Raw genomic sequence first — 144,179 nt, 5'->3', positions numbered from 1 at the left:
CATCAGTGAGCAAATAAGGATTGTTTCATTATTAAAACATTTTATTTCCTAATCACTTTAGTGGATGCTAAGGGAACTCAGAAACATTAGGGTTCAGCAAAACAACACAATGAACAGATACAGGATGTGAATTTAGTTTTGGGAGTATTTCACCATCATCATTTAAAAATAAATACACAGCATGCAATTACTCTGTGGGTAAAGCAAGAGTTTCAATCTCAGTTACATAACTAATAGAGAATCATGACAATAGAGTCTAATGAGCTTGGGTTTAGAACTCGACAGTCTTTGGATCAGTTTCCCAGCTTGTGAAATTGGGACAATAATCCTGTTTCCTTAAACTATCTTCAGGAATCAAGGAAAAATCAAATAAGGTAAGACAAAATATTTTAGAGTGCACATTATGTTTTTTACCATCAATATTAAAAGGCTCCCTTAAATTAGTGCTAGATACATGAAGGATTCCATCAAGAAATAATACACTGAATATGGCTTATGTAAAGCACATTATAAAATGAATCTTCACAGATAAACAATTTTTGAGACAATATCATATTCATAACTCTCTCAAGGCTAACTTCAATATATCCAATTGAATCACTAGACTCTACTTCCTTCCCAGAGGAGACAACGTTTAGTAAACTTCAACAAAGCATACTTTTTACTTCTCTTTCTGAAAGATAATCAACTGCCAGAATAAAAAATATAAGGCATATCAAAGATACATATCAACATCCCAAAAGGAAAATAATCTTATCTCTCTTCTGCAATGCAGCTTTAATCAAATTTTATAATCAAGAGCAAAAGAAACTTTGCTAGTTTGCTGCCCATCAATTTTTTTAAAAATTTATTTTAGATTTTATACATATATATATATTTTTTTTTTTGCTTAAAGTTTAAGTATATACTTTGTTTCTCAAATTTAGCTTCAAATTTCTCATTTGAATTTCATAAAGAAAATAGGAGGATTTTCTCTTTTCTTATACAACTATTTGGCAGAAGAAACTCCTACAATATTATGAACAGAGTTCTTAAACTGCATGCTAAGTCAAAAAGGGTCTCTCTAGGGTATGTGATGTTCTAGGACCTAAGAAATTTACAGTTTTAAGAAGTTCCACCTTAGAGTATCCATTTTTCAGTCTATCTCTAATGCCAATGTACAAGACACAAGTAATTTATAATGCAGTAAACAGACACTCACATTGGCCTTTTTCTGCTGAGCAGTTTGAACAAGGCCACTAAAACAATGACATCCTGAAAATAACCTCTTTCATCTTGTGTATCAGCAATCAATATTAAAATACTAGAATGACTACAACACCAAGATAAATAGTTTAAAATACTTTGCTCTAGAAATAATAGCCTGAACAATAATCTAGAGTGTGGAAAATATATTCTAGAAATATAAAACATGAAATATGAAAATATTTCTATATGAGATAAGACACAAATTAATGCATGAAATGATTACAATTAGTCAGGTGACAAAAATCACTTTAATGAATAAATATTAATAATAACATAGGTCATCTAGTTGTTTTGTCTGGCCAAACACAATCTCTTTTTCTATTAATTTATAATTAAAAACAATTTTAAAATACACTTGTTGCTAACATTTGTGTGCATGATTTAGAAACCATAAATTTTTTAACAAAACTAATGTTTATTTTTCCTAATATAAATGAGACAGTTCACTGAAATCTGACATAATCTCACTTCAATTCAGATAAATGAAACATTCTGTTGACAAATCTTTAAATATCTTCTAAGAATAGCATGAGTTATATTTGGATCTGCAATACAACAAACTCAAGTAGCAAAGAAAGTCATAGTTTTAAGCATAACTATTTTAAAAACTACAATATTCAGGATTTCTCTGCAAATGAAGATAACAACAGTATTTATTATTATTTATGGATCCAATGTGAAAGAGCAGATAGTGATATGTAGTCATGTTCTCAAAGAGTACAAAGGAAAGCAATAATTTAAATTAGGAATTCATCTGGAATCTGTAGAGATGTGTACAATTTGAAAATATACTTCATTCTTAAAGAATGAAGAATCTGATGCTACTCAACATACTATGATAAATAAAAGAGGCTAACAGAATTACTGGCTAGTTCTTGTTTAAAAATACGTATTAGATCAGAATTTCTTTGATAACAGAATTACTAGCTTGGTCTTGTTTATTTTTCTAACTCAAGCTCCTATCTAGTCAGTGGCCTTAACTTTTCCCAAGATAAGTAAAGAAAAGCAAATTTAGAAAGAAAAAGTACAGTGGACATATTATTTTTCATATCCTTTATCTCTGTAGTTAAGAGTGAGAAAAGTTAGGCCGAGCATGAAGAAAGGAGAATGGAATAGCCAGTTTAATTTTCTTCAGTGGTTATTTCTTCAAACTCTGAATTAACCATTTTTTGTTTAATTTATTGTAAATTTACATAACAATGGAAGTTTTATATAGAATTTTATTTTTTCCCTCTTTTATTTCATTTTTTAATTAAAATTAAAATTTAATTATTTTTTAATTTAAATTTATTTATTTTAATTGGATGCTAATTACTTTACAATATTGTATTGGTTCTGCCACACATCAATGTGAATCCACCACAGGCATACACATGTTCCCCATCCTGAACCCTCCTCACACTTCCCTCCCCGTACCATCCCTCTGGGTCATCCCAGTGCACCAGCCCCAAGCATCCTGTATTGAACCTGGACTGGTGATTTGTTTCTAATATGATATTATACATGTTTCCATGCCATTCCCCCAAATCATCCCACCCTCGCCCTCTCCCACAGAGTCCAAAAGACTGTTCTATACATCTGTGTCTCTTTTGCTGTCTCACATACAGGGTCATCGTTACCACCTTTCTAAATTCCATATATATGCATTAGTATACTGTATTGGTGTTTTTCTTTCTGGCTTACTTCACTCTGTATAATAGGCTCCAGTTTCATCCACCTCATTAGAACTGATTCAAATGCATTCTTTTTAATGGCTGAGTAATACTCCATTGTGTATATGTACCACAGCTTTCTTATCCATTCATCTGCTAATGGGCATCTAGGTTGCTTCCATGTCCTGGCTATTATAAACAGTGCTGCGGTGAACATTGGGGTACACGTGTCTCTTTCGATTCTGGTTTCCTCGGTGTGTATGCCCAGCAGTGGGTTTGCTGGGTCATAAGGGAGTTCTATTTCCAGTTTTTTAAGGAATCTCCACACTATTCTCCATAGTGGCTGTGCTAGTTTGCATTATATAGCATTTTAGTATAAGAAATAGAAAATTCTCCTGCTGACAGATTCAAGAAATGAGACTTATCTATTACATTCTTGCTTCATAACAATTAGAAACTTGGGATGTACTAGGAATACTTGTAACTATCAAATTCTTATAAATGTTTTAATGTGCTTTCACAACCATTATTTATTTTGTAAAGTGCCTCTTGGAGGACATGAAAGCAGATAGAACTCCATTTTATAAAAGAAAGTTAATGATAAAGTTGTTATAAATAAATTCAAGAATGTAATGAAAATTCACATGCCTTGATTATGTTCTTTCTTTTTGCAATTACATGCATAATTCAAAGTTTTTCCTTGTCATTTAATTTGGTTTATCAAGTGTCAGTGAAAAAATACTCAAACATCACTGAATTTAAAATACCATAAAATTTGACAGTATATATACTTGGGTTGATTGATATATAGTCATACCTCATTTTATTGCACTTTGCTTTATTGCATTTTACCGATATTGCATTTTTCACAAACTGAAGCTTTGTGGCAACTGTGTACCAAGCAAGACTATCAGTGATACTTTTCCAATAGCATTTGCTCATCCCATGTCTCTGTATCACATTTTGGTCATTCTCCCAACATTTCAAACTTTTTCATTATTACTATACCTGTTATGGTGATCTGTGATCAGTGACTTTTGATGTTACTATTTTATTTGTTTGGAGGCACTATGAATTGTGCCCATATGATAAATAATGGCTAAATATTATGCGTATTGTGACTCGACCACCAATCATCCGTTCCTCTTTCTCTCTCCCTCTCCTCTGGTTCTTCTGTTCCCTGAGACACAACAGTATTGAAAATAGGCCAATTAATAAGCCTCAAAAGCCTCTGAGTGTTTCAGTGAAAAAAAAAGAGTCGCTTAAAATCAAAAGTTATAAATGACTAAACTTAGTGAGGAAGTCATGTCAAAAGCCGAGACAGATCAAAAGCTAAGCCTTGTGCCAAACGGTCAAGTTGTGAATGCAAAGGAAAAGGTCTTGAAGGAACTTAAAAGTACTACTCCAGTGAACACAAGAATAAGAAACAGCCTTACAGGTGAAATGGAGAAAGTTTTAGTGGTCTGGATGGAAGAACAAACCAGCCACAGCACTCCCTTATGTCAAAGCCTAACAGAGAAAGACCCTAGCCTAACTCTCTTCAATTCTACGAAGAATGAGAGAGGTGAGGAAGCTGAAGAAAAGTAGGAAGCTAGTAGAGATTGGTTCATGAGGTTTAAGGGAAGAAGCCCTCTCCATGACATAAAATCATAAATGCTGACATTGAAGCTGCAGCAAGTTACTCAGAAGATCTAGCTATTATTAATAAAGGCGGCAAAGGTCAGTTTTCATTCCAATCCCAAAGAAAGGAAATGCCAAAGAATGCTCAAACTACCACACAATTGCACTCATCTCACATGCTAGTAAAGTAATGCTCAAAATTCTCCAAGCCAGGCTTCAGCAATACGTGAACCGTGAACTTTCTGATGTTCAAGCTGGTTTTAGAAAAGACAGGGGAACCAGAGATCAAATTGCCAACATCTGCTGGATCATGGAAAAAGCAAGAGAGCTACAGAAAAACATCTAATTCTGCTTTATTGACTATGCCAAAGCCTTTGACTGTGTGGATCACAAGAAACTGTGGAAAATTCTGAAAGAGATGGGAATACCAGACCACCTGACCTGCCTCTTGAGAAATCTGTATGCAGGTCAGGAAGCAACAGTTAGCACTGGACATGGAACAAAAGACTGGTTCCAAATAGGAAAAGGAGTACATCAAGGCTGTATATTGTCACCCTGCTTATTTAACTTCTGTGCAAAGTACATCATGAGAAACACTGGGCTGGAAGAAACACAAGCTGGAATCAAGATTGCCGGGAGAAATATCAATAACCTCAAATATGCAGATGACACCACCCTTATGGCAGAAAGTGAAGAGGAACTCAAAAGCCTCTTGATGAAAATGAAAGAGGAAAGTGAAAAAGTTGGCCTAAAGCTCAACATTCAGAAAACGAGTATCATGGCATCCAGTCCCATCACTTCATGGGAAATAGATGGGGAAACAGTGGAAACAGTGGCTGACTTTATTCTTCTGGGCTCCAAAATCACTGCAGATGGTGACTGCAGCCATGAAATTAAAAGACGCTTACTCCTTGGAAGAAAAGTTATGACCAAACTAGATAGCATATTCAAAAGCAGACATTACTTTGCCAACTAAGGTCCGTCTAGTCAAGGCTATGGTTTTTCCTGAGAGTTGGACTGTGAAGAAGGCTGAGTGCTGGAGAATTGATGCTTTTGAACTGTGGTATTGGAGAAGACTGTTGAGAGTCCCTTGGACTGCAAGGAGATCCAACCAGTCCATTCTGAAGGAGATCAGCCCTGGGATTTCTTTGGAAGGAATGATTCTAAAGCTGAAACTCCAGTACTTTGGCCACCTCATGAGAAGAGTTGACTCATTGGAGAAGACTTTGATGCTGGGACGGATTGGGGGCAGGAGGAGAAGGGGACAACCGAGGATAAGATGACAGGATGGCATCACTGACTCGATGGACGTGAGTCTGAGTGGACTCCGGGAGATGGTGATGGACAGGGAGGCCTGGTGTGCTGCAATTCATGGGGTCGCAAAGAGTAGGACACGACTGAGTGACTGAACTGAACTGAACTCTGCCTATGCTCCGTAAATGGAATAATATAGCATAGACAATAGCACATCTACTTACAACATGGTTTATCTGCTATTTTAAGCCTACTGTTGACACCTACAGCTAAAAAAAAAAAAAAAAAAAAAAAATTCAAACTGGTACTGTTCAGTGCTAATGTACCTGGTCACCCTAGAACTCTGGTGGAGATGGTCAATGAGATTAATATTGTTTCCACGTCTGCTAACACAGCATGAATTCAGCAGCATGGAACAAGGAGTTATTTAGACTTTCGAGTCATATTGTTTAAGAATTACAGTTCATAACAATATAGCTGCCATAGAAACCAATTCTTTTGATGGATCTGGGCAAAGTAAATTGTAAACCTGGAAAGGATTTGTCATTCTAGATGCCATTGAGAAACTTTGTGACTCAGGGGAAGATGTCAAAATACCAACACTAACGGGAGTTTGGAAGGCAACGATTCCACTCCTTATGGATGACTGTGAGGAGTTCAAGACTTCAGAGGAGGAAGTCAATGCAGACGTGGTAGAAATAGGAAGAGAACTAGAAGAGGAGCCTGAACATGTGACCAAATTGCTATAATCTGATGATAAAAATTTAACAGATGAGGAGTTGCTTCTTATGGATCAGCAAAGAAAGTGGTTTCTTGAGATAGAATCTACTCCCAGTGAAGATGCTGTGAAAATTGTTGAACCAACAACAAAGGATTTGGAATAGCTATTAAAGCAGCAACAGTTTGAGAGGATTGACTTCAATTTTGAGAGTTCTCCTGTGGGTGAAATACCCAGACAACATTGGGTACTACAGAGAAATCATTTGTGAAACAAAGAATCAATCAATGCTGCAACCTTCATTGTTGTCTTAAGAAATTGCCATAGTCACCCCAACCTTCAGCAGCAACCACCCGGATCAGTCAATCAGCAGCCATCTACTTGGAGGCAAGAACTTCCACAAACAAAAAAAATTATGATTCACTGAAGGCTCAGATGAACTTTAGCACTTCTAGCAAAAAATTATTTTTAATCAAGGTTAAGTGCACTATTTTAGGCATCATGCTATTGGAGGCTTTATACTATACTCAACTGCAGTATAGTATAAACATAACTTTTATGTGCATTGCAAAATCAAAATATGTGTCACCCACTTTATTATAATATTTACCTTATCTCTGTGTCCTGGAAACAAAACTACAATATCTCCGAGATGTGTCTACAATTAATGATCTATTTTACTTAGTTTAAATATCTCCAAATAAACCATGTAATTACACGTCATCATGACCCCTCAACATATGACCATTCAACAACTAGTTCTAATTTTTTCAAGTTCTTAAGTAGCCTTCAAATCATTTGAACACATTTTACCACTGAAACTCATAATTTTTTGCATTCCATGATACTGTTTCTCCCCTCCCCTGTTGAACTGCATTTTCTGTCTCCATAGTCAGCTGCTCTTGTTTATTATGTTCCTGTATACAAATTCACAGGTTCATTCAGAGAATGTCTTCCTTTTCTTCACAGCTTCATAACTTCTCACAGATTGCCTGAGCACCTTAATGCACATGACTCAAAACTTTTCTTTAGCAATGGTGATATTTCCTTTGTTTTGTTTTATGCATATTTCATTGTTTTGTTACCCACTCCAGTGTTCTTGCCTGGAGAATCCCAGAGATGGGGGAGCCTCGTGGGCTGCCATCTATGGGGTTTCAGAGTCGGACATGACTGAAGCGACTTAGCAGCAGCAGCAGCAGCAGCGTTGTTTTGTTATCAGTTACATTCCTATATAGCTTCTCTGGCTTCCCTGGTGGCTCAGATCATAAAGAATCTGCCCGCATTGCAGGAGACCTGGGTTCAATCCTTGGGTTGGGAAGACCTTGGAGAAGGAAATGGCAACCCATGCCAGTATTCTTGTCTGGAGAATCCCATGGACACAGGAGCCTGGCAGGCTACAGTCCATGGTGTCGCAAACAGTCTGACATAACTATGTGACTACCACGTCACTTCACTCATAGTTTCTACCTTGAGTTTAGTACAAGAAAAAAGCATTTCAAATAGAATGTTTGAGAAATATTGGCATGTACATTTTCTACCAATTTTAATTTTTTCTTGTAACTCATGTTTAATCTGGGATATATTTTTATGACAGATGTTAGGTTAACATGCTTTGGTTAGTTCACACTATTAAGAAACTATGTATACTTCTAACCTATGATCTTCAGTTCAGTTCAGTTCAGTCGCTCTGTCGTGTCCGACTCTTTGTGACCCCATGAATCGCAGCACGCCAGGCCTCCCTGTCCATCACCAACTCCCGGAGTTCACTCAGACTCACCTCCATCGAGTCAGTGATGCCATCCAGCCATCTCATCCTGGGTTGTCCCCTTCTCCTCCTGCCCCCAATCCCTCCCAGCATCAGAGTCTTTTCCAATGAGTCAACTCTTCTCATGAGGTGGCCAAAGTACTGGAGTTTCAGCTTTAGCATCATTCCTTCCAAAGAAATCCCAGGGCTGATCTCCTTCACAATGGACTGGTTGGATCTCCTTGCAGTCCAAGGGACTCTCAAGAGTATTCTCCAACACCACAGTTCAAAAGCATCAATTCTTCAACGCTCAGCCTTCGTCACAGTCCAACTCTCAAATCCATACATGACCACTGGAAAAATCATAGCCTTGACTAGATGGACCTTTGTTGGAAAAGTAATGTCTCTGTTTTTGAATATGCTATCTAGGCTGGTCATAACTTTCCTTCCAAGGAGTAAGCGTCTTTTAATTTCATGGCTGCAGTCACCATCTGTAGTGATTTTGGAGCCCAGAAAAATAAAGTCTGACACTGTTTCCACTGTTTCCCCATCTATTTCCCATGAAGTGATGGGACCAGATGCCATGATCCTATGCCAGAACCTCTGATCTTACTGAACTTTAATTTGTGATAATAATGTTTCAGTTCATTTGTTGGATTTACCCAGAAGATATTCATATGATTATTAAAAAAACTGAGAATATCATTGTAACATTCAGATATAATTTTAATTTTTAAAATATTTCTATTTTTGCATTACATAGGTTACTATGAATAACAGTAAATAAAAGGGTGATATTAAAAACACTAGAATTATCCCAGAACAACTTCACTTCTGTCTACTCATTTTTGAGTAGACAAAATGAATGGTAGCACCTTCGCTACCATTCTCCACACTAGAAACAAAGATTATTTTGAAACCTAAATGTGATTTTTCTTAATGTTTTCTGATGGCATCTCACTATTCTTACTGACTAAATGACTTAACTTGGCTTATGAAACCCTGTCTGATCTAATTCATCATTCTGCTTCTTCAGGTCTATTTCTTGCCATACCATCTCTTCTGGTTCCAGTCACCCTGGCTGCCTTTTAATGCCTCTCATCCAGAAGACTTCTACCACTCACGATAAGGACTTTGAACTCCATCTAGTTAGCGCTCACTTTACTAGTTTGCATTCTTTATCCACAGGCATTTTCATGAAGAGTATGTTAATGGTAAAATTTCTTCTGTGTTGTATCTCATGCAAGATTCATATATTTTCTATGTACAAAACTCTGAGATTATAATTTACATAAAAATGTGAAAGAATAATCACAATAAATTTAGAAAAAAATTTCAAATTACAGGAAAAAAAAAACTTATCAATCTACTTCTTTTTAAAATATAAATTTTTGGCCTAGATGCTTAAAAAAGAGCTAGTCTCATAAACATACATAATTCATTATAGGGAGTATATGGTGAAATAAACTTCTTGTTTCAGCTCAGATTAATTTTCTATTTTCTTCTTTCTCAACTAATTTCCTTTATCTTGTCTGTTTTTCTCATTCCTTCACACTTCTTAAATCAGCAGTGATATTACTTAAAAATTATCTATAGATAGGTTTTTTAAAATATAGTGATTAAGAAGGTAGCTCTGCACTTGGAATAAATGTATCTGAAAACTATCCCCACTATTCTAGCTCTGAAGACTTTGGCCAGTAATTCAAGCTCCCTGTGTCTTAGTTTTCTCATTGGTTAAGTAATAAATGTTTAAAATAAAAAAAATAGCACTGGCTTTACACGGTTATAGCGAAGATTATAGTGCTTGGTAGATTAAAAAATGGGAAATACAGTATTCAAGGTTCAGAATAAATAAAAGATGCATTTGATGCAGAGATATCTCACAGAAAAAATTAATTTAAAATTAATTTTGGAAGATATTTGCTTTCAGTGCACTCTAATGAAAGTAATGGATGTTCATAGATCCAAGAACACGACATCTATGATAAAAAGGAAGAAACTACAATAAACTACTAGAATGCGTCAAAGTCCTATGAAATGTAATAATTTCCTACTGTCTGTGTGCACTCAATTTTTGAGCAGTCACAATAAGAAATGCAGGTCTCTAGACACACTGGCCCCTGCTACTGCTTCTTAATTTTTGGCTTGAGTCAGAGTTTGCCAGTATCTGGCCTAATTAAGCTTAACCCAGTGAATTATACAACAGAAAGAAATGGACCATCTGTTCAACCAAAAACAGAATGTTTTTCATTTCTTTCAATGTACCGTATTCTCTCCTCTTGTTGTTATTGTTTAGTCACTAAGTTGTATCTGACTCTTTTGTGACCCCATGGACTGCAGCCCACCAGGCTCCTCTGTCCACAGGATTTTCCAGGCAAGAATACTGGAGTGGGTTGCCATTCCTCCTCCAGTAAATCTTCCCAATGCAGGGATCAAACCCATGTCTTTGGCTTGGCAGGCAGATTCTTTACCACTGAGCCACCTGGGAAGCCCTGTTCTCTCTCTTTTGTGTATGAAAAGTGTGTGTTAGGCTCTCAGCTGTATCTGACTCTTTGAAACTCCATGAACTGTAGGCTGTCAGGCTCCTCTTGCCATGGAATTCTCTGGGTAAGAATGCTGGAATGGGTAACCATTCCCTTCTTCGGGGGGTCTTCCCAATCCAGGGATCGAACCCAGGTCTCCTACATTACAGGTGGATTGCTTACCATCTGAGCCACCACGGAAGCCTGTTCTCCCCTCTATATGGACCTAACGGAGCATTATACATGGTATTTTCTCTGAAATCCTACATATCATTTCTTTCTTTACCTGCTACCATATTTCAGATCTCATTTTAAATGTCATTTTCTCTAAGAAGACTCTGTGATCCTATTAAGAGTACTCTCATATAAACATTATTCACTCTCTTAGCAATCATGCTTTATCATAATTACACAATTTTCTGTTTTGTTTGCTTGACTTTAGCCTCTTCCCGAAAAAGGACAGTGCCTGCTATGCTAAGTGTTAGGTCCCAGACAATCAGGATAGTGCTTTATATAAAATTATAATAATCAACAAATATGTAAAAAGACTAATTAAATGAGACCACATTGGGCATCTGAGATCTATTCTGTGTTTTCTATGTTTTGCCTTTATGATTCATCAATTTCTTAACTTTATCCTCTGTTTCACAAAATGGGCTTTTCTATTACTCTATCTTATATTTACTCCCTCCAAGTGCACTTTTAAAGCAGAAATTGTCAATCACATTTTCCTCTACAATAACCTTTATTGTGCTTTTCACAACTATCCTTTAAAGCTATTTGATCTCATCAAATGTCCTTCTGAACTTTAATAAATAAATAAGTTTAAGATATTCAAACTTCTCTTATTGCTTATGGAAACACTTTTCAACGGTCTACGATTTTTGTCCCAATACAGAGATTGGTTTCTTGTCTGTACTTTATAATAAAGCTTTACATGTATGTGAATTCATTTCATATGATATTTGCAAGATGTCACCAGGCTTTTGACCAGGAAATCAACATTACCCTGGGTCCTGACTTGATCCTGGCTGTCTCAAGCAGAGGAATACATACCAAGAAGTGGAGGAACTGAAATAGTACGCTAATTGTAACTTGACCTTTGGTCCCACACCACTATGTACTGCACTGATAATGGGAATGAACTGACATGGAACACGTGGAACACTTTTAATTTTTTTTGGTTCATTTGCAATAGACTAATGCTCAGACCAAAGCAAATAAGATGACCTATCTCCCCTAAGCCACACAAATATAAAGATTTTCAATTCCATTGAGATGAGATGTGCCAGTACCTGATAAAACATATCTAGAGAGGAAGAAACAGAGTTCATCACTATTATAATATAAGCAGAGGTGTTTGTCATTCTTCACAGAAGAGAGACAAGGAAGATTCTTGAATAACTCCTAGAAACAAACACTAACTCAAGTAAGTTCTCCTACTCCTCTACCCCTAAAATGGGAGGTCTGTGTTTGCCATAATGGGAGATGATGCCAATTTAGGCTACCAGCCCAGTAACCCAGCCTCTTCAAAGAAGAGGAAGGTAGCTGAACCATTGACGATCCAGTACATTAAGGTTTTCTCTGTATAGACTCTCTTGTTTCTAGAGTCCTATGCATCAGCACCAGCTTCCCTGAAACAAATATGAGATCTTGTTCAACCTGTTTCTTGGAGTTGCTGTAATAGTTTTTATCCCTATTGTATCAAGAGTCATAATAGGGGGAGGTCACAGTTTTTATCTTTACTGTTACATGTCCACATACTCTAATTATATACTGTGATAAACTGTAGCTTCTCAGGTATGTGACTGCCCCACAAGTAAAGGGCAGTTCACTTTTGAAACCACTGATACAGTGGAATGCAAAAAGGCCAAAGCTAGAATTCTCAGTCTGTCTATAATATCACACTGTCTTGGTCTCTGTGGCCTCCAAAGATGCAAAAGGATCTTCATTTTCATAAATCACCTTCCTAAGAAATGTGAGTCAAAAGTTGATGTCACCCTTGAATGTCATGTCATATATATTAGTCTAGCAAAAGACCATTGATATTTATGGTCTATGGACAAGACCCAATTTTTTCCAGTTTTATATAAATTTCTATTTTTTTGTTTAGTTCAGTTCAGTCACTCAGTCGTGTCCAACTCATTGTGAACCCATGGACTGCAGCACACCAGGCCTCCCTGTCCATCACCAACTCCCAGAGTTTACTCAAACTCATGTCCATCGAGTCGGTGATGCCAACCAAACATCTCATCCTCTGTTGTCCCCTTCTCTTCCTGCCTTCAATATTTCCCAGCATCAGGGTCTTTTCAAAAAAGTCAGTTCTTCACATCAGGTGGCCAAAGTATTGGAACTTCAGCATCAGTCCTTCCAATGAGTATTCAGGACTGATTTCCTTTAGGATGGACAGGCTGGATCTTTTTGTAGTCCAAAGGACTCTCAAGAGCCTTCTCCAACACCACAGTTCAAAAGCATCAATTCTTTGGCCCTCAGCTTTCTTTATAGTCCAGCTCTCACATCCATCCATGACTAGTGGAAAAACCATAGCTTTGACTAGATGGACCTTTGTTGGCAAAGTAATATCTCTGCTTTAGAATATGCTGTCTAGGTTGGTCATAGCTTTTCTTCCAAGGAGCAAACATCTTTTAATTTCATGGCTGCAGTCACCATCTGCAGCGATGTTGGAGCCCCCAAAAATAAAGTCTGCCATTGTTTCCCCATATACTTGCCATGAAGTGATGGGACTGGATGTCATGATCTTAGTTTTCTGAATGCTGAGTTTTAAGCCAACTTTTTCATCTCCTCTTTCACTTTCATCAAGAGGCTCTTTAGTTCCTCTTCACTCTCTGCCATAAGGGTGGTATTATCTTCATATCTGAGGTTATTGATATTTCTCCGGGCAATCTTGATTCCAGCTTATGCTTCATCCAGCCCAGCATTTCTCATGATGTACTCTGCATATAAGTTAAATAAGAAGGGTGACAATAGACAGCTTTCATGTACTCCTTTTCCTATTTGGAACCAGTCTATTGTTCATGTCCAGTTCTAACTGTTGCTCCTGACCTGCATACAGGTTTCTCAGGAGGGCAGGTCAAATGATCTGGTATTCCCATCTCTTTCAGAATTTTCCAGTTTGTTGTGATCCACACAGTTAAAGGTTTTGGTATAGTCAACAAAGCAGAAGTAGATGTTTTTCTGGAACTCTCTTGCTTTTTTGATGATCCAATGGATGTTGGCAATTTGATCTCTGGTTTCTCTGCCTTTTCTAAATCCAGCTTGAACATCTGGAAATTCATGGTTCACATTACTGTTGAAGCCTGGTTTGAAGAATTTTGATGTTACTTCAGTTTATTAAAACAGTATTACATATAATCCTTTCAAGGATTACATTTTAAACCTACATTGAAACTCACCATGGTTGAATGATATGTTCCAAGTAGCAGAAGTTGTAGGAGAAAGCGAGCAGCCTAGCCAGTCTGGGCCTTCTTACACATTCTCAAGTCCTTTACTAAATACAACCTGTCATAATTACACTGACAAAAAATAAATGAGTGCTTCATAGAAAAGAGCTGCTGTTTTAGACAAAACTGACTTCAAATGTCTGCTAAATAACTCAAGATCATGTGACCGTAGCCTCTTTTAGACTAAATTTATCATCTATAATATAGGCAAATTATCATGATGAATACAAGGGCTCTCTAATAACATGCATGCATGTTTAGTTGCTCAGTTATGTCCAACTCTTTGTGACCCTATGGACTATAGCCTGCCAAACTCCTGTCCATGGGATTTTCCTGGCAAGAATACTTGAGTTGGGTTGCCATTACCTCCTTGAGGAGATCTTCCCAACCCAGGGGTCAAACCCATGTCTCCTGTATTACAGGTGGATTCTTTACCTGCTGAGTCATTGAGGAAGCCCCTCTAATAACATACCACCGCCTGAAAACCATGATATCCAAAACAAATAGTAGTTTATTCTTTAAAACCTTCTCTTTGTTTTTTCTCACATTTTATTAAAGCATAACAGACCCAAAGAATTGCCAACATCTGCTGGATCATGGAAAAAGCAAGAGAGCTCCAGAAAAACATCTAATTCTGCTTTATTGACTATGCCAAAGCCTTTGATTGTGTGGATCACAATAAACTGTGGAAAATTCTGAAAGAGATGGGAATGCCAGACCACCTGACCTGCCTCTTGAGAAATCTGTATGCAGATCAGGAAGCAACAGTTAGAACTGGACATGGAACAACAGACTGGTTCCAAATAGGAAAAGGAGTGCATCAAGGCTGTATATTGTCACCTTGCTTATTTAACTTCTATGCAGAGTACATCATGAGAAACGCTGGGCTGGAAGAAACACAAGCTGGAATCAAGACTGCCAGGAGAAATATCAATTACCTCAGATATGCAGATGACACCACCCTTATGGCAGAGAGTGAAGAGGAACTAAAAAGCCTCTTGATGAAAGTAAAACATGTGAAAAGTTGGCTTAAAGCTCAACATTCAGAAAACGAGTATCATGGCATCTGGTCCCATCACTTCATGGGAAATAGATGGGGAAAAACAGTGGAAACAGTGTCAGACTTAATTTTTGGGGGCTCCAAAATCACTGCAGATGGTGACTGCAGCCATGAAGTTAAAAGACACTCCTTGGAAGAAAAGTTATGACCAGCCTAGATAGCATATTCAAAAGCAGAGACATTACTTTGCTGACTAAGGTCCACCTAGTCAAGGCTATGGTTTTTCCTGTGGTCATGTATGGATGTGAGAGTCGGACTGTGAAGAAAGCTGAGCACCGAAGAATTGATGCTTTCGAAGTGTGGTGTTGGAGATGACTCTTGAGAGTCCCTTGGACTGCAAGGAGATCCAACCAGTCCATTCTGAAGGAGATCAGCCCTGGGATTTCTTTGGAAGGAATGATGCTAAAGCTGAAACTCTAGTACTTTGGCCACCTCATGCGAAGAGTTGACTCATTGGAAAAGACTTTGATGCTGGGACGGACTGGGCGCAGGAGGAGAAGGGGACGGCTGATGATGAGATGGCTGGATGGCATCATGGACTCGATGGATGTGAGTCTGAGTGAACTCTGGGAGATGGTGATGGACAAGGAGGCCTGGCGTGCTGCGACTCATGGGGTCACAAAGAATCGGACACGACTGAGCGACTGAACTGAACTGAACTACCAGTTATATTATTTCTATCCCTAAAACCTATCACAATCTTCTAGTTTTTTAATTTATATTTCCAAAAAGTATTTTCCTATTTCCTTGTAATTGGGAAATTACAATTGACATTTGTAATTGCCTCCTTATTGCCCCCAGACCAGAAATGTTTCCAAAATAATGTCTCTAAATGCCGAAGCCATGCCTTCAACAAACTGGCCTACCCAAGTATCAGTTCTAAATTCTAACAACCATGTATCTTCCACTGGCTGAAACAGAAGTATTTTCTCCTATAGAGAGTATTTTCCACATTCTAACACTATATGCTAATGTTCACACTGACCGCTCAACTTGGACTCTTTCCTTTACTCCTGCTGATGTGAAACTTTGAAGTCAGGGCTCAGCTGTCACTTCTTCATATAAACTATCAATGATAAGTTCAAATAGGGATAACTGCTACTGTGAATCTGTCTTATTTCATTATAAAATTTATTTTTACTCAATTTATTAAAGCATGACTTAACTCTGTCTTGAATTAAAATGATGTGCCCATAAGCCTTAACTGAGTATAGAACATAAATAACACTGCTTTACTATTTCCCAAAGTCCTTACCATCAAGTGAGTTTATATTTGTTGAAGATTATTTTCCTTCATAATATTTTTATCTTTGTCATATACTTTCATTTTAAACCCTTTAAAAAGTCCTCTCCAGTCTTCTTATTATAGAAAGATTCATTTTCAGGACTGCAAACATGAAGGTGAGGATGCATCAAACACTTTCCAATGAAGCCCAGAAAACAAATTAAGATGTGACTTTGAGAAATAGCACCAGTCAAACATAATTCTAGAACTGGGCAAACAAGATACTTCTTGTTTCTTTGGGGAGATGCTCATTGCCAAGGCTGAAAATGATGAAGTGTTGATTTCAGTGAAAAGAGGCTCATGCATCTTGAGTTTTTTAGGTGGAAACTGGCCATATGTATGCATTGACTTTGTCATAATATTCTAGTTTCTATAGCACATAAAACTTACTGTGCCTTTTCCCTTTGATATTTTTTTAATCGGAGAGAACAATATTTTCTTAACTATAACTACAATCTAAGTCATAAATCAAAGCACAGGTGCTATGCTATAAAAATTCAGTGGCATTACTAAAGCTGAGATAATATTTATAAGAAAATGTAAAATTTTTGTCAAAGTAATAAACAGCTAGTGATTTCACTTTGGGTTGGTTTAATGTTAATAATAATAATATTAGTAATTAGATTTCTGCTAGAATATTTTCTTAAGGTACTTGGATGCGATTTAACTTTATGAACAAATTAGCAATTTAGGCTGAAGAAACTTAGCCATTTGGTTCTGAATTGTACTAGAAACATGTCGGATATACAGTATAATACATTGTCAAAAGGAAATTGGTTTTTAAGTTAGGATGATTTTGAAAATATATTTGAATTACCGTATCTCTAAACTAAATTCATGAGAAAATGAAATTGAAATACAGACCAGTTAACATATAAGAACAGGAAAAATATCATCTGATAATGCAATTATTTCACATATTTTTTAGAGTATGTATATATGTGCATCAGATTATTTATAGTACCTGTATGGATAATCACTCAAATCATTAACATGTGTTAAAGTCTACTTGCTAAAATAAAAAATCAACATCATGGCATGCTGCTATAATTCTCTAGTGGTTTGTGACTGATTCTATTTTTGTCTCCTGTGTAACTTGTGAAAACTGTAGAATCAGCATCTCTAATTCACCCTAGTAGGTGTACAGTAGCAGAATGTACAAAATTTGCTGCAGATTCAGTGTCAAAATGATTTCTTTTCCCCTTTAACATGAAATTGTATTTTTAATGTAAATAAAACCTTTAAAATGTAAAGAAAAAACACTCTCTTTCCATTTCTGTCAGTGCTTAGAGTCTTAATGGGACATCAAGATGTTCTCTTCAAAGTTCCAGAGAAAGCAAACTTCCAACACCTCTGCTGCCTTAGACTCCTAGCATTTTAAACCAAATTTACTTAGCCCTTTTTTGGGAAAGGGATAACAACACTTTTGTAAAGTCATGGACAGAGAATTCCTCAAATATTTAATAAATCTCCATTCAAGTAAATAACAGTTAATTGTTACAGCACATTAAAAAGTGTTTCTTGCACTCCAACCAAGAATATTTTTCTATATATACCTATTATATTTGTGGAAGATTTTAAAATATTTAATAGAAATACCTGAACAATTCAGATGAATTTATATTTAAGATTTCATTCAAATGTTAACATAAGCATGTCTCAAAATATTTAATGCAAAAATTAGATTGCTACAGCATATGTGATAAGTGCTCAAATATTCTGAACTAAAAGCAGTTGAGATGGCAATGCTTAGTCATTTAAACTTACACAAAATCAATTTTCAAAAATTAGAAAAACAGGCATTTCTACTTTCAGTTTAAAAATATAAAAATTTTGGAAGCAGTCACTCTGATTCTTATAAGTAGAAAAAACCGGGACAATCCAAAAACTGGTGACACTTCTTGGATCCATTAGCAATCTGAGATCTCAGCGCAAACTGCCACTATTAAATCTAGAGAGAAAGGTGAAGCTAGAGGATCAGAGCCAACTCTGCTTAGTGGGAGAAGCTACTAGAGTCATAAAAGTTACAGTGTTAGTAGTTGAGTTGTGTCTGACTCTTTGCAACCCCATGGACTATAACCCACCAGGCTCCTCTGTCCATGGAATTCTCCAGGAATGAATACTGGAGTGAGTTGTCATTCCATTATCCAGGGGATCTCCCAAACCATGGATCAAAGCCAAGTCTCCTGCATTGCAGGCAGATTCTTAACTATCTGAGCCACCAGGGAGATCCAGAGCCATAAACTAGTTCAGTTCAGTCACTCAGTTGTGTCTGACTCTTTGTGACCCATGGACGGCAGTACACTAGGCTTCCCTGTCCATCACCAACTCCTGAAGCCTACTCAAACTCATCTCCATTGTGTCGGCGATGCCATCCAACCATCTCACCCTCTGTTGTCCCATTCTCCTGCCCTCAATCTTTCCCAGCATCAAGGTCTTTTCAGATGAGTCTGTTCTTCAGGTGGCCAAAGTATTGGAGTTTCAGCTTCAGCATCAGTCCTTCCAATGAATATTCACGACTGATCTCCTTTAGGATGGACTGGTTGGATCTCCTTGCAGTCCAAAGGACTGTCAAGAGTCTTCTTCAACATCACAGTTCAAAAGCATCAATTCTTCAGTGCTCAGCTTTCATTATGGTTCAATCCTCACATCCATACATGTCTACTGGAAAAACCATAGCTTTGACTAGATGGACCTTTGTCAGCAAAGTAATGTCTCTGCTTTTTAATATGCTGTCTAGGTTGGTCATAGCTTTTCTTCCAAGGAGAAAATGTCTGTTAATTTCATGGCTGCAGTCAAGTCATCTGTAGATGTAGAGTGTTCCCTCTCCCCCACATTTTAGCACCACAATCAGGCTGCTCCAGGAGATAATAGCTAAAAGAGCTAAAAGATGTTTACTCTTTCTGAGGAGCAGTACAGAGAAGCCCCCAAGTCAAGAGGAGAGATTAAAATAATGGATTAGAGGAATTTGAAGTGTCTTGCACCTACAGTTGAACAAACAGTGAATGTAGCTCCAAGCCAAATTAATACAAATTCTCACTAAAAGCCTATTTACTTGATTTCTTATTGTGTGTGCATTTGTGTGTATGTGTGCATGCATGCTAGTAACTGACCCTTGTACTATAGCCTGCCAGGCTCCTCTGTCCATGGGATTTTTCAGGAAAGAATACTGGAGTGGGTTGCCATTTCTTCCTCCATGGGATCGTCCCAACCCAGGTATCAAACCCATGTCTCTGATGCCTTATTACCCAGTATAATCTGTCTGCTTTATAATAAAAAAAATTAAAAGTTATGCCAAAAAGTAAGAAAAAATAAACACTGTTTAAAGAGACACAGCAGTATCAGAAACATGATCTGATAGGATATGGATGCTGGACCTAGTGGATTTAAAACATCAATCATTAATACGTTAAAGGCTCTATGGGAAAAAAAAAGGAGACAATATGCAATGACATGGGTAACATCAGCAAAGAGATAGAAACTACAAGAAGAGTCAAAAGCAAATACTCGAATTCAAAACAGAGTAACAGAAACAAAGAATGTCCCCCGTGGGCTCATCAGTAGACAACACAGCTTAGGAATCAGTGACGTTAAAGGAATATCAATAAAATTTGATAATGAACTATGTAACGAACCAGTAATGAACTAAGTGTAAACTGCAGACTTTGGGTGATGAAGTGACAGTGAAGTTGCACTGACTGTTGACATTTTTATATTATGGTATTGGATGTTGACTGCAGGAGAGGTTGCATGTTGATGGAGGTAGGGGGTGTGTGGGAACTCTATATTTTCTTCCAATTTTGCTGTGAACCTAAAACTCCTCTAAAAAGACAAAGTCTCTTTAAACAAACAAACAAAATTATTCCAAACTGAAGTATAAAGAGAAAATATAAAAACAATTATAGCATAACCTATAATTGGAGCAAGAGAAAAAGGAAAAAAACAATGGAGCAGAAAAAATTTTAATAATGGCTGATGACAAATTGAAATTGTAGGGGAGTATTTATAGTTCAGACACACAAAACTGGGGACAGGTAACCATTTAGGATCTGGTCCAAGATGTATTTCTAGACCACTGAGAACTTGAATTTTCTCCTAATTATATCAAATCAAATGATATCACCAGGTGTATTAGGAACAATGTCTACCAACTGCAACTTTAAGGTCTCAAGTCCCTCTCACTGATTGTAACTAGGCAACCATATCAGATCCCAACAAATCTTTGCTTAACAAGCACAGTTCTTGATAGATTCAATGACAATTCTTGACAAAAAACGTATGTGACTAACTGTGGCCTTACAGCTTTTGCCTTTATAAGCTTCCTCTGTTTTACAGGCTGCTGGTGCTGCTGTTGCTAAGTCGCTTCAGTTGTGTCCGACTCTGTGTGACCCCATAGACGGCAGCCCACTGGGCTCCCAGATCCCTGAGATTCTCTAGGCAAGAATACTGGAGTGGGTTGCCATTTCCTTCTCCAATGCATGACAGCGAAAAGTGAAAGTGAAGTTGTTCAGTAGTGTCCTACTCTTAGCGACCCCATGGACTGCAGCCTACCAGGCTCCTCTGTCCATGGGGTTTTCCAGGCAAGAATACTGGAGTGGGGTGCCATTGCCTTCTCCATTTTACAGGCTAGCAGAACACAGTTTAAGTGCTTGTTGAATCTGTGTCTCCCAGGCTACGGTACTAGCAAACTACAAATAAATATTCCTCTTTATTTCAATCAGTCTTTGTTTCAAACATTTTGGTTTATAGATATGGCTGATCATCTGTTAAAATTAATGGCAGTTACCAAAACACATTTTACAGAAGCTCAATGAATAAGCAGGATGAATATAAACAAACAGAAAACCACCCAAGCATATTATATTTAAACTGTAGAACACCAAACAAAAGAAAATTGTGAAAGAATAAACAAGGAAAATGGATTATAGTAAATTTCTCATTAGAAATTATATAAGAGAGTTAAGAAAAATAAAGAGGGGAAAGAAAAAAAAAATACCAAGCTGGAATTCTATATCCAGTAAATTACTCATCAGAAGTGAAGAAAAAATGAAGACTCTCAAACTAACAAGAAACAGGAAATTGCCAGCTGACTTGCCATTCATGACATGTTAAGATCACAAGGCAAAAGAAAAATGATATAGATCAGAACTTCAATCTGCATAAATAAGACTATCAGAGAAAGAATAAAGGTAAAATAATGTCCTATTCTTAATTGATCTAAAAGATACTCTTTGCTTAAAGTAAAACTAGTGAAAATACATTGGCTGATTACATCAGTAAGTGAAATGAATGATGTTAATTACCACAGACTGAACTGTGCCCCTAATACCTCTATGTTAAAGCCCTAACCCTAGCGTGACTGTATTTGGAGACAGAGCATATAAGAAGATAATTAAGACTGAGATCATAAGAGTGGGGCCCCAAACCAATAGGATTAGTATCCTTATAAGGAGAGACATCAAAGAGCTTGGACTCTCTTTTTGCCATGTGAAGATGTAACAAGAAGATAACCATATAAATACATGCCAGAAAGAGAGCTCCCATCAGCCACTGAGCTGGTTATCACCTTGTTCTTGGACATCCCAAACTTCAGACCTGATAAAAAATAAATTTCTGTTCTTTAAGGCACACAGCAGGAAGCAGTGAAGTCGCTCAGTCGTGTCTGACTCTTTGCAACCCCGTGGACTATAGCCTGCCAGGCTCCTCCATCCATGGGATGTTACAGGCAAAAATATTGGAATGGGTTGCCATTTCCTTTTCTGCAGATCTTCCCCACCCAGGGATCAAACCCGGGTCTCCTGCACTGCAAGCAGACTCTACCATCTGAGCCACCAGGTAAGCTGTTAGGCACATAGTCCTTGGTATTTTGTTATAGTAGCCCAAGCAGATTGATACAGTAATATAAGAAGCAACAAGAGAAACTGGGAATGTTCTGAGTACCTTCACGACATTTAAAGCAGTACAGTGGTTTTTGAAAGTGGATTTAGATTAGTTAAAATTATGTATCTTATAAAATCCAGGAATACCACTAAGTAATATTTTTAAAAATACAGTTGATATTCTAAGTGAAGAAATAAAATGAAATCACATAACAGCTCAATTAAAACACTAGATAATAATCCAACTATAATAATGATCACTTTTCAAGTGGTCTGAAAAACATTAACTGAAAAAACTGAAACTATCAGAGTGGTTTAAACAGAAAAAAGAAAATGAAACGCCGAAATATGTTGACTACAAGAAACACACTCTACATACAAAAACTACATCTAGGTATAAAGGAAAGGAGAAAGATATACTATCAAACATCCAAAGAAACCTGGAATAACTACATTAACTTCACATAAAGCTTATTCAGAAGAAGAAAGATTATCCAGGATAAAAGAAGGGCATTGTATAATGATAAAAAGAGTCAGTCTTCAAAATACATTGAACTCCTAAATGCTGATCTACCTAACAGAACATCAAAATACAGGTGGGGAAAAAAATGATAAAACTGAAAAAAGAAACAGAAATATTCACCATTACAGTCAGAGACATCAATATCCTCCGACAGTTGATGGATCAATTCAGCACAGCTTTGCATAACCTGTACTACAGTACACCTGATCTAACTGACATCTATGGAATATTCAACAGCAGCAGAATCCATATATTTCTCAAGCTAATGTTGATTTCACCAAGGTGGACCACGTTCTAGGCCATAAAACAGACCTTATTTTTAAAAGAACAGGAATTATACAAAGGATATTCTCAATCAGCAGTGGAATTAATTTAGAAAACAGTTATCAGAAAGACAGATGAAAATTCCTAATGATTTAGAAATCAAGCAGAGCCATTTCTAAATAAGGTATGGGTCAGTGCAAGATAGGCTGGGGCCTGAGACCTTCCCACCAGAGTGCTTGCACCGGAACAAATGAATCCTTGCCCATCAGACTACAAAGAAACTATTAGAGACTGAAACTAACTGCACACTTAGGCAGTTATTAATAAACTGACGCAAAAATGCCACAAAACAACTTTGCCTTTCTTAGATGCCACAAGAAAAAGTAGGCTACTGCTGGTAATGCCTGCACCCGGGACCACTAAGGCGGTGAACAGACCACTCAAACTATACCTCCTGCCCAAGCCAAAGACCCACCCCCACCTCGTTATCTCATTTAAGGAACCAGCTGGGCAAGGACACCTGTTTCTTGCTTTTGCTCCCTCCAGCTGCACCACAAAACCTATTATAGCTTTGTTGGAAATTTTCCTTGCACCTGCTAACCAATTTCTGTTGATTAAACAGTCCAAGGACCCAGGAGGGTATCAAAAGCGAAACCGAAAAATATTTTAACTGAATAAAACTTAAAATGCAACTTACTAGAATCTACAAAATGCAACTAATGTGTGGCTTAGAGGGAAAAGTTTAGGAATTTTGAAAATTCCTGGATCTTTCGAACTCTTGCCGGACCCCAGGAGTCTTTTAAAAACAAAGTAGCATCTCCGGCACGAGTCTCTGGCAGCCCCGAGCAAGCCGTCAAGGAAAATGTTAGTTCTCCCGTAGATAAGAACTCCCCGATCCTGGACGGCTTTCTGGGAATGTCTCCCCAAGACAGAAGAGAGGCCCACACAGCCCAGAAAACCGGAGTGGTGTCTGCACCTCCACCCCTTGGCCCCCAGAAGGAGCCCAGAGGGCTCGGGCCCCTGGATGCCGCAGCCACTGCAGAGTATACGCCTAGTCCGGAAAACACTGACCCGCCTGCCCTCTGAAGGCCGGAGGAGCCAAGTGCCCACGTCCTCAGGAGGAAGAGCCAATGCCCAACCAGACGGCTCTTCCAGGAGTGGGCTCCTGAAGCCAGAATTTGACGTCTCTGAGGATGCTGCCAACAAAGCCCCCCACCCAACCCCCTCACCAAGGAAGCTAGGAAAAGGGGCCCAGCCTCAAACCTCCCCTGGGAGACCAAGGCAGGTAAAGCCCCCGGAGCAGGTAGAGGAGGGCCCTATTCTGCCGCCTTTGCTTCCAGCGTGGACTAGGATGAGCTGGGTGACCCAAACTTTAACCTGTTCCAAGGATGCAGAGAGACCCGGCTCCCCACGAAGACCCTCAAACAGGCTGGCGGAGCCTGAGGCTGGACGGCTCAGAGCAGGCTTTGACGGCCAAACTCACCTTGGTGGAGCAAGGTGCTTTCCGCCTCCATTGGATGACACCTCTCCACTGTAGGCCAGGGCAGGGACCGCCAGGAGCAGCAGGCAAGCCGGGATTCTCTGGGTGTGCGGGCTTCTGCTAGCAGTGCGGTCCGGGGCTCATCCCTTCCTCCGTGTGGCCAGAGCTGCCTTGGATGTGAATGAGGAGCATTTCTGACCCAACTGAGCTTCTGGGTAACGGGCGGGGTGGATGGACTCTGGAGCAGTTTGGGGCGTCCCTGGTTAAGGAATCAGCCTGGAGGAAACAGTCCTTATACCTCAAGTTCCACCTTCTCCTTTAAGGAAGGTCCACTAAGACCCGGGCCCGTGAGACCAGCCTGCATGCGTGCCCGAGGCCAAGCTCGCAGAGCCTGGTTTTTGACGAGCTCCGGATGTTCTCCGACCTGGCTGGCTGCTCTGTGTCCTCCTTGGCGTGGGGATCCGCTGCTGCCTGTGGGGCGCATCATGGACATGCTGTCACCGCACAACAGAGATGCGTGTTGAGAACTGCAAAGTGAGAAAGGAAGCGAGACACCTTCCAAAGTGAGAGACACCTGCCACGGAAGACCATGCAGGAGAGAAACCAAAGCTGGTAAAAGAGGAGCTTTCCCAGGTCCCAGATCAGGCCCAAGCAGAGGGCCTTCAGATAAGTGTGAGGAATGAGTTAGTGCATCCACTCCCCTGAGAAGACCATGGCGGAAGACAGCAATGACCGGAATCTGTGATGACCTCATTCTCCAAGATGGAGATATGACATGGAAGTCCGGAAACTGGGAAAGCCGAACTGAAATCAATTCCATACTATTGTCTCTGCGTTTAGAAAGGTAAAATGTATGGCTGTGTTCATATTTGTTAGTTCTTGACAGTTTATGACCTATTTGGGATTACATTTAATATCAGATAAATGCTCTCAGATCTAGATCCCATAGGCTTTGTTTTAGATTATTATGAAAGCCTGTGAGGCAGAATTTTAGTAAGGATAAAAACATAAAATAATACACAAGCTTGCCCCTTAGAAGTGATAGACCAAAATCCTACTATTTTCACAGTTTTCCATGTACTGACTTTAAGATGGAAGAGTAACAAGCAGGATGATGCAAGCAAACAGATATAATTAAAAACTTAAATTTCTCTAATAAAAAGAATAAATTTGGAACTGAGAAAACAAAAGTTTGTTTTAGTATAGAATTTAAATTTGTTAAACGTGGAAATCTTTTGTTGATTTTATAGGTCTAGGGGAATACAGCCTATTTCTACTAATAAAAATTAACAATTCAAAATAATCCCAGGTGAGGGGCTTACTCATTTGTCCATAAACATTTAAAAGAGACCCCCTCCTTCTTTATAAAATGAACCTGGAGGAAGTCAAGCTATCTGCCAAGATCCAAGTGTAATTAAAAAGCTGATGGAGTAAATGTACCTTTAGGTCAGGAGCTGCACTTTGACCTTCATAGTCGGCCATTGAGTAAAAAGGTATACTTTATGGCAGCAAAATCTGTACTTAAAACTTTTAGTCAGGATAAATTTAGCATACTAAAATAGATGAGATCTCTCACCATGATGAGATCAACCCCCATGTACCCATCCTAATTTTAATAATTGTCAATTCATGAGACTCATGAATTCATCCATTTCCCAACTCCATATCATTATGAAGCAAATCTACCATCATGTCATGTCATCCATACATATTTCACTATCACTCAATGACAGTTTTAAAAGGCATAACCATACTATTATAATAAGTTGGTTATTATCTTTAAATAAGTGAGTAAAATTTCTAATTTTTTCATAAGTGTCATTTCTTCTTGACAGTTTATTTAATCAGAATCCAAATAAAGCCCACACTTTGTGGTTGGTTGACATGCCTCATATTTCTTTAATATATTTTTTCCTTGCCACTTTCTTTTGAGAAAAACCAACTACTATAGAATCATTCTCCATCTGAATTTTGCTGATTGAATCCTCAAAGTATAAACATCTATCTTCTAGATTTCCCATACAATGTACATTCCACTTAGATCAAACTCCAGTATGATTTGGAGAAATGGACTGCTTCCTACCTGTTAACTGATGATCAAGTACTTAGATTCAATAAACTGATTAGCCATTACAAAATGTTATTCTGGTCATTCTTATATTATTATCTGAAAACTTCCCATAAACTTAGTCTCCCTCTCTTCTATTTCACTTGCTTAATTCTTTCACGTTATTTTCCAAATATTTTCCTTATTTTCAAAATAAGGAATGGATTTACTTGTACCCTACAACATTGAAAATTAGTATTTTTATGTATTAGTATTTTCATTAAATGTTATCTCATTTCAGTATATGTGATATATATTAGGATTTTAAGTATCTCTTATTTTCAGTCAAGGGTAGTTATTGTTATTGGTCAAATTGTGTTATATTTGGGCAACAGAATCCCCTTCATTTTGGCTCTTGAGTTCTTTTGACACAACTATTACCAACGTGGGTCCTTGGACTCTGTAATCAATAGAAACTTATTACAGGTCTGAGGATTTCAGCAAAGCTTTACTGATGCTCATGCTGCAGTGTGAGGGAGCAAAAACAAGAAACAGGTGCCCTTGCTTGTTCCCTGGGTGGGAGAGTGAGCTAGTTTCTTAAATGGAGTAACACCTGGGGTGGGTCACCAGGTTGGCCAGAAGGCATAGCTTCTGTGGTCTGCCCACTCCTTTGCTGGTACTGTGCGCAGGGATCATGCTCAGTAGCCTGCCTGTGCTACTGGCATCTGAGAAAGGCACAGCTAAGGCTAACAGAGATCAAGAGGGTGGCAACCATCCTCCATTTAGATCACTAATCACCACTGGAATTAACAGATTCAGAGGGACTGCAAGCAGGGTCAGTACCTAATTGAGGTTGCTAATGGCTTATCCAGCATTCTCTTAAATGTCCTCCATCAGATGTGATTCTGGAAATGTTGATGAGTGAGTTTTGCACCATTGTCCCCTGGTTACAGGGACCAGTGAAGTGATCAGAATCAATGGGTGGGGCATGCTTGTGGAGTATTTCCCTTAGACCTAGTGAGGACAAAGGAGCTGCATTCCTGGTGGGGGTCGCTGAGCAGACCAGCAAAGAGCAAGCAGAAATACCCCAACAAGAGTGGCAAATAGAAATCCAACCCACCACATCAGTTGTTACTTATTGTCTTGTCTTTTGCATAGGTATCTCAGATCTTCCGCAAGCTCACAGGTGAATTCCTCTGTCATGGCCTGCAGAGTTTTTGGAGGTAAGAGCTTTATTATGGACAAATGTACCCAACTAGGTATCATTTGCATTTTGACGGCTGTAGCAGGTGCTCAGATTATGCTTTCATTTTGGCAATTGTCCATATCAGGGGGATCCTTCCTTCCAAGTTTTAAGAAGAAACTGGTCTCCAGGGTTAATTTGTGAAGGGACTGCCCCTTCTGTGTGTTTTTTTTTTTAAGCAGGATCTTGCAGTGGTTTGTTAGCATAGTCCAGGATTGCCATTTGAATTTGTCTGAGATTAATAATAAACTGCTCAGTTTGGCTCATTTCCTTTTCAGATAGAATGTCAATAGTAAGAAAAGATCATAGGTCATTTCAGACGGGCTGAGTTGCTGATTACTCCTGGGATCTATACAGACCCTAAGGAATACAATAGGAAACCAGTTGGTCTAAGATTTAAGAGTCTTTTGGCAAAACTCTGCTAAAGTTTTCTCTAAAGTGTGGTTCATTTTCTCTATCCTTCCTGAAGGTTGGGGCTACCATGAGGTGTGTAGGTAGGTTATAACCTGTTTCTAGAACACTTGAGAGCCCCTGTGTGATTTTGGCTATAAGAGAGAACTTGTTATCACTCTGGAGTGATTTTGAACTTATTTTCTTTAAGAGGGACTTACAGACTTTAGTAGCCTTTTTGCTTGGGGTAGGGAAGGCTCCAGCCCATCATGTGAAGGTGTCAGCAATTTCAAGAAGATATTTATATCTTAACTGCAGGGTCATTTGGGTGAAATAAACCGGTCTATTTTCCCTTGGGTGTTTCTGTTGGTGATGAACTAGCTTGAGAAATGAGGAGGGTAGGGGATTGTATGGGGCTGTGGGTTATTATGAACACACAGATCACAGGTCAGTGTTACTTATTTTGCTGTTCTTTTAAACGCCTTCCCTAAAAAGGTCTTTTGCATTAAATTCCATCATGTATCCCTCCCCTAGTTGGTGGCATCAGGTAAACTTGTAACATATTTCCACTGTTTAAGTCTCAGAGATAAATAAGCACCTTGCCATCCTTCATATACCAACCAGTGCTTCTTTTCTCATAATGCTGTTTTCTCAGTTTTTCTTATTCCTGTTGGAAACACTGGAGAAGGTCAGGAAGCCTCAAGGAGGAGGGGGCCGATCACAACCTGCTCAACCTCTTGCACTCAAGCTGCCTATTTTGTAGCTGGATCAGCTTTTCTGTTCTCTTGGTTCACAAAAGATCCACCCTTCTACAGTAGATTACTGCCATCTGGGTCAGGAGCTGCTCTGCCTCTAAAAGAGCCAGGATTGAATGTTTATATTTTATGGGAGAGTTTCCAGCAGTTAACATACCCCTTTCGTTCCAAATGGTGGCATGAGCTTGCAGCACATGGAACCCATACTTAGAGTCAGTAAAAATATTTAGTTTCTTATCCTTCCCTAACTGCAGTGCTCTCACTAATACATTTATTTCAGCCTTCTGGGCCAAAGTCTAGGGTGACAGAGCCTCAGCTTCTGTGACTTCTGGACTATTGCATACCCTGCCTTTCAGGTTCTGATTTCTATAAAACAACTCCCATCAGCAAATCATTCGAACTTTGGGCTGTCAAGAGGTTCATCTAGAAGATCAGACCTGCGGGAATAATTTTGTTCTGTAGTTTTTGTACACTGATGCAGTAAGTCTCTCAACAGCTAGAAGCAGAGTTACTAGGTTCAAAGTTTGGCACATCTTTAAGGTAATGTTGAGGGTGTCCATTAGGAGAGGCTGGTATCTTCTTAACCTTCCCAGGCAACAAGTGATGCTCTTCTCGCGTGGATTGTAACTGATGAGGAGTTAATATGCGTAAATGTTGCTTTAGTTAAGCAACAGGGTGGCTGCTCCACCTGCAGGCAGGTTGACCATCCCAGGGCGACTGAGTCCAGTTGTTTTAAAAAATAAGCTGCTAATCTTTGACCCCAGCTTTTGGGTCAGGACATTTAGAGCTATTCTCATGACATTATAGGATAAAGGGTTTGTCTAAATTTTGAAGCCCTGGTGCTGGTTTTCGGCTCAATTTGGACTTTAGAGTCTTGAAGTCTTGCTGGTGGTCCTTGTTCCATTGAAGTGGTTCCCTTTCTTCCCCCATCAAGGTCTCATATAGAGTTTTGGCTATAAGTCTATTATTCAGAGTCCAGGTACAACAGAACCCAGCCATCTTAACACCGTAGCCAGGAAAGCCTTAGAGTTGTATCTTTGTGGTTGAAGATAGTAATGCACTAATTGCTGTCTTCTGATCTGTGGTCAGGGCTCTCACCTCGGGGTCAAAACAAATCCTAAATGTTGAATCTGCTACTGTGAGATCTGAGCCTTGAGATCTAGTATATGAGACTTCATATCCCTTTCTGCCAGAAAACTTAAAACCTTAACAGTATTCTCATCTGAATCTTGTTTTTGTCTCACAACTGATCAGTAAGTCATCAAGATTTTTTTAACTGACTTCCATTCTCTTTCAATTACTGTATTAAAGCATTTTCAAAGAGAAGAGGGCTGTCTCAAAAATCCTGTGGAAGCACTGGCCAAGTGTATCAAGTAGCTTCCAGGGTGTCCGGGTCCCACCATTCAAAGGCAAAAAGGTATTGAGTCAAGAGGCAAGGGGATACAGGAGAATGTACCCTGTAAGTCCAATGCAGAACACTAAGTACTCCCTGGCATTTGGGTGAGGAGGCTGCATGGGTTTGACATCACCGGGTGAATAGTGGTGACTCATTTACAGCTCCTATGTCTTGCACAAACCAGTACCCTAGATCTCCACTAGGCTTTTGAACCGGGAGAATCAGGGTGTTGCAAGGGAATTTGCAGAGCCTAATGAGTTTGTGTTTTCAGAATTTGGTGAGCAATGGTTGGATCCCCTTTAGGTTCTAGGGCTTTAAAGGATAATGTTTCTTCCAGGGGTATTTTCTCTTAGGTGTTAATCCTATTTTTTTTAATTTTTATTTAATAGCAGAGTATACTTGATTAACAATTTGGAAACAGTCCTTTGTTCCATGTCCGGTTCTAAATGTTGCTTCTTGACCTGCATACAGATTTCTCAGGAGGCAGGTCAGGTGGCCTGATATTTCCTCCTCTTGAAGAATTTTCTAGTTTGTTGTGATCCACACAGTCAAAGGCTTTGACATAGTCAATAAAGCAGAAATAGATGTTTTTTCTGGAACTCTCTTGTTTTTTCGATGATCCAGCAGATGTTGGCAATTTGATCTCTGGTTCCTCTGCCTTCTCTAAATGTGGAACATATGGAAGTTCTTGGTTCACATACTGTTGAAGCCTGGCTTGGAGAATTTTGAGCATTACTTTGCTGGCATGTGAAATGAGTGCAATTGTGCAGTAGTTTGAACATTCTTTGGTATTGCTCTTCTTTGGGATTGGAATGAAAACTGACCTTTTCCAGTTCTGTGGCCAATGTTGTGTTTTCCAAATTTGCTGGCATATTGAATGCATTACTTTAATAGCATCATCTTTTAGGTTTTGAAATAACAGCTCAACTGGAATTCTATCACCTCCACTAGCTTTTTTCATAGTGATGCTTCCTAAGGCCCGCTTGATTTCATATTCCAGGATGTCTGGCTCTAGGTGAGTGACCATACCATTGTTTATTCCTTGGTCTTTTATTCTTTTCTATGGAACTATTTTTTTTTTTAATTTTATATGCTCCAAAACATTCTACTTGGAAATTTTCACTAGAAATAAGAAAATAAAAAAATTAAGGAACAGCAGCACAAATACCTAATGAACATTTTAATTATAGATATATTAAATGTATATTAATGTAATACTTCCATAACATGAAAGCTCATATTGTGTTCAAAAATAATACAAAGAGATTATACTAGAGAACTACATAATCTTGTACTCTGTAGCAGAAGGGATATCCTCATGGGAGCCAAAAAAAGGAGCCCTGGAAAGTGGAGAGAGAAAAGTTACATGTGGTCTACAACTCGCGTATCAGCCAGCTGTGAGTTTTTAAAACACGGTGTTAAAATGAATCTGAGAATGCCTTTAGAGATAATTCCCCCTTTAGAGAACATCAGAGAATTCCCAGTGGGATTGTAAAGGCAAGAATGGAAATTGTATTGTGAGGTTTTAGCCATGACTTTCACCTCACTCTGCTGTATGTGAAGAAATAAGGGAAAGTGTTCAGTCATGATGTGCACTTTAATCAGCATCAAACAATTCATGTTAGCCAGAAACACTGTAAATGCCTCAAAGCAGACAAGCCTACCTAAGTCTTAAAGCCTAGCTAACATAAGAAAATTCGTACTGGAAATGAACCGTGCAATTTAAGGATTATGAAAAATGCTGTAACAGTTAAAATTTTAGTAACCATCAAAGAGCTCAAAATGGAGAGAAACTCCAAGTGTAATAAATTCTACAAGGCTTTTAGGTTATCATTTACCTATTAGTTAACCCCACACTGGGGAGAAATCCTTTAAATGAGATCAAAATGAGAAGTTCCTAGGTAGTGATTCATTCATTTCAGCATCAAAACTTCCATAAGAAAGAGAGACTTTATGAATATACTGAATGTGTATTGGAGCATTTGATCATGTTTAACAGAGGAGCAACACAAATGCTGAAGGAAATAGGTGCATTGAGGTGCCTCCCCAACCACCTCAAATAAAATACCATCCTTCTCGAGAGTCACACTAGCCCCGTGCCCTGCTTTATTCTTCACAGCCCTCACCACCCACCACACTACACATTTATTTCTAAAAAATGCATTAACTTACTCCATTAGAATGCAAACTCCGGGGTTTTACAAAGCTGTATTAATACCTAGTGTGAACCTAGCATGTAGTAAATACATAATAATTGTTGATGAGTGAATTATAGTACTTTCCTTAGGTGGAATATTTGGTATCTTGAAGTTAATCCATTCTAAATGAAACAGAATTGACTTTAGCAGGCTTTTGTTCATTGTTTTGTAATGCATCAGAGTAGAAAGCATTGTAACTGCTATGATCTACAAATTATTCTTCAATTTTGTGGGGGATGAAAACGTTGTACAAGAAGCACCAGCACCCTCATTAGTGTACTGACCGGTGAGAGACCCAAGTGAAGTGCTTCAAAAGAATCACGAAGACAACATGGAGTTCCCAGCTTCTGGAGACAAAGTTCCCTTCTTTTCTCTGATTCTAAATCTAAATAATACCTTACTCCTCTGAGGAATAATTCTCTCTTGGCCTTGTCAACCACTGGTACAGAGGGCATGGCAGTTTGGAATCCAAGAGCAGTAACCCTTTTCTGGCAAAGTTCGGCACTTAGGAATCACAGCTCTTATTAATTCAAAAAACAATACTAAGGCCCTACCATTCATTAAGTGCTATGCATAAGGATAAATTTTTAAAACATAGAGTTTGCCAACTCATAAGAAAAATGACTGTAAAACAGTGTGATCAGTGTGAGAGATTCAAGGAGTAAAAGCAAAGGAACATGCAACTTCGACTGAAAAGGGCTGGCAGGAGCCTTCTGAATGCAGTATCACTGGAGCTGAGTTCCAGAAGTTAAATAGGCATTCACTTGGCCACAAAGAAGGGCAGAGCATTCCAGTCAGAAGTCACAAGGATATCAAGGGGAAAAAACTCACAGCACCTGAAGGAAGTAACTGGGATACGTGCAACTGATCATGATGCTCCAGAAAGGGTGGGATGAGGGTGGGCAATCTGTGATTTAAATATTCAGAAAGCACAAAGGTATTTTCATAGCAAAACCTGTTAAAAGTTAAGTTAAATAAACATCTTCTTAGCTGTGTAATGATAAGGAGACTAAACATCCTTTTAGCTGTGTAAGGATGAACAAGGAGAGATAGGGAGACATTCTCCTTGTCCCAAGAGGGACTATCAGAATGTTTATCAAAAAGGAGCCTAAGGAGCACTGAACTAGGATATGATCACACAGCGAGATCTGCAGAGATGAGGCTGGCAAGGTAGGTGGAAGAAAGAAGGTTACAGCTTTCTGTGTTGTCCTGCTTTGTGGAAAATCCAAAAAAGAGAAAACACGAACCAGTAAAGATTTTAGATGACACATGAGGATTAGTTGTTTGAAAATATTGAAATTAAAATTACTAGGGGATGTCTAAGTGAAGATACTTAATAGGCAGTTAGAAAGAAGGTTAAGAGAGCAAAATTAGGGATTCAAACTGTAAGTCTGGGAGTCAGCCTAACATTACAGGTTGTAAAAACCTTGGCTGTGAATAACATCATGTAAAAGTACAGTCCCTTGACAACCTGGGGGTTAGGGATGCAACCCTCCTGGCAGTCAGAAATCTGAGTGTAACCCTCCATATCTGTGCCTGCTTCAGATGCAACCAACCACTGATTGTGTACTGCTCTAGTATTTACTATTGAAAAAATAATGTTTAAGTAGACCCACAAGGGTCAACTATATTTAGAGTAAGTTAAAAACAAGAAAAGGAGAAAGCAAAGAAGGGAAAAGGGGAGAAGAGGGATGAAAAAAGAGAAAAAGGATAGTATTGTGGGAAAGAGCAATACCTACAGGGTACTGGCTGAAAAAAAAGAGAAGCTCCAGGAAAAAGGAGAAAAACAGCGCAGAGGAAAAGTGGTCTTCTGTAAGAAGCAGGAGACCTCTTTCCCTCTAAAAAGAGGGAAAATGAGTAGGGCAAGGTGGGTACGCAGACACTGATCTCCTATAGTCTGTTTTCTGTAAGACAGGACCAAGGACTGTGTGATAGGGAAAGGAACAAAAGGTCAGAGGAAAGAGAAGAGGCAAATCAGAGGTCTGGGTTAGTCATAGTGGAAAAGGGACAGGGGCCGTGCTAGTAACAGATGAAAGGCTTTATTTACTCTGAGGGCTTTTCTAACGTTGAAGGCAAGATACTTAGAATGACTCCAGTTTGAGGAGAACTGGAACTTTATGGGAACTTCACATGGAACTCAGCATTCCAGAAAGGAAGAGGGAATGATAATGATTAGGTTGAAGGGCAAAGGGGAAGATAAATTTGAAAGGGCTGCAGAGAGCAATTCATATAGTGTCACATAAGGCCAAGGCTGGACAGAGAGGGAAGAAAATCTGAAAGAGGGTGATGGTAAGGAGAAAAGGGGGCAGCAAGAGGAGGAAACTATGAAGAAGCTAAAGAGAGAGAAAAATTAGTTTAAGTGAGAAAGTGAAAAGCTGGAAAGATGAGAATCTCATTAGTTTTTGAAATTTAAGATTACAGAAAGAGAAACTTAGGATGGTGATATCTGTGGTATGGCCATGATAGTTAAGTTCCTGGAATGTGATGAAGCCAGTCGAAACAGCTCAAGGATATTGGCAAGCCATCACACAGGTCATCCCAAGATGACAGTAGGAACTGGGATAGACAGAAAGACTGTCAGCAGGATGCCAAGTTAGGCTTTCGAACTTCAAGACTCACCCCTACAATTAAAGACAAAAAATGTTAAAAATTTCAAAATGTATGAAAAGATGTGCCATGGAGATATGACTAATGACAGATGAACCTAACTTGGTTTTATCTTCATTATTCATTTAAGAAGCCATGCATATTCCTTTAAACCAAATATGAAAATCACTGTAAAATTTTTATAAAATGCATAACAGACTAAAATTTTTAAATGCAATTAGTAGTATGTGGTGAAACAAATGAAAATTCTTTTGTGAAATCTTTTATTATTTATCTTATTGTGGAAATACTATTCTGGATTTGAGTCACGATTTTTCTATTTACCAATTTTTAAATATATCCATAGCATATATCCAAAGCAAAGAGTTGACATAATTTTAATCTCTGAAGCACAGCAAACTTCAAGATAGAGAAACTAAAGAATGATCTAAAAACAGTTAAAATGTTCAATTCTATGTTATGTGTATTGTACCAAAATAAGAAAAATATAAAGTAATAGAAATCTTTATAGAGATAAAACGGATTCCTCCTTAATATTAGTTATAGGGTATCAGTAGCTCAAACTGAGTTAGAATAACATAAATGCAATTTTTTTTAATTAAAGAAGCAGTCTTTCACAAGTTTAAGGATATATAATAAAAAACGGTTCAGTTAAGTTCAGTCACTCAGTTGTGTCTGATTCTTTGTGACCTCATAGACTGCAGCACGCCAGGCCTCCCTGTCCATCACCAACTCCCAGAGTTTACTCAAACTCATGTCCATAGAGTCAGTGATACCATCCAACCATCTCATCCTCTGGTGTCCCCTTCTCCTCCTGCCTTCAATCTTTCCCAGCATCAGGGTCTTTTCAAATGAGTCAGTTCTTCGCAACAGGTGGCCAAATAACTGGAGTTTCAGCTTCAACATAAGTCCTTGCAATGAATATTCAGGATTGATTAAGATGGACTGGTTGGATGTTACTGCGATCCAAGGGACTCTCAAGGGTCTTCTCCAACAGCACAATTCAAAACCATCAATTCTTCGGTGCTCAGCTTTGTTTAAGTCCAACTCTCACATCCATACGTGACTACTGGAAAAACCATAGCTTTCACTGCTGCTGCTGCTGCTGCTAAGTCGCTTCAGTCGTGTCCGACTCTGCAAACCCAGGACGGCAGCCCATCAGGCTCCCCCGTCCCTGAGATTCTCCAGGCAAGAACACTGGAGTGGGTTGCCATTTCCTTCTCCAATGCATGAAAGTGAAAAGTGAAAGTGAAGTCGCTCAGTCGTGTCTGACTCTTAGCGACCCCATGGACTACAGCCTACCAGGCTCCTCCATCCATGGGATTTTCCAGGCAGGAGCACTGGAGTGGGGTGCCATTCACTAGACGTATGTTTTTTGTCAAAGTAATGTGTCTGCTTTTTAATAAGCTGTCTAGGTTGCTCATAACTTTTCTTCCAAGGAGCAAGCATCTTTTAATTACATGGCTGCGGTCACCATCTGTAGTGTTTTTGGAGCCCCCCAAAATAAAGTCTGTAACTGTTTCCATTGCTTCCCCATCTATTTCCCATGAAGTGATGGGACCAGATGCCATGATCTGAGTTTTCTGAATGCTGAGTTTTAAGCCAACTTTTCAATCTCCTCTTTCACTTTCATCAAAAGGGTCTTTAGTTGTTCTTCACTTTCTGCGTAAGAGTGGTGTCATCTGCATATCTGAGGTTATTGATATTTCTCATGGCAATCTTGATTCCAGCTTGTGCTTCATCCAGCCCAATGTTTCTCATGATGTACTCTACATATAAGTTAAATAAGTAGAGGGACAGTATACAGCCTTGACATACTCATTTCCCGATTTGGAACCAGTCTATTGTTCCATGGCCAGTTCTAACTGTTGCTTCCTGACCTGCATACAGATTTCTGAGTCTGTGAAAGTGCTGCACTCAATATGCCAGCACATTTAGAAAACTCAGCAGTAGCCACAGGACTGGAAAAGGTCAGTTTTCATTCCAATCTCAAAGGAAGGCAATGCCAAAGAATGCTCAAACTACCACAAAATTGCACTGATCTCACACGCTAGTAAAGCAATACTCAAAATTCTCCAAGCCAGGGTTCACCAGTACATGATCCATGAACTTCCAGATGATCAAGCTGGATTTAGAAAAGGCAGAGAAACCAGAGATCAAATTGCCAGTATCTGTTGGATCATTGAAAAAGCAAGAGAGTTCCAAAAACCATCTACTTCTGCTTTATTAACTATGCCAAAGCTTTTGACTGTGTGGATCACAACAAACTGTGGAAAATTCTTAGAGATGAGAATACCAGACTGACCACCTGACCTGCCTCCTGAGAAAGACGGTGATGGCATTTAATAATTTCACGATTTTCAGGCTGTTGATCTACACAATTCTTCAATCCCCAATAACACATTTCTCTACTGTACATCATAGCCAGCAAATGAATGCCACTATATATTCCTTCACTCAGTTAATTAGCTGTGTCTAGGTCTTGGAAGGAGAAGGCAATGGCAACCCACTCCAGTACTCTTGCCTGGAAAATCCCATGGACAGAGGAGCCTGGTAGGCTGCAGTCCATGGGATCGCCAAGAGTCAGACACGACTGAGTGACTTCACTTTCACTTTTCACTTTCATGCATTGGAGAAGGACATGGCAACCCACTCCAGTGTTCTTGCCTGGAGAATCCCAGGGATGGCAGAGCCTGGTGGGCTGCCGTCTGTGGGGTCACACAGAGTCGGACAGGACTGAGGTGACTTAGCAGTAGCAGCAGCAGGTTTTGGAAAGAAACACCTTTATTTAACTGGATGGGACACCGAAAATTCAACATCTGTAGCAAGTAACTGATTCTATCAACAAGGTACTTTTTAAGCAAGTTGGATTTTCTTCTGAGCCATTCTGTCTTTTTGGTCAGAGAATGACAATACATGTAGGGTAGAGCTCCTCATCTCCAAGGGATACATTCCAGGAGTTAATCCCCAGGGAAATCACAATGTTTTGGATGCACATTATTTTCTTTAAAATTTCTGGTTCTGAAAGAAAATTGATCAACACTTTTTGTGCAGTATCTTCAGGAAAATCTTCATCTACTAGCTTGTTCTCCACAAAATATGTCCAAATAGCCTGTTTGTAAAGTTGTTGATATAATGGATTTGAATATTCTTTGTCTTCTTCACACAAAAGTTTCAGTTTTTCTAGAAGCGCAGAAGCCAGAATTAAAAAGGGATTATCTTCGCCAGCAGAGTCGCTAAGTTATTGTATGTGGGCCTGAGCCAGGTCTCCAAGCTCCTCCACTCGCCTTACCACACTGGAACCTGTAGCGGCCTTGACCACAACAGGCAGACACACCCCTATTTTGTTCTTCTTGATGTGATGGTAAATGGGATTGTTTCTTCAACTTCTCTTCCCGGGTGACTTAGTTGGTAAAGAGTCTGCCTGCAATGCTGGAGACCTGGGTTCAGTCCCTGGGTTGGGAAGATCCCCTGGAGGAGGAAATGGCAACCCACTCCAGTGTTCTTGCCTGGAGAATTCCATGTACAGAGGAGCCTGGTGGGCTACAATCCATGGGGTCACAAAGAGTCAGACATGACTGAGTGACTAACATACTACCTGTTGTTAGTGTATTTTTTCACCTTTTCTTGGCCCATATTATTTTAATTTTTTAAAAATTTTACTGAAGTATAGTTGTTTTACAGTGTTGTTACTCTCAGGTGTACAGCCAAATGAATCAGTTATATATGTATCCACTATTTTTTTTTAGATTCTTTACCCATATAGGCCATTACAGAGTACTGAGTAGACTTCCCTGTGTTACACAGTAGGTCCTTATTAGTTATCTATTTTGTATGTAGTAGTCTGTATGTGTCAATTCCAACCTCCCAGTTTATCCCTTCTACCTCTTGTATGCTGGTAATTATATATGTGTTTTCTATATCTGTGACTCTATTTCTGTTTTAGATAAGCCCATTTTTACCATTTTTTAAGTGATACCATATATTTGTCTTTCTGTCTGACATAGTTCACTCAGTATGACCATCTCTAGGTTCATTCATGTGGCTGCAAATAACATTATTTCTTTCTTTTTACGACGGAGTAATATTCTATTGTATACATGTACCACACCTTCTTTTTCCATTTTTCTATTGATGGACATTTAGGTCGCTTCCATGTCCTGCCTAATGTAAACAGTGCTGCAGTGAACATTGGAGTGCATGTGTCTTTTTGAATTATAGTTCCCTCTGGATATATGTTGGAGAAGGAAATGGCAACCCACTCCAGTACTATTGCCTGGCAAATCCCATGGACAGAGGAGCTTGGTAGGCTACAGTCCATGGGGTCGCAAAGAGCTGGACATGACTGAGCAACTTTACTAGTGACTGGATATATGTGCAGGCGTAGGATTGCTGGATCATATGGTAGTTCTGTATTTTGTGTTTTAAGGAATCTCCAAACTCTTCTTCATAGAGGCTCTACCAATTTATTTCCCATCAGCAGTATGGGAGGGCTCCCTTTTCTTCACATCTTCTCCAGCATTTATCATTTGTAGATTTTTTTGATGATGGCCTTTCTGATGGATGTGAGGAGATGCTTTGTTGTTTTGATTTGCATTTGTCTAATAGTTAATGATGTTGAGCATCTTTTCATGTACTTTTTGGCCATCTGTAGGGCATCTTTGGAGAAATATCTCTTTGGACCTTTTGCTCATTTTTTGATATTTTTCTATAGTGGGCTGCATAAGCTGTTTGTATATTTTTATATTAATCCCTCATCAGTTGCTTCATTTGAAAATATTTTCTCCTATTCTGAGGGCTGTTGTTAGGTCCTAGTTGTTTATTTTTGTATTTTCATCACTTCAGGGGATGGATTTAAAAAGATCTCGCTGCAGTTTATGTTAAAGTGTATTCTATGCTTTCCTCTAAAAGTTTTAGTGTCTGGCCTTGCATTTAGGTTCAATCCATTTTGAGTTTAGTTTCATGTATAGTGTTAAGGAGTATTCTAATTTCATTTTTTACATGTAGCTCTCCAGTTCCCCAGCAACACTTATTGAAGAGACGGTCTTTTCTCCATTGTATATTTTTACCTCCTTTGTCACACATTAGGTGACCTTAGGTGCATGAGTTTATCTCTGGACTTTCTATCTTGTTCCATCGATCCATAATTCTGTTTTTGTGTGAGCACCATACTCTCTTGATGAATGTAGCTTTGTAATATAGTCTGAAGTCAAGAAGACTGATTCCTCCAGCTCCGATTTTTTTCCCAAGATTGCTTTAGCTTTTCAGGGTCTTTTGTGTTTCCACAAAAATTGTAAAGTTTTTAACTTTACATTTGAAATGTACTTACTTTACATTTACACTTAAAGTAAATTGTAAATGTACTTACTTTAAATTGTAAGTTTTTAAAGTTTTCTACTTCTGTGAAAAATGCATTTAGTAATTTCACAGGGATTGCATTCATTCTGTAGATAGCTTTGAGTAGTATAGTCATTTTAACAATATTTATTCTTCCAATACAAGAACATGGTATGTCTTTCCATTTGTTTGTGTAACTTTTTATTTCTTTTATCAGTATGTTATAGTTTTCTGGCTATGGGTCTTTTGCTTCCTTAGGTAGGTTTCAGTTCAGTTCAGTTACTCAGTCGTGTCCGACTTTTTGCGACCCCATGAATCGCAGCACGCCAGGCCTCCCTGTCCATCACCAACACCCGGAGTTCCCTCAGACTCACATCCATCGAGTCCGTGATGCCATCCAGCCATCTCATCCTCGGTCGTCCCCTTCTCCTCCTGCCCCCAACCCCTCCCAGCATCAGAGTCTTTTCCAATGAGTCAACTCTTTGCATGAGGTGGCCAAAGTACTGGAGTTTCAGCTTTAGCATCAGTCCTTCCAATGAACACCCAGGACTGGCCTCCTTTAGGATGGACTGGTTGGATCTCCTTGCAGTCCAAGGGACTCTCAACAGTCTTCTCCAACACCACAGTTCAAAAGTATCAATTCTTTGGCGCTCAGCCTTCTTCACAGTCCAACTCTCACATCCGTATATGACTACTGGAAAAACCATAGCCTTGACTAGACGGACCTTAGTTGGCAAAGTAATGTCTCTGCTTTTGAATATGCTATCTAGGTTGGTCATAACTTTCCTTCCAAGGAGTAAGCATCTTTTAATTTCATGGCTGCAGTCACCATCTGCAGTGATTTTGGAGCCCAAAAAAATAAAGTCTGACACTGTTTCCACTGTTTCCCCAGTAATTTGTTCTTTTTGATGTGATGGTAAATGGGATTGTTTCCTTAATTTCTCTTTATGATCTTTCATTCATAGTGTGTAGAAGAGATTTCTCTGTGTTAATGTTGTTATGCAACTCTACCTAATTAATTGATGAACTCTAGTAGTTTTCTGATAGCATCCATAGGATTTTTTATGTAAAGTATCATGTTATCTGCAGACAATGACAGTTTTACTTCTTCTTCTCCAGTTTGGAGTTATGTTCTTTTTCTTCTATGATTGTTATGACCAGGGAATGGACATTTTGTTGTACCCCTTAAAAGAAATGTTTTCAGTTTTTCCCCATTGAGTATGATGTTAGTTGTAGGTTTGTCTTATATGAGTTTTACTATGTTGAGGTAAAGGGCTTCCCTGATAACTCAGTTGGTAAAGAATCCACCTGCAATGCAGGAGACCCTGGTTTGATTCCTGGGTCAGGAAGATCTGGTAGAAAAAGGATAGGCCACCCACTCCAGTATTCTTGAGCTTCCGTTGTGGCTCTGGTAAAGAATCTACCTGCAATGTGGGTGACCTGGGTTCTATCCCTGGGTTGGGAAGATCGCCTGGAGATGGGAACTGCTACCCACTCCAGTATTTTGTCCTGGAGAATTTGATGGACTGTATAGTCCATGGAGTCACAAACAGTTGGACACGACTGAGTGACTTTCACTTTCACTTTCCGGTTGAGGTGTGTTACCTTTCTGGAGAGTTTTTATCATAAATGGGTACTGGATTTTGTCAAAAGTTTTTTCTGCACCTATGGAGATGATCATATAGTTTTTATTCTTCAATTTGTTGTATCACACTGATTGATTTGCAGATATTGAAAAATATCAGAGACATTGGGATAAGTTTCACTTGGTCATGGTATTTGATCCCTTAAGTGTATTGTTAAATTTGATTTGCTATTATTTTGTTGAGTATTTTTGTGTCTGTGTTCATAAGTGATATTATTGACCTGATATTTTCTTTTTCTGTGGTATCTTTGTCTGGTTTTGGTATTAAGGTGATAGTGACCTCATAGAATGAGTTTGGGAGTCTTCCTTCCTCTGCAATTTTTGGAATAGTTTCAGAAGGATAGGTACTAACACTTCTCTAAATATTTGATAGAATTTGCCTGTGAAGCCATCTGGTCCTGGATGTTGGCAGTGTTATACCTGGTTCCTCTGCCTTTTCTAAATCCAGCTTGAACATCTGGAAGTTCTTGGTTCACATACTCCTGAAGCATATTGAATGTGACACTTTAACAGCATCATCCTTTAGGACTTGAAATAGCTCACCTGGAATTCCATCACCTCCACTAGCTTTGTTTGTAGTAATGGTTCCTAAGGGACTCTGATGCTGGGAGGGATTGGGGGCAGGAGGAGAAGGGGACGACAGAGAATGAGAAGGCTGGATGACATCACCGACTCAATGGACATGGGTTTGGGTGAACTCCGGGAGTTGGTGATGGACAGGGAGGCCTGGCGTGCTGCAATTCATGGGGTCACAGTCGGACGTGACTGAGCAACTGAACTGAACTTAACTGAAGTTCCACTTGACTTCACATGCCAGGAATACTGGCTCTAGGTGAGTGATCACACCATTGTGGTTACCTGGCTCATGAAGACCTTTTTTGTTCAGTTCGTCTGTGTATTCTTGCCACCTCTTCTTAATATCTTCTACTTCTGTTAGGTCCATACCATTTCTGTCCTTTATTGTGCATATCTTTGCATGAAATGTTCCCCTGGTATCTCTAATTTTCCTGAAGAGATCTCTAGTCTTTCGCATTCTATTGGTTTCTTCTATTTCTTTGCATTGTTCACTTAAGGCTTTCTTATCTGTCCTAACTATTCTTTGGAACTCTGCATTCAGATGGGTATATCTTTCCTTCTCTCCTTTGCCTTTCACTTCTCTTTTCTCAACTATTTGTAAGGCCTTCTTAGACAACCACTTTTCCTCGTTGAATTTCTTTTTCTTGGGGAAGGATTTGGTCACTGCCTTACAAACCTCCATCCACAGTTCTTTAGGCTCTCTGTCTACCAGATCTAATCCCTTAAATCTATTTGTCACTTCCACTGTATGGTCATAAGGGATTTGATTAGGTCATACCTGAATGGCCTAGTGGTTTTTCCTACTTCCAGTTTGTGGCTAAAGGATTTGATATATTAAGACTTGTCTTTGGATATAGGATATTTTTTTGATAGGCTTAACATTTTTTGCCAATGGTTTTTAAGCACTTAGTTGTGGTTTTGTGTCTTCATAAGAAGAGGTGATCTCATGTCTTTCTACTCCACCATCTTCTCTCCATCCCTCTAATCTTCTATCAGGGAAACACGTTTCACCCTTCCTGGCACAGAAATATCTCAATCCCCCAAGTCTACCTGTTTAAGTCCTTGGGAAACACCTTAGGGATCAGCAGGCAGGCTGTTTGAGGTCACCAATAGGTGTATTCCCTGCTCTGGTTTGTCATCTGTTGAATCTCACCTTGTTCTAAGAAAATACAGGCTCCCATTTTATTTAGTAAGTCTCTTCCTTTTGAAGTGGGGGACAGTCATTCTGACATATACAAAAATGAATGAGCAAAAATATTAGCTAAAAGGAAATATTAATCACCTTAGCTTTGTCTGTCCATTAACTCTCATCACAATACAGCCATAGCTGGAGACGTGGCCGGCCAGCCAAGTCAGAACAGAGCAGGCAGTTCCAGTGTTCATAAGGAATTCCATTCTCCTTCCTTCTTCACATCAAGAGTGACCCGAGGCTCTGCTGGGGAGATAAGGATGGATTGAGTAGGGTTAGGCAGGGCACTTTAGGCCCATCCATCCATGTGTAGGAATCTGAAAAATTTGGGAGGAACTGGAGCCAGTTAGTGTTGTCCTTCTGGCCTCTCACAGGAGGGCACTTGGGACATTCTCTCTTCCTAGTGCCCCTCCTTTTGAGAGAAGGTGCACTGATTTTGGCCCAGGAGGCTTCTCATCTGTATTTTTGGTCTTCTTGGCCTCTAGGGTCCCCTCAAGGTGATGGGTGAATCAGAGAAACCAAAAGCTTTGTTTTCTTTACAAATGTCCTATCCTGTTCTTATCAGCTTCCTCTCTCAAATCTCAGTTATTACAGACCTTGGGGATCTCTTCTGCCAAGGTTGACATGAGGTTTGGGGCCCAAACTCAAGCTTTTAAAATTTTCTCCTGATGTCAGGAGCAGACTGGGTGATAAAATGCATAGCCAATGTCAGCCTGTCTTCTGCAGAATGAGGGTCTGTCTCAGTGTACTTCCTGAATGTCCCTATCACCTGGCTCATGAAGACTGCCTGGTTTTCATCTCTTTCCTTTGTAACTTAGCAGACTTTATCATATTTTACAGGGTCCACCATACAAGTTTCACTCTCTCTGATACGCAAGTAATATAATGCTCATACTAGCCTTGCTCACGTGGTCTTCATAGCCCTGTTGTGGGTCATGATCTGGGGCTGCGCCACCCCTGTTTGATAAATCTGGTCATGCAGATTTGTTGCCATTAGGCTTCTGCATGTTCTCTGGCCTTCCTTGTATCCATTCTTATCACCTGAGGTGCAACCGCGGGCAAGAATAATTGTGATGTCCTGTCAGGTCAGAAAGAACCTTAATCCAAAGCTGATAATCCCATCCCTGAACTTGTTGGGGTTCTCCCAAGAACCTGCCAAACCTATCTTTATAGATTCCTTGTTCTCCCATTGAGAAAGGGACATGTACTCTAGTACTTGCCCCATTTCTGTCAGCTGTTTATGGAACAGATAAAGGCTCTGTGAAGCAAAAGTGAGAACTAATTTTAAACCTGATTGAGGACAGCACTGGGAACTCTGATTTGGGAATTTCTGACTTAAAAGGGTAAGGAAGGGGTGGGTCTAGTGGCTGAAAGCCATGTTAAAGGGGAGTAAACAGGTTTCTGAGGAGGAGACTTGCTGAGCTGACGGCTAGTTAGCCACTGGAAGCAGAGATCTGTGACAAGTTCTGCCTCCCAGTCTTATGAAGAATTGGAAAGAGAGGCTACACAAACACACAGTAGGAGTTTCTTAGATTGGGGGTCTTGTTATTGTTGTTTCGTAGCTAAAAGTCGTGTCTGACTCTTTTGTGACCCCCTGGACTGTAACCTGCCGGGCTCCTCTGTCCAAGGGATTTCTCAGGCAAGAATACTAGAGTGGGTTGCTTATGCATTTCCCATATTTACATATAAATCAGAGGGCTGACAACTAGAGATCCTGGGGGTGGGGATGGAGGGAGCCCTCGAGACTAGAGTAACAAGACCAAAGAGGGAGATGGCAAAGGAGATTGTAGAATTCCCGTCCTCAGAGTTGCTGACACAAAACAGAACGATGTTAGGGGTCATGGAGAGGGTGACCCAGTATGGAGTGTCCAAGATGCAAGGGACAGGCATGTAGCTTTGAAGACCAAAGAAGAGTAAGAGGGAGAGTCAGAGAGAGAGATTACCAGTTAAACTGCCCCTCTGTGGGTACCTATGCAGGCACTTCCAATTTCCTGAAAGGCCAGGAACCAACCATTTCACACAGAAAAGTCCAACTGCTTCAGCCTGTTTCTGATACAGCTTCTCTTGGTGATGGAGGAGGAGGGTGGGGATGAGAATTTTGTGATGATTGGACTTTAGCCACTACTTGATATGAGCGTTGAACCTCTGTCACTCTTTAATCTCCTGTCAGGGAGAGGCCGCTGGGCCAAGATCTGTACAGTATGAGGTGAGCCTGTCTCACCTCTGCTCGTCACCTGCCATTGTGAGCTGTTGTCAATCAAGGAAGCCTAGCATCATAAGCTGAGAGGAGCTAGGCTGTAGCTGCCCCACATCCTCTTTCTCGGAAGGAGAGGACAGGAAAAGAAGTAGAGGTGATGAGACAGGAAGGGACAAGTGGTGCCTGAATGAGAGTTCTGGGGCCTGACGGCAGGCTCACCAAATGAAGTGAAATTGAGGCAAAAGGTTTAGGTGGCCACTTGTCAGCTGTGAAAAAGCTGCATTTGGCAGTCCTCAAATGCCTAGATCCTCCCAACGAAGGGCAATATAAACAGAAGCTCCAAGGGCATCCCTTAGTGGTCACGAAACATGTTACTGACCTAGGTCCTTGAACTTTTTAATTCAATAGACAATGGTAAGAGGCCAGCAAGGACTTCAGGCAGGACATTTTTAGATCCGTGCTGCAGCATGGGAAAATAAAAACAAGAAGCTTTGTTCTTGGGAGGCTAGCTAGTTCCTTAAAGAGAGGAATGCCAGGAGTGGATCAGTGGATTGGGCGGGAGGTATAGCTTGGGTGGTCTGTCCACCGTTTTGGTGGTCCTGTGATCAGGGATCATGCACAGAAGCCTGCTTTTGCTCCACACATCACAAAATGATGGTTGGCATGTGGCCTTTTTGTTCAGAATTGCCCCAGGTGCACTTGTGTACAGTTATTTTCAGTCCTTTATAGTTCATTTGTATTCTGTTGTGTGAGGAGAGGTTTATCCAGTTTGACCCTCATGGAGAGAGTCCAGGTCCCAGACCATCTCACAGTCTTGATAATTTTGTATAGTTTCCTATATTTCTTGTACATAAAATACTTTAGCATCATCTTGTGCATTTTCTATTCCAGATTTGACTTAGACAATTCTCGAAGAAATAGTGGCCCTTATTTTTTTTTTTTTTCTTTTTCTTCGTGTTGAAAGATCACAATCTGGGTTCAAGTGCCTACAGTGTTTTATTTTTAAGAGATGTAATGAGTTCGTAAAAGCTTTACATCTGTTAATACACACTAGTAAACAATTACAATATGAAAATTGAAGCTAACATCCCCCAGAGTGGACTCAGTCTTGATTTTCCATCATGATAAGAAATTGAGACCCTTGAAAATTGACCCTTGATATTCTATAGAAAATTCTGACTTCATTTTCTAACCCCTTCCAACTTCACTAATTTGACTAAAAAGAGTGAAATATGGGAGGAAAATAAAGATGTATTGAACACATACACAAAGTATGCAACATCACTAAAATATCCTACCTTTTTCATACTCAGATATTTTTCTAGTTCTAGAAAATCTCTGCCAGTAGGAAATAAATGAATTTAACATCCATTGACTCAAGAAAAAAATTATTTTCAGACTAGAAGAGATCATCTTACTGATCTCTTCTGAATTTTATAGATAAGGAAACTTGCAAAAATGGATTAATTGATTTTTCTCAGTGAAAGTGATAGAGCTCACAGTTAAAGAGTGTCATATTACTTGCTGCTTTTGTTTCACATACCACACATATTCCTATTATTTAATTTATGTTCAAGTGTAGTTGACTTACAATATCATGTTAGCTACACTTACAAAGCAAAGTGATTCAGCTATACATATATATATATTTGTATATATATATACACACACATACATATAATACACATATATACACACTTTCTCAGAATCTTTTCTAAGCTATTACAATATGTTGAGTATAGTCCAATGTACCATGCAGTAAATTCCTTTTGTTTACATGTTATATATATATATAGTGGTCTGTATTTCCTAATCCCATACTCCTAATTTATCCCAGCATTCCTTTCCTCTTTAGAAACCATGTCTGTTTTCTATCTCTGAGTCTGTTTTGTTTTGGATATAGATTCATTGTATTGCTTTTTAGATTCCACATATAACTTATATAATATTTGCATGGTAATCTCTGCATCCATCCATGTTGTTGCAAATGGCAGTACTTCATAGTTTTTTAAGGCTGACTAAAACTCCATTGTCCACATATGCCACTTCTTTATGCATTCATCTGTCAACGGACACTTGCGTTGCTTCCATGTCTTGGCTATTGTAAATAGTGCTGCAGTGAACACTGGGGTGTATGTATCTTTTCAAGTTAGAATTTTCATCTTTTCCAGATATATCCCAGGAGTGGGGATCCTGTATCATATATTAGCTTTACTTTTAGTTTTTTTAAGGAACCTCCATACTGTTCTCCATAGTGGCTATACCAGTTTACATTCCCACCCACAGTTTAGGAGGGTTCCCTTTTCTACACACCATCCCCAGCATTTATTATTTGTAGACTTTTGATGATAGCCATTATATCCAGTTTCAGGTGATACCTCATCATAGTTTTAAATTTGCACATCTCTTATTAGTAGCAATGTTGAGCATCTTTTCATGTGTCTCTTGGCCATTTGTACATCTTCTTTGAAAAAGTCTGGCCAGGTCCTTGGCCCTTTTTTTTTTTTTTTTTTTTGATTGGGTTGTTTGCTTGTTTAATATTGAGTTATATGAGCTGTTTGTATACTTTGGAAATTAACCCCTTGTAGTCATATTGTTTGCAAATATTTTCTCCCAGTTTGCAGGTTGTCTTTTTGTTTACGGTTTCCTTTACTGTGCAAAAGCTTATGTTTGATTAGATCCCATTTGTTTACTTTTGCTTTTATGTATTTTGCCTTGGGAAACTGATCAAAGAAAAAATTACTACAATTTTGTCCAAGAATGTTTTCCCTCTGTTCTCTTCTAGGAGTTTGTGCCTTTTATTTAGCCCTTTAAAATATTTTTAATTTATTTTTGTATATGGTGTGATAGTAATGTGAAAGTGAAGGTCGCTCAGTCTGACTCTTTGCGACCCCATAGACTATACAGTCCATGGAATTCTCTAGGCCAAAATACTGGAGTGGGTAGCTTATCCCTTCTTCAGGGGATCTTCCTGACCCAGGAATTGAACCTAGGTCTCCTGCATTGCAGGCAGATTCTTTACCAACTGAGCTGTTCTAATTTCATTGATTTTCATGAGCCAGTCCAGCTTTCCCTACACCACTTGCTGAAAGACTGTCTTTTCTCCATTGTTTATTCTTGTGTTCTTTGCAAAGATTAACTGATCATAAATGTGGAGTTTATTTCTGGTCTCTATTCTGTTCCATTTGTATGTCTATCTTTGTGCCAATAAAACACTATTTTGATTAATGTAGCTTTGTCCTATTGTATGAAGTAGGAGGGGGTGGTTATATCTCCAGCTTTTTCTGAAGGAAACTGGAGGGTTATGTCTACAGTTCTTTTTTTCTTAGGATTACTTTGATAATTCTGGTCTTTTGTGGTTCTTTTTAAATTTTATGATTATTTGTTCAAATTCTGTGGAAAATGTTTTAGGTAATTTGATACGGATCACATTAAATCTGTAGACTATGTTGGCTAAGGTGAGGTGAAGTCGCTCAGTTGTGTCTGACTCTTTGCGACCCCATGGACTGTAACCTACTAGGCTTCTCCGTCCATGGGATTCTCCAGGCACGAATACTGGAGTGGATTGCCATTTCCTTCTCCAGGGGATCTTTCCAACCCAGGGATCGAACCCAGGTCTCCCACACTGGAGGGAGACACTTTAACCTCTGAGCCACCAGGGGTATGGCCATTTTAACAGTATTATTTTTTCTAATCCAAAAGCATGGAATATCTTTCCATTTCCTTGAATCTTCTTCAATTTTCTTTAACAGTGTTTTATAGTTCTCAGTTTATAGGCCTTTTACATCCTTGGTTAGGCTATTCACAGGTATTTTTTTGATGCGGTTTTAAATGGGATTTTTTTTAACTTTCTAATATTTCATTGTTAGCGTAATGAAACGCAACAAATTTCTGTATATTAATCTTGCATTAATCTACCTTGCTGAATTCGTTTCTCACTTCTAATAGTTTTAGCGTGGGGAATTTAGGATTTTTATATAGAGTATCATGTCATCTACATATAAAGACAATTTTACCTCTTTCATTCTAATTTGATTACTTTTTATTTCTTATCTGATCGCTTGGCTAGGACTTCAATACTATGTTGAACAGACATGGTGAGAGTCAGCTTCCTTGTCTTGTTCCAGAATTTAGTGGAAAGGCTTTCAACTTTTCACCACTGAGTATTATATTGACGTGGGTTTATCATAAATGGCTTTTATTATGTTGAGATGTGTTCACTCTATACCCAATTTGATGAGGGTTTTTTAATCATAGTCTTGCATTTTCCTTATCTATTGAGATCATTATATGGGGTTTTTTCTCTGCTTGATGTGGTGTAGCACATTAATTTACATGTGAGGAACCATCCTTTCAACCTGGAATGAATTCAACTTGACTATAGTGTATTATGATCCTTTTTGTGTATTGTTGGTTTCAGTTTGCTAATATTTTATTGGAGACTTGCATCTATATTCATCAAAGTTTGGTTTTGAGATCAGGGTGATGGTAGTATCATAGCATGACTTAGGGAGTGTTCCCTACTCTCCAGTCTTTTGGAAGAGTTTGAGAAGGATCAGTGTTAGGTCTTCTCTGTATGTTTGGTAGAATTCCCCAGTGAAGCCATCTGGTCTTGAACTTTTGTATACAAGGAGCTGGGGTGGCGGGTGGTTGGGTTGGTTGATTTTTTACAGATCAGGTTTTGCTTCTAGTGATTGATCTGTTCAAATTTTCTGTTTATTGACTCAATTTGAAAGACTGTATGTTTCTAGAAACATGTCCATTTCTTCTAGGTTCTTCAATTCACTGGCCTATAATTCTTCACAGTATTTTCTTGTGATTTTTTTTTTTTTAATTTCTGCAGTATTTACTATGTCTCATCATTCATTTCCTATGTATTTGGATCCCCTCTCTTCTCTTCTTTTCTCTTTTAGCCTAGCTAAGTGTTGTCAGTTTGTTTGTCCTTCCAAAAATTAGCTCTTAGTTTTATTGATCTTTTCTATTATTCTTTTAATCTCTGTTTTATTCATTTCCTCTCTGATCTTTATTATTTTCTTCCTTCTGCTGAATCTGGTTTTTGTTCATTTTCTAATTCTTATAGGTGGTAGGATATGGTTGTTTGCATGTTTTTTTTTAATTTATTGGGAAAGGCCTGTATCACTAAGAATATTCCTCTTAGAACTATTTTTTAATGCATAGATTTTTGTAGTTTTGTTTTCATTGTTTTTTTCTCTGGATATTTTATGATTTCTTCTTTGATTTCATCAATGACCATTGGTTTTTTAGTATCATGTTTTTTAGTCTCCATACAATCAGATTTTTTTTTCTTGTTTCTCTTTCTGTGGTTGGTTTTTAATTTCATACGATTGTGATCAGAAAAGATGATTGAAATCATTTCTGTTCTCTTAAATTTGTTGAGGCTTGTTTTGTATACTAGTGTGTGGTCTGTGCTAGAGAATATTCAATGAGCACTTGAAAAGCATGTGCATTCTGTTGTCTTTGGATGTAGCATCCAGTAGATATCAAGTAAGTCAAACTGCTCTATTGTTACTTATCATCCCTATTGCCTTACTGACATGTTCACTGATGTCAGTGAGGTGACAAAGTCTCCATCATTACTGTGTTCCTGTCAGCTTCTTAGTCTCTGTCTCTTAGGATTCGTTTTATATCTTTAGGTGCTTCTGAATTATGTGCCTATGTGTTAACAAGCATAGTGTCCTCTCCTTGTATTGACCTTTTTACCATTACAGAGCAGCCTTCTTTGTCTGTTTTTGGACTTTGATTTAAGTCTGTTTTGTCTGTTTCAGTATTACTACTCCCACTTTTGTGTCATTTCCATATCTTCTTCCATCATCTCACTTTCAATTTATGTGTGTCTTTCACCAGAAATGGAGTCTACTGTAGGCAACTTATTATAGGTACTTGCTTTGCTATTCAGTCTTCCAATCTCTGTCTTTTGATTGAAGCATTGTGTCCATTATATGCTTAACTTCCTTTTTTTGATGTTTGTGATTCTATTTATGCTTTTGATTTGTGGTGGTTGTTGTTCAGTCACCCAGTCATGTCAGCTCTTTTCAATACCATGGACTGCAGCACTCCAGGCTTCCCTGTCCCTCACCATCTCCTGGAGTTTGCCCAAGTTTGTGTCCATTGTATTGGTGATGTCATCCAGCCATCTCAATCTCTGATGCCTTCTTCTCCTCCTGCCCTCAATCCTTCCCAGCATTGGGGACTTTTCTAATGAGTTGGCTTTTCACATCAGGTGACCAAAATACTGGAGCTTCAATTTCAGCTTCAGTCCTTCCAATGAGTATTCAGGGTTGGTTTCCTTAAAGATTGACTATTTTGATCTCCTTGCTGTCCAAGGGGCGCTCATGAGTCTTCTCCAGCACCACAATTTAAAGGCATCAATTCTTGCACTCTGTCTGCTTAATAGTCCAGCTCCCAAAACCATATGTGACCACTGGGAAGACCACAGCCTTGACTATACACCATGTCTTGGTTTGCCATAGTTTTCCTGCTAAAAAGCAATCATCTGATTTCATGACTGCAGTCACCATCCACAGTGATTTTAGGGCCCCAAAAGAGAAAATCTGTTACTGCATCCACTTTTTCCCCTTCTAATTTGCCATGAAGTAATGAGGCCTGATGCCATGATATTAGTTTTTTAATATTTAGTTTATAAGCCGGCTTTTTCATGCTCCTCCTTCACTCTCATCAAGAGGTTCTTTAGTTCCTCTTCGCTTTCTGCCTTTAGAGTGGTATCATTCACATATCTGAGGTTGTTGCTGTTTCTCCCATCTATCTTGATTCCAGCTTGTAACTCATTCAGCCTGGCATTTCTCATGATGTGCTCAGCATATAGGGTAAACAAACAGGGTGACAGCAGACAGCCCTGTCGTACTCCTTTCTCAGTCTTGAGCCAGTCAGTTGTTCCATACAAAGTTCTAACTCGGATTTGTGGTTACCCTTAGCTTTATCTACCAGCTTTAGATTGATAGTCATATAAGTCCAAATACATTCTATAAAATCTACAGTTTTTCCTTTTCTCTCCCAATTTTTTTTTATTTTGATCTCATTTTACATCTTTTTGCCTTTAATTGTACTTGTCTCTTTTACACAATTCTGACTGTTTTATTAATCTGTGTACTGATTTAAGTGATCTTCAGTCCTCTTATATATTTTCCTTTCATATTATGTTTTTCTTTTTCATATAGATTCTTGTTTCTCTATTTACGGAAGATCTTTAGGTATTGCTTTTTAGATTGGATTAAGTATTATATTCTTTTAGTTTTTTCTTATCTGAGAAATTCTTAGTTTCTGCTTCTATTCTAAATGATAATCGTACTCAGTAGAGTATCCTAGATTTCAGGTTTTCCACTTTCATGACTTTGAATATATCTTTATGGAGGTTTCCTTGTAAGTGACTCTTTATTTCTCTTTCTGCCTTAAGAATCCTCTAATTATCTTTAACTTTGCCATTTTAATTATGATATGTCTTGGTGTGGGTCTTTTTCATCTTTGGGACCCTCTGTGCTTCCTGTTCCTGGATATATGTTCCCTTCTTTAGGTTTGGGAAGTTTTCAGTCATAAGTTCTTCAAATGCATTTATGATCCCCTTTTCTTTTCCTTCTGAAATACCTATTTGAGTACATTACCATGCATTATATTATTAAATATCTCATAGAATCTCATATGTCGCTTTCATTTTTTAATCTATCTAATTGGATGATTTCCATTATTCTGTTTTCCAAATGATTATTCATTCTTCTGCATTATTTAGTGAACTGTTCATTGCCTTTAGCTTGTTTTTTATTTTGGCAATTGAGTTGTCTAATTCTAATTGGCTCCTCCTTATAGTTTCTAGTTCCTTGTTACAGTGATCTGCATTTCTTTTTTATAATCGTTCTTAATTACTTTAACATCTTTATTACCTGCTCTCTGAAATCAGGGTCTGGAAGATGGGTGTGGTCTGTTTCATTGTTCTTTCAGGGGATTTCCCTTTTCTTTTAGTTGGTGGTAGTTCCTCTGCTTTTTCGTTTTACTTAAATTTCTCTTACTCTGAATTCAGGAGAAACAGCTATCTACTGTGGCCTCTAAGGGCTGTTTTTATGTGGGAGCTTCCCGATGCAGACTGTGTGGTGAGTCCAGTATTTTTGGTGCCGGTGCCCTTTTGTTGTAGGTGCTTCCATGTCTTTCATCAGAATGTCCTGGCCATTATCCCCTTGACAGGGGATGTGTTCGGTGTTGTGGTGATGAGAGCCTACATTGGATGTTGGTGGTGTCTTCACTTTGCTCTCTGGCTGTTCACAGCCCTGTTGATGCAGGGCCTGCTCCCTGGTTGTTGGAGTAGAAGCCCCTAGATCCAGTTCTAAGCTGTAGTGTGAGGTCGATAGAACTGAATCAGTACTTCTGTAAAAATAGCCAATGCCTTTTCCTTCTCAGGAGCTGTCACCAGTTGGCTACCTGCCACCCATTGTGTGCACCCACAAATTCCATTGCTGCTGCTCCAGACCTTTCCCTGTTGTAGAATCGCTGGCAGTTGGCTGGGCCATCAGTCCCACTCCTGGCAAGTCTAGGCTCTCCATTTCTACAGCCACTGGAGCTGTACCTCATTGTGAGGCTGTTGACAAAAGGGCTCCTATGGCAGATGCATCCCCCACCCTCTGCAGGATAATAATGGGACTCCTCTGGTGAGCCCTCACTCCATCCCATGCAAGTCGATAGCTGCCTGTACAATCTAGGCCCTTCAGGCTGTCTGCATGTAGCCACACCAAGTCCTCTCCCCAGTTGTGTGCACTGAAGCCTGAGTTTAAGCACTCAGGTACCACACACAACAGCAGGAATGCAGGTGAAGGAGTTTCCCAGAGCAAGGGAACCTTCCCTCTTTCACAGCTAACTCCCAAGGGTACAGGTCCCATTTAATTCCATTTTTTCCCTTTTGTTCTACCCAGTTACATGGGGATCTTTCCTGTGGCTTTGGTTATATAAGAAATCTTTTGTTGCTTTCAGTTGGCTTTCTGTGAAAATTGTTCCACATGTAGATGTATTTTTGATATGTTTCTCGGGGGCAGTGAGCTCCATGTTGGTCTGTTCTGCCACTTTGATCTTCTCCACTATTTTTTTTCCCTTGCTTAAAAATTTTGACTCTCATGATATCCTTTATGCTATATGGATGTAAAACAGAACAAGAAAACATATTTTTTCAGAGAGTATAATTAATAGTGGGAAAATGTAATTGGCAATTATTGGTGGATTAAGTATTTGAAATAGGTGTGTTTGAATCAACTAATTTCTAAATGTTTAACCTTTAAATTGTTCAAATAAAACTTTAAATGATCCCTCAGACTTTAAAAACAACTCTGAAAGACATTTTTGTAACTATTAACCTTTGGAGATTATCTGGACAGAATTTTCTTCTCTAGTCATATTAAAACCACTATAAAAATTTTCAGTATTATAACAACTCTTAAATGGAGAAACTCAACACTTTCTATTTTTTGTTTCTGAAACTTTAATTATAGTTAGCCTCCTATCCAGATAGAAGGAATACTTTTTGTCCATTAGCTTTAACTTTTTCAATGGCAGAAAACTGCTTCAAGGCATGTCAATTCATATTGATGTGCCTACTCATTTTCTCAAGTCACCAGAAGATACCACTTGATCTCCTGTCAGCACTTTAGCCTCCTTTCCATTCAACGTATAATTAGCTGGGAGATGGGTCAGAACAATATAAAAGCATGAAATTCTACAACGCATGCATTTGAACTGATTTTTGAGAGAATATTTTTGCTGCCTAGTAAGTCAAACCTATAAAGCAATCTCTGTTCCATAATTAACATAATATGCTGATACCACTGTGTATCAGAAAATAAAAGGGCAAATACTTTCTGTCAGTAATTAGACCTTTTACCAAGTTTACTTATGTCCTTAACAACAGTACCCATGTAAGGGCAAGGTGCTGAGCCTCTGGGGAAGAGTCCCATTATAGATAATGCCAAGTGCTGAAAAGAACACATTAAAATAGAAGTAATTTATTACATTTTGAAATTCCGCCCTTTTTCTACATTTGTAGTTTTTTCCATTTTAAAAAAGAGTCTTTTTACATATTTATAATGCATATCTTTTCTCTAACTTCTAACATGTGAGGGATATAATTACAGGTTGTCATAAAAAAATGCTATCAGTGTTTGAAATGGATTAATTAAATGCCACTGCTATAATTGTGTTTTAAAAATATTTTTATGTACAGCAGTTGAAATTGTGAATGTTTGATTTATTCTGTACTACTTTTTATCATTTTTGAAATATATTGTTGTATCAGAACATGTAATCTTTTTTATACTAAAGCATATTTTGTATTTTCCTGTTTTTATTGCAGATGTGAGTTAATGGAACGCACTAATAGGATAAAGTAAATCAAACTGGTCAAAATCACAAAATATAGTTTTTCTATATCCTGATTAATTTATATAGTTTTTGAACAGATTTTCACTGGAAACATGTTTTCTTTTTTTCAAAATAGCTACACAAAAATTGATATAATATGGACAATTTAAATGTCTGCATCATTTTGAAGTTGAATCTACTAGGCACTGAAATAATTAACTCAAAAAGCAAGACAGCTTTAAATAAATAATAGACGGGAAAACATTCCTGAAAAAATATACTATTTGTGAAAGATAATTCACAAAAACAATCGGCCAACTTGCCCAATATGAGACAAAGCTTGAAGTGGATCTATACTGACACATAAAAGTTTAAAAAAACAGTGATTTTGGTGGTCAGTTTCCAAAGTCTGTTATTTGTAGTCAGTAAAACTCATCTAGGGAAAATATCTTCTTTCAACTATTGTTACTACATCAGCAATCTTGGACAAAACACTTTCAGCAAAGGTATTTGTATGTTTTTCCTTTGGAGAAATAATATTGTTCTATTTGTTTTACTCAGAGTCCATCTATTAATCTAAAAGATCAGTTTTACTATATTAAACATTTTACTGGGGTGTTCATGGTATCTGTGACAGTCCTTTTATTCTCCTTTACTCTTCTGAAAGATATGTACTCTTTCTGATCTTTCAGTAAATTTTATAGAAATTTTAATATGCCTTCTAAATTTTATCAAACTCTAAAATCAAATTTAATGTTTATCCTTCTGCTGAGCACTTTAGCTTCTATAATCCCCTTCCTGATTTAAAAGCTGTTTTCTTGTGTGTATTTGAGTTCTACCATAATCCACAAAAAATTATCACTCAGTTCGGTTCAGTTCAGTTGCTCAGTTGTGTCCGACTCTTTGCAATGCCATGAACTGCAGCACGCCAGGCCTCCCTGTCCATCACCAACTCCCGGAGTCCACCTAAACCCATATCCATCGAGTCGGTGATGCCATCTAACCATCTCATCCTCTGTCGTCTCCTTCTCCTCCCACCTTCAATCTTTCCCAGCATCAGGGTCTTTTCAAATGAGTCAGTTCTTTGCATGAGTGTCCAAAGTATTGGAGTCAGCTTGAACATCAGTCCTTCTAATGAATATTCAGGACTAAATACTGAAAAGTTTGAAAAGTTAACTACTGACTACTGCCTTTCTTTGGAAGTAAACTGTCTTTTAGGCTGCTTCTGAGATTCCTCTTTGCCTTTCATGTTTTGTAGTTTAATTTTCATATTAGAAAATTCATATATATATATATGTACACACACACTCACATGCATATGAGAATTTCATTAAATTCTTCCATCTTGAAAGTTTGTAGACTTTCTGAGAGGTGATGACTTTGTTCGTAAGCAGTTCTACATGGGTCTTCTACATTCCTGTACATCTCATGAAGAGATATTGGGAGCTTTGTTCCAGCTTATCTTTTTAAGGGTGTGTGTATGGAAAATGGCCTTGGAATATACAATTTTCCTTCAGATCAAAGGAGAAATTTGTTTCCTGATCAGGATAATAAAACAATGTGTCCCTCTAGGTAAATTGGGCAGCATTGCTAAAATCACTTTTTTTTTTTTTTTTGCTGTATCACACTGCATGTGGGATCCTGGTTCTCCAACTAGGGATCAAACCTGTGCCTCCTGCATTGGAAGCAGACTCTTCGCCACTGGACCACCACTTTAAAATTTTGTGTTCCCTTAACTCAGAATTCCCCAGTTGTCACACAATCTACTATGAATATTATCCTCCTAGACTCTCCTCTTCATCTCCTTTATCAGATTTGGAGATCAGGAATTACTTAAACAAACATGAAGTACAATATCCCTACTTATCCATGAGTAAAAAAGTCCTTTCTCTGACCAAGGCATCTTTTGTCTTCTGCCAACTTCTGTAAAACTGGCCACTTAACTTGCAAGTAGTCTAAAATCTCAAACCGTTCAAAGCTCTAGAGTGATGTTTATTAGTTTTGCGTTATTCTTGAAGCCATTATTTATTTATATATTCCCCTTGTCACATTCTTTTTCTCCTCTCTTTCTGGTACCCTACTGCAGTTTTGTTAGTACCTTTTACTCTATTCCTCTTCCATGATATTTCTCTCATGTATTTCATCCTTTTCTTTGCCACATTCTAATTAATGTCTTCAGATATACCTTCAGGTTCACTAAAAGTGTAATCTACTGTATTGATCTGCTAGGGCTGCCATAATAGAATACCACAAGCTGTGTGGCATAAACAATGGAAATGTATTATTCTCACAGTTCTGAAAACTGGAAATTCAAGATTAAACATCAGGTTTGGTTTTTGGTAAGACCTCTCTCCTTGGCTTACAGATTGTCACTTTCTCACTATGTCTTCACATGACCTTTTCTCTGTACACATGCATCCCTGACGTCTCTTCCTCTTCCCACAAGGACAACAGTCCTATTGGATTAGGACTCTACCTGGTAACCCCACTTAACCTTAATTACTATCTCCTTAAAGACACTATCTCCAAATACAATTATATTGGAACTTCAGCATATGAATTTGGGGGTAGAAGTGACATAGTTTAGTTAGCATCTACTAATGGCCATTTTTCATTTGGGGAGGATATAAGGCAAAGTATTTTATTTTCCAGAAGAATACAAAAGAAACTCTTACATATAGCAGACAATATTGGGGAGAATAAGAGATTAGGAGAGGAGGAGGTAAACCTTTACTTTTCACTTTATTTTATGCATTTCATGGTATATATTTCTATATGGCTTTAATTTTTACCATATGGCAGACTGACTCTAAGGTAAGGTAAATCCCTGTAATGCCTGTATCCTGGTATTTACGCCCCGTGCTTATGTCATCCCTTCCCCTTGAGTGCTAATGAAGCCTGCAAGTTGCTTCTAACCAATCGAATAGGGCAAAGGTGATGAAATGTCCTAGACTCACTTAGGATCTCTCTGTCTCGACTGGCTTGATAAAGTGACTATGCTGGGAGGCCATGTGCCTTGGAGTTGAGGTCAGCTTATAGACAACAGCCGGGGCCTTTAGTATTATACCTTCAAGGAAGTCATTTCTGCAGCAACCTGAGTTAACTTGAAAGCAAATTTTTTCCACATCACGCTACTCAGTAAGAACCCAGTCCTAGCCACCACAGTGATTGCAGCTTTGCAGAATCTGTGGCCAGGCTCCTGACCCACAGAAACTTTCAGAAAAGAAATGTGGGTTGTTTTTACACTGTTATGTTGCAATAATTTGTTATGCAGCATGGAAAACTAACATATATCATGCATACATAACTTTAAACTATGAACTGTATTTGATTAAAAATTACATCTTCATGTTTTGACAGGCAAACATTTTAAGGTTTTCTTTTTTAAATAAAATATGCTTTTCATTTCTGGAATTTTTATTTTATTTCATTTACTTCATAAGCATTTCATTGTGCTTAGTCATTTTTCTAATCTGTTTCTTTTTGCCCATATTTGTAATCCAGTGCTTATTTTAAACTATGTCTGACATTGTTGTGTTTCTGAATCTGCTTTGCATTGCTTCTGCTAAATCTTACTCATGATACTTTTGTTTTTATAGACATTTTCTGATTTCCTATGAGAAGCTCACATTTTCTGGAACATTAAATATGCGAATTATTCAAGGTCTGTGTGGAAATGGGTTTCTCCGGAGACTCTCTGCTTTTGCTTCTCCACTATCAACTCAGTCACTTCAAACTAACCCCAGAGCTTGAAGGTTTTAAGACAAGTCAGGTGGTGACATCTCATGTTATGGACGGCTTATGGTTATTGTTTCCCTTTCATTTTTTACTCAAGTTTAAAGGCCACTCTGACCACCTAAATTTTCAGTTTTCTGAACTGTTTCCTTTGCTTCAGCTCACCTTTACTCCCCAGTTTGTTGCAGTCAGTGTCCTTTCCCCAAGATTCTTCTCAAAGTGCACTCCAAGGATACCAGTACATTTCATACTGAAAACCGTTAGCTTCCTTTACTGTCTTTAGTTTACTGCTTATAATGCTGTACATCACTCTCCGTGTTTGTTGTACTGTAGATTTTCTTGCTTCTTTTACATCCATCTCTTTCTCTCCACCCCAGTATCCTTCACATTCCTTATTCCTTTCCTTTCCTGACAAAATTCTTTCAATGCCCAATGTTTGGTCCTAACATGCTCCTCAATTTTTCATGTTTTCCCTCAAATTTCTCTTTCATTTCTTATCTTCAAGTAGTAACTACAATTTGATGTTACCCAAAACTATGAAGTCCAATAATTTTGACATACTCAGCAGTCCAGATCCATGATCATCTAAATAGCCCTTAATACTTTAATATTTATTAGATTCTATGTAATGGTCAAAGTGACCAAATATAAACTCCCTGTTTTTTCAAACTCTGTCTCTTTTGCTTATTTTCAATAATAATAATGAGAAAAGCAACAAGAACACTTAATATAGAGAATATATATGCCAGATATTGCTCTCAGTGCTTTGCAGAAATTAAACCAATATAAAAAGAATCCTGTAACATAAAGATTATCATTATTTCCTTTTTACAAATGATAGAACTGAGACACAGAGAGGTTAAATTATTTTCTAAGGTGATACAGCCACTTAGTAATTGATCTAGCACCCACTAGGGCTCCAGGGTCCTTTCTTGGTAGATACTCTCATATACAGCTAGTTAATACAGTAAGTCACCAATTCCTTCTTCCCAGACACTTGCATACATATGTGAATTCTGTATCTAAACTCTCCCAATAACCAAACTGTCACATATTGTAATAATCAATAGAAATAAATTTTGTTGTAAATCCTAAGTCTTTCATTCTTACTAGTAGACTAATTAATGTGCTAGATGTAATTAAATCAGCATAAATATCATAGTTGAATTTCATGAAAAATGATCAGAAAATGTTATGCCCATTAATAGCTTCTGTAGCTATTCAAGCAAATATAATGTAGTAAGGATAATTAAATCTTGTGCTTTGGGGAACAAGTAGGTTTGCTTAAAGAACAGAAAGGAAAATATGCCTTTATTCTCTGCCCTAGGGAGAACAGTGGAATAACTGACTAGGTATATTAATGGAGTAGTATAAAGGGTAACATCTGCTATTCTCTAAAATATCAGAGCTTTGGCTGAGGTAGAATTAATTGACTCATATTTGGTATGGAATTATAGTAACTTTAATTTACCACATGGTGGAAACAGGCTCTATTTTAATTTCATTTTAGTTTTAATTTACTAACTACAAAAAAGCATGCTGTCTCATAAATACAACAAATATTATATTTTAGAAGGGCCTGGCAGGATATGCTTTTAATGATTTTCTATTTCTGTTTTCAAAGTTGATTTCAATGGTATTGAGTTCTCAGAGCAAGAGTTTACTTTTTCTTTCTGTGGTTCACACACTGGCCTGAATCTGAATTATCAATAGGCTATTACAGGCAGCAGGGGTAAACAGATAGGCATTAGCATGATGAGCCTGAAATGCCAAACCAGCTATAGAGCAAAAATCCCCAATTATAATTCATAGAATGCTGTCTTATTTTTAATACTTTAAATATGCTTTAGTATTGGTAGCAATTATCTGAGTAGACTGTATAGAAGATTCAAATTTAATGCCCCCCAAAAATGATAATTTCTAATTTTAAATGTATACCTGCTTGCGCCATTACCAATCTACCTCCTTAGTGGCCTCATATACTAATAGCAGTGAGCTTCAATAGGCTGAGTAACTCTAATTCCAGTTCTCAATTTCAGATTGTGAGTGTACTTTTAATACCTTTCTAAAATTAATTTTATTTCTATCTGCCCTCATTTTTTTTAATGCCTGGGTCTCTGGGCTGTGCCAATTTGCATATTTGAATTAATGCACCAAATAATGTTTGAAAGTCTAATCTTATTAAGTGCCTTTAAATCCAGCAGTTCCCCTGACTGGTTAGACTTTATTAAATTAACCCATATGTTATCAAAACCTTACGCTGGCTATCTACTTGGTTGTCTCTGAGGGTCAAATGGACCAAATGGTTTCCTTTAAAAAAAAAAAAGTATTGAGGCTAGAAAATTTATGTGAGGTTAGATTTCCAAAGATTTTCCACTAACGCAAAATGCCATGAATTATAGAATTTACGGTTGACTAACTGCTTAAGAGTTGACAGTTGTTGAGCTAAGGATATTTCATCTCATTTTCCCACCCCTTAGTAAAGCTTTGTCACAAGTAATCTTAAAGAGGAGAGTGAAATGATTTATATGTTCCATATGCTGTGACTGTACTATGGTGAAAGAAATACTTCACTGGGTAGTAATAGATCTAAGGAAAGAAATAAGGAAATAGCTGATAGTAAACTGTGATAACAAATCAAGATATGAACAACTCTCTGTTAAAGATTACAAATAAACTCTGGTGGCCTTATACAAGAGAAAGCAAAAAATGCCAAAAGTATAGATATACTACAAACTATGTGGAATATACTTAAAGTGTATGTGTCTGTGATTTATCCTGTCAGTTATATATAGGACATAATCAGTGATGCCATTAAGCAACAAACTATTTAAATGATATCAACACAAGTCTCAGAAGATACTCTGCTTCTAAGGATGAAATATGAGGAACTCAAGATAAGAGATTTCCATAGTTACCTCAGGCTGAGAAATAGCATTTGAGCCAAAGGCTTCAGTTGTCCTAGAGGAAAGGATTTTTTACTCTAAACAAGAAGTATAGATTTGATCTTCTGAGTAAAAACAGCCAAGTTACAGCACAAGGCCACTCTCCCCAAGGGGCTAGCCAGATAACTATATTTATGGGATGTTATCCTTTACTATCGAATGCAAGTGTCCTTATGCATATGGCTGCAAGAGAGGATCTGAAACAGGCCCAGTTGCTCACCTATTTCTTTTCCATTTTTTAAAAAATTTAATTATAGATGATTTACAATATTATGTTAATTTCAGGTATACATAAAAGTGATTTAGTTATATGTGTGTATGTATATATGTGTGTGTATGTATATATATTTAGGTTGATTTTCATTATAAGTTATTACAAAATGTTGAATATAGTCCCTTGTGCTACACAGTAAATCCTTGTTGCATATCTATTTTATTTATAGTAGCTTGTATCTAGGGCTTCCCTGATAGGTCAATTGGTAAAGAACCTACCTGCAATGCAGGAGATTCCAGTTCAATTCTTGGGTTGGGAAGATCCACTGGAGAAGGGATAGCCTACCCACTCCAGTATTCTTGGGCTTCCCTTGTGGCTCAGCCAGTAAAGAATCTGCCTGCAGTGTGGGAGACCTAGGTTCCTACTGGGTTGGGAAGATCCCCTGGAGAAGCTAAAGGCTACCCACTCTCATATTCCGGCCTGGAGAATTCCATGGATTGTATTGTTCATGGGGTCGCAAAGAATAGGACACGACTGAGCGACTTTCACTTCCCACTTGTATCTGCTAATATCATACTCCTATTTTATTTGTCCCCTCCCTGTCTTTCACCTTTCCTAACTGTAAGTTTGCTTTCTATGTCTGTGAGTCTCTTTCTGTTTTGTATGTAGATTTATTTGTATTATTTTTATGTTGTACTTACAGTGATATCATAGAGTAGTCATCTTTCTGTGACGTTACTTCACTTAGTATGGATAGTATCTTGATCCATCCATGTTGCTGCAGATGGCAATATTTCACCCTTTTTATGGCTGAGTAATATTCCATTGTATGAAGATCACATCTTCTTAAACCAGTCATCTGTTGAAGGGCACTTGTGATGTTTCTGTGCTTGGATATTTTAAATAGTGCTGCTGTGAACATTGGGTACATGTATCTTTTTTAATTAGTGTGTTCATTTTTTTCTGGATATATAGTGTCGATAGGAACACTTGACAAGAGGGGTTATAAAGCCACATCACTTCTAAACCTGTGAACAAGATCTTGAGAGATAGTCCAGTGCAAAGTCCTGTTTATCATAATTCTTTAGTAATATTAACCTACTAAAATTCAGTTTAGCTTCTTTTAGAACCAGATGTAACCAATTTTTAAATCTGCCTCTAGAAGTAATAATTTGTTGTCATTTAGTCACTCTGTCAAGTCCAATTCTTTGCGACCCCATGGACTGCAGCACGCCAGGCTTCCTTATTATTATGAAATAATAATAGCAACTGCTGGCGACGGAATGAAACACCAACACTGCAGAGTGGTTTGAATCTTTATATTTTAACACTTGCTTCTTACAGCTACTTTATTTTATATCCCTTGCACAACAACCTACAGGGCAAGCTGCCAAGCACTATGATTCAGAGACTATACAGTGCGCAGGCGCAGGGCGAGATAACCTTTACCTTGACTTATTTACTGCAGCTAAGACTTTGTTTTGGGGAACTTCCTTATCAACTTAGAATCCGTTTTGTCCCAGGGTCTGTTCCTTTTGAGGAATCAGAGAAACATCCTTGTGTGCAAGAAATGTTCTTTTCCCATGGGAACAAACAGGATTCTTAGCTGAACATCTCGTTTGCAAGAATGTTCAGCTCAGGTTGAGAGTCTCGTTTGCAAGCACTTCTCAACCTTCCTTAAACCTAGTTCCCTACACTGGGCAGAACATCTCGTTTGCAAGAATGTTCAGCCCTGGTTGAGAGTCTCGTTTGCAAGCACTTCTCAACCTTCTTTATACCTTGTTCCCTACAAGCAACTTCATTTTACATACAGTCAGGATTTATGACTTAGACTTGCTTCCCCAAAACTTGAGTGTTTGAGGCTGGCTGTTTGTGTGTATGGCAGAAATAAGGAGCAGGTCCCTTTTAAAACTTGTGATTTGTTTCTGAAAACAATAGTATAATGTTGGCTGAATAGCTCTGTCATAATTATAATAGAGTGACTCATAGCACACTACAAGTGCTGTTATAGCATTTTGTTGTACAAAAGAATGGTTGAATGATGATTCTCAAAATTAAAAAATACAAAACTAAAATGTAAATTGCAAAACTAACTACTATATCCACTTGGCAAATGAAAATTCTTAATGTAGGTATAGTCAAAAAACATTTCCAAGAGGAAAATCTGACCTAAAATTATTGTATTAAATATGCCTTTTCTTAGCTATTAATATATTCTCTTCCTATAAACAGTAATATAAAAGTTTAATAACCAGAATTTATAGTTGAAATTAACATATATCGTTAGCATAGTTATGCAAGTAGATCATTGCCATTAAAAATAGGACATTTGAATTGACTAAATATCTTTGTTAATGGAAGAATTATATGTCAGAACAAATTGCAGTTAAAACATTTCATCAGCTTTCAAAGCCTTTGTGTGTCATCATGACTATTTATTGCCTTATTGAAAATGTAGTCTTTTAATATGCCAAAAATGGATATAAAATGAATTAAAACTGGTAATTCAGCTGAGAACAGCATGGACCACAATATACAGAGTCATCATGGTATGTCAGATTTGCATATGGTACATTAAATACTCATTACAATAAGATTAGGTATATATTATTAGTACCATTTTGAATATAAAGTGCAAGTAAGAGTTAGTATTTAAAATTCTAGTTTAGCTACTCAATATACTCCTCACCACTAGGCTATGATTTCGTTTTTAACTGTAGAGCTAAGATCATGTTTTGCTAAAAGCATCTGATTCTCCCTTTCATTATCACAGGACTTGTAAAAGTTTCAACCAATCGTGATATCAGGTACAAAGTCCAGTATCTCTTGATCTGGTTGAGGTCTAGTTGCAGAGTCTCTTGATCTAAAGACTTATAAACTAAAGTAAAATTATCTCTCATATGATGATACAAGAGTCATGGGATAACAACAACAAATTCTCCCATTTAATTTTGGAAGGTGGGAAAGCTTTGGTAATCACTGGTCCATAACAATTCTGAAATTCCACTTGACACTAACTGGGGCTTGAAAATATTCCTTGACTTATACCCTTTTAATAGGTCCATAGACTATTATTCTCAGCCCTGCCTTCTAGGAATTAATTTCTTTTTTTTTTTTAATCACCTCCTTGGTCAGTTATGAAGAGAAGATTCGAAGACATCTTTTTGGCAATCTATTTAACTACGTGCAGAATTTTGGAGACCAAGAGCAATTAATATCTCAAGAGCTCTTAATCTCTTCTAGTCTAAGGTGGTGGTGCCTTTTGCTAACACAACTATACTTTACCCATAAATATATGTGCAGTTTTTTAAAATGTATTTTTCAGTTCCGCTCTGCCAAAATTGGGCTTCCCTTGTGGCTCAGCTGGCTGCAATGCAGTAGACCTGGGTTTGATCTTCCCAAATTGGGTTGGGAAGATCCCCTGGAGAAAGAAAAGGCTATCCACTCCAGTATTCCATCCTGGAGAATTCCATGGACTGTATAGTACATAGAGCCACAAAGAGTCGGATGCAACTGAGAGACTTTCACTTTCTGCCAAAATCTGCTAGTATGTCCATAATTCTTTCCCCAAACCTCTTTTTCTAGATTCAATTATATGTATTTTGGATGTATCATGTTTTAGTAAAAATACTACTTTATTCATCCAGCATCACTTTTATCTTGCTGAATGGCATTTTGTTCATTTTATAGGCATAATTTTAAGGGATGTTAATTAATTTAGAAGTTTTCATAAAAGATTCAATAACAGGCTTCACTGAATCTTTACCCTGAGATTATTTTTAGTGATAATCTCTGAGTTAGGCATTTTCCTTGTCTTATTAGCCACACCTTTAATTTGTCAAAAAATAATTTCACTTAGCAACTCTACAATCTTGTATTATCTCTACTGCTACTAAACACTGCTCGAAAACTGGCTGTTTCTTTTCAGATTTCATCATTGTTTGGTACCTCTGTATGTTTATCAGGCACATAATCCTCCAAATGTAGGCAATAACTTTAGTAAAAGTTTCAGTACTAAAATCAACAGGTCAGATTTTTCTAGTATTTCACTAGAGTTTCCTCACCTTTTCTGGCCATTTGTAGCAGTTTTCTTGCAGCCTGTAGCCCTGATCAAAACCACATTTTGTTGAAATGGCACCTCATTTTCCAGTGTCAACTTCTGGTCAGCTATTGTCATAGTAAGGCTGCAGACTATATCTTCCCAAAACTCAGTGGCTTAAAATAACATTTATTCTTATTCCTGTGTCTGCAAGCCATGTGAGGACATCTCTGCTGTTACCAGCAAGTCTTAAACAGGTTCAGTCCCAGCTACATGTTTGGTTTAGTCTATTCTGTATCTCTCTCATCCCTCTGAGACAGTTTTGAGTGTGGAAAAGAAGATGCCTACTCTTTCCCAGTTGGGCATCCCAGGTCCCTCAGTGGTAAAGAACCTGCCTGCCAGTGCAGGAGACACAGAAGATGTGGGTTTGATCCCTGGGTCAGGAAGATCCTCTGAAGGAGGGTATGGCAACCTACTCCAGTATTCTTGCCTAGAGAATTCCATGGACAGAGGAACCTGGCAGGCTACAGTCCACAAGGTTATAAAGAATCAGACACGACTGAAGCAACTTAGCATGCTTGCTCTTTCCCAGTAGCTAATCCAAATTGTGTGTGTGTGTGTGTTTAGATATTGTTCAGATGAATGTATTAGAGGTACATGGATACCACAACTTGTTGGTTTTGAAGTGCTGAGCCTTGTGTAAAATCTACTGCAAAAGATGGTTCTGGCCAGCATATTGTTGACATAAAATCCTTCTAGTCTAGTTGGTATCAAGCAAAGGTAAGAAGTATAGCAGACCTGCTAGTGTCATTCATCATATGTATCATTATGCCTGATCAAATATGCCTGATATTTTGAAGGAATCACTTAGTGTCAAAGCCTGGAATTGTGGAGTAGAATAGGATTTTTTCCACTTAATCTGACAGTGACAGCTGTCAAAATTGCAATGTTATTTATCTAGTGATCATATATTTAGCTTCTTGATTTTCAGGCAGAAACCAAAATAAAGAGACTTCTCACTTTTCCCTCCACTGTATCTGCTCTTATAGATGTAGCTCATTTTGCAAGCACAGCTGTGGAAGTCATTGCTGCCTTGGCAGTGATCCCCGAATCTCATACAGTCTAGAGGCACGAGATCCTTGCCAAGGGACAGGGGAAAGTAGCAGTGAATAGCACTAGAGTAAGAGGGTAACGGTGGTGACATGAAACCTTGTTGGATCTTTGGACATGTATCTATACATATTGCTAATGTAGCTCTAATCTCTCAGTGGTAGAACTGGGCGGAATGTCAAGTAAGTAACTATAACTGTGTAATTTATACATGACCAAGAATGATTAAGGGACTTCCCAGGTGCCTCAGTGGTAAAGAATCCACCTGTCCATTGAAGAGACATGGGTTCGATCCCTGGGTGGGGAAGATGCCCTGGAGTAGGAAATGGCAACCCACTCTAATATTCTTGCCTGGAAAATTCCATGGACAAGAAGAGCCTGGCAGGTTATAGTCCATGGCGTCACAAAAAGTCAGACACAACTGAGCACACACACAAGAGTGATTAAAAACTGAGTTATCTTCATTGGAAAATCTAAGAATCTCTTCTAACTATGGAGCACACACTCTGAAGGAGCATCAGATTCCCTAAAGGGCTGTACCAGATGCAAAATTTGTGACCTGATACACTCACTTCAGGAATACAAATTATTCACAGACTGGTTAAAGAGTTAATGCATCCTTCAGTCATGAAGGAACTGAATTAGATGCTTCTAGGCCCATTTCCAGGTGGCACTAGCAGTAAACAAAAGAAAAAAAACCCTCCTGCCAATGCAGGAGACATAAGGGATGCAGGTTCAATACCTAGGTCGGGAAGATTCCTCTGGAGATTTCCATGGACAGAAGAGCCTGATGGGCTACAGTCCATGGGGCCGCAAAGAGTCAGACATGATTAACATGACTTAGCATGCATGCAGGCCTATTTCAAATAGGAAATGTCTTAGAATGGTTTTTTTTCCCCTTAATTTTAGTATTATTTGGGTGAAAAAAATCCCAGTAAAACTTCAGACTTAAGATAGAGATTCCCAGGCAACAGTACATTAAATCCTAGAAAGTCAGCAGTAGAATGAACTGAAGATCTGTGGGGGAAGAAAATCATTGCCTTGTTTCACCCCCTGCCACATTTCGGCCTTAGGTAATAAAGAAAGGTCTGAGAAAATACAGTTTATGTGTTACTAAGGTACACTGGTTTCTGAGACAGGCACAGTGAATTGCGCCCTTTTTCTATTACTGCTTGTCTGAACTTGGGTAAAATCTCATAAAACACTAAATCTTGATTTTCTTACTTTAAAATGGTTATGATAGTACCTATGGCATAATGTTGTTGAAAGATGAAATGACTTTATATATATGGCGTTACTCTAGTATATGGTAAAAAGAAAATACAGAAAAAAATGGTACCATTCTGCTCCCTCTCTTTCCTCTTGTTTATGTCTTTTTCTTCTACCCATTCCAATCTGCCTCCTCTCCTCTGTATTTCCCCTACCCCCTTTTATCCACAAGAATCTAGATGTTTTCATAGACATTAGATAGAATAATTATTTGATGAGTGCACAAAATTGAATCCTAGAGAAAAAATAATGAAAGCAAAACTCCTCTGAGATTTAGATCCAAATACTTAGGGATTTAAACATAAGGCTGTCAAAGTTTTAACCACAGCACAAAATGATTGTTTCCTACGAGCATATAAACAGCATAAGAGTCAAACATTAGCAAATAGAGTTGTACAACATCATGGTATTAATAGCTTAGCACTGAATAGATGTTCTCTTATACATTCATATATTTAGAATGCAGGTTGCAAAGAAATGCATGGCTTTAATTTCACATCTTTGACTTATTGACCATCCTTATTCTAAATCTATTATTAAATCAACTGAGGCCATGTCATATAAAAAATATTGTACTCTGTATCTAATTCCCAAAGCAAGAATCATAGTCAGTCTGTTTCAAGCCATTTTACTAGAGAAGCAAACAAATATGTTTTGTAGACAGCTCCATAAAAGGCAGATTTGAGGGTCCTTTGAGGAAAAGAAACTATTGTGTGGTGCTCCCTACTCATAATAATACAGATTTGAAACTGTGGGATTTACCTGTAAGGAAAAGGGATCATTGTATAGTACTTCAAACAACTCAGAGCTTTATTTTTCATGTTATGAAGTGTCAGAAAGGAGACAGGTGCTGGTGTTTTCATCAACTACTCTTGAAGGTCAGTTCTATGTCCAGTTCTAACTGTTGCTTCCTGACCTGTATACAGGTTTCTCAAGAGGCAGGTCAGGTGCTCTGGTATTCCCATCTCTTTCAGAATTTTCCACAGTTTATTGTGATCCACACAGTCAAAGGCTTTGGCATAGTCAATAAAGCAGAAATAGATGCTTTTCTGGAACTCTTTTGCTTTTTCGATGATCCATCGGATGTTGGCAATTTGATCTCTGGTTCCTCTGCCTTTTCTAAAACCAGCTTGAACATCTGGAAGTTCACGGTTCATTTATTGCTGAAGCCTGGCTTGGAGAATTTTGAGCATTACTTTGCTAGCATGTGAGATGAGTGCAATTGTGTGGTAGTTGGAACATTCTTTGGCATTGCCTTTCTTTGGGATTGGAATGAAAACTGACCTTTTCCAGTCCTGTGGCCACTGCTGAGTTTTCCAAATCTGCTGGCATATTGAGTGCAGCACTTTCACAGCATAATCTTTTAGGGTATGAAATAGCTCAACTGGAATTCCATCACCTCCAATAGCTTTGTTCGTAGTGGTGCTTCCTGAGGCCCACAAGACTTCACATTCCAGGATGTCTGGCTCTTGGTGAGTGTGAGTGATCACACCTTCCTGATTGTCTGGATCAGGAAGACCTTTTTTGTACAGTTCTGTGTATTCTTGCCACCTCTTCTTAATATCTTCTGCTTCTGTTAGGTCCATACCATTTCTGTCCTTTATTGAACCCATCTTTGCATGAAATGTTCCTTTGGTATTTCTATTTTCTTGAAGAGATCTCTAGTCTTTCCCATTCTGCTGTTTTCCTCTATTTCTTTGCATTGATCACTGAAGAAGGCTTTCTTATCTCTCCTTGGTGTTCTTTGGAACTCTGCATTCAAATGGGAATATCTTTCCTTTTCTCCTTTGCTTTTCACTTCTCTTCTTTTTACAGCTATTTGTAAGGCCTCCCCAAACAGCCATTTTGCTTTTTTGCATTTCTTTTTCTTTGGGATGGTCTTGATCCCTGTCTCCTGTACAATGTAACGAACCTCATTCCATAGATCATCAGGCACTCTGTCTATCACATCTAGTCACAGAACTGGACATGGCACAATAGACTGATTTCAAATAGGAAAAGGAGTACATCAAGGCTGTATATTTTCACCCTGCTTATTTAACTTATATGTGGAGTACATCATGAGAAATGCTGGGCTGGAGGAAGCAGAAGCTGGAATCAAGATTACTGGGGGAAATATCAATAACCTCAGATATGCAGATGACAGCACGCTTATGGCAGAAAGTGAAGAAGAACTAAAGAGCCTCTTGCTTAAAGTGAAACAGGAGAGTGAAAAAGTTGGCTTAAAGCTCAACATTCAGAAAACGAAGATCATGGCTTCAGTCCCATCACTTCATTGCAAATAGAAGGGAAAGAGTGGAAACAGTGGCTGACTTTATTTTTCTGGGCTCCAAAATCACTGCAGATGGTGATTGCAGCCATGGAATTAAAAGATGCTTACTCCTTGGAAGGAAAGTTATAACCAACCTAGACAGTATACTAAAAAGCAGAGACAGTACTTTGCCAACAAAGGTCCATCTAGTTAAGGCTATAGTTTTTCCAGCAGTCATGTATGGATGTGAGAATTGGACTATAAAGAAAGCTGAGTGCCGAAGAATTGATGCTTTTGAACTGTGGTGTTGGAGAAGACTCTTGAGAGTCCCTTGGACTGCAAGGAGATCCAACCAGTCCATCCTAAAGGAGATCAGTCCTGGGTGTTCACTGGAGGGACTGATGTTGAAGCTGAAACTCCAATACTTTGGCCACATGATGCAGAGAGGTGACTCACTTGAAAAGATCCTGATGCTGGGAAAGATTGAGGGCAGGAGGAGAAGGGGATGACAGAGGATGAGATGGTTGGATGGCATCACTGACACAATGGACATGGGTTTGGGTGGACTCCAGGAGTTGGTGATGGACAGGGAGGCCTAGCGTGCTGCAGTTCATGTGGTCGCAAAGAGTCGGACACGACTGAGCGACTGAACTGAACTTAATGGTCAGGGCCCAGGACTGAGATTATCTTGGCTTTACCTTCATAATGTGAAGTTAGATAGTGAAGAAGATAGTGAAGTTAGAAGTTTTTGGTACCTTCAACAAATCAGAATTTGATTAGTACATAAGGCTATTTATTATGGAAGCAACAAAGAGTCTCTCCTGCAGTTCACATCTAACATTCATACAAAACATTCATATGCACATCTTCCCACCTCCTTAAAACAAATGCTGCAAAGTGCCATCTTTTGGGGCATCCAGGTCAAAATAAAAGATATCTGGGTGATGTTTAATCCTTCTCATCAGGTCTGACTATAACTCCTTGTGGTTTGATGATACATAAACTGAGTTATAAGTTACCTGCTCATGATATATTTGGAGAGTGATCGAAGAATACAAGGAAAATTTTAAAAAACTACCATAAAAAGTGGAAAATAATGAGAAGTGCACAGCCCTCACTGGTCTCTATCAATTGTGAAATCCTACTAGGAAGAGTATCAAGCATTACCTGCCTTGTGAATGAAGTTTTCTTCATCAACCTGTCAATTCCATGTTCTGTGTATTAAGAATATCTGCTTTAAATATTGTTCTCAAAGGCTACTATTAAAGAGGACACTGGTATTATAGGGGCTAATTCGACTCTTAGCAACCTCATGAACTGCAGCCTACCAGGCTCCTCCATCTATGGGATTTTCCAGGCAAGAGTGCTGGAGTGGATTGCCATTTCCTTCTCCTGGGGATCTTCCCGACCCAGGGATTGAACCTGGGTCTCCCGCATTGTAGACAGAAGCTTAACCATCTGAGCCACCAGGGAAGTCCTGCAATTGAAGAGGACACTGGTACTATAGGGGTTAGGGGCTAATTCAACTCTTAGCGACCCCATGAACTGCAGCCTACCAGGCTCCTCCATCTATGGGATTTTCCAGGCAAGAGTGCTGGAGTGGGCTGCCATTGCCTTCTCCGGATTAGAAGCCTGTCATCTGTCAGTGCCATTACAGAGACCCAGAATATATTCTGGATTTAAAAATCACTGGTTCTGTGGTCTCAACAGAGAAATTTGTATCAGACTAATACTCCCAATGAATGCAAGTCTAAAACATGCATTTAAAAGAATAAGCTTTAGGATTACCAACAAAGACGGGAAGACAGTGTTTACTTCATTCAGATATCTGCAAATTTCCTATGCTATGAAGAAAGGGCAAGTGTGTAGGTAGATAGGTGCTTGGGGGAGTTTCAGTGGGCTGTGGAGGCAAAGACGAGTTCAGAAATGCCAGAGGGCAGGGAATTGAGGGGTCATGATACTAGCAAGAGAATCATAGATGTGAGCCTGAAAGTCTCCATTAGCTTCTCCCTAAGTATTTGCCAATTCCTAAGCCTCTAATGCAGTGAACAAAATGCTAGAAAATACAAATAAGCAGAAAAGAGCCCTTGTAGACCAAAAATCTAACCAGGGATACTGACATTCTTATGGAGCTCATGCAGACTAATCTGCATGTAATCTCTGCTAGAAAGAAATCCAATTCTTTCGCTGTGCAGAAGTAAACATCATTCAAGGCCTCTACAGTTTTCCCATACAGTATTAGGAATTCTATGAAAAAATATCAGATATGCCAGTAAAAATTAGTTTCAAGGAGTTCTACGAACTTTACATGAATCTGGTATTAGTCTGTGTTTTGAATCTTAATTTTCAGTTATTTGATTTTAAAATTACAGATTCATATGAAGGTTATTAGATCTCTTGAATGTTCCTCTTTTATGTTTTACTAGTTTTATAAATGTCCTAACCAATATACTACTTTAGTCCTAATTTTATGCATGCTAAATGCTAGTCCTTTTTTGATCATATCTAATACATCACATAATCTTTCTACATTTCCATTTATTTTTTCTATTCTTTAATCTTCTTATTCAATAATACTCTCTCCTTTTATATAACCTTATGAATTAGGTATTATTATTATTCCTACCTTGTGCACAATCTGAGAATCAAAGATTAACCAACCACTAACCAGCTTGATATCACAATACTGTGAATCATACCTGGGCAATGTGGATTAAGAATCCATTTCCCTTACATTTATTTTATACTGTCTCACACAAAATAAAGTAGATTGGATTCTCATTATATAGAACAGAAATAGGAGGGAAATCTTTCAAGGTATTGACATTGATTATGTGTGGGTTTTGTGTATGTGTGTAAAATTATTAATGTTTTATCCTCATTTTTGTTTTCATTAAAGTTTTTTAAAAATTGAGCACTATTTTTATATTTGAATATACTTTCAAGGAAAAAACTTGAAGATGAGGAGTGGTATAAAATTATTCTATCCTACTAGCAATAACTATAAACAAGTATTTTCTAGTTACAATGACTGTAAATATAAATAGTTACTGTGGGGCCAAGCAAGTACTTCCTTTGTGGTTCATTCTAATAAATGCAAAAATAATTTTATATCCTACAAATTTTAGGTAAATATAAATTGGTTTTTGAAAGATTTGTAAGTATATACTGTAGCTATCTATTTTGCAGGAAATAGTTCTTTTTAAGCTTTATCAACCATTTCAAGACACTACATTGTCATAAATTTTACTGGAATTAGCAATTTTCTCACACCACTTTAATGCCTTTATCAAATAGTTCTAGTGCATAAACAATGTACTTCTGTCACACTGTTAGAACTGAATTAATATGAGTGTAGAATACTTCCTCCCAAATTCAATTTCAACAAGTCTGAACTGCGACATACATAGTATATCATTGTAATATATAACAGCAATAGTACTAAACATTTGGTAAGATAAACAATGCCTGGTGACTTAAACCACAGATAAACTGAAAGTAGATAAAAAATAAACTTTTTTTAAAAAGCAAAATCTATCAGCTTGTATAGCAGAAAAAAGAAATCGCCTGAGCATGAAATCACACAATGGTATGAACAGTAACTGTACCACAGGAGAGAAGTCATTGGAGATAAAAAGCTGTGCACAGATGGATCACTTAAGCAGTTCCCGTGTCTGTGGCTGCACAGCTTTTCTACATGGTTTCTGCCATAACTCAGTCACACTGATGAAATACACCTCTTCTACCTGAGCCTAAACTGTGCAGAAACTCATAAGTCATTCTGATAGTGACAGAAAAAGAAAAGCTTTTGCCCAAAGAACTCCTGATTAATAACCCTAGTAGCCACTGATTTTTAGATAAATTTTTCATAAATGTTACAAATACTAATTCAGCCCACCTGTAGATATGTTGCAATTTGTAATTATCAACCCAACCAAAACCAGATCAAAATAATAAGTAATCCAGTAAGTTACAGTGTGAAGTATATAACTGGATAACTGGCGCAATATTTATTTATTTATTTTTAAGATAATTTTTTCCAGTTTTCACAGATCTAATCAAGGGATTAGGGCTAGGGAAGTACACGTGCACCTGGACACAGAACAAGGTTCACCTCTCACTTCTTTGGAAACACACCATTCCTTCCATTCCCTTCAGCATTTTTGAGTGATGTTTCAATGTAGTTTTGAGACTCATTCCCAAACATCATATAAGAATACTGTATTTTAAAGAGATCAGATTATTCTATAGTATAATTAGAATTTTGGCATATTTTTTCCATGGGGATTATGAAGTACTTTAACAAATGTGTCTCTTAAAGATAAAAAGCAAGATTATGGACACAGAGCAAAATATACATTATTTCTTTGACTCATTAGTATATTCTATATATGTGACTTTTTAAGCATCAAATGTTTGTATATATTTTGAATATGTGTGTGTATATTTTATTTTTATAGCTAGGCTACAGCTCAGGCTTTGGAGTTAGAGATCATAATCTCTGGGCTTATTTTATAGATGACTTCTTTTCCTCATTGAGTAATTCTATTCAAACATCTTTACACAATAGATATATATAATTAGAAAAATATTTGAAATCATACTGCAACATAAGTCATTTTCCTAGCAAATATTAGATTTTTTAATTTAGATTTTATAAATATAGATTGGCATTACTGCTTATTTTATTTTCCAATTTTATTGAGATATAATTGACATAACATTGTGTAAGTTTAAGATGTACAGCCTGATGATTTGAGGCATGTATATGTTGCAAAATTATTACCAAAAAAGGATAGTTAACACATCCATAGCCTCACTTGATTACCATTTCTTGTTGTTATGGTTGTGGGAGAACATTTAAGATTTACTCTCTTTAGCAACTTTGAAGTATACAATATTGTGTTGTTAACTATGGTTTACATTTGAGCTCCAGAACTAACTCATTTTATAACTAGATGTTTGTACCCTTTGACCAAAGTCTTATTTCCCCCCAGCCCCATCCCCAGCCCCTGGCAATCACCATTAAAACTCTGTTTCTGTAAGTTCATCTATTTTAGATTCCACACAAAGATGAGTTTTTGTCTTTCTCTCTGATTTATCCCTTTGCATAATACCTTCACATTCCATTATTAATGTTTCAAGTTTGTTCTTTTTAAATGCCTGAATAATATTTGACCATACGTGTATGTGTGTGGCTATCACATTTTCATTATCGGTTTGTCTTTTGATGTAAACTTGGGTTGTTTCCATATTTTAGCTATTGTAAATGATACTATTAATACAATGGGAATGGCAGTGCAAGTATCTCTTTGAGTTCTTGATTTCATTTCCTTCAGATATATACTCAGACATGAGATTGCTGCATTGTATGATAACTCTGCTTTAAATATTCAGAGGAATCGCCATACTGTTTTTTATATTGATTGTAACATTTTATATTCTCAATAACAGTGTAAGAGTTTTCCCTTTTTTTCCACATCCTCGCCAACACTTATCTCTTGTCTTTGTGATAACAGCCTTTCTAACAGGAATGTTGTGATATCTCATTGTGATTTTGATTTGCCATTTCCCTGATCATTAGTGACAATGATGTTGAACATCTTTCCATGTGTCTTTTGGCCATTTGTATGTTTTCTTTGGAAAAACATTCACATTCTTTGCCCATTTTTTAACCAGATTTTTTTTTGGCTATTGAGTTTTATGAGTTCCTTATGTAGCTATCCATTATCAGGTGTATGATCTGAAAATATTTTCTCTCGTTCTTTTTGCTGCCTTTTAATTTTGTTGATTATTTCTTTTGCTGTCTAGACACTTCTTAGTTGGATATAGTTCTGCTTGTTTATTTTTACTTCTATTGCTTATGCTTTTGGTATCATATCCAAAAATCATTGTCAAGACTAATGTCAAGGAGCTTTCTATGTCATCTTCTAGGACTTGTATGATTTCATGTCTTACATTTAAGTCCTTAGTAAATTTAGGGTTAATTTTTGAGCAACATAAGATGGGCATCCAATTTCACTTTTTTGCAAGTAAATATTCAAAACCACTTATTGAGTATCCTTGACTCCATTGTCAAAATTAGTTGACCTTCTACGTGGGGGTTTATTTCCAGGTTCTTGATTATTTTCCATTGGTCTATATGTCTCTTTTTATGCCAATACCATAATACTGTTTTGTTTACTCTAGCTTTGTGATATAGTTTGAAATCAAAAAGTGTGATTTGGCAAGATTTGTTCTTTCTCAAGATTGCTTTGGCTATTTGGGGTCTTTAGGGGTTTCATATGAGTTTTAGAAGATTCTTTTTACATATCTGTGAAAAATAACATTGGAATTTTGAAAAAAAAAATTGCATTGACTCTGAGCACATACATATGCCCTGTGACTGCAGGGGCTTGCCATCATTGTGTTCTCAGTAGTGGGTGTCATTGATGAAAGTTGAGGCCAGCACTGAGCAAGTGTGCTGCTAAAGGAGCTGACTGTCAGCACAGGCAGCAGGGCAGACCATTGACAGAAGTCAGGGCAGATCTGGGCACTTGAAATGCTGCAAGGGCCAAGGTTTCAGCCTGAACTCATGTGGCATCAGGGGCTAGCAATGGACATGTGTGTGGCAGTGAAGGCTGGAGATAAGAGTTGGGGCTCATGGTGTACACAGGCTAGCCATGGGCACATATGCAGTAGTAGAAGTGAGTGACAGGTGTTGAGGCTGGGAGTATTCAGGAGCTCGATGTGAGCAGAGACTACACTGCAACCCTGTGACATGAGTTGAGGCCAGGTCCTGGCCTAAGAGTAGCTGTGGAGGCCTTGACTGTCCGTGGGCACTCCTTTGGCTATAGCGGCTCACATGGGCACACACATTGCCGTGGAGATGGGTGACAGGAGCTGAGGGTGGCTATATGCAAGCATGCAGCTGCAGGAGCTATCTGGACATACGCCTAGCTGTGTAGGCCAGTGACAGGAAACAGAGCCAGGTAAGGCCCACAGGCATATAGCTGCTTCTTAAACATGGATGAATCTCCTTCTCTATCTAAGGTCAAATTGGCTTGGAAAGTTGCTAAAATAATATTTTACAAAACTTTAATGAGGAAGAAAAATACAATATTCACAGCAGTCAGTTTTAACTGGAGGATGGCACCACAAAGAAATGATGCAATTTTACAGAAGTGAAAAAATGCATAACTAGAAGAAATAGGATTTTTAAGAATAAATAGTCCACATTGTCTAAATTTTACTCTGCCTCATGACGTTATATTACCTTTGGCTTTCCTTTTAGGACATAAGGCACTATGCTGAAATAGGCTGGATATCTAGAAAAGTTTGTTTTTTAACAGGTAAAGCCATCTGGTCATTAATTTGCCTTGAAATTTCTGTGAGATGCTGAGGGCAAAGCAGCAGATGTCATCAATGAACTGTGTAGAGACAATAATCAAATCATCTCCCTCTGCCTTAATGTATGAAACAAGAAAGAAAAGGGCATAAACACAGGGAAGAGGAATTTAAATGTCCTCAAAATTTTAATCCAAAAGCAAAAAAGATTATTCAATTAAGCTTCAGATATGCATTTATTTCTATAAGATGCACTAAAATTCAGAAATGCCTACTGAATGGGAACAAATGTATTATGTTGATTTCTATTAGGATATAGAATCTTATATGTATTCACATCACAGTTATCCAAGTGTGGGCATTATTATTCATAATGTCATATATTAATGATGAGAAATAATGGAATATTTTCTTTTAAGGCAGTGGTTTTCAATTGAGGATGACTTTTCTGCCCAAGGGACAGAATGGATACATTTTTCGTTGTCACAACTGAGAGATGTTACTGTTATCTAGTGGGTGGAGAACAGAGATGCTAATAAATATCTGACAATGCACAGGACATCCCCTATAGTAAAGAATTTTCTGGCCCAAAATGTCAAAGATACCAAGATTGAGAAATTGTTTCAAAAAAAATATTTCATTTTAATTATTTTTAATTGAAGACTCTTGAGAGTCCCTTGGACTGCAAGGAAATCCAACCAGTCCATTCTGAAGGAGATCAGTCCTGAGTGTTCACTGGAAGGACTGATACTAAAGCTGAAACTCCAATACTTTGGCCACCTCATGCGAAGAGTTGACTCATTGGAAAAGACCCTGATGCTGGGAGGGATTGAGGGCAGGAGGAGAAGGGGACAACAGAGGATGAGATGGCTGGATGGCATCACCAACTCAATGGACATGAGTTTGAGTGAACTCCAGCAGTTGGTGATGGTCAGGGAGGCCTGGTGTGCTGCGATTCATGGGGTTGCAAAGAGTCAGACACAACTGAGGGACTGAACTGAACTGAACTGAATGTAGCGATTAAAAAATCCAGAATTTTTAAGTTATAAGAATTAGCAAATTTGATCATTTTAAAAGATAATCTTTTTGCAGAATTCCTTCTATAGAAATCAGTAGGTTACAAAAATGGGGAAAGATCCTATACACAGTGATACTTTAGACACATGGCATTTTAATGCTTTCAGGCCTTTAAAATATTTTTCAAAAAATTCATATATATGTGTACATATATACATAGACATGCACATATTTGTACACATACATGTATGTATGTATATATGATTTAGTGGTGAAGAGAAACCTTTGTACTCAAACATGTATGCATATATATATATATTTTTATATATATATATTTATATATGATTTATTGGTGAAGAGAAAATTTTCCTCTTAAAAATTAGACCCTCAGAGAGCCTAAAACAGGTAAGAGATTTTTTAGGTCTTATAAAACCCACTGATAGGAAGGACTGAGGCTGAAGTTCCAATGCTTTAGCCACTTGATGTGAAGAGCTGACTCATTAGAAAAGACTCTAGGGCTGGGAAAGACCAAAGGCAAAAGGAGAAAGGGAGGCAGAGGATGAGATAGTAAGAGAGCATCACCGACTCAATAGACATGAATTTGAGCATACTCTGGGAGATAGTGGAGGACAGAGGAGCCTGGCATGCTGCAGCCCATGGGCTAGCAGAATTGAACATGAATTAGCAACTAAATAACAGCAAATAATGCCCACAGCTACAGATATGTAAATGTCCAAGAAATGAGGATAAAGCATCTGTACACCTTAGGGAGAGTTGAAGGTTAACCTTCAAAAGTTAACATGGAAAACTCTGGGGCAGGGGATTTAGACTATGGGTTAACAGATATCAATCTGTCAATAACCTATGTATATTGAATCATAAATAGTCATTGAAAACTAAAATAATTCCCAAAATGTGTTTATCTTCTACATGATTATTCATTTCTGGGTATTTGGAATCATAAGGCCTAAAGGATTGATTTGAGAGTCGGCTGGTTCCATGCTTCTACTACTCGTGCTTCCTTGACTTTTACTATACTTCTCTGATTGCTATCAGTCCTCTTTTGTGAAGAATCAGAGAACATCCTGAAGAATTAGTTATTATTTCCTTGCAAAATGACTTCCTTGTGACAGAGAAACTATGTTTGAAAGTGTTGTGAGTATGTCAGCAGGGGCAATATATGTATTGACTGCAGTGTATCAGTCATCTGAAATGCTATTTTGAAATATTTCACCAGTCTATAAATTTTCAGAAGTTTTTCAAAAAAGGAAACATCACCCTTCTTAAAAGCCTGATTGCATTAATTATACAGATGCCAGTAAAACACCATATGAGCCATTTGTCTTTTATTATGCATAATGCTAAGACAGAAACATTCAGTGCTATTCACACTTGATTGATTAAAATAATTTTCAATTAAAACCATATTGTTTTAAAACAGTAAGAAGCTTTTGTGATATCAGTTTTAAAAATGTTGTTAAGAACATTTATCACAGGAGAGAAGTTTCTGAACACAGTCTGGATCAAACAAAAGCAAATACAAGAGTTTGCTTTTGGTTATTGGGGAATAAAAGCCAGCAGAATAGCCATATGGTAGTCTTTTATAGGTTCCTTTTATTACTCTGCACCTTTAAATGTTTTTCTGTGTTTTTGTCATTAAATGCCCTAAATATTTTTGAGAACCTTTTATATTTCCAAGGAGTGAGTTTGGTTGTGGAATCTGAAAATTACAGCAAGTTGTCATATTAGAAAAGAACAGAGAATTTGAGTTGAAATGTAGAATACTGTAATGGAAATGTTTCCAGTTTAAATGTATGTGCATTTTTGCCTGTGATTCAATAAATCACTCAAAAGTGCTAAGGCTTTGTGTAGCCTTAGCTATCACATAGGCTATAGTATTTCTTGAGCACTGGAAAATAACAGAGTGGTGGAAGGCAGAGTAATGTTTAAGCCCACAAATTAAAACACTTCTGGGGTGAAAGGAAGTTTCCCTGTGCTCAAGTTTTCCCCAGAGTAAGCAACCTTCTTTTTCCATCTGTGGGGACTGGGAGCCACTCATCCCATCTATCCTATCCAGCCCTTCTGCGTCTGTAGAGTTTACTGCATTGAAGGGATTCCAGCTCCTCTCAAAATACTCATGTGTTATCCTGTACAGCAAAGAAATCAATGCATGTAACACGAGAGTAGATAACAGACACCTGAGAATGTGGATCAGGAAACATACACTGAAAAACAACGGAGATAAGGAAGGTGAGTGCTCTGGTGAGGAAATCCGAGTAAGAGATAGACTGAGATGATCTGAAAGAGCTGTAAGGCAGCCGGATACTTGGAGAGAGGAAGGCAAGAAGACTCGCAGCTCATGCTGTGAGCTATAAATTAGCCTTAAGTGGACTTGGGGAGATGAAACTACATATTTTATTTCTAGATTGTATACGCTATTTCTCTGAATTCAATATTGCAATAAGATTAAAACATAAGGAGCTCCAGAATTAATTCAAGTACATTTACATCTATTTAATTATTTAAATTCTAAAAAGCAAATAGGTCCTTGCATTCAAATTGCCATTTTAACCAGAAGTCTATTGCTTCTATATTTTAAAGTAACATAGAAAGTCTGTATTTCCCAAATTTATTAGAAAAAATATTTGGGGCTCTAAATCATCTAAGTAGTTGCCTAATTATCTCAGTTTATTGCATGTATAGCAATACCCTATTTTGTGCTGATAAATAAAGCACATGGTTCTTATTTACTGTTATAATCCAAATAAATATAATGACGTGATATTAAATTCCCAGGAAATATGGATGGTTGTGGTAAAAATGTTATTGATTTCATTTTTTTTTTCCTCTGAATTTAGACTGTAAGTTTTTCTTTGTTTCCTCTGTAGGCTTAACTATCAATCAGGAGGTTCCTATAAGCTAGGGTTGAGTTTCATGAAGAAGAGTTGTCCCAAAGAAATCTATAACACGGTGTGCAAAAACCATGATTTACAATATATTCCCAAAGACACTCATACTTCTATGCTGAATCAGAATATTAATGTCCTCCTTTGAGCAACACCCAGAATTTCTAAAGATGTGGTTTCAGTGTGCTCTTTTTGCAGTCCAAGAGCTGCTATTTACAAAATGCAAATAAGTGTTACTGACAAACAAAATTAGCAACTGGAAAGTGCTATGGACTGAACTGTGTTCCCACAAAATTCATATTTGGAAGCCCATTGTGGCTGTATTTGGAGGTGGGGGGCATTTTTTGGTGGTAATTAGAAGGTCTCTTGGAGTGCAAGGAGATCCAACCAGTCCATTCTGAAGGAGATCAGCCCTGGGATTTCTTTGGAAGGAATGATGCTAAAGCTGAAGCTCCAGTACTTTGGACACCTCATGCGAAGAGTTGACTCATTGGAAAAGACTCTGATGCTGGGAGAAATTGGGGGCAGGAGGAGAAGGGGATGACCCAGGTTGAAATGGCTGGATGGCATCATGGACTCGATGGACGTGAGTTTGAGTGAATTCCGGGAGAGGGTGATGGACAGGGAGGCCTGGCATGCTGTGATTCATGGGGTCGCAAAGAGTCAGACACGACTGAGCGACTGAACTGAACTGAACTGAAGGTTAAATGAGGTCATAAGAGTAGATCCCTGATTCAATAGGATTAATACTTTTATAAGAAAAAGACAGATCTCTCTCCACATGCTCACACTGAGAAAAAATAATGTGAGAACACGGAAACTGGGCACACGCAAGGCAAGAAAAGAGCTCTCAACAGAAACCAAATTGGCTGGCACCTTGATTGTGGATTTTTCAGCCTCTAGAACTATAAGAAAATAAATATCTGTTGTTTAAGCTACCAGTGTGTGGTATTTTGCTAAAGCAGCATGAGCAGACAAAATACAAATTTTAGTATGAAGAAATGGGTGCTACTGCAACAAATATCTAAAAATGTTGAAACGGTTTTGAAACTAGGTGATGGGCAGAGGCTGGAAGAGTCCTGAGGTGAATGTTGGAAATGTGAATGTTAAAGGCAACTCTGGTGATAGAAAAAAAGGACAGCTGGAGAGAAAGCTTTCATCTTCGTAGAGAACACATGAATAATTATGACCGTAATGTTGGTAGAAATGTGGATGTTAAGGGCCATTCTCTTGAAGTCTCCGACACAAATACAACATGTTATTAGAAACTAGAGGAAAGATGAACCTTGTTCTTAAGTGACAGGGGATTTGCATGAATTGTGCTGTAGTATTAATGTGGAATTCAGTCCTGAACATTCATTGGAAGGACTGATGCTGAAGCTGAAACTCCAATACTTTGGTCACCTGATGCGAAGAACTGAATCATTGGAAAAGACCCTGATGCTGGGAAAGATTGAAAGCAGGAGGAGAAGGGGATGACAGAGGATGAGATGGTTGGATGGCATCACCAACTCGATGGACATATGTTTGAGCAAGCTCCGGGAGTTGGTGATGGACAGGGAAGCCTGGCTTGCTGCAGTCCATGAGGTTGCAAAGAGTTGGACATGACTGAGTGACTGAATTGAACTGATTAATGTGGAAGGTAGAATTTGCAAGCAATGATATTGTGTAATTAGCTGAGAAGAATTCCAAGTGAAGTGTTGAAGGCACAGCTTGTTTCCTTCTAACTATTTACAGTAAAATATGAGAAAAGAGAAATGAATTAGGAAAAAAAAAATCATTGGTCAAGAAACACAGCTTGCAAATTTGGAAAATTCTCAGCCAGTTCCCAGGTGGCGCTAGTGGTAAAGCAGCTGCCTGCCCTTGCAGGAGAAGAGACTTCTGGAGTTGATCCCTGGGTTGGGAAAATCCCCAGGAGGAAGGCATGGCAACCCATTCTGATATTCTTGCCTAGAGAATCCCACGGACAGAGGAGCCTGGAGGACTTCAGTCCATAGAGTTGCAGAGAGTCGGACATAACTGAAGCAACTTAGCACGCATGCACCCTAAAGTGAGAATGCTTGTTCTGAAGGGAATACTAAGGGTGTAGCTATATTATCACTTGACAAAGAGATAGTAGATGTGACTCAGGGGTCGAATCAGCTATCTCAGCAGGAGTCAGGAATAGAGATGGAATTATACCAGAATATAAACTGATATTTTGGACAAAATGGCAGGGAGGTGGGGCGGTTGTAAATGAGAGAAGATTGTTCAACTTCTTAAGATACTACAGGAATAGAGCATAAAGCAATTCAGGGGGCAGATATGCACTATTCTTCTTTAAAAATGGAAATATGAACTCTGAAGGTAACTCAGAGACCATCTGAGCTGCTTCATTGGTTTTAAAGTGTGGGGCCATTTCCTTTGTTTCAATAGGTCAGAAGATCTCTGGATGGATGTCAGGGTCATCCTGTGGAGCCCCAGGAATGGAGACCCACTTGGCAAAGCTTGCGGGGGCACAGTTCCCCACACAGTGGAGCCGTGGAGCTGGAACTGCCGTTCCATTAGGTCTAGAAGGTGAAACCACTACCCCAGTGGGTCTGGAAGATGGAACAGGGAGCCAAACAGGATTATTCTGGAATCTTAAAATCTTGTGTTATTTATCTTGCTTGATTTTGGACACTAGCACCCTTTTTTTCTTTCCGATTTCTCCCGTTTGGAATGGGAACATCCATCCTATGCCTTTCCCATCATTGTATCTTGGAAGCACATAGATTGTCTCGTTTCACAGGTTCACAACTAGAGAAGAATTTTTCCTTCAGATGAATCATATCTTGAGTCTCATATCTGATTTAGATATTTTCATGAAACTTTGAACCTAAGATATGAAACTGGGATGAGTCAAGAGTTTGGGGCTGTGGGGATGAAATGAATCTGTTTTGCATGTGATAAGGACATGAACTGGGGAGAGGGGCAAGATGCCATGGCTTATATTGTGTTCCACCAAAATTCATATACTGAAGCCCTACATTCCAATGTGACTGTATTTGGAGATAGGGCTTTTAGGGGACAATTAAGGTACATGAGATCATAAGGGTGAAATCGTGATTGAATAGGATTCAGTTCAGTTCAGTCGTTCAGTCATGTGCGACTCTTTACGACCACATGGACTGCAGCAAGCCAGGCTTCCCTGTCCATCACCTACCCCGGAGTTTGCTCAAACTCATGTCCATCAAGTTGGTGATGCTATCCAACCATCTAATCTTCTGTTGTCCCCTTCTCCTCCTGCCTTCAATCTTTCCCAGCATCAGGGTCTTTTCCAATGAGTCAGTTCTTCACGTCAGGTTACCAAATTATTGGAACTTCAGCTTCAGCATCAGTCCTTCCAATGAGTACTCAGGATTGATTTCCTTTAGGATGGACTGATTGGATCTCCTTGCAGTCCAAGGGACTCTCAAGAGTCTTCTCCAACACCACAGTTCAGAAGCATCAATTTTTCGGCACTCAGCTTTCTTTATGGTCTAACTCTAACATCCATACATGACTACTGGAAAAATCATAGCTTTGATTAGACAGATATTTGTCAGCAAAGTAAGGTCTCTGCTTTTTAATATGATTTCTAGGTTGATGATAGCTTTTCTTCCAAGGAGCAAGCGTCTTTTTTAATTTCATGGCTGCAGTCACCATCTGCAGTGATTTTGGAGTCCAAGATAGAAAGTCTGTCACTGTTTCCATTGTTTCACCATCTATTTCCCATGAAGTGATGGGACCGGATGCCATCATCTTCATTTTTTGAATGTTGAATTTTAAGCCAACTTTTCACTCTCCTCTTTCACTTTCATCAAGAGGCTCCTTAGTTCTTCTTCACTTTCTGCCTTAAGGATGGCATCATCTGCATATCTGAGGTTATGGATATTTCTCCCAGCAATCTTGATTCCATCTTGTGCTTGATCCAGCCTGGCATTTCCTATGATGTGCTCTGCTGCTGCTGCTAGGTTGCTTCAGTCGTGTCCGACTCTGTGCGACTCCATAGACAGCAGCCCACCAGGCTCCCCTGTCTCTGGGATTCTCCAGGCAAGAACACTGGAGTGGGTTACCATTTCCTTCTCCAATGCATGAAAGTGAAAGTGAAAGTAAAGTTGCTCAGTCATGTCCGACTCCTAGCAACCTCATGGACTGCAGCCTACCAGGCTCCTCCGTCCATGGGATTTTCCAGGCAAGAGTACTGGAATGGGTTGCCATTGCCTTCTCTGGATGTAGTCTGCACATAAGTTAAATAAGCAGGGTGACAATATACAGCCTTGACATACTCCTTTCCCAATTTGGAACCAGTCGGTTGTTCCATGTCCAGTTCTAACTGTTGCTTCTTGACCTGCATACAGATTTCTCAGAAGACAACTAAGGTGGCCTAATATTCCCATTTGTTTAGGAATATTCCACAGTTTGTTGCAATACACACAGTCAAAGGCTGTGATGTAGCCAGTAAAGCAGAAGTAGATGTTTTTTTGAAACTCTCTTGCTTTTTCAATGATCCAATGGATGTTGGCAATTTGATCTCTGGTTCCTCTGCCTTTTCTAAATCCAGCTTGTACATCTTGAAGTTCTTGGTTCATGTACTGTTGATGCCTGGGTTGGCAAATTTTGAGCATTACTTTACTATCGTGTGAGATGAGTCCAATTGTGTGGTAGTTTGAGCATTCTTTGGCATTGCCTTTCTTTGGGATTAGAACAAAAACTGACATTTTCCAGTCCTGAGGCTACTGCTGAGTTTTCCTAATTTGCTGGCATATTGAGTGCAGCACTTTCACAGCATCATCTTTAGGATTTGAAATAGCTCAACTGGAATTCCATCACTTCCACTAGCTTTGTTCATAGTCATGCTTCCTTCAGTCCACTTGACTTTGCATCCAAGGATGTCTGGCTCTAGGTGAGTGACCACACCATTATAATTACCTGGGTCATGAAGATCTTTTCTGTACAGTTCTTCTGTGTGTTCTTGCCACCTCTTCTTAATATCTTCTGCTTCTGTCAAGTCCACACTGTTTCTGTCCTTTATTGTGCCCATCTTTAGATTAGAAACCTCAAAGAAGAATAAAAGACACTGGAGAAGAATAAAAGACACTCCCTCTACCACCTGAGAACTCAGCAAGAGGGCTGCAGTCTGTAGCAATCAGGTTAGCTGTCACCTTGAACTTGGACTTCCCAATCTCCAGAACTGTGAGACAATAAACTTCTGTTGTCAAAGTCACCCAGCCTATGGTATTTCGTTATGGTAGTTGAAGGGGACTAATAGAGAAATGCACAAAAGAACCACTGTCACTTTCAAGACTGATAATTGCAGGGATTTATATACATGTATATGTACTGCTATCTGCTAAAATGGTACAGGTTAGGAATTAGAAGATCTGGTGAGAAAGAGAAAAGGATATTTTTTAGGAAATGTCAAGTTTAAGGTAACTGTTAGTCAACTTGAGGAAAAACCAAGGAAGGCAATAATTGAGTATATGTTTTCAGGCTTCTAGAACGAATTAATGAAAGAACATGAGTATATCAGAGCTCTGCTACAGAGAAGGGGAGCTGTATGCACACTTAATACCAAGAAACCAAATGATCATAAATAATCAGAACATGGTAGTAGAAAAGAGGCCAAAGTAGTGGGAATTTCAATATTTGGAGATCAAGCCAGTAGTGAACAGAGTCCTACTCAGAGAGAATGCTGAATAGGAGAAAACAGCAGAGAGAAAAGTATCATAGAAATCAAAAATGAAAAATGAGTAGGAAATTTCTAACCGTAACTAATGTTGCTCAGAAGTCAAGTAACATAAAAGGAGAACCTTGTCAATTGCATATTGTAGGTCATCTTCGATATAGCATTTTCAGGGGAGTTGTGGGACAGTAACACAATTGAAGTTAGTTGAAAGAGAACTTGAAGTGTGGTGGTATGAACAGTGATTACAGCTTAAGCATTATTTAAAGTGCAGTTATGCAACTGTTGCTAGAATAGAAGTTAAAGAAGTTGTTTTGTTTTTATAAATTTTAAAAAATGGCTACAGTAATATTATTTTTTGAAAATGAACCCATGGTGAGAAAGAGGGATGACAGTAGAGAAAGAGAACACCTTGCAAATCTTTTCCAGTGAGTTAATTTTGGAAACGCATGCTAGAAGGTAGTGGTATACTTAGAATAACATACTAGTTACATATTAAAATATTGGCTGTGTCATCAAATATTTGGTAAATAGGGAGATGCCAGCCTGCTTGAGGGCTTCCCTTGTGGCTCAGCTGGTAAAGAATCCACCTGCAAGGCAGGAGACTTGGGTGAAAAATATATTCAATCATTTGACTTGAAGGGGAAGATTAGAAATAGACACAAGGCCACTGTTACCAAGGTTACTACGGAGTGCAAAAAGAGATTAAGATTAAAATCATAAAGAGATTAAGAATTACAGTGTGGTTAAATGGCAACCCACACCAGTACTCCTGCCTGGAAAAGTCCATGGACAGAGGAGCCTGGTAGGCTACAGTCCATAGGGTTCCAAAGAGTCAGACACGACTGAGCAACTTCACTTTCTTTCTTTCACTTTCTTAAGCAGAAAACAGTGATGGGTCCAGCATAGGTTCCATTGGATGGATGAGAAGCTCAGCTACTAAAGGCAGTGGTTTTTCCATTGCTTTATTCCATGGGGCTTAGTGCTATAGCAGGTATAAACATGCACATCAAAAGAAGGCTTTCAGTTCTAAAAATGTTTTAAGACTTAGAATATCTCTATGAATTTCTAGTTACCACAATTGTTAAGTATAAACATAAATCCGTAGAAAGGATTTCTACAAAGGTTTGGGGATAATTGACTAGTCATATAGGAAAATATTGCTATAAAATTTAATTCCAGTAAAAATTGAAATGCAAAAAAATAAAACATAAATACCAAGTAAACAAAAATATACATATGTCCCCTTACAGTGATGAAGGAATTTCTAAGGCTAACATAGGAAAAAAAAAAAAAATCTTTAAGGAAGTATATAAGACTTGAAGCCAAATTTTTCATTTTTTAAAAAATATTGAGTTATAGTTGACTTGCAATCTTGTGTTAATTTCTGGTGTACAGCAAAGTGATTTAGCTATGCATACATATAATAGCTTGCATTTGCCAGTCCCAAACTCCCAGTCTATCTCTGTCCGACACCCCTCATCCTTGGCATCCACGAGTCTGTTATGTCTGTGAGTCGTCTTCTGTTTCATAAATAAGTTAATTTGTGTCATATTTTAGAATCCACGTGTAAGTGATATCATGATACTTCTTTCTCTGTCTGACTTCCTCACTTAGTATGACAATCTCTAGTTGCATGCATGTTACTGCAGATGACATTGTTTCATTCTTTTCTACGGCTGACTAGTATTTCATTGTATACACACACACATATACACATATATATACACACACCCCACACTTTCTTCATCCATTCACCTGTCTGTGGGCATTTAGGTTGCTTCCATGTCTTGGCTATTATAAATGATGCTACTATGAACATAGAGATGCATGTATCTTTTTGAATTATAGTTTTATCTGGACATATGCCCAGGAGTGGGATTTCAGGATCATATGGCAATCCTATTTTTAGTTTTTTGAGGAAACTCCAAACTGTTCTTCATAGTGGCTACACCAATTTACATACCCACCAATAGTGTAGAAGGGTTCCCTTTTCTCCACACCCTCTCTAGTGTTTGTTATTTGTAGACTTTTTAATGATGGCCATTCTGATCTATGTGATGGTAGACCTCATTGTAGTTTTGATTTTAACCTCTCTGATAAGTAGCAAATTAGGCCTCAGAGTACAAAATGAGGCAGGGCAAAAGTTAACAGGTTTTAGCCAAGAGAATTCACTGGTCATAGCAAACACCCTCTGCCAACAAGGTAAGGGACAACACATGGACATCACCAGATGGTCAGTACCAACACCAGATTGATTATATTCTTCACAGCTGAAGATGAAGAAGCACTGTACAGTCAGCAAAAACAAAACATGGAGATAAATGTGGCTCAGATCATGAACTCCTTATTGTAAAATGCAGACTTCAGTTGGAGGAAGTAGGGAAAACCACTAGACCATTCAGATACGACCTAAATCAAATCCCTTAGGATTATACAGTGGAAGTGACAAATAGATTCAAGGGATTAGATCTGATATAGTTCCTGAAGAAGTATAGATAGAGGTCCATAACATTGTACAGGATGTGGTGACCAAAACCATCCCCAAGGGGAAAAAAATGCAACAAGGCAAAATGATTATCTGATGAGGCCTTACAAATAGCTGACAAAAGAAGAGAAATGAAAGGCAAAGAATGAAAGGAAAGATATATCTATTTGAATGCAGAGTTCCAAAGAATAGCAAGGAGAGTTAAGAAAGCCTTCCTCAGTGATCAGTGCAAAGAAATAGAGGGAAAAAAATAGAATGAGAAAGACTAGAGATGTCTTCAAGAAAATTAGAGATACCATGGGAACATTTCATGCAAAGAGGGGCACAATGGAGAGAATGGTATAGACCTAACAGAAGTAGAAGATATTAGGAAGAGGTGGAAAGGATACACATGAGAACTATTCAAAAAAGATCTTAACAACCCGAGTAACCATAATGGTGTGATCACTCACCTAGAGTCAGACATCCTGGAGTGCAAAGTCAAGTGGACCTTAAGGAGCATTACTGTGAACAAAGCTAGTGGAGGCAAGGAATGCCAGCTGAGCTATTTCAAATCCTAAAAGATGATACTGTTAAAGTGCCTCACCAGTATGCCAGCAAATTTGGAAAACTCAGAAATGGCTACAGGACTGGAAAAGGTCTGTTTTCATTCCAATCCCAAAGAAAGGCAATGCGAAAGAATTGTCAAACTACTACACAGTTGGATTCATTTCACATGCTAGCAAAATAATGCTCAAAATTCTCCAAGGTAGGCTTCAACAGTACGTGAACCAAGAACTTCCAGATGTACAAGCTGGATTCAGAAAAAGCAGAGGAACCAGAGATCAAATTGCCAACATCCACTATATCATAATCATAAAAGTAAGAGAGTTCCAAAAAACATCTACTACTCCTTCATTGACTATGCTAAAATCTTTGAATGTGTGGATCACAACAAAGTGTTGAAAATTCTTAAAGAAGTAATATCAGACCACCTTACCTGCCTCCTTAGAAATCTGTCTGCAGGTCAAGAAGCAACCATTAGAACCAGACATAGAACAACAGACTGGTTCCAAATTAGGAAAGGAGTACATCAAGGCTGTAAAATGTCAACCCTGCTTATTTAACTTATATTCAGAGTACATCATGGGAAATGCAGGGCTGGATGAAGCATAAGCTGGAATATAGATTGCCAGGAGAAATATAGATCTCAGATATGCAGATGATACCACCCTTACGGCAGAAAGAAAAAAGGAACTAAAGTGCCTCTTGATGAAAGTGAAAGAGGAGAGCGAAAAAGTTGGCTTAAAACTCAACATTTAAAAAATGAAGACCATGGCAACAGCCCCATCACTGCAGGCATGAAATTAAAAGATGCTTACTCCTTGTAAGAAAAGCTATCACCAACCTAGACTTCATATTAAAAAGCAGAGATATTTCTTTGCCGACAAAGGTCCGTCTAGTCAAAGCTGTGGTTTTTCCAGGAGTTGTGTATGGATGTGAGACTTGAACCATAAAGAAAGCTTAGCACTGAAGAATTGATGCTTTTGAACTGTGGTGTTGGAGAAGACTCTTGAGAGTCCCTTGGACTGCAAGGAGATCCAACCAGTCAATCCTAAAGGAAATCAATCCTGAATATTCATTGGAAGGACTGATGTTGAAGCTGAAGCTCCAATACTTTGGCCACCTGATGCGAAGAACTGACTCATTTGAAAAGACCCTGATGCCAGGAAAATTGAAGGCAGGAGGAGAAGGAGATGACAGAGGATGAGATGACTGGATGGCATCCTACCCAGTGGACATGAGTTTGAGCAAGCTCTTGGAGTTGGTGATGGACAGGGAAGCCTGGCATGCTGCAGACCATGAGGTGGAAAAGAGCTGGACACAACTAAGTGACTGAACTGAACTGAACTGAATAGCTGTCAATGTTGAACATCTTCTCCTTGCCTATTGATCTACTGTATTTCTTCTTGGGAGTATCTTTTCATGCCTTCTGCCCCTTTTTTGACAGGGTTATTTTTTTGTTTGTTTGAATAGAGTTGTGTGAGCTGTTCATATATTTGGAAGTGAACCCTTGTCAGTTGCTTTATTTGCAAAGATTTTCTCTCAGTTGGTGGGTTGTCTTTTCATTTTGTTATGGTTTCCTTTCCTGTGCAAAAGCTTTTAGGTTTGAATATGTCCTGTTTATTTTATTTTTGTTTATATTTCCTTGGGAGACTAACCGGAGAAAAGATTTCTAAGATTTGTGTCAGAGAATATTTTGCCTATATTCTCTTCTTGAAGTTTTATGGTATCATATTTAAGTTTTTAAGCCATTTTGAGTTTATTTTTGTGTATGGTATGAGTTTGTGTTCTAGAGTCATTGATTTACATGAGGCTCTCCAGCTTTCCATGCATCACTTGCTAAAAAGATTGTCTTTTCTCTGTTGTATATCCTTGCCTTCTTTTTCAAAGACAGTAGGTTTATGAGTTTATTACTGGGCTCTCTATTTTGTTCCATTGATCTTTATGTGTGTTTTTGTGCCAATAAAATGCTGTTTGATCATTTCAGCTTTGTAGTATTGCCTGAAGTCTGGAAGAGTTATGCCTCTAACTTTGTACTTTTTCCTCAGAATTGCTTAGGAAATTCTAGGTCTTCAATGGTTCCATATATATTTTAGGGTTGTTTGTTCCAGTTCTGTGAAAATTGTCATGGGTAATTTGATAGGGGTCACATTAAATCTGTAGATTGCTTTGGGCAGTGTATCCATTTTAACAATATTAATTCTTTCAGTCCAAGGATGTGTAGTATCTTCATTTGAATAATCTTCAATTTCCTTTATTAATAGTTTATACTTCTCAGCATATGTCTTTCATATCCTTGGTCATGTTTATTCCTAAGTATTTTTGATGCTATTTTAAAGGCTTTTTTTTTTTTTTTTTTTTTTACATACACTTTAGGATATTTGTTACTGTAAAGAAATGCAACTGATTTCTGAATGTTAATCTTTTATCCGACCACCTTGCTGAATTTGTTTATCATTTCTAGCAGTATTTGTGTGGAATCTATGTATACTCTCATGTCTTCTGCATATAATTAAAATTTTACCTCTTCTCTTTGGATATCTTTTATTATTTGTCTTGTTTGATTGCCATGGCTAGACTTCTAGTACTGTGTTGAATAAAAGTAATGAGAGTGGGCATCCTTGCCTTGTTCAAGATTTTAGTGGGAGGTCTTTCAGCTTTCCACCACTGTATAATGTTCATTGTATTTTATATAAATAGCTTTTATTTTATCCCCTCTATACCCACTTTGGTAAGAGTTTATCATGAATGATGATAAGCATTTTTATCAAATACTTTTCCTTGATCTATTGAGATGATCCTGTGGTTTTTGTCTTTTGTTGATATGGTGTATCACATTAATCGATAGGCATATGTTAAACCATCTTTGTGGCCCTGTGATGAATCATAGTCATGAGTAGCAAAATTTTCTGATTTCTAGTTATTAACAGTAATCTAGACATTTAATAAGTATAAATAATAATTTGAAAAAAATGTATGCATGTACAATGACAAGATTAGCAGTTGTATTATTAACCTTAAAATACTTTTTCAAATACTGATGTAGAAAACAGGCAAATGCTAAAAAATAATAGACAAAAAATCATCTCTAATTTGGCAATTGGAAGTATTTTTACTTTAATGGAACTATTTCACATTAGTTAACATAATGGGAAAAGTAAACGTGACTAAAGTAATATCTATATTCACTAAAATTCAAAGAAATTTGAAACAATAAAATTTAAAAATTTTAAAGAAAGTTTTGTTGGTAACCAGTTCATAAAAATTCTGAACTGAAAGCAAAATTCTGAAAGCAGAAAAAAATTCTGCGTTCATATAATTTCTGGGAAATGTGTACTTTCTTAATTTATTGGAGTGAGTAGAGAAAAATTGGGGTCGCACAGAGTTGGACACAACTGAAGCGACTTAGCAGCAGCAGAGAAAAATTTATACGATGGTCCCTCCCCTTTTCCCAGTATTCAGTCCTCCATGTCATAATAGTGTCATCTTTAGGTTTCTATCAGAAAACGACATGGACTAATGCATGAAAAAATTCTAATTAAGTATGAAATATTTTGGAAGTCCAACACAGTAAGAATTTTCTTCAGTTGTTAGTACACTCATATAATAGATATGTTATTTTAAAATATTTTGTAAAATACACCATCTTAATGAGAATGAGTAAGTGCTAAAAGTAAACATATAAGAAATAAGAGAAAGATGGTGACAAACAGATGACACTTTTAAAAATGGAAAGACAGTCACAAAATAGTTATAAAAGTGATTTCTGGCTTAGTATAATAGCCATACAAAATATGATTTGAAATCTTTGCAAAAATAGCTGAATTTATACAAATAGTAGAAAACACCTAAATGTAGTGTATTATCAACCAAAGAAACTAGTTTTGGGAAAAAAGAAAAAAAAAAAAAAACCAGATTATTCCTGTGGAAGATGTTTGTCACTTTTACCTATAGAACTTTTGCACACTAAAACATGTTTTCCAAAAGGTGAATGTGTTCATGTGTGAATTCAAATATATCACTATATACTGAACAAGAATCATAGATTTTAATGAATGAAACAAAATAGAGGTAATTGAGAATTTTTAAAAAATACTTAAAATGTGAGAGATAATTGACTCCAATGGTCACTAAAACCAAATGTATTTTTAAAAATTCAAATATTTACTTTTATTTTCTTATTGAAATATAATTTATGTATAATATTACGTTCATTTTAGGTGTATAGCTAATTATTTTTGTTATTTTCCATTATACATTATTACAAGGCATTGAATATAGTTCCTTGTGCTGTAGAGAATTCCTCATTTTATTTATTTTGTCTATAATGGTGTGTATCTGGTAGTCCCATGCTCCTAATTTACTCATTCACCCCCTTTTATATTTGATAGCCATAAGTTGTATTCTGTATCTGTAAGTTTCTGTTTTGAATATAGATTATTTTATATTATTTTTAGATTCCACATATATGTAATATAATATTTGTATTTCCTTGTCTGACTTTCTCCACTAAGTATGATAATCTCTGGGCCTATACATGTTGTTGCAAATGACAATATTTAATTTTTGTAAATGGCTGAGTAATAATCCATTGTAACCATATACCACTTCTTTATCCATTCACCTGCTGATGGACACTTCAGTTGCATCTGTATCTTTGATATTGTAAATAGTGCTGCAGTGGGTATTGGGGTACATATATATTTTGAATTATGGTTTTATCCAGATCACAAAAGTAATCACAAAAGTGTGATTACAGGATCAAATGGAAGTTCTATTTTTAGTTGTTTTAAGCAACCTCCATATCATTATGCATAGTCAGTTCAGTTCAGTTGTGTCCTGCTCTTTGTGACCCCATGGACTGCAGCACGCCAGGCTTCCCTGACCATCACCTACTACTGGAGTTTGCCCAAACTCATGTCCATCAAGTTGGTGATGCCTTTCAACCATCTCACATTCAGTCACCCCCTTCTCCTCCTGCCTTCAGTCTTTCCCAGCATCAGGGTCTTTTCCAATGAGTCAGTTCTTTGCATCAAGTGGCCAAAGCATTGGAGCTTCAGCTTCATCATCAGTCCTTCCAATGAGTATTAAAGACTGATTTCCTTTAGGATTGACTGGTTGGATCGCCTTGCAGTCCAAGGGACTCTCAAGATTCTTCTCCAACACCACAGTTCAAAAGCATCAATTCTTGGGTGCTCAGCTTTCTTTATAGTCCAGCTCTCATATACATACATGAGTACTGGAAAAACCATAGCTTTGACCAGATAGACCTTTGTTGGTAAAGTAATGTCTCTGCTTTTTCTGTGCTTTCTAGGTTGGCCAAAGCTTTTCTTCCAAAGAGTGAAGATCTTTTAATTTCATGGCTGCAGTCACATTCTGCAGTGATTTTTGAGCCCAAGAAAATAAAAATCAGTCACTATTCCCATTGTTTCCCCATCTATTTGCCATGAAGAGATGGGACCAGATGGCTTAATTTTTTGAATGTTGAGTTTTAAGCTAGCTTTTTCACTCTCCTCTTTCACCTTCATCAAGAGGCTCTTTAGTTCCTCTTTGCTTTCTGCCATGAGCATGGTATCATCGGCATATCTGAACTTATAGATTTTTCTCCTGGCAGTTTTGGTTCCAGCTTGAGCTCCAACTAGCCTGGCATTTCACATGATGTACTCAACCCACTCCAGTATTCTTGCCTGGAGAATCCCCATGGACAGAGGATCCTGGAGGGCTATAGCCCATGGAGTCTCAAAGAGTTAGACACAGCTAAGTTACTAACACACACACACACTCTGTATAGAAGTTAAATAAGTAGGGTGACAATATACAGAGGGTGACAATATACAGCTTTGATGTGCTCTTTGCCCAGTTTTGAAGAAGTTCATTTTCAATGTCCTGTTCTAACTGTTGCTTCTTGATCTACGTGCAGGTTTCTCAGGAGGCAGGTGAGGTGGTCTGGTATTCCCATCTCTTGAAGAATTTTCCACAGTTTGTTGTGATCCACACAGTCAAAGGCTTTAGAGTAGTCAGTGAAGCAGAAGTAGATGTTTTTCTGGAATTCCCTTACATTTTCTGTGATCCATCAGATATTGGCAATCTGATCTCTGGTTCTGCCTTTTTGAAGTCCACCTTGATAATTGAATAGTGGTAGCAATGAATCTGTAGATTGCCTTAGGCAGTATAGTCATTTAGATAGTATTGATACTTCCAGTCCAAGAACATGTTATATCTTTCCATCTGTTTGTGTCACCTTTGAATACTTTTATTGGTGTCTTACAGTTATAAGAGTACATGTTTTTGTCTCCTTGGGTAGGTTTATTACTAGGTATTTTATTCTTTTTAATGTAGTGGTAAATGGCATTGTTTCTTTAATTTCTCTTTCTGATCTTTTAATGTTAGCATATAGGAATGCAAGAGATTTTTGTGTGCTAATTTTGTTATCCTGAAACTTTACCAAATTCATTGATGAACCCTAGTATTTTTCTATTATAGTAATGCCTTTAGGATTTTCTATGTATTGTATTATTTCCTCTGCAAACAGTGACAGTTTTACTTCTTGTCCAATTTGGATTCCTTTTATTTCTTTAATTCTTCGACTGTCTGAGATAGGACTTCCAAAACTATGTTGAATAATGCTGATGAGCATGGACATCCTTATTATGTTTCTGATTGTGGAGGAAATGCTTTCAGCTTTTCACCATTAATTATGATGTTAGCTGTGGGTTTGTTTTATATGGCCTTTATTATATTGAAGTAGGTTCCCTCCATGCCCACTTTCTGGAGTCTGTTTATCATAAATAGATTTTGAATTTGATCAAAAGTTTTATCTGCCTCTGTTGAGATGATCCTATGTTTTTTATTCTATAGTTTGTTAATGTGTATCATATGGATTGATTTGTGGATGTTGAAACACCCTTACTTTGCTGGAATAAATACTATTTGATCATGATGCATAAACCCTTTAATGTGTTGTTGGATTCAGATTGCTAGTATTTCTTGAGAATTTTGCATCAATGTTCATCTTATATTCCCCTGCAGTTTTTCTTTTTTGTGGTATTTTTGTCTGATTTTGATACCAGGGTAATGATTACCTCACATAATAAGCTTGAAAGTGTCCCTTTCCTCTAAAGTTTTTTGGAATAGTTTCAATAGGATAGATATTCATTCCTCTCTAAATATTTGTAGAAATTTGCCTGTGAAACCATGTGGTCCTGAACTTTGGTTATTTACTTTTTTAATCATAACGTCAGTGTCCTTCTTCTGTTCATATTTTCTATTGTTTCCTAGTTCAGCTTTGGGAGATTGTATCTTTGAATAATTTGTCCTCTTTTTCTCAGTTGCCCACTTTATTGACATACAGTTGTGTTTAGTTGTCTGTAGTAGTTTTTTGTGGTCTTTTTATTTCTGTGATGTCGGTTGTAACTTCTCCTTTTTCATCTCAAATTTTATTGATCTCGGGCCCTTTCCCTTTTTTTTTTTTTGATGAGTCTTACTAAACGGTTATCAAATTTATCTGTTCAAAGAAGCAACTTTTAAGTTTACTTAGTCTTTTCTGTGGTTTTCTTAGTTATATTTCATTTATTTCTGCTCTAATCTATACTGTTTATTTCCTTCTATTAACTTTCAGTTTTGTTTGTTCTTTTTTCTCTATTGCTTTAGGTGTAAGGTTACATTGTTTGTTGAGATTTGTCTTTTTCCCTGAGCTAAGACTTTATTGCTATAAACTCCCCACTTAGAATTTCTTCTGCTGCATCCCATTGGTTTTTGATCATCATGTTTTCATCTTCATTTGTCTCTAATTATTTTTTTAAATTTGCTCTTTGATTTGTTCACTGATCCATTCGTTGTCTTGTAGCATGTTATTTAGCCTCCACTTTGTGTTTTTTTTTTTCTTATACTTAATATCTAATCTCACAGTGTTGTGGTCAGAAAAGATACTTGATATGATTTCAATTTTCTTAAATTTACCATGGCTTGTCTTGTGACCCAGCATGTTGTCTATTCAGAAGAATAGTTCCTGTGTATTTGAAAAGGATGTGCATTCTGCAGCTTTTGGATGGAATGCTTTATAAATATCAATTAAGTACATCAGGTCTAATGTTTCATTTAAGGCCTTATTGTTTTTCTGTTTGGATGATCTGTCCATTGATGAAAGTGGGTGTTACCTCCCACTATTATTATCTTATTCTCAATTTCTCCTTTTATGGCTGTTAACATTTGCCTTATGTATTGATTTGTTCCTATGTTGAGTACAAATATAATTACAATTGTTCTATCTTCTTCTCTGGTTGATCCTCTGATTATTATGTGGTTTCCCTCTTTTTCTAAGTCTTTATTTTAAAGTCTATTTTATTTGATATGAGTATTGCTACTCCAGCTTCCTTTTGATTTCCATTTGCATAGAATACTCTTTTCTATCCCCTCACTTTCAGTTTGTATGTATCCCTTGATCTGAAGTGAATCTCCTGTAGAGAGTGTATTTGTGAGTCTTGTCTTTTATCAATTCATCCAGTCTGTGTCTTTGGTTGGAGCACTTAATCTGTTGACATCTAAGGTAATTATTGATATATATGTTCTTATTGCCATTTTGTTTGATGTTTTGGATTTTCTAATAGATCTCTTTTCTTTCCTTTCTTTTTTTTCTCTTGTGACTTGATGACTAACTTTAGTGTTGTGTTTCAATTCCTTTTTTTTTTTTCTGTGTATGTATTTAATATAGATTTTCAGTTTTCTGATTTTATGGGAAAAAAATCTACAATTTCTAATGTAAAATTTCAGATTTCATTTTTTTTGTGTATGTGCTCCTTATTTATTAATATTATTATTATTTTTACTTTACAATACTGTATTGGTTTTGCCATATATTGACATGAATCCACCATGGGTGTACATGAGTTCCCAATCCTGAACCCCCCTACCACCACCCTCGCCATATCATCTCTCTGGGTCATCCCAGTGCACTAGCCCCAAGTATCCTGTATCCTGTATCGAACCTAGACTGGCAATTCATTTCTTACATGATAGTATACATGTTTCGATGCCATTCTCCCAAATCATCCCACCCTCTCCCTCTCCCACAGAGTCCAAAAGTCTGTTCTATACATCTGTGTCGCTTTTGCTGTCTCGCATACACAGTTACCATTACCATCTTTCTAAATTCCATATATATGTGTTAGTGTACTGTATTGGTGTTTTTCTTTCTGGTTTACTTCATTCTGTATAATCGGCTCCAGTTTCATCCACCTCATTAGAACTGATTCAAATGTATTCTTTTTAATGGCTGAGTAATACTCCATTGTGTATATATACCACAGCTTTCTTATCCATTCATCTGCTGATGGACATCTAGGTTGCTTCCATGTCCTGGCTATTATAAACAGTGCTGCGATGAACATTGGGGTACACGTGTCTCTTTCAGTTCTGGTTTCCTCAGTGTGTATGCCCAGCAGTGGGATTGCTGGGTCATAAGGCAGTTCTATTTCCAGTTTTTTAAGGAATCTCCACACTGTTCTCCATAGTGGCTGTACTAGTTTGCATTCCCACCAACAGTGTAGGAGGGTTCCCTTTTCTCCACACCTTCCCCAGCATTTATTGCTTGTAAACTTTTGGATTGTAGATTTCAGTAGTTACCGTGAGGTTTTGATGTAGCAGTCTATATAAATACATTATTGATCTGTACTGATCAACACTGATCTCAGTTTCTAATGTATTTTAAATATTTTGCATTGGTACACTACTACTCTGAAAATTACTGATCTTTATATCATATATATCTGTGGATGATTTCTTCCCTTTACTGTGTGTTTGTCTTTACCACTGACTTTCCCCATATTGTAATTTTCTTCTAGTTGTGGCCTTTTCTTTTCCACCTAGAGAAGTTCTTTTAGCATTTGTTGTAAAACTGGCTTGGTGGTCCTGATTTCTTTTAGCTTCTACTTGTCTGTAAAGATTTTTATTTCTCTGTCAAATCTTAATACGAGCCTTCACTGAGTATAGTTTTTTTGGTTGTATGTTCTTTTTCCTTTAATCAGTTTAAACATACCATGCCACTGCCTCTGGCCTTCAGAGTTTCTGCTGAAAAATCAGCGGAAAATCATATGGGGATTCTTTTGTATGCTATTCATTGCTTTTCTCTTGCTGGTTTTAATATTTTTTCTTTGAAATTATTTTTGTTTCCATTTGATTAATATGTTTCTTAGTGTGTTCCTCCTTTTTTAATCCTGTATGGGACTTTCTGCACTTCCTGGACTTGGGTGACTGTTTCCTTTCCCATGAATTTTTCAGCTATTAGCTCTTCAAATATTTTCTAAGGCCCTTCATTTCTTTCTCCTTCTGGGACTCCTATGTTGCAAATGTTGATACATTTACTGGTGTCCCAGAGGTCTCTCAGACTGCCTTCATTTCTTTTCACTTTTTTGTTTATTCTGTTTCATGGCAGTGATTTCCCCCATTCATTTTTCCAGCTCAATTACCCATTCTTCTGCTTCATTTATTTTATTAATTCCTTCTATTGTATCTTTCATTTCAGTTATTGTATTCTTCAACTGTTTGCTTGTTATTTATATTTTCTAACTTTATGTTTTCTAATTCTTCTTTGAAAATGTCTTGCAATTTCTCACACACTACACGCATTCTTTTTTTGAAATATTGGGTAATCTTCATGATCATTTCTATGAAGTCTTTCTCTGGTAGATAGCCTGTCTCCACTTCACTTAGTTGTTCTCCTGAGCTTTTATCTTGTTCCTTCATCTGGAGCACATTCCTCTGCTGTCTCATTTTGTCTAAATTTCTGTATTTGCAGACTTAGTTCCAGAGGCTGCTAGATTGTATTAATAGTATTCTTGCTCCTGGTGTCTGCTCTCTGATGTGTGAGGCTGGTCTAGAGGCTTGTGCAGGCTTCCTGGGGGGAAGAATGGTGCCTGTCCACTGGTGGGTGGAACTGGGTCTCAACCCTCTCTGGGCAGGACTCTGTCAAGGTGTATGTCTGGAGGTGCCTTTGGGCTAAGGATGTCATTATGCAGCCTGGATGCTGATGGGTGGGACTGTGTTCCTGCCTTTTTTTGTTGTTTGACCTGAGATATCCTAGTACTGGGGCCTACAGGCTGTTGGGTCCGGCCAGGTCTTGGTGCTGCTGGCCCAAGCAATATCTCTGCTTCCTGGAGAGTTCATATAGCTGAACACTCCCCCAAAACTCCACAGCTAATATCCCTGTTCCCTGAGAGAACCACAAACACCACACTTATGAGACCCACCAAGACCCACAGGTAGGTCCAGCCCAGATTTTTATGCAGTCTTTGCTTTTACCCTGGGTCCTGGTACATGTGAGACCTTCTGTGTGCCCACCAAGAGTGGAGTCTTTGCTTCCCCTAGTCCTGTAGAACTCCTGCAGTCAAGTCCTACTAGTCATTGAAGCCAAATGCTTTGGAGAGATTCTCCCAGGGTCAGACCCTGAGGCCGGGAGCCTGACATGGGGCTCAGAACTCTCTTTTGTGGGAGATCTTCTGAGATATAATTATTCTCCATTTTGTAGATTTCCCACTTAGGGGATATGGGATTAGATTATATTACGAGTGCACCCTTCCTATCATCTTGATGTTGTTTCTTTATGTCCTTGTATGTATACTATCACTTTTGACAGATTCTACTCTTTTTTATACCAATAGCCAATCAGGACTCAGTTGTGTTTTTGTGTGTGTGCTTATGAAAGGAGATAAGCCCGAGGATCTTCTACTTCATCATCTTTTTCACCCACCAAATGATTATTGTTCTAAATGATATATCTTGATAGTCATCAGCCAGGGAAATGTGGTAATTCCATTTCTGCTTTTTGTCTGATCCCCTTAATCATCACATTGATTTTTCAGATGCTGAGCCACGCTTGTGACCCTAGAATCAAATGCTCAAAATTTTCTTGTAGTCAGGAATGTACACAATAAAATATTATTAGCTATGAGCAGTCATATACACGCACCAAAATAATGAGAGTTATATAAAAAGGATAATGCCCCTATTGTTGGATTGGATAAAATAGACTTCTCATAATGAGTGAAAATATACATTATTTTCCAAATCAGGAAAGGAGTACATCAAGGCTGTATATTGTCACCCTGCTTACTTAACTTTTATATGAAAAGTACATAATGAAAAATGCTGGACTGGGTGAAGCACAAACTGGAATCAAGATTGCCAGGAGAAATATCAATAACCTAGATATGCAGATGACACCACCCTTATGGCAGAAAGTGAAGTTGAACTGAAGAGCCTCTTGATGAAAGTGAAAGAGGCGAGTGAAAAAGTTGATTTAAAACTCAGCATTCAGAAAACTAAGATCATGGCATCTGGTCCCATCACTTCATGTCAAATAGATAAGAAACAAGGGAAACAGTGACAGACTTTATTTTGGGGGGCTCCAAAATCACTCCAGATGGTGATTGCAGCCATGAAATTAAAAGACACTTACTCCTTGGGAGAAAAGCTATGACCAACCTAGAGAGCATCTTAAAAAGCAGAGACATTACGTTGCCAACAAAAGCCCATCTAGTCAGAGCGATGGTTTTTCCAGTAGTCATATATGGATTTGAGAGTTGGACTCTAAAGAAAGCTGAATGCTGAAGAATAAATGCTTTTGAAATGTGGTGTTGAAGGAGACACTTGAGAGTCCCTTGGACTGCAAGGAGATCAAACCAGTCTATCCTAAAGGAAATCAGTCCTGAATATTCATTGGAAGGACTGATGTTGAAGCTGAAACTCCAATACTTTGGTCTCCTGATGTGAAGAACTAACTCATTTGAAAAGACCCTGATGCTGGGAAAGATTGAAGTTGGGAGGAAAAGGGGATGACAGAGAATGAGATGGTTGGATGGCATCACCGATTCAATGGCCATGAATTTGAGTAAACTCCAGGAGTTGGTGATGGACAGGGAAGTCTGGTGTGCTACAGTCCATGGGGTCACAGAGAATCAAACACGACTGAATGATTGAACTGAACTGATAAATTATTATTGCTGAAAAAGAAATCTAGCAACATCTATTTAAATTACTTCATAGATAATTAGCAGTCACTATTTTAGTATTCTCTATCATAGAAATGCATCAGTATCTAAAAATAAACACAATATTTTTCATGGAATTGTTTGTAGTTGTTAATACATTGACATAAAGTTATTGCACTTAAGAGAATGATTAAATGAATTAAGATAGATTCACACTGTGTAATATGATTCTATTAAAAATATATGCTTGCAAGACTACTTTCCACAAGGAGTACTTTCTCCAAAGTATTGTTGAGTAAGATGTGTCTAGAAGAATATTTATTCCTTTATGGTGAGAATCTGGAGAGTCTACGAAGGTCACAGCTGAAAAACCAACATCAGGATAACCCAGCTGTACATTATTCCATAGTTCTGCTTCTAAATATAAAGGAATGAAGAACTTTATCTCTGTGGTAACACCAAGAAAAATCTAGAAAACACAAAAACCATATTCATCTGTAGGAATATTGAAGAGTAGTAGTGGATTCAAGAAAGCTTTGATAAACTGATCTCCATAGAGAGCTCCTTGAGCAATCAGGAGCTTCCTTCATCAACTTCTGGGGAAACACTCAGTCTGGGTTTAGAAATACCTGCTAATGATCCAGACACTGTATCCATGGGGGAATAGTTTTGCAAGATATTGGCAATTGTTGAGCAGAGAGAAATGACTAGAGTCTAAGAAATTTCAAATGCTGTAAAAATTGCTTTGGTATAACAATCTTCCTGATCCCACTCCTTCCCAGTTTCACTGAGATAAAGGCAGTGAAGTTGAGAGTGCAAAGAGAAATAACTTACATTTGTAGAAATAACTTATTACTTATTTGAAAATTTCTAACAACCGTTTTCCCCTTAAGGGGTCACAGCTTTGTCAAACCACTCCAGTATACTTGCCATGAGAACCTGATGAACAGTATGAAAAGACAAGTTATAACACTGGAAGATGAACCAGGTCAGAAGATGTCCAATATGCTACTGGGGATGAGTGGAGGGCAATTAATAGGAAGAGAGAAGCAACTGGGCCAAAGTGAAAATAATGCTCAATTGTGGATGTGTCTGGTGGTGAAAGTAAAGTCTGATGCTGTAAAGAATAATATTGCATAAAAACCTGGAATGTTAGGTCCATGAATTAAGGTAAACTGGATGTGGTCAAGCAGGAAATGACAAAATTGAACATAGATATCCTAGGAATCAATGAACTAAAATAGATGGGAATGGGTAGATTTAATTTCAATAACTACTACTACTACTACTACTGTGGGCAAGAATATCTTAGAAGAAATGGAGTAGCCCTCATTGTCAATAAAAGAGTCTGAAATGCTATACTTGGATACAACCTCAAAAATGATAGAATGATCTCAGTTTGTTTCCAAGGCAAACCACAAAGCATCACTGTAATCCAAATCTATGTCCCAACTATTGATGTTGAAGAAGCTGAGGTTGACCAGTTATATGAAGACATACAAGACCTTCTAGAACTAACACCAAAAATAAAAAATAAAAAAGATGTCCTTTTCATTATAAGGGATCGGAATGCAAATGTAGGAAGTCAAGAGATACCCAGAATAACAGACAAGTTTTACCTTGAAGTTCAAAATGAAAAAGTCAAAGGCTAACAGAGTTTTGTCAAGAGAAAACACTGGTCATAGCAAATACCCTTTTCCTACAACCCAAGAGATGACTCTACATTTGGACATCACCACATGTCAATACCAAAATCAGATGATTATGTTCTGTGGAGCCAAAGATAGAGAAGCTCTCTGTACAGTTAGCAAAAATAAGACCTGGGGCTGAATTTGGTTCAGGTCATCAACTCCTTATTATAAAATTCAGACTTAAATTGAAGAAAGTAGGGAAAACCACTAGGCAATTCAGGTATGATCTAAATCAAATCCCTTATGATTATACAGTATAGGTGACAAATAGATTCAAGGGATTAAATCTGGTAGACAGAGAACCTGAAGAACTGTGGACAGAGGTTAATAATATCATACAGAAGGTGGTGATCAAAACCATCCCAAAGAAAAAATAAATGCAACAAGGCAAAGTGGTTGTCTGAGGAGGCTTTACAAACAGCTGAGGAAAGAAGAGAAGTGAAAGACAAAGGAAAAAAGGAAAGATGTACCCAACTGGATGCAGAGTTCCAGAGAATAGCAAGGAGAGAAAAGAAAGCCTTAAGTGAACAATGCAAAGAAATAGAGAAAAACAAGAGAAGAGGAAAAACTAAAAATCTCAAGAAAATTGGAGATATTAAGGCAACATTTTATGGAAGGATGGGCATGACAAAGGATAGAAACTTTACCTAACAGAAGCAGGAGAAATTAAGTGGCAAGAATATACTGTATTAGTACTTAGTAATCCACTTTGTGCATCCACTGTGTTTTTGAAGAGGAGGTCTTAGTCCAAGGAAAAAGAGAGGGAGAGAGGAGGAGGAAGGAAGAAAAAAAGTAACATTTTTTTTCACACACACAAAAAATATATCCTAGGTGTAATAGGTGAATTCAGCAAGGTCTTAGGATTAGAGATCAATATAAAAATCAATTATATTCTACACAGTGGCAGCAAACAATTGGAAAATAAATTTTAAAAATCAATGCCATTTACAATATCATAAAAGATAAAACACCTAGGGATATATATAATGAAACCTGAGCAAGACCTCTACTCTGAAAACTACAAAACTATGAGAGAAATTTTAGAGGACCTACATGACTATTGTAAAGATATCAATTTTATCTAATTTAATCAAAGATAATTAATTATAATCAATATCCTGTTAGGCTCTTCTGTGATTACTGACAAACTAGGACTAAAAAAATGTACATGGAACTGCAAAGAATCTAGATAGAAGAGTTAAATATTATTGAAAATGAAAAGGGAAATTTGAGGATTTATATTTCTTGACTTCAAGATTTACCATAAAGCTACTGAAACCAAGTCTGTGGTGTGGGCATAATAAAATGAACAAACAGATTAGTGGAACAAAAGATATTCCAAAAATAGCTCTGCATAATTATGAACAAAGATTTAATTAGAGAAAAATTACCCATGCAAAGATATGAAAGATGTATATTCATTGTTTTTTGTAGGAATGATGAATAATCTGGTGTGCTTTCATTAGTAAGCCTTGTCCTGTTTGAATTGTTTTGCTAAGTGCGAATGATAAAATATATCACGCAGTCCCTTTTTATCAGGAACTCCCATACAAAGGGAGGAAAAGATATGAGGGGAATTATACTTAGTGTTATGAAATATTCTATTAAATTTTTGAAAAATTCCTTGGAAAATTTTAAATTCTTGAAAAATTCTATTAAAACTAACTACAATTTATATGAAAACAATGAGAAAACACAGCAATTAATATGTATCAATTTCTTGCAAGTTTGTGAAGATTTTGTGAGGTGAACAGGTTGCGTTTGGTGACAGGGAGGATCACTCAGAAGAAATTACAGTTGACCCATTGTGCATGATCTTTCAATAACTATACAGTTGTACCTCAATATCTGCTGGTGCCAAGTTGTCAGATCTGGAGGGTCTCAACTTAAAAAATAGTCACAACCTCAAAGTTATGTTTTATTCAGTGGGAAATTTTAGGACTTAAATCAAGTAACCCTGAGAAAACTGCTCCTAGGAGACAAGGGGAGAAGCCAGGTTATATACAAGGTTTGCAACAAAGGACAGGTAATCTGAACATCAAAAGATTATTGTTAATTAGAGAAAACCAGATATCTCAAGTTAAGATATCTCAAGTTTAGCACTTTTCTGTATATGGGAAGATAAAGAGTATGGGCTCACTGAAATCCTTCCTTTCATACGTGTATCAGCTGTCCTGGGCCAATAAGTAAGTAAGTAAAGTAGCTCAGTCGTGTCCGACTCTTTGCGACCCCGTGGACTGTAGCCCACCAGGCTCCTCTGTTCATGGAATTCTCCAGGCAATAATACTGGAGTGGGTTGCCATTTTCTTCTCCAGGGGATCTTCCCAACCCAGGGATCGAACCCGGGTCTCCTGCATTGCAGGCAGACGCTTTATCCTCTGAGCCACCAGGGAAGCCCCTGGGCCAGTATCCTGTGTTTTTTCACATCCTGAGCTCCCTTGAGGCTCACTGTAGGGGGTCGCTGCAGTCTGATGGCTGCCAAATTGCAGGTATTCTTCTCCTTCCTGAGTATCCTTAGGGATCATATTGGAGGGCTGTCATTTCTGATGACCCTGTCATCCTTATTTACTGATATGACAGAAAATATTTCATTTCACAATGGTCAACTGTATTCACTGCACTGTAGCTAATTTATACAAAGGACTTGAGCATACATGGATTTTGGTATACAGTGTGGCTCCTAGAACCAATCCCCTGTGGATACGGAAGGACACCTGTATAGGTGAAAAGTGAGTGCCTGAACAAGCGTGTGGGTATATTCATGAAACTACTGGCAATTGGCATGGGTGCAAGAGGTAGGCTTGGGGAAGAGTAGTAGTAATTGAGAGTGGAAGTGAAAGTGGGACCAAATTATCAATTTCTTAATGTTGCAGAGTTCTTTAGTGGGTGTTTCATGCTTTACATGCACTTCCCTAATGGTTCAGATGGTAAAAAATCTGCCTGCAATGCAGGAGACTCAGGTTTGATCCCTGGGATCTTCCCTGGAGAAGGGCATGTCAGCCCATTCCAGTATTCTTGCCTAGAGAATTCCATTGACAGAGGAGCCTGGCGGGCTACAGTCCATGGGTTTGCAAAGAATTGCACACAATTGAGCAACTAACACTCATTTTCCTGCTTTACATATTTGGGACCAGGCTTGGGGAATTTTGGTGCACGCTGTTACAGATTGTTATGTCTTCTTTGAGAATTAACTCTTATCATTATGAAATGCCCTTCTTGATCCCCAATACATTTCCTGTTCTGAAGTGTGTTTTGTCTGAAAGGAACATAGCTTCTCCAGCTCTGTTTCACATTAATATATCGCCCTCCCATCTCTTTACTTTAAACCTGAGTCTTTTTAAAGTGAGTTTCTTGTAGACAATATATTTGTTATTTTTTCCACTGTGACAATCTAATATATTTTCTAATATATTTAGAAAATTTACATTTTACTAACCAGGGTTCAGTGGCAGTAAACTCAGAAAGTTTTTAATATCCTGCAGTTTTGAAGAAGAATGTCACTAGATTAGACTCCTGAATTGCCGAGTTTATTTTTTTTCTTTAAATATTTTAAATATTTTATTCCTTTCTCTTCTTGCTCACATAGTTTCTGTTGAGAAATTTTCTGTTATTTCTATGTCTCCATAGTTAAGATGATCTTTTTTCTGTTGGGCTTTTTTCACGATGTTGTTTTAAGTTGACTCATAGCTCTTGAATGTTCTGAGAGGTTTTTCTCTTTGTGTTTCAGTTTACTGAATTTTTATGGATCTATCTTCAGGCTTATTGATTCTTTCCTCATTTGTGTCCAGTCTCCTGATAAAATTATCAAAGATATTCTTAATTACTGTATTTTTTTATTTCTAGCATTTAAAAATTCATGCTTAGAGTTTCTAGTTTCTATTTCTCTGTTCACATTACTCAGCCTTTTTGTTGTTTACATTTTCCATGGAAACTTTTAATATATTAATCATAGTTATTTTAAATTTTTTACCATCTAATAATTCCAATATTTGTGACATATCTAATCTTGGTTCTGATCATTGCTTTGTCTCTTCAGACCATGCTTTGCCTTCTTGCATGACTTGTAACTTTTTGTTGAATGATGGACATTAGGTATTGGATAATAGGAACAGTGATAAATAGGCCTTTAGTTTGAGGATTTCTGTTAACTTAGCTAGGGGTTGGGCTATGTTTAGGTACTGTAGGTACCATAGGCTTGAAATTCCTCTAGTTTCCTTGTTTTTGTTTCTCCCATCACCTTTAGGTCCTTGTTAAGAACTTCTATTTAGATAGTCTCTATTCAGCAGTTTTTTTCAGCTGTAATCCAAGGTATAATTAGCTGGAGCCCTGCTAATACAGTGGTAAGATGTGTAAATAGGAAAGCTTCCTATGTTCTTGTCAACTAAAAAATATAGTCACAACCTGAAAATAGTTATTTTATTTGGTTGGAATCTTTAGTACTCTGAGCCCAGGAGACAGCATCTCAGTAGCTTTGAGAAAACTGTTCCAAGGAGGCAGGAGGGGAAGTCAGGCTATATACAAGTTTGCAACAAAAGGAGCAGGCAGTCTGAACATCAAAGATAAGCTATCAAAAATTTAGCATACTGTGTATGGAAAGATGTAAGCCTGTGGGCTCAAGGAATTCATTCCTTCCATATGCGCCCCTGCTATCTGTGCAATCCTGTTTCCTTGTTCACTTGGCTCCTTGCATGTTCGCAGCACCTCTGCAGTCACTTTGGAGGGTGGCAGCATCCCCTGGATCAGTTTTGGGAGCCCTCATTCATATTTGAGTGAACTCCGGGAGTTGGTGATGGACATGGAGGCCTGGAATGCTGCAATTCATGGGGTCACAAAGTCGGACACGACTGAACTGAACTGACTTGTATTTGGCGGCCAAAATTTGATGATGGCTGTGATATTTTTTGTTTATTAATATGTAAGGAAATCTTTTCATTTCACAGTCTTTTTTAATTAAAAGCAGTCTTTCAGGAGACCTGTATCTCTGCACTGCGTCCTTCACAAGAGTTGGATAACTTCTCCCCACTTTGGTGAGACAGGAAGCCTTGAGAGGGATGGAATCAGGAAAATACCTGCCCCTTTCCTTGTGGCTCTGCTGGTAAAGAATCCTCCTGCAATGCGGGAGACCTGGGTTGGGAAGATCCCCTGGAGAAGGGAAGGGCCACCTACTGTAGTATTCTGGCCTGGAGGATTCCATGGACTGTATAGTCCATGTGTTTGCAAAGAGTCGGACACAGCTGAGCGACTTTCACTTTTACTTCACTTTTACTTCACTTTCACTTCCTTAGGGTGAAACGAGGGTCTGGTAGCCCTGACAGCACGCTTTTGTTATGGAGAATGCTCTAGAATGTTGTTCAGTATCTCAGTCTGGTCTCTTTGCAACCCCATGGACTGCAGCATGCCAGGTTTCCCTGTCCTTCACTGTCTCCCAGAGTTTGCTCAAACTCATGTCCATTTAGTTGATGATACCATCCAAGTATCTCATCTTCTGTTGCCCTCTTCTCCTAGGCCTAGTTCCATTGGTTACTTTCCCCTTCCCTCTGCCAGAGTTACCAGGGGATCTTAATCAGATCTTTACAGTGAGAGCCCGGTAGGATTGTTGGAGTTACAAACACAAAAGCATAGAATCTAAGGCTGTGGTCATTAAGTGTTTCTTGCTCTCATGCTAGTCCACACTCAGCCTTTGGCAGTTTGTCTCAGCTACCATTTAAGTGCCACTCTCAGTTGATTTCTCCAGAAGCCTCTGCTCCATCCAGGGAAGCATATCTCAACCATGGCCTTCTGGATTTGACTGTCTTTCCATACTTCCTGGGGGTGGCTTGCATTGTGATCTCAGTTTTGTGAGGGGTCCAAGGAAAGTAGTTAATTTTTGGCTAATTCAGTTGTTTTCTTGTTGTAATAAGGTCTTTACATTTTGTAGTTGAAACCAGAAGTCTCCAGTGTAGGGAGTTAAATATCCACAAAATTAACATTAAATTCATTATATATTTCTCCAAAAGCATGATATAAATCATTACTATAGAACTCTCAAAATTTTTTATTGTGGCAATCCCATTGTTGTAGCCACGCGTTCCGGGAAACAAACTCACTCAGAAGGACAATGCAGATAGTGGAGTGCAGTTTATTACACCGGCGGGCCCAAGGCAGAGTCTCCTCTTAGCCAAGGACCCCGACCAGCATTTGTGAAAATCTTTTATACCCCATGTGTACGTGTCTGAACCCACCACTCCGAATTCCTTGAGACTTACATAAACCAAGGAAAATACAATCCCAATAACCCCATCATTCACGTGCTATGTGCTCATGTGCTCAGACAGTCAGTTAGTCAATAATCAATAAACCCGAAGTTACACTTCGATAGATACAGAAAAATTTATGGCCTGTCTGGAGGAAGGGGTGATTAGTGTATGTTTTCTCTTAGGCGGTGAGTAACCTAGATACAATCCTCAAGGTTCCCCTGTCTGGAGGGGGTCTTATCCTTCTGTTGTTGTTTTCATAGGCACTAAACACAGAGTTCAGAGTCCATTGGAAAGGTGGCCGAGCATGATCAGCATCAACAGGCCTAAGATGGAGTCCAGGCCCTGTGAATTCCTTCTTCACCATGATAACTTATTTTTTTATTATTCTGGTAACAGAGCATGGAATGGACTGACATATTCGAAAAAAAGAAATGATAGGAAGCTATTGGAAAAATAACTTCTGCAAAACTTATACAGTAGGCTTGAATTGAGACATTGGAAATTTAAAAAGGGCGTTTAGTACAGAAAAATATGAAGTAAAAGTAATAGAATTATTTGGTTACAGCTAATGAGAAAGGAGGAATCAAAGCTAAGTATGAGCATTCTCATTTATTTGGACATGATGGTTACTTAAAGATTCTCCAAAACAGAGTAATACCATATTCTTATATAACATTACGGTTATTCCAAAAGTATCTTCTTAGGACAAATAACTGGTACTGATAACTAATAAAGGTCTTGAACTCATCATACAGTTTCTCAATCAGTTATTCTTTCCTGAACTGCCTTAAATATGTCTTAGACAGAGATTCTAAAATTAATTTTGTGAGCTCAGCAGCCTTGGGAACCTCATCAGAGTATCTTGACACCAGCCAACTATCATTGCAAGTGGGGTATTTATTACAGGAATCAGACGATAGCTTTTTTATTTGAGTATATTTTATGCTTAGAATCCATGATAGAGATCTATTCAAATGCTTGGTATTGAGAGCGTTAATAGCCTCAGGAGGGAGGCCAGAGGTCCCCAAGTGGCAGGAGGAAATAAAACTACAAGTGACAGACTTTTTCGTTTTTTTTCTCTTTTCTTTTCCCTTTAATCCTGTGTTGTCATGGTGACACCTGGCTCCACCTGAACTTAACTTTCTCAAACTTGGAGCCAAGGGATGCGTTTTTCTTATGGAAATATCTTCCTTTATTCCTTAATGAACTATATATGTGCTTGAAAATCTGCCTTTCTTCAAGATTCATGTCGATTGTTTTATCACCTGGATGACTCACCTTGTACCAGTGCTATCTCAGAATGCATGGTGTGGATGAGGGGCCTGGTGCAACTCCCTCAGTTTTGAGGTGTTTCCATTCCCTAATTAGCAGCTTTGCTAATAGGTATATAACTCTTTTTTAAAAACTAACAAGGAGGCATTCTTTCTGTCCCCTTCTGATGTCTATGTCAGAAGCTTTCTCTATCTCTTTTATGCTTTAATAAAACTTTTTTCACAAAAAGTTCTGAGCAATCAAGCCTTGTCCCTGGCCCTGGATTAGCTCCTCTCCTCCAGAGGCCATAAATCCTGGTGTCATACACAGCTCATAGCAGCAAACTTTCAGTATTTAAAACTATCCCAAGTAGACCTTGGGAACTGCTCTTATTTACCCACTACTATTCTGAAGAAAAATAAGTTTCTAAAACCTACTCTTATCACTAATACACATTGTTTCACGTAGTGGAACAATAAACCTTGTAGAGCCCCAGCAAGAAACATAACCAAAAAAAATGTATTTCAAACTAACTATATTAGGCTTTAAAGCTTGGGGAAAGCACACTCATTATGCTTGTGCATGTATAACATCATCTTTCTTCAGTTCTGGCTGGAAAGCTTATTTTTAAAATATATAACTACTCTCAAAAGCTTAAAATAATTTTAAAAAGGCCGTCGTCAAAAACTTCCTTTTCTCCTTACAGAATTATCTAACACAATTGTTTTGTTTTTGATATTTTGGCTTTGCCAAAAATTGGATGAATTTTGACCACACACTCACACATCCTCACCACTGATTCAGAAAGGTAATGCTTCTGCACATCACTAGTCCCATGCCTGGGATTGTCATCAGCCACAAGATTTCCAGGTAAATTTTGATATAATGTTATAGCTCTATAACTATCACTATCTATGAATAACTTAACATATTGAAACTTAGAAAATATGTAATGTAAAATTTAAATTTGAAGGTCAGTTTTGATCTTATAAATAGTATAGGAGAAAATTTTTCTTTGAAAACTTAGATCTATGTATGAGATCTGTCATTTTACAAATTATAACCTTTTAAAAACACCATCATTACCTATAAGAAAGGCGTTAAACTAAAGACCAAAGTATACAATCTACTATCTTTCACTGAAGTTTAAAAAAAACTATAAACTATAATAAAAGACAGTTTGCTCTTTTCAGTGAAGCAGGAGGTTCTGGCTTATTAAAAGTGCAATTATGCTATGCTTAGAGGATCTCTAACTAATTTCAAACTGACTCTAGACAAGCGAAAAAAAAACATTCAGGGCAGACGTCAAACAGACCTCTCCTTATTAGAAACTAATTGCCTGTTTGGTTGCCTTCACCATTTGAAACACATGGGAAATGAATGTTACTGATGTATGCATCAGCACTAGAGTATCTAAAACCACTTTTCCAATAGTTATTCTGGAAATCATCCAAAACTGATTGAAGACCAAAAGATCATTGCAAAATTTGATTCTGAAGGAAATTTTTTGATAAAGCTTATGATTTTGCATAATCAAATAACATTAATGAAAGATAGGCAATCTGCAGCACCAAAACTTTAAGCCTAATCCTTCTTTAACCTACCAAATACTAGATATTATTATGTTTGTTTTAAAAGATGCTTGCTCCTTGGATGCTGTGACAAAGCTAGACAGCATTATTAAAAACCAAAGACATCACTTTGCTGACAAAGGTTTTTTCAGTAGTTATGTGCAGATGTAAGAGCTGGACCATAAAGAAGGCTGAATGCCAAAAAATTGATGCTTTCCAGTTGTCCCAGAGAAGATTCTTGAGAGTCCCTTGGATGGCAAGGAGATCAAACCAGTCAGTTCTAAAGGAAATCAACCCTTAATATTCATTGAAAGGTCTGATGATGAAGCTGAAGCTCCAATACTTTGGCCACCTGATGTGAAGAGCTGACTCATTAGAAAAGACCCTGTTGCTGGGAATGACTGAAGGCAAAAGGGGAAGAGGGTGACAGAGGATGAGATGGTTAGTCATCATCACCAACTCAATGGACATGAATTTGAGCAAACTCCAGGAGATAGTGAAGGACAGGGAAGCCAGTTCACTGTGCTGCAGTTCATGGGGTTGCAAAGACTCAGACATGACTTAGCAACTGAACAACAACAATGTATGTTTTGATTATTTAGATATCTGAATATTTAGATATCTGATGTTAAATATTTTTTTAAAAAATGAAAACGGGTTCATGTGCATTAAATTCAATTTAGAATTTTCAGTAATGACAACATGAAAAAATTATTTTAATCTAATTTATTAAAAATATTTAAAATATGCTTGCCATTTATCTCTGAAGAATGTTATTTGTCTGGTAACCATTTATTTTAGTGAAACTCAATTATAATGAATTGATGACAGAGTCTATTTTGTAGGATATCAGAGAGGAAATCTTTGGTCTCCCTTAGTTACTTTTTCCAAAATATTTCAATGTTGATTGAATATACCCTAGCATTTTTATTTAGTTAGATAGCACTTATGATCTAAATTGTTTTTTAATAGTCTTTTTGTCTGTATTTACATGTGTTTTTTCCTAAATGGTAACCTCTGTTAGAACAGTGACCACGTCTTCATTTATTAATTGATTCATTCAATCATTCCTTTATATATATAAGTATTGGATAAGCACATAGTCTGTACTATGCATGGAGCTAGAAATTATACTAACAGAATGAACAAGAGAAAGGATGCCTTATAGATGGGATGGTTTCTCTTTCACCTATTTGTACCCACTAATCTAACAAAACTAGGAGAAATTTTAAATGTTTAGTTTTACATCAAGTCCCATGTGCTTTAACATATTTTTTCTGAGATTAGTACAAAAGAACTCCTTTATAAATATTAATATGTTAAATGGACAAAATTGGTTTAAAATAATTAGTATGAACTCTTAAAATTGTCAAGAAGACTAAAGTCTTTTTTGAACTTTATGAAAATTTTTTTCTGTCCTTCATGTAAAAGAAATTAATTTTGAATTTTAATATTTAAGTAGAAGAGATTTGGAGTGCTCAACAGGCTATTTATTTATTTATTTATTTAAATTTTTAATTTTTTTATTTTTTATTTTTTATTTTTTTTGCCATACATTGACATGAATCAACCACGGGTGTACAGCTATTTAATACACCTGAATAAATTCAGATCTTATCTATTTTATTTTTGTTGTTGTGTTATTAATTATTTAATTGCTAGAACTACCATCCTTTTCAAATTAGGAACCTATCTAATGAAAAAAGAGAATACTGACTTTTTAAACAAAATCTGGGGGAAGGATTCTTCCCTTTTTTATCTACGTAAAGCAATAGAAATGACCTGGGGTAAGGTAATAGGAACTGGTTGAATAATGAGAATAAGACTGAGTCATTTTAAGGTAAGAGCAACGTAGAATCGCTAGTACTTAGTTGATTGATAACTATTTGTTTAACAGGGTAAAATTCTTATAAAGAACTCTATACAGACCTGAAAGCTTTGCTATAACATAAAACATATTAATGAGCATTCGTTTATTGAGTCTTTTCAGTGGGATCAAGGACTTTTCTTTGGTTATGACTACCCAGAGTGGGATTCCACATTGCCTTTTTTGTACAAAAAACATGTATGCTAATTTTCTATGAGTTATTTAATAGTAATTACAAAGCAGTTTGAATGAAGAATACTTATGGGATATCATGAATTTTTTTTCCAAAACTGTTATAATTCCCTAATCACACACTGGTATGTGTGTGTGTGTATGTGTGATATTTATTTCTTTGGAATGATTTCAAGGGATTTGACTTACTTTCTACAGATGTAACAGCTTCCTTGCATAATCAAATTTCACCAGTTTATACAATAGTTAACTAAATTACATGATTACAGTTAGTTGATATTTAAGTGTTTTTACTTATTGCCAGTTTTTCATAGTAAATTCCTTTATACTGTTCTAAGAGGTTTGCTTATATTTACACAAGCAGTCCTCACAAGAACCCAATGACATAGTTACTATTATTATCCTCATTTAGTAAATGAGGAAATACTGCAAAATAGAAGTAGCTTTCCCAAGACCATATAGCTACTACAAACACAGTCAGACTGCAAAATGGGTGCTTTAACCAGTGTATCGTGCAGGCTGCTAACTGACAGACACAGGTTTAGAAATAGGTATGAAAAGTGAAAATGTCAGTCATTCAGTTATGTCTGACTCTTTGCAACCCCATGAACTATGCCCTGCCAGGCTCCTTTGTCCATGGAATTCTCCAGGGAAGAATACTGGAGTAGTAGCCATTCCCTTCTCCAGGGGATCTTCCCAATGGGGATCAAACCTGGGTCTCCCCTATTGCAGGCAGATTCTTTACCTTCTGAGCTGCCAGACTCTAGAAACAGGTATAAGTGACTCTTAACTAAAGAATGCAGCCCAAATGTCCATCGGCATCATCAAAGATTCAGCATGCAATTATGCCTACAGAGAAAACAGAATGTCCATTAATTCAACAAGCCGATTAAGTGGATATTACTATACTAGAGCATCACTGTAGTTAAATTGTGAGAATATTCTCAAAAAAGAAAAAAATCATTTGAGTTAAGTTTCTAGGAAAACTTGGGTATACAGTACAACTTAAAATTACTAGAGAACAATTCAGTCCTAGACACTTGCAGAGTTGCTAGCTGAAGGACTTTATTTTTCTGTTTAATGTTAGATAAGCAAGAACTATGGAAAAAAAAGAAAACTCAAGAGTAAATGTTTTTCTACCTATTTCCAAAATTAAGTACATGACTATTTTAAAGATCAGTCTTGGGGAAGTTGCCTTGATGAGGAGGATGCAGGGTGGTTCTGGCAGATGATTAATCTCGACAAATAGAATGAACTTCTGTTCGGTTCCATGAAAGAAACAACACAAAATCTCGAGCACACTCCCAGATATGCCAGTTAGAGTATAGGCTTGTTGTTGTTGTTCAGTTGCTCAGTCGTGTCCAACTCTTTGCAACCCCATGGACTGCAGCACACCAGGCTTCCCTGTCCTTCACCATCTCCTGAAGCTTGCTTAGACTCATGTCCATTGAGTTCATCCAACCGTCTCATCCTCTGTCATCCCCTTCTCCTCCTGCCTTCAGTCTTGCCCAGCATCAGGGTATGAATCAGTTCTTTGCATCAGGTGGCCAAAGTGTTGGAGCTTCAGCTTCATCATCAGTCCTGCCAGTGAATATTCAGGATTGATTTCTTTAGGACTGATTGGTTTGATCTCCTTACAGTCCAAGGGACTCTCAAGAGTTTTCTCCAACACCACAGTTCAAAAGCATCAGTTTTTCAGCACTCAGCCTCCTTTATGTTCCAAGTCTCACGTCCATACTTGACTACTGGAAAAGCCATAGCTTTGGCTATATGGAACTTTGTTGGCAGAGTAACATCTCTGCTTCTTAATATGCTGTCTAGATTTGTCATAGCTTTACTTCCAAGGAGAAAGCGTCTTTTAATTTCATGGCTGTAGTCACCATCTGCAGTGATTTTGGAGCCCAAGAAAATAAAGTCTGTCACTGTTTCCTTTGTTTCCCCATCTATTTGCCATGAAGTGATGGGACCAGATGCCACAATTTTCATTTTTTGAACTTTGAATTTTAAGCCCACTTGCTCAGTGTGTACTATAGGCTAATCCTCAGTAAAAAGATTTCTTCCTTACATCCAGAGTTATGTAAAACAGTCAAGAGTGTATGGGGAATTAGTCCATAAAGTTTTCCAAAGTTCTTGACACTTGTTCTACCTTTTCTAGAATGATGCTCTTTTATGAAAGTTAAATCTGGCTTATCACCCCATAACTGCTGTCTAGCCTGCAGCAAGGAGAAAGAGGAAGTGAGTAGTTTCCATTTTTAGAAATTTAATTTCACACTATAATTGCACCTATCATTTCCACCCACTTGTCATTGTTTGGAATGTTTTCATGCGCCCATACCTAGGTAAAACGAGGACTGAGAGTATCACCTGGACTTGGATGGCCAACAGCATAGCTTAACAATGAAAAAAGTGTAGGAGGGAAATAGATATCAGGACCAGAAGCCAATTTACTCAAAAATATTCTTTGTTAATTACTGCTTGTTAGCCGAGGAACCAAGCATAGAGAATATAGAGATGGAAGGCATAATTCCTGCTCTGTGGAGTTCACAGACTAATGAAGGAGAAAAACAAGTAAAGGCAATAAAATATAGATGCTACTAAGGCAATGGCACCCCACTCCAGTACTCTTGCCTGGAAAATCCCATGGATGGGGGAGCCTGGTAGGCTGCAGTCCATGGGGTCGCTAAGAGCCAGACACGACTGAGCGACTTCACTTTCATTTTTCACTTTCATGCATTGAAGAAGGAGATGGCAACCCACTCCAGTGTTCTTGCCTGGAGAATGCCAGGGACAGGGGAGCCTGGTGGGCTGCCGTCTCTGGGGTCACACAGAGTCGGACATGACTGAAGTGATTTAGCAGCAGCAGCATGGTGAAATACAGAAAATGCATGGGCAGAGATTAGTATAATTTTGTTTTTATTTCCATTATTCTAAGATGTGGGTCCAAGAGGATCTTGCTGTGATTTATGTCAAAGAGTGTTCTGCCTGTTTTCCTCTAAGAGTTTTATAGTTTCTGGTCTTACATTTTAGGTCTGTAATCACATTGAGTTTATTTTTTTATATGGTATTATAAACATTCTAATTTCATCTTTTTTTTTTTTTTTTCCGGCATGTAGCTGTCCAGTTTTCCAAGCACTAATTATTGAAGAGACTGTCTTTTATCCATTATATATTCTTGCCTCCTTTGTCAAATATAAGGTGCCAATAAGTGCATGGATTTATCTCTAGGCTTTCTATCCTATTCCATTGATCTATATTTCTGTCTTTGTGTCAATACCATACTGTCTTGATTACTGTAGCATTGTAGAATAGTCTGAAGTCAGGAAGGTTGATTCTTCCAGCTCCATTTTTCTTTATCAAGATTACTTTGGCTATTCTAAGTCTTTTGTGTTTCCATACAAATTGTGAAATTTTTTGTTCAGTTTTGTGGAAAATACCATGTGTAGTTTAATAGGGATTGTGTGGAATCTGTAGGTTGCTTTAGATAGTGCAGTTATTTTCACAATATTGATTCTTCTAATCCAAGAACATTGTATATCTCTCCATTCATTTGGTTGTCTGATTTCTTTCATCAGCGTCTTATCATTTTTTATAAACAGGTCTTTTATCTATTTAAGTAGGCTTATTCCTAGGTATTTCATTCTTTTTGTTGAAATGCCTAATGGAATTGTTTCATTAATTTCTCTTTCCGATTTTCCATTGTTAGTGTATAGGAATGCAAGGGATTTCTGTGTATTAATTGCATATCCTATGATTTTACTAAATGCATTGATTAGTTCTAGTAATTTTCTGGTGGCATATGTTGATTTTCTATATATAATATGTCATCTGTAAACAGTGAGACTTTTATTTCTTATTTTCCAATCTGGATTCCTTTTATTCCTGTTGCTTCCCTGATTTCTGTGGCTAGTACTTCCCAAATTATATTGAATAATAGTGGTGAGTTGTCTCTCACAGTCTCCCAGTGGTGTCTGTCTCTTTGCAACCCCATGGACTGCAGTATACCAGGTTTCCCTGTCTTCCACCATCTCGCAGAGTTTGCTCAAACTCATGCCCATTGAGTCGGTGATGCCACCCAATCATCTTGTGCTCTGTCACCCCCTTCTCCTCCTGTCCTCAATCTTTCCGAGCATCAGGTTCTTTTCAGATGAGTCATCTCTTCCTATTAGATGACCAAAGTATTGGAGCTTCAGCTTTAACATCAGTCCTTCCAATGAATATTCAGGATTGATTTCATTTAGGACTGACTGGTTTGATCTCCTTGCAGTCCAAGGAATTCTTAAGAGTCTCCTCCAACATCATAGTTGGAAAGCATCAATTCTTTGGCACTCAGCCTTCTTTATGGTCCAACTCTCAGATCCATACATGACTACTGGGAAAACACATAGCTTTGACTAGATGAACCTTGGTCAGCAAAGTAATGTCTCTGCTTTTTAATATACTGTCTAGGTTGGTGATAGGTTTTCTTCCAAGAAATAAGCATCTTAATTGCATGGCTCCAATCAAAATCTCCAGTGATTTTGAAGCTCAAGAGAATAAAATCTGTCACTGTTTCCATTGTTTCCCCATCTATTCCCCATGAAGTTATGGAAACAGATGCCATGATTTTAGTTTTTTGAATGTTGAGTTTTAAGCCAGTCTTTTCACTCTCCTCTTTCATCTTCATCGGGAGGCTCTTTAGTTCCTCTTCATTTTCTGCCATAAGGGTGGTATCATCTGCATATCTGCAGTTACTGGTATTTCTTCTGGCAATCTTGATTCATGAGTCATCCAGCCCAGCATTTCGCATGATGTTCTCTGCATAAAAGTTAAATAAGAAGGGTGATGATACATAGCCCTGAGGAACTCCTTTCCCAAATTTGAACCAGTCTGTTGTTCCATGTAAGTTCTGTTTCTTTTTGACCTGCATACAGGTTTCTCAGGAGGCATGTAAGTTGGTCTGGTATTCCCACCTCTTTAAGAATATCCCATAGTTTGTTGTGATCCACATAGTCAAAGGCTTTAGCACAGTCAATGAAGCAGAAGTAAATGTTTTTCTGGAATTCTGTTGCTTTTTCTGTGATCCAGTGGATGTTGACAGTTTGATCTCTGGTTCCTCTGCCTTTTCTAAATCCAGCTTGTACATCTGGAAGTTCTTGGTTCATGTATTGTTGAAGCCTAGCTTAAAGGATTTTGAGCATGACCTTGCTGGCATGTGAAATGAGTACAACAGTGCTGTAGTTTGAAAATTCTTTGGCATTGCCCTTCTTTGGGATTGGAATGAAAACTGACCTTTTCCTGTCTTGTGGTCACTGCTGTGTATTCCAAATTTGCTGGCATATTGATTGCAGCACTTTCACAGCATTCTCTTTTGGAATTTGAAATAGCTCTACTGGAATTTCATTACTTCCATTATATTTGTTCGTAGTAATGCTTCCCAAGGCCCACTTCACTTTGCACTCTAAGATGTCTTGTTTTAGGTGATTGATCATACCATCATGGTTATCCAGGTCATTAAGATCTGTTTTTATATAGTTCTTCTCTGTATTCTTGTCACCTCTTCTCAATATCTTCTGTTTCTGTTAAGTCCATACTGTTTCTGTCCTTTATTGTGTCCATCTTTGCATGAAGTGTTCCTTGGTGTCTCTTATTTTCTTGATGAGATCTCTAGTCTTTCCTATTCTATTGTTTTCCTCATTCTTTGCATTTTTCACTTAGGAAGGCTCTTTTATCTCTGTTTGCTATTCTTTAGAACTCTGCATTCAGATGGGTATATATTTCCCTTTCTCCTTTGCCTTTTGCCTCTCTTCTTTCCTCAGCTGTTTGTAAGGCCTCCTCAGACAACCATTTTGCCTTTTCAAATTTCTTTTCCTTGGGGATGGTTTTGATCACTGCCTCCTGTACAATGTTATAAATCTCCATCCATAGTTCTTCAGGCACTCTGTCTATCAGATCTAATCCCCTGAGTCTACTTGTCACTTCCACTATATAATTATCAGGGATTTGATATAAGTCTTACCTGAGTGGCCTAGTGGTTTTTCTGTTGAGGTCCTTTAATGGACTGGAACCTGGTGATCTGGAGTCGACTGATAAGAAAGTAAAGGAGAGAGAAAGAGGCTGATATTCCTTGGTTTATGCAGAAAGCCAATAAAGCCCCTGCACAGGGCTTGCTCTGTTCACAAAGGCCTCAGGCACCTTCTCGATGGGGTGAAGGTGCAGGACACCTTCTCAAGAGGGTCTTAGAAGCAGGAAAGTGAAATCAGAGAGCCTCTGCGCTCCAGGTGATCAGCCTGAAAGAGAGACAGGGAGAGAGAGAGAGAAAGAGAAAGAAAGACATGGGGACCAAAGCTCTGATGGAGCAAAGGTGTTTTAATCAACATGGTGTGGGCATATATACTGTCTTGCTGCTGCTGCTAAGTCACTTCAGTCATGTCCGACTCTGTGTGACCCCATAGACGGCCGCCCACCAGGCTCCCCCATCCTGGGGATTCTCCAGGCAAGAACACTGGAGTGGGTTGCCATTTCCTTCTCCAATGCATGAAAGTGAAAAGTGAAAGTGAAGTCGCTCAGTCGTGTACGACTGTTTGCGACCCCATGGACTGCAGCCTACCAGGCTCCCCCATCCATGGGATTTTCCAGGCAAGGGTACTGGAGCTGTCTTATAAGGTAGTTATTCTCAGCAAAGATAAAGATTAAAATTCCAGACTTATAAAACATAGGTGATCCATATTAAAGAGAGAGAGAGAGTTGTAAATAATCACTTTTACCATATGGTTCACAAGAAGGAAGAGGGTACTTATCACCGTATAGAAAAACTAATGAAGGAAATGCCTGGATTCCTCAGCCCCCGGAAGAGGCTTGCCTCTCCTCTGAATTCCTGAGTATTCAGGAATTAATAAGGAACAGAGAATTCCTGACAGATCCAAAACAGTACATAGGAAGCCTCCTGTTAAATGCTTCCTGACAGTTCCCCCTATTTTATTATATTTGTAAAAAACATCTTGACCAAATGAGTTTGGTTAGTATTAACCAACCTTATAGAAAGACAACGGTAAACAACAAATATAATTATCAAGACAATCACCAAAGTTACAGTTCCAGACCCGATACTGTGGGTAATACTTTGAAACCATCCTTATGGGTCTAGCCCAGAAAATTTGTTCAGCTAAAGTTTCCAAATTAGGGGAATAGGGCAGATTTTTTAGAAAAAGTTTTAAAGATTTTCTTATGCAGTAATTGTACATTCAGAGAGGCATTATCATGTATATTTTGTAAATGAAATTTGATTTGTTCCCAGTTGTAGGCACTATGATTGAATTGAACAGGAGTAACACAAAATTGAGTAGCTTAAAGAAATAGAGGAGTTAAGACAAGTATATAGTATGCAATTAATACAAGTTATAGAACATAAAGTCTTATTAAATTGTAAATTTTCTATGGCTATAACAAAAGGAAGTGGGACACAGGCCTGTATAAAATATGACTGATTATAGCAAAAGAAATAGTTACTATGACCACAACTGGTCCCTATGAAATGTCTGGTCTATGTTCCAAGTTCTTCAGTGCTCTGGTACTCACAGAAAGTTTCCAAATGTCCCATTGTTCAGGCCCACTCTGTTTATCGAGGACGATCCTAGGATGAGGTGGGGCTAATCCACCATCAAGCCTCTCAAGAAGTCCTTTGTCATAATAATGTTCCATCATAGTGTCAGTGACCTTCCATATCACACACAGTGTTGTTAATATCATCTGAGCAGTCAGATAACCACATTCCATGGGGTCCCCAATCAACAATTGTATGATTAGCCACAAACAATTGATTTTTTTGATTTGGTTTGACATTTGTCACAACGAACAGGAGTATAAGTAAAGTTTTTATAAGTAAACCCTTTGCATAATGTTCTTTATTCTTTCCGTAATTCTTTAAAACTCTTTCCCTAAAGTCTCAGTATTATCAACATGGTTTACAGACAAAGGGCAGTAAATAATCCAAGCAATGTCCGAAAGTCTTCTTTTGGAGGCAGGACGAAAGCCCAAGTTTGTCGGCTGATGTTTATGCACAATTTTGCTGGGCCCATGCACAAGGAAAGGACTTCATAGCCTAAAGAAACGTTAATTAGTTTTCTTTCCTCCCCAGGGTATGAGGGCCCTTTCATGTACTAGGGAGAAAGCATATGTATAGAGTCATTAGTTGAAATGATTGGTCCTCTCTCTGTCCATTCGACCACCTGTAATAGAAGCTCGAGCTGGGGGAGGTACAGGCCAAAAGACTGAGCATTGACAGGAGAATGTATTCAGGACTTGGAGGCAATCTCTGTTGAGAGATCAAATTTTCAGCTTGATTAGTAAGGAGTTTTTATTTGTCCCCAAGTGGGGATCCATAGGGGTGATGCTGCTGAGGGTGGTGCTTTCTGGAGATCTTTAGAGCAGACATAGCCCGTATTGGAATTTCTTCTTCCTGGGGTTCTTGTTGTTTCATCTCCATTTTGAATGCTGGGGTCCCCCTTGGGCCAAATCTTAAGAAAAGGTTAAAAAATTAATAGCAAATAAAGCTGTATTCACAATAGTTATAGGTTTAGAAAATATTTTATGTTGGAATCTAGTAAAGTCTGCTTTAGATAAGGAACACAGTGGTGTACCTGTGTATTCCCCCTTTTTTATTTTTTTGTCTGTAACTTTAGTGTGTAATATGTTTGTTTGACTATGTCTTATGTCTGTGGATTATAAGGAATATCTGTAATATGTATAATAGAAAAAGATTATAAAAATTGTTTAAAGTGTCTAGAAATATAGACAGGGTATAACATGTTGTGTAGCCTCACTGTGAAGAGGTGTGGCCCAGATAAAAGAGGAATTTGTGTCTATACAGACTTGTAGGAAAGAAAATGGAGAAAATTCAGGGCAATGAGTTACATCCATTTGTCATAGTTCATTAGGTCATAAACCGCAAGGATTAATACCTTGTGTGATGGGTAAAGGTCTACAAGTAGACCAATTACTAATAATTTCTTTAGCTTGGCGGTATGTGATTTTCCATAGCTGGTGTAGGGACCCCGCATTGTTATGTAACAGGGCATGTTGTTCCTCTGGAGTAGCAAAGGAAACCAGTTTATCAGCTTGTTCATTATCATAAGCCATGGGGCCTGGAAGACAAGAATGTGTTCGAATATGTGTCATATAAATGGGAGAACTGTGGTTTCTAACAACAGATTGTAGTTGGAAAAAGAGTTGTTGAATAATAGGTTGATTGGAGTTTGGTGGAGGTTTCTATATTTTTTAATACAAAAAAAAACCCAGAATATATAGAGTCAGACTATATTAATGGGGTAAGGATATAGGCAAATAAATAAGAGCATATAATTCATTTTGTTGAGCAGAATGAAATTTAGTATAAAAGACTTTATATTCCTTAAGAGACCAGAATGAAGCTTTGGAGCTTTTAGTCCCATCTATATAAAAAATCCTCAGCCTGTAGTATAGGCTGTGAGCTGATAATGTAAGAAATAATAAATTGAGTATTTTTGAAGAAATTCCACAGCTTACCAGAAGGATAATGAAATGAAATTTCTCCAAAATATTCCAGAAAAGCTATTTGGAAATCGGTAGAAGTTTGTAAAGCGTTCTCAAATTGAGATTTATTGATAGGTATTATAATTTTATGAGGATCGGAGCCAATGAGAGTTTTAGTCCTATTTTTTCTATTGATAATGATTAGAGCAATTAAATCAAGGTAGGAAGTAAATGACTTTATTTCCCTAAAACGGGTATAGATTCATTCTACTAGATGTTCTTATTCGGCAAGAAGTCCTGTGGGAGAATGAGGAGAGGGGCTGCTGCTGCTGCTAAGTCACTTCAGTTGTGTCCGACTCTGTGCAACCCCATAGACGGCAGCCCCCAGGCTCCCCCATCCCTGGGATTCTCCAGGCAAGAACACTGAAGTGCATTGCCATTTCCTTCTCCAAATCATGAAAGAGAAAAGTAAAAGTGAAGTAACTCAGTGGTGCCCAACCCTCAGCGACCCCATGGACTGCAGCCTACCAGGCTCCTCCATCCATGGGATTTTCCAGGCAAGAGTACTGGAATGGGGTGCCATTGCCTTCTCCAAGGAGAGGGGAGTATGAACGATTTTAGAGGTAAATCTAGTTTGATGTGAGTAAGAAATTGTTTTTGTAATTTATTTTGCACCAAATAGAGTTCCTCTCCTGCCTCTTGAGAAAGTAAATGAGGGCTATTTAAATCAGGATCTCCTTTTAAAGTATTAAATAGATTATTCAGTTGATAATTAGCAATGCCTAAAGAAGGTCTAATCCAATTAATATCACTGAAGAGCGTTTGAAAATCATTTAAGGTTGATAATTTATCAGTACGGATCTTAGTTGGGGAGTAATGCATTGCCTATTAACAATGAACCCCAAGTAATGGTAAGGTGTAGAGGTTTGAATTTTTTCTGGGGCAATGATTAATCAAGAGTTTTTAAAGCATAGTTGAGCTATATCAAACGTGTTCAGTTTCTAAGATAGATGGAGCCGAAAACAATATATCATCCATATAGTGAATAACAGGAAAGTTGGGAAATTGTTTTCTCACAGGCTCAAGGGCTTTGACTACATAGTACTGACACACGGTGGGAGAATTCATCATCTCTTGTGGCAGTACAGTCTATTAGTACCGTTTATGAGGTCCAATATGATTAGGATAAGGGAGAGAGAAAGCAAATCTCTCTCAGTCTAAAGGGTGTAAAGGTATATTAAAAAACAATCTTGTAAATCAATAATAATAATATGCCAATTTTAAGGAATAGCGGTAGGTGGTGGAATTCCTGGTTGTAATGCACCCATAGGTTTCATAGATGCAATAACTTTTCTAAGGTCTGTTGCTGCTGCTGCTAAGTCGCTTCAGTTGTGTCCGACTCTGTGCGAACCCATAGACGGCAGCCCACCAGGCTCCCCCGTCCCTGGGATTCTCCAGGCAAGAACACTGAAGTGCATTGCCATTTCCTTCTCCAATGCGGGGAAAGTGAAAAGTGAAAGTGAAGTTGCTCAGTCGTGTCCGATTTAGCGACTCCATGGACTGCAGCCTACCAGGCTCCTCCGTTCATGGGATTTTCCAGGCAAGAGTACTGGAGTGGGGTGCCATTGCCTTCTCTGCTAATGTCTGTTAGGAGACACCATTTGTTAGATTTCTTTTTTATGACAAAAATAGGAAGGTTCCAAGGAGAACAAGATTCCTCAATATGCTTTAATTCTAGTTGTATATCTATAAGATTTTTAGCCACCTGTAAATTTTTCTTTTTTTTTTTTGTGAGGGGCCTCTGCTCTGTTCAAATAGGCTTGTCATGCTGCTGCTGCTGCTAAGTCGCTTCAGCCGTGTCCGACTCTGTGCGAACCCATAGACGGCAGCCCACCAGGTTCCCCTGTCCCTGGGATTCTCCAGGCAAGAACACTGGAGTGGGTTGCCATTTCCTTCTCCAATGCATGAAAGTGAAAAGAGAAAATGAAGTCACTCAGTCATGTCCGACTCCCAGCGACCCCATGGACTGCAGTCCACCAGGCTCCTCCCTCCATGGGATTCTCCAGGCAAGAGTACTGGAGTGGGGTGCCATTGCTTTCAGGTTATTTTAATAATTGTATTGTTTGTTAAATGAGCAGTGGCCCCCAGGAAAAATGTAGAATGTATGTCTGAGTTTGTCATATTTTATATCTTTTTATTAAAAGCATATATCTTACTTTTCCTTAGCAAATATGAAGTTTCTTGTATATTAGCATTTTATAGATTGGTGAATATATTTATTACATCATATTATAATATATATTATATAATTTATATAATATATATATTATACATTATGTTTATTAATAGTTTAAAATCTCTTTAGTTTTTCTGTAAGAAAAACTTTTTGTAAGAGGAAGTTAATGTTTAGTAATTAATGTTTTAAAATCTTATTTTATTTGGAAATGACCTAGCTATTTAATAAACTTTTATTATTTAGTTTAGTGCAACTCTAGAAATTTAAATTATCCCAATCCTAAAAGATTATTTTAGATTATAATAATAGATTATTCCATTAAAATATTATTTTTAATAGATTTTATCTAAAAGTTTTTATCTCATATATATATATATATACTGCTAAGTCAGTTCAGTTGTGTCTGACTCTGTGCAATCCCATAGACAGCAGCCCACCAGGCTCTCCCGTCCCTGGGATTCTCCAGGCAAGAACACTGGAGTGGGTTGCCATTTCCATCTCTAATGCAGGCAAGTGAAAAGTGAAAATGAAGTTGCTCAGTCGTATCTGACACTCACTGACCCCATGGACTACAGTCCTCCAGGCTCCTCCATCCATTGGATTTTCCAGGCAAGAGTACCATTGCCTTCTCCATATATATATATATATATATGTATATATATATATAAAGTTACCTTTTTGTTGATAAATTTAGTTTGCCTAGGCATAATAAAAGTATTATATAATGTTAATGACTTAAGACATGTCGTAATTAGATTAGCAAACAATTATATTTAAATTATATTTATATTTAAACGTATTTAATATTAAATATTTGTCAGTTCACATGAATTTGAATTTAAATAGAGCTCATTAACTTCATATTATCTAAAAACAAAACTGGTATATCAATGGCAGCGCTACTGGATGTTAAGGGTTTGAGGGAAAAGATGGAATTCACACCAGGTTTTTGTTGAAGGAGACCTGGGGAAACCTGCTTGGAGTTTACTAGAATAGGTTTTCTTTCAATGTCAGATTTAGACTTACAATCTTGGCCCAATGCATTCTTCTACGGTAGTGAGGGCAGATTTTTGGAGATTATATATATATATATATATATATATATATAAGCTTTCTTAGGGCAGTCCCTTTTTAAATGGTTCTTATTTCCACATGTAAGTGAGTGAAGTTGCCGCTTAGTTGTGTCTAACTCTTTACGACCCCATGGACTGTAGCCTATCAGGCTCCTCTGTCCATGGGATTTTCCAAGCAGGAGTGCTGGAGTGGATTGCCATTTCCTTCTCCAGGGGAACTTTCTGACCCAGGAATCGAACCCCAGTCTCCCGCATTGCAGGCAGACGCTTTACTGTCTGAGCCACCAAAGGCAGCAGCCATTGTTTCAGCTAGCATTTGTATCTTGAGTTTTTAATCCTAGATTGCAACAGCCTTCAAATAATCAATTATAGTCCCTGTCTCAAGAGTTGGAGCTACAGATTTTTGACATTCCTGATTTGCATTTTCATAAGCAAGTAATTCTTCTAGTTGCTTTTTGGCTTCTTCTCCAATTACAGTATGGGAAATAGAAGTTTCTAATCCCAAAGAAAGGCAATGCCAAAGAATTCTCAAACTACCGCACAATTGCACTCATCTCATATGCTAGTAAAGTAATGCTCAAAATTCTCCAAGCCAGGCTACAGCAATACGTGAACCGTGAACTCCCTGATGTTCAAGCTGGTTTTAGAAAAGGCAGAGGAACCAGAGATCAAATTGCCAACATCCACTGGATCAGGGAAAAAGCAAGAGAGTTCCAGAAAAACATCTATTTCTGCTTTATTGACTATGCCAAAGCCTTTGACTGTGTGGATCACAATAAACTGTGGAGAATTCTGAGAGATGGGAATCCCAGACCACCTGACCTTCCTCTTGAGAAACCTATATGCAGGTTAGGAAGCAACAGTTAGAACTGGACATGGAACAACAGACTGGTTCCAAATAGGAAAAGGAGTACGTCAAGGCTGTATATTGTCACCCTGCTTATTTAACTTATATGCAGAGGACATCATGAGAAACGCTGGACTGGAAGAAGCACAAGCTGGAATCAAGATTGCCGAGAGAAATATCAATAACCTCAGATGTGCAGATGACACCACCCTTATGGCAGAAAGTGAAGAGGAACTAAAAAGCCTCTTGATGAAAGTGAAAGAGGAGAGTGACAAAGTTGGCTTAAAGCTCAATGTTCAGAAAACAAAGATCATGTCATCTGGTCCCATCACTTCATGGGAAATAGATGGGGAAACAGTGGAAACAGTGTCAGACTTTATTTTGGGGGGCTCCAAAATCACTGCAGATGGTGACTGCAGCCATGAAACTAAAAGACACTTACTCCTTGGAAGGAAAGTTATGACCAACCTAGATAGCATATTCAAAAGCAGAGACATTACTTTGCCAACTAAGGTCCGTCTAGTCAAGGCTATGGTTTTTCCTGTGGTCATGTATGGATGTGAGAGTTGGACTGTGAAGAAGGCTGAGCACTGAAAAATTGATGCTTTTGAACAGTGGTGTTGGAGAAGACTCTTGAGAGTCCCTTGGACTGCAAGGCGATCCAACCAGTCCATTCTGAAGGAGATCAGCCCTGGGATTTCTTTGGAGGGAATGATGCTAAAGCTGAAACTTCAGTACTTTGGCCACCTCATGCGAAGTGTTGACTCATTGGAAAAGACTCTGATGCTGGGAGGGATTGGGGGCAGGAGGAGAAGGGGACAACAGAGGATGAGATGGGTGGATGTCATTACTGACTCAATGGACGTGAATCTGAGTGAACTCCGGGAGTTGGTGATGGACAGGGAGGCCTGGCCTGCTGCAGTTCATGGGGTCGCAAAGAGTCGGACACGACTGAGTGATTGAACTGAACTAAACTGAATCTAGCTAAAATATCAGCATACGTTTCATTAGATCCCTGGACTTTAAATAAGTGATGAAGTAGAGTAGAAAAGTGATGGGGCTTTTCAGCTGTTTTACCCATGTTTTAGTACTTAACGGCCTCAATAGGCCCTGCGGTCACTCCATCTGAGAATCTGCCTACGTGTACCAAGTCCCTGTTCAGGCGCCACTTGTTGATGTCCTTTAATGGACTGGAACCTGGTGGTACAAAGTTGACTGATAAGAAAGTAAAGGAGAGAGAAAGAGGCTGATATTCCTTGCTTTATGCGGAAAGCCAATAAAGCCCCTGCATGGGGCTTGCTCTGTTCACGAAGGCCTCAGGCACCCTCTCGACGGGGTGAAGGCACAGGGCGCCTTCTCAAGAGGGTCTTAGAAGCCCGGGTATGAAAGTGAACTCAGAGAGCCTCTGTGCTCCAGGGGATCAGCCTGAAAAAGAGAGAAAGGGAGAGAGGGAGAGAGAGAGAAAGAAAGACACGGGGACCAAAGCTCTGATGGAGCAAGGGTGTTTTAATCAACATGATGTGGGCATATATACTGTCTTACAAGGTAGTTATTCTCAGCAAAGATAAAGATTAAAATTCCAGGCTTACAAAACATAGGCGATCCATATTAAAGAGAGAGAGAGAGTTGTAAACAATCACTTTTACCGTATGGTTGGTTCACAAGAAGGAAGAGGAACTTATCATCATATAGAAAAACTAATGAAGGAAATGCCTGGATTCCTCAGCCCCCGGGAAAGGCTTGCCACTCCTCTTAATTCCTGAGTATTCAGGAATTAATAAGGAACAGAGAATTCCTGATAGATCCAAAACAGCACACAGGAAGCCTCCTGTTAAATGTTTCCTGACAGTTTTCCATACTTTTTTAAAATTTAAGTCTGAATTTTTCAATAAGGAGTTCATTATCTGAGCCACAGTCAGCTCCCAGTCTTATTTTTGTTGACTTTATAGAGATTCTCCATCTTTGGCTACAAAGATTATGATCAATCTGATTTCAGTATTGACCATCTGGTGATGCCCTTGGGTAGAGTCATCTCTTTTGTGGCTGAAAGAAGTTGTTTGCTATGACCAGTGTGTTCTCTGGGCTAAACTCTGTTTGCCCTGCTTCATTTTGTACTCCAAGGCCAAAATTGCCAGTTACTGCAGATATCTCTTGACTTCCTATATTTGAATTCCAGTCTCTGTGATGAAATGGACATCTTTTGGGGAGTTTTAATTCTAGAAGATCTTATAGGTCATCCTAGAACAGTTCAGCTTCTTTGAAATTAGTGGTTAGGGCATAGGCTTGGATTACTGTGATATTGAATGGTTTGCCTTGGAAATGAACAGAGATCATTCTGTCATTTTTGAGATTGCACCCAAGTACTGCATTTTGAATTCTCTCTCTTTATTTATTTATTTATTTTTTTTTTTGACTATGAAAAAGCTGGCTTAAACTCAACATTAAAAAAAAAAAGTGTTCACGGCGTTCTCAAGGCAAGAATGCTGAAGTGGTTTGCCATTCCCCTCTCCAGTGGTCCAGTTTTGTAAGAAGTCTCCACCCCAACCCATCTATCTTGGGTAGCCCTACCTGGCATGGCTCATAGTTTCATTGAGTTAGACAAGGATGTGATGCATGTGATCAGTTTGATTAGTTTCCGTGCTTGTGGTTTTCATTCTGCCCTCTGATGGATTAGTGGTAAGAGCGGACACCTCTCTCTTCCTGATCTTAGAGGAAATGCTTTCAGTTTTTCACTTTTGAGGATAATGTTTGCTATTTGTTTGTCTTATATGGCCTTTATTTTGTTGAGGTAGTTCTTTCTGTGCCTACTCTGTGTAGAGTTTTTATCATGAATTGGGTGTTGAATTTTGTTGAAAATTTTCTCTGCATCTATTGAAATGCACATATGGTTTTAATCTTTCAATTTGTTAATATGTGTATCACATTGATTTGTATATATTGATGAATCTTATAATCCCTGGGATAAACCCCTGTTGATCATGGTGTCTTATTCTTTTAATGTGTTGTTCAATACTGTTCACTAGAATATTTTTGAGGTTTTTGCATCTATGTTCTTCAGTGATACTGACCTATAATTATATTTTTTTGGATTTGGTATCAGGGTGATGGTGGCCTTGTAGGATGAGTTTAGGAGTTTTTCCCATCCTCTGTTTTTTCATGGAAGAATTTGAGCAGGAAAGGTGTTAGCTTTTCTCTAAATGCATGATAGAATTCACCCATGAAGCCATCTGGCCCTCTGCTTCTGTTTATTGGAAGATTTCGATTACAGTTTCAATTTCAGTGGTTATGATTGGCCTGTTCATATTTTCCATTCCTTCCTGGTTCAGTCTTGGAAGGTTATACTTTTCTAAGGATTTGTCCATTTCTTACAGGTGGTCCATTTTATTGACATATAGTGGCTCACAGTGTCTCTTATGATCCTTTGTATTTCTGTGTTATCTGTTGTAACTTCTCCTTAATCATTTTTAATTTATTGATTTGAGTCTTCTTCCTTTTATTCTTCCTGAGTCTGGCTAATGCTTTGTCTGTTTTGTTTATCTCCTCAAAGAACCAGCTCTTAGTCTTTTTTATCTTTGCTATTTTCTCCTTCATTTCTTTTCCATTTATTTCTGCTCTGTTCTTTATGATTTCTTCTATAAACTTTGGGATTTTTGTTCTTTTTTTTCTAGATTTTTTTAGGTGTAAGTTCAGTTGTTTATTTGATACTTTTCTGATTTATTGAGGTAGGCTTGTATTGCCATAAACTTCCCTCAGCACTGCTTTTACTGCATCCCATAGGTTGTGAGTTTGTTTGTTTTCATTGTCATTTGTTTCTAGGTAATTTATTTTCTCATTGACTTCTTCAATGACCTCTTGGTTATTTAGAAGCATTTTGTTTAGCCTCCACGTGTTTGTGTTTTTACAGTTTTGTGGGGTTTTTTTTTTTCCCTGTAATTGATGTCTAATTTTAGAGTGTTTTGGTCAGGAAAAATGCTTGCTAGAAATGCAATTTTTTTTAGATTTACCTAGGCTTGTGACACAAGATGTGATCTATCCTAGAGAATGTTGTATGTGTACTTGAGAAAAAAGTGAATTCTGCTGTTTTTTGGATGAAATGTTCTGCAGATATCAATTAGGTCAATCTGGTCCAATGTGTCCTTTTATGTTTTTTGTTCCCTTATTGATATTCTGTCTGGATGATCTGTTCATTGGTGTGAGTGAGTGGTTAAAGACCCCCATTATTATTGTCTTTCTGTCGGTTTCCTCTTTTATAATTCTTAGCATTTGCCTTATATATTGAGGTACTCTTATGTTGCTGCTGCTGCTAAATCGCTTCAGTTGTGTCCAACTCTGTGTGACCCCGTAGATGGCAGCCCACAAGGCTCCCCCATCCCTGGGATTCTCCAGGCAAGAACACTGAAGTGCATTGCCATTTCCTTCTCCAGTGCATGAAAGTGAAAAGTGAAAGTGAAGTAGCTCAGTCATGTCCAACTCAGCGACCCCATGGACTGCAGCCTACCAGGCTCCTCCGTCCATGGGATTTTCCAGGCAAGAGTACTAGAGTGGGGTGCCATTGCCTTCTCTGACTCCTATGTTGAGTGTATATGTATTTGTAATTGTTATATTTTCTTCTTGGATTGATCCCATTGATCATTATGTAGTGTCCTTCATTGTCTGTTGAAATGGTTTATTTTTAATGGTCTGTTTTATCTGAGTATTGCTGCTCCCGCTTTCTTTTGGTTTTCATTTGCATGGAATATCTTTTTCCAGCCCTTCACTTTCAGTGTGTATGTGTCCCTAGATATGAAGTGGGTCTCCTGGAGACAGCATATATAGGTGTATTGTTTCTGTATCCATTCAGCCAGTTTATATCTTTTGGTTGGAGCTTTTAATTCATTTGCGTGTAAGGTAATCATTGATATGTATGATCATATTACCATTTACTTTATTGTTCTGGGCTTGTTTTTATAGATCTTTTCTTTCTCTTGTGTTTGCTGTCTAGAGAACTTCCATTACCATTTATTGTAAAACTGAATTGGTGTTGCTGAATTCTCTTAACTTTGCTTATCTGTAAAGCTTTTGATTTCTCTGTTGAATCTGATTTCATTGCTAGGTAGAGTTACCTTGGTTGTAGATTTTTTTTCTTTCAGCACTTTAAATATATCCTGCCACTCCCTTCTGGCCTCCCGAGTTTCTGTTGTTAGCCTTATGGGGAATCCCTTGTATGTTATTTGTTGCTTTTCCCTTACTGCTCTTAATAGATTTTCTTTGTGTTTAAGTTTTGCTAGTTTAATTAATACGTGTTCAGGCATATTTCTCTTTGGGTTTATCCTGTATGGGAGTTTCTGGGCTTCCTGGATTTGGGTGTCTATTTCCTTTCCCATGTTAAGTAAGTTTTCAATTATAATTTCCTCAGATATTCTCTCATTATCCTTTCTTTTTCACTTCTTCTTCTAGAAACCCTATAATTCAAATGGTGATGTACTTAATGTTGTCCCAGAAGTCTGAGACTTTCCTCATTTCTTTCTTTTTTCCTTCCACCATTCTTTCAGCTCTCTTATCCACTCTTCTGCCTCAGTATTCTGCTACTGGTTGCCTCTAGTGTATTTTTTATTTGTTATATTGTTCATTGTTGATTGTCTAGTCTTTATTTCTTCTAGATGCTTCGTAAACATTTATTGTATCTTTTCAATCTGTACTGCCATTCTGTTTATTTGTGCATCCATCTATTTTGCATTTTTTTCTGAGGATCATCATTACTATCATTACTCTGGAATCTTTTTCAGATAGATTGCCTATTTCCTCTTCATTTCTTTGGTCTTGTGGGGTTTTACCACATTTCATCTGCTGCATCTTTCTCTGTCTTTTCATCTTGTTTAATTTACTGTGAATGGGGCCTCCTTTCTACAGGCTTCAAGGCCATTGTTCCTCTTATGTGTGGAATCTGCCCCCCATGGGTAGGATTGGACAAGTGCCTTGTGAAGCTTTCCTGATTGGGGGACTGACACCTCTCTTCTTGTCCCTCTGAAGGGCAGGTGTCATGCTCAACGGGGTGTTTGGGGGTGTCTGTGAGCTTGGTATGACTTTGGGCAGCCTGTTTGCTAATGGGTAAGGTTGTGTTCCTATTTTGCTGGGTTTGGTGTGAGATGTCTGGCAGTGGAGCTTGCTGACCTTTGGGTAAGGTCAGATCTTAGTGGTGAAATGGAGGCTTTTCAGAGAATTCTCACAGATTAATATTCCATGGGGGTCAGGAGTTTTCTGGTGGTTCAACAGCCTGGGCTCAGGTCTCCTACCTCAGAGGTTTGGGCCTGACCCCTGGCTGGAACACCAAGGTAACAAGCCACACATCATAGAAAAGAAAAGAAAAGGGAAGAAACAAATAGGAAAAAAAAATATATCAAACAAACAAAAAAAAAGAATGGAAAGACAAAACCCCATGACAAATGGTAGAAGCAACACTAAACAGATAAGAACACCCATAGATACTCACACACTCACAGAAACCAAGAGAGAGAGAGAAAAGAACTGAAATAGTTACCAAAATAGAAGAGAGCAATCAAACCAGTAAACAAATCCTATACAAAACAAAAAACATGGGGAAAATGTAATATTACAAGAAAGTACAGTAAAAATTAGAAAAAATCAAATCAATTTATTTAAAAATAACTTCATTTTTTAAAGCGAATAGTAAGTAAAAATAAAAAAGGAATAATTTTAAAAAGACAACAGTGAAACAATATGAGAAAGAAAACACAAAATAGAAAGTGATAAGACGAATGTCCTTCTCTGTCCTCTGTTGCCTTCATCACACAGTGAACCCCAGGCAATCTGCCTATTGGGGAAGTCCTGTAAAATTTTTGGAAGGTCTCTGACTTTCTGTGGTCAGTGTGGGGTCAGATCATACTCAGAACTGACCTTGCTCCAGATTGTACTTGCTTCCAAAGTCCATGATTGCCCCCAAAAGTCCACAGTCTCAGGCTAATTAGGGAGATTCAATCTGCCATACCTATGGTTGCAGGAGTGAATTCCCTTCCCCTGGTGCTCAGCTTTAGTTTTGGCCCTTCCTCTGCTGTCTGCTCCCTGCCCAGACAAGAGGGGGTAAAAGTAGGGACTGATTAGCTCTCACTTGCTCAGTTGGGCTGGGGAGGCAGAGGGAACAGCAGACAGAGTTGGCATGTGTGGGGAGTGCTCGCAGCGGCTAAGGCCGGAGGAAAGCTGCTATAGTCTGAGCTGCATCGTGCACTCCCCCAGGGCAACTGGTTCTCGGTCTCAGGTCCCTTGGCTGAGTGAACCTGCATATGCTCCCAGGAAGGTATGGGCAGTGGCCTGCACCTGTCACAGCTTGGTGGCAGCTGCAACCTCAAGGGTTGCCACAATGGACTCTTGTCCCCCACCTCTGACACTCACACAGGCCTTTGCAGTGGCCAACTGGCTGGCATTCCTCCTTTGGGATCATAAACTGCAGTTGTGGCTAGTCCCACTTCTGCCACTCATGCCTTCCTTGGTGGCCTGCCAGCATGACCCTCTGTGGTCACAGACTGCAGTTTCGTCTCACCCTCTGCCTCTGGTACGAAGACAGTACCCTGCAGTCTGTGAGCACACGAGGGTTTCGATGACAATGATCTCTTGTCAGTTCAGGCTTTTCCCTGGACTCTCTCAGCTGTTTCATAGTAGCTTCCTCATCAGTCAACTCCAGTCCCCTCCCTGGGGTGTAACTCCTGAAGCCTGAGCCTAGGACCCAACCGCCACTTGTCTCAGCTGGGATGCAAATAAGTGTTTCAGGCTAGGAAGTGCTGGCTGGCACTCATTTTTGTGGTGAATTCTGTCTGTTTTGCCTTCCAAGCACCTGTCGCTGCATTCCCCTCTGAGGTTCCAAAGTTGCCCCTATCTCCATCCATGAGGTGTTTTCCGAGTGTGTGGAATTTTTCTCCTTCAGGGCTCCCTGCTTGAGGCATAGGTCCCCAATTCCTTTGTCTCTTTTTCTCTTCTGTCTTTTGCCCTACTTTATTCTGTGGAGACTAGCTTGCCCCTTTGGAAGTCTGGGGTCTTCTGCCAGTGTTCAGAAGGTGTTCTGTAGGAGCTGTTCCTCATGCAGATGTCGTTTTGATGTGTTTTGGGGGAGGAAGGTGATCTCCACACCTTACTCCTCAACCATCTTGAAAGTCCCCCTAAGAAATCCCAATAGGATTTCTAAGGAATATGAGATTTATTTTGAGGGTGATAAAAATGCATAACATTTATAATATGATGAAGGTTGCCAACTCTAAAAATACACTAACAAACATTAAATTGTACACTCAAGCTGGTTATGACATGTAAACTACATCTCAAGAATGCTAATTAAAAAATAAAATACTGCTAGTCTTATCTTGATACCTTATTAAATTACTATCCTTCCCTCTTTATATATGTGTCCTTGACTCATTGCTTTTAGTACATCTTTGTTCCCACTAAATGACAATACAGGTAGAAATATCCATTTATTTTAATATATTTTTGGCACTGGTATTCTGAAAAAGTGTCATATGGGCCAAAATCATCACAAATAAAAAGTACAGGAGATAATGCCAAGGTAACTACATAATAGAATTCCCTTCTTTCCAAAAGAGATTGTTTTGTTCTGGCCCTCTGTACTGCCATCCCATTTAACCACCAGCACCACCACCAGCATGCGTGCACATACCAGTGATGTTCAAGGAATAATGCTTATTAGTTAGTCAGTGCTTACTTAAAGTATTTTCTATCCATCTTTTAAAAATGGAGGAAAAAAACCTGAGATTGTACGAAGCTAATAGACTTAGGAGAGCACCTGAAATTGAACTACAATGCTCTCCCTGAGGCAATAATACAGTACCCTCAAACTGAAAGGCAAGGGGTAACATGTGCAATGTAAAAATTGAAAATTTTCCTAGTCCAGTTAAAATTCAAGTTAATACTCCCCCTCCGCCCCAAGCCTCTAGGAAGCATCTCATTTTTAATTCTTATAATTCTGCTACAGTTCACCTGATGGAATATATTTATAGTTTATAGAAAAAATGAAAGAAACCCCCATAGGCTTTCTTTTATTTTTAAGTTTTGTTTTGGCTCATTAATGCTTTCCATCTCATTTCTTACTTTCTACTGGAAAAGTTTGCCCCAAGCAATTTTTGACAAATAAATAAAGTTGAACAGAGCTCATTTGCTTATGTCATTTTTTAATGAAATTAAAACAGACATTTGTAGGGATCACAAATGTAGAAAATTCTTATGATGACACAGTTTTGATTTACTAAATTAACATATTTCATCCACAGCCATATTTATCAAACAGAGTATTCAGTAAATTACTATTATTATCACATCCATGAAGAATATAATTTACAGGATTTCTATAATATATTTTCACAATTCTTTTAACAGCTAATATCAGTTTAATTAGCAAGTAATTGAATTTTAAACTCAGGTGTCATAATCTTTCAATCTTTGAATATAGAATTCTCATGAATCTAGAGTAGTAAAAGGAAACACTGATGTCTCAATTCCTTTTTAATAAGAATCTGAATGCTGTCTTCACATCTTACCTAATGAAAGGTCTTCCTGAATCTTCCTTTTCTTTTCTTCATTTCCTACATTATTATCAGAATACTTCATTTTACTACAGTTTTAAAAACTGATATTGATTAATTTTTCCTGAGTTAATTTTATGTGGCCTTTGTCTCTTCAAGAAGACTTCAGAAATTCAAAGAATCTATAATTTTCCATAGTCATCCACTGCCTCCAAAGAAACAGCAAAGCAATGCCTAGCACATAGTTGTTCAGTAAATAAGCCTTTATCAAATTATTATATTACTTACTATTTGAGATGTGCCATATTTCAGATTTTGTTTAGCATTTCAATTAATCTTTTAAACAATACTTAAAATATCATCACCATTACATAAGGAGTTATTTGAAGTTTAGAGAATTCAACCAGTTAGCTCAAAGGATGTGGCTTATAAGTCATATGACTTTTGTACATTTTATTATGCCTCATTGCTTCCCCACATTAATCCCAAAACTATTACATATACTGTTGACTTAATCACATCCCCAGTACTTGGATTCCCTTTGTAGCTCAGTTGATACAGAATCTGCCTGCAGTGCAGGAGACCCAGGTTCAATTTCTGGGTGGGAAAGATCCCCTGGAGAAGGAAATGGCAACCAACTCCAGTATTCTTGCCTGGAGAATCCCATGGACACAGGATCCTGGCAGGCTACAGTCTATGGTGTCACAAGAGTTGGACACTACTTAGCAACTAAACCATAAACCATACTGCAGTACTATCTGAAAATTCCATATCCTATTCAGAACAGAGATATATTCATTGGAAATAATATTATCAAATTTTAAACATTATTTATATATATTTATCTTATATAATTTAAATTTACTAATAACTACATGTTATTATATTAAACTATGCTTTGTATGCAACAATTATGAATGGTAATTTTCATGACAGAATGGTAAAGCACATACTTGAAGGAGCCTTCCTGGTAAACTACAATTATATCTGTGGTGCAATAAATAAATATATTTTAATGCATTATTGCATTCAATAGAAAATAATCTAAATCTCTAGGGTCAAACTCTTATACAAATACACAAATACAGTAGTTGAAACCAGGGAAGATGCAATAAGCAAGCAATTAAGCATGGACCAACCTAGATAGCATATTCAAAAGCAGAGACATTACTTTGCTGACTAAGGTCCATCTAGTCAAGGCTATGGTTTTTCCTGTGGTCATGTATGGATGTGAGAGTTGGACTGTGAAGAAGGCTGAGCACTGAAGAATTGATGCTTTTGAACTGTGGTGTTGGAGAAGACTCTTGAGAGTCCCTTGGACTGCAAGGAGATCCAACCAGTCCATTCTGAAGGAGATCAGCCCTGGGATTTCTTTGGAAGGAATGATGCTAAAGCTGAACCTCTAGTACTTTGGCCACCTCATGCGAAGTCGTTGGAAAAGACTCTGATGCTGGGAGGGATTGGGGGCAGGAGGAGAAGGGGACGACAGAGGATGAGATGGCTGGATGGCATCACGGACTCGATGGAGGTGAATCTGAGTGAACTCCGGGTGTTGGTGATGGACAGGGAGGCCTGGCGTGCTGCTATTCATGGGGTCGCAGAGTCAGACATGACTGAGCAACTGAACTGAACTGAACTATGCATGGATCACTAAGATGGGTTGGCTTCAAAGGCAAGTGCCAGTATTAACACTGCAGTGATCAGGGTTCTAGGCTCTGGAACATCTCAGATGGAGTAATTGATCTGAGAATCCATATCAAGTCAAGATAGCGAATTAGGATAAAAGGGTTCTTAGACTATAGTGACCCCTAGCTTCTGATGAAATGTAACCTACAAATTCTCTGTGGAGAAAGTGAAAATCTCAAGATTTCCAGGGATAGAATTTTGAAAAATGCAAGCTTAAAATAAGAAAACTACTAAACTACTAGTAAAATCATGAGTGAGTCAACAGAGAGAACAAATACACACCTTTATATATAATTTATATATAACTGAGTATAAAATGCTTTTAAAAAATACAAAACTAAATAAACTCAGCTTTAGCATCATTCCTTCCAAAGAAATCCCAGGGCTGATCTCCTTCAGAATGAACTGGTTGGATCTCCTTGTAGTCCAAGGGACTCTCAAGAGTCTTCTCCAACACCACAGTTCAAAAGCATCAATTCTTCAGTGCTCAGCCTTCTTCACAGTCCAACTCTCACATCCATACATGACTACTGGAAAAACCATAGCCTTGACTAGACGGACCTTAGTCGGCCAAGTAATTTCGCTGTCAAAAACATGAGATAGAACTTTCTGAAATAAAAATAGAGTAGTGTTGAAATAAAATACTGAATGGACGGTTTACAGAACTGATTAGAGAAAATAAATCTAAAGATAATTTAAGGAATTATCTAGAATTCAATATATTCAACAAGGAAATGAAAAATATGCAGAAATTAAAAAACTCAGAGAGTGAAATGGGAAAGTATTATTGTTCATTTGCTAAGCCATATCCAGCTTCTTGTGACCCCATGGGCTGCAGCATGCCAGGCTCCTCTGTCCTCCAGTATCTCCCAGAGTTTTCTCAAACTCATGTCTATTGAGTTGAGGATGCCACCAAACCATCTCATCCTGTGTCGCCCCCTTCTCCTCCTACCTTCAATCTTTCCCAGAATCAGGGCCTTTTCCAATGAGTCGGTTTTTCACATCAGCTGGCCAAAATACTGGAGCTTCAGCTTCAACATTAGTCTTTCCAATGAACATTCAAAGTTAATCGATTTCATTTAGGATTGACTGGTTTGGTCACCTTGCATTCCAAGGGACTCTCAAGAGTCTTCTTCAGCACCACAGTTCAAAAACATCAATTCGTTGACTTTCAGCCATCTTTATGGTCCAATTCTCACATCTGACTACTGGAAAAACCATAGCTTTGACTGTATGGACCTTTTTTTGGCAAAGTGATGTCTCTGATTTTTAAATACACTGTCTAGATTTGTCATAGCTTTCCTTCCAAGGAGCAGGCATCTTTTAATTACATGGCTACAGTCACCATC

The 144,179-nt window shown here is 38.0% G+C and overlaps 2 pseudogenes; one reads left to right on the top strand and one right to left on the bottom strand.

The window, feature by feature from the left end:
- LOC128066488 (tigger transposable element-derived protein 1-like) overlaps nt 1-6,938 on the top strand; it is a 14,891-nt pseudogene extending 7,953 nt beyond the window's left edge.
- Nucleotides 6,939-35,316: 28,378 nt separating this feature from the next.
- On the bottom strand, nt 35,317-138,548 carry LOC128066487 (RAB7A-interacting MON1-CCZ1 complex subunit 1-like; annotated as a pseudogene).
- Nucleotides 138,549-144,179: the final 5,631 nt, after the last annotated feature.

This window comes from Budorcas taxicolor, chromosome 21 (genome assembly GCF_023091745.1).
Source record: "Budorcas taxicolor isolate Tak-1 chromosome 21, Takin1.1, whole genome shotgun sequence".
NCBI lineage: Eukaryota > Metazoa > Chordata > Mammalia > Artiodactyla > Bovidae > Budorcas > Budorcas taxicolor.
Note: the sequence above shows the minus strand (reverse complement) of the source record. Positions and strands in the feature narration are given on the sequence as shown.